The sequence below is a fragment of the Haliotis asinina genome, chromosome 2, assembly GCF_037392515.1.
Source record: "Haliotis asinina isolate JCU_RB_2024 chromosome 2, JCU_Hal_asi_v2, whole genome shotgun sequence".
NCBI lineage: Eukaryota > Metazoa > Mollusca > Gastropoda > Lepetellida > Haliotidae > Haliotis > Haliotis asinina.
Window position 1 is genome coordinate 80,460,086 of NC_090281.1, and position 117,518 is coordinate 80,577,603.

Genomic DNA, 117,518 nt, shown 5'->3' on the forward strand with positions numbered 1-117,518 from the left:
GGTCAGAGTGAATACGTGACACTTTGAGAAGGCGTCTGTTTACGTGGAGTTACAATGTCGTGGTTCGTACGTTTCTAGAATAATAATGTTTGTCTATGAATTCAACAAACATTATTGAACGCCATTAAGCTTGTCAAATTTAATTCAAAGTTGTTGCCTAATGGTTGTATTTCATAATGCTGTTGATGAGATTGTTGATCAGATTAATGGTGATGATGATATACAGGATACTTTTGTCATTGGATATGCAAGATTGATGAACTTCAAATGATGAAGCCGAGGAGGAAGCATAAATTGAAGAGAATTAAGGGGAAATGTGACAACATATTTCATTCCTTTGGAAATGTTTCATATGTGTGGATATATATTGCTCATATTCATTGGCTTTGGCTAGTGGCATGCTCTCAAAATGGAATATCCTCTTCTTTTTTTAATAGTATATGTGTTGAAATAAATGCATGAATGAATGAAGTCACAGTGTCAGTTGTATGGGTAGCTTGTATACCAAGGTAACAACTTGCCCTACACGCTCATGCATGCGTGTCCTATAATCCCAGGAAATGCCCTGCTGTCTGCTGGCAAACTGGGTACACCGAAACCGTCACGTGTCCACATCATCTGATTGGATTGCAGCCTGAAGGTCTGCCTTCAGTTTTGACCCCAACAATTGTTTATCCACACAATTTGCTTTAGCGGACATTCAAACTGTGTCCACTGTACTTGGGAGCAGCATCACACAGATTTTATCTTGTCATATCAGTATATTGATGGGGTTAACCACTTCGGTCGTGTCACACTCCGTCTCACTTCTAGTGCATAATTCATGCTCATTTATATACAAAGGACGCCAAACTGTTGTGTGAGGACTCACAGAGTTTGATGGTACATTGCTTCTCACGTGTCCAGTCTCAGTGGTCTTTGCAACTGCAGATCGACGAGTACAATGAAATGGGGTTTAAATATGAACTGCATGCATACACGTTGGAAAGTTCGCCTGCAACATAGCTGCATGGAATACTAAATGTGTGGGAAGCCGATGGTGTGTTGCTGTGATTGGTATATAAATAATGCTTCCAGATTCGTGTCCTTGGCGACACACCTGCAATAACCGTGTCCTTGGCGACACACCTGCAATAATCGTGTCCTTGGCGACACACCTGCAATAATCGTGTCCTTGGCGACACACATGCAATAATCGTGAACATTAACAACCAAGTATTCAGTAACCAGACACCCCCACCAAGTGTGTGCTTATCATTTGTGCCAAGTACGTGAGTGAGGTTAGTTTTACGTCGAGCGCAGCGATATTCCAGCTATATGGCGACGGTCCGTAAATAATCGAGTCTGGACAATCCAGTGATCACCAGAATGAGCATCGATCTGCGCAACTGTACTCTTATTCTCGAACAGTTCGTATCCCTAAGAATTTCTTAACTTTGATCGTAGCTAATGTGATAAGAAGGAAGGCTTAGGAAGTTCGTTGGGCTACGAACGCTTCGAGAATAGCCAGCCTAGGAACCGATGGCACGTGTCAACCAAGTCAGCGAGCCAGGCCAACCGATCCCTTTATAGTCGCTTCTTACGGCAAGTATGGTTCACTAAAGGTCAATATTCTAACCCGGGCATTCTTGGGCCGGCCTTGAGTTTGTCCAGGCAACCTAGTCTCCACGATCCGTCCTTATTTAGCATTTTAACCAGATTCCACTTCAGTCTAAGACGTTCCGGGTTCCCACCACATCAAACTGATACACCATGATGTTACCGATCCACGGTATAGCAATTATTTGCAAAAGGGTACATAAGCGGGTCATCAAACTAAAATTGTTTTGTAACCATTCCATCACCCATTCACCAGCTTTGTTTTAACTGGAACTGCAACGGACAAGGTCCGTGTCTGAATCCCAACAGGACGTAGATTTAATGTGTGGTCACTGAATACCCGTGTCCAAAAACACATCTGTGAACGCATCGGAAGCACCTTGCCTTCTGAAAAAGGCATCATAATTAATAACATTAATCACATAATTAACATTTCTATTTCTAGACTGTGCAAGCATTTTTTAGGAGTACCCTAATGCTGAAGATGGCGTGTACAAGATACAACCCTCAGACGAACAAGGCTCTTTCAAAGCGTACTGTGACATGACCCAACATGGTTGGTAAGAATATACGCTCCATAAATATCTCGTCGGACCTGAGCTGAGCACCGACTTTAGGTAACCATCCGAGTCTCAACGACACAACAATTAATTCACAGAAATAAATACATTTTGAGTAGTGAGTGAGAAGGTATATTGTACTAACTAAAACAACCATCAAAGATCCTGCGGTACAGTAACGTCTCATTCGTCCCACAATGTGATATTTACAGTCTTAAATCAGCTTAATATTTCCAAATTGTTAACCGCATGATTGAAGAGATTATATATATACTATCCCAGAAAAGAAACGCATAAACGATTTGTACTTTTAGGCATCCATAAAGTTTCTATTGTCTTCAAACAATCATCAAAATATCTAACAAAAGTGTTGATAACATGATGTTACACATTTGCATAAGTAAAAGGTCGACTGTACCTGAAAATGTTGATTTTGCTGAGATTTCTTTCAAGGATTAGAAAGGCATCGCCAGAACGCAACAAAAATCACCTTCCAGTTGAAACTGTGCAGCAAAAAGCATTCACTGTCTGGCAATACAAAATCAAGATTACTTTCAGAAATTGGCATTCGTTTTGAATGAGTTTCAAAGTCAAATCACTACGTCGCGTCTTGACTCTGCGACACGGAACATCGCCACTGAAAGCATGCGTGCGGCAGATTACTAATCTTCTGTTGCCAGGCGTCTGAATCTTTGTCTGAGCAAGGTATCATGGCTCCAGCTCGTTGCAACCAAACAAGTATAAGGCAGTACAGGCAGACCTCGAGTTACCACTGCAGCCCAAGATCGGTACTTCTGGATACAGTTGCTTGATATAGAACTGCCACGGGTGAAGGCACAGCAGCCAAGGTGCCTGTAGTTCTGAGGATATCTCGTCAAAGTGTACGAAACAGACTAGAAGAGATTGGTTTGACAGCGCGGAAGCCTGACGTCAGAGTCGTGGTAGGTCGCCATCATCTCCGTTATCTAAAAGTATTCACTTGGTTGTATAGACATTACCTTCTTATGGCTGGTGCAAAAATGTCAACCACTAAAGTCTTCTTATGGACGAGTTATACATGCTCGAGAATGCTACCATAAAATATGATTTGGATACTTGGTGTTTCCCAGCTCCTATTTGGATTTTCAACCAATGCAAATATAGTAAAGAAACATTGTCAACTGATAGAAGAGTACAAGGAATTCCAGACTACCATGGATACATACCTGGCATCGAGTGACGACGTCTGTCAAGGTGAATCTGTCAACTACACTGGTGAGTGTTACATTCCACTATAACATTTTTAGAACTTTTGATCCTATTAATGGCCTTATGAACAGGGTGTCTACACGGACACCTCACAGTCGATGGTTCGATCCCCATGGCTGTGTCATATTTAAATCATGTGCGTGTTCCATCCCTGCCTCATCTCAACATCTCACCAAAAGGTCCAGGTAATAGCTTGCTTGTTAAAGCCCGAGCCATAACAAAGATCCAGGTCGATTGGAAACATGGAAACCGAATTTGAAGCCACGTTCTTTTGTCTCTCACCATGGCAGGGATTATTTCTGAAAGAGGCCGAAAATCATATTCGTTCTCCCCTTACTGAAGATTTGAGTGTTTTTTAACTGTGTGTCAGTATGTACCCATAAAAACAAACAGGTCCCTAGTGTCACGACTGTCAACAACGCTACATTTTGATCAACTGAGCAGCATGTTGCCAAGCTTAAATGATGTTCTTTGCATTATACCAAGTCAGACCACGTTACATTTTGTTGCTCAAGGTAAGTACGAGAGAAAAGGCGTTAAATATGTCAGACAATGTTACATGTTTATTCTCCTTAGTACTCCAATGGATGTGTTGAACGCCTTTCTAGTGGGTTGCTTCCTTAAAGATACTAATCATTCACTCACTCACTTACTCACTCAGCAGCAACAATATTTTGGGTATGATTACACAAATGTATGGTTCCGGAGGCTGAATCCCAACAGGATGTAGATTTACAGGCCATGTCTGGCTTTTTAATATCTGCGTCCAGAAGTCCATACGCGAAAGCATCATATATGTGAAAGCCTTCTGAAAAAAGCATCACCAGATTCAACTTTCATATAACGGATGCTCATCATTTATGTTTAGATTGTGCAAGTGTTTGAAGGAGCACCTTCTGGAAAAGGCATCACAAGGTTTCACTTCCATATAATGAACATACATTATATCTTTTTATAGACTGTGCAAGCATTTTGAAGGAGTATCCTAATGCTAAAGATGGCGTGTACAAGATACAACCCTCAGACGAACAAGGTTCCTTCAAAGCATACTGTGACATGACCCAAGATGGAGGCGGTTGGCTGGTAAGTATATGCGCTATGTAACCGTCTCGTCGTGTGCTTGGTTCCAAAAGTGGTTTAATTGCCGACAACTTAAACGAATAATCACAGACCCAGGAAAACATATGAGTGGGGAACTGGAAATAAAACACTCTCCAAAAGCAACTACCCCAGTTTCAGTAGTACCAAAACACCAGGCCCATTCTTCCTACTTTCTGCATTTTGATAGTGAGTGAGAAAGAGAATTGTCCTTACCAAAAGACTTCAGACTTCAAAGGTACTGTGGTGCAATAACATCAGTCTCATTCTTCACACAATCAGTACATATTTCAAGATTCTTAAAAAGATCAAAGGTATTTTTTGGATTTGTCATAAAATACCATGTATGTATCATTACCATACTACAGAGGCAAGTTTTTATATGACCAATCATACTCGTGTTTATGGAGTTTTCTGCGTATTAGTTTACTTTATGTACGGAAACAGGTAAAGGTATGGGTGTGTGAAGATTATTAATGTATGGTAACAACTCCTTACATTTGGAGGCCCTTTATGATGAATTTGTGCCTCTATAGATGATCCAAGGGTATGTCAGCTACAATCCTTGCGAAACAGCCACCACACATGATTATGATTCTAAGCTCAACTTGATGATGGACTCTGTAGATGCTTACATGGAATGTGTTATGTTGTAGGTGATACAACGGAGAGTAGATGGCCAGGTGGATTTCTACAGGACTTAGTTTGAGTATATGGATGGCTTTGGCAATCTCACCGGGGTGTTCTGGCTGGGTAAGGCTCGATGTGTACAAAGACACACGTTTAAGAGACTTTACTGGGCACTTTTCTCGTGGAAAGAAAGGAAAATACAAATTACTCGTATATTCCAAATATCACCAACATACTTTTTAGGAAACACATCAAACGTTAGGCTTTTCTCTCACTCACTCACTCACTATTGACGTTCTTAGTGTTGAGTGTTTCAGTTTCAGAGAAACAGAACAATGCACAGTTTCAATTTGTTTCTTGTATTCTTTAAAAGGTGGAAATGTGACTTTTCATTTGGCATTATCGTATATGCATGATTTTACTAACGTTATTGTTTTATACATGAACTCGAGACAGTATTACATACTTTATGCCATTTCAGGTAACGAGAAGATACACCGTGTCACCAAACAGACAACCTACGAACTACGAGTACACCTCACGTTTAGTGACGGGGAGACTGGCGTTGCCCACTACATCAACTTCCGTCTAGGCAACATGTCAACCTTCTACACTCTTGCCGTCAGTGGCTTCACGGGCAATTCAGGTAACTGTCAATAGTTATTTTCTCGTATAATCAAGACTGATTGTTTTCGTTTTATTTAGAATTGTTGAAGCTTATATTCCACGAACGCCGCTCTTCTGGTTTTGTGATGTTTAAAGACATCTAAAAATAGATTGAATGATTTTTAGATCAAAACTCTAAAACGTTTTACGTTGTATTTAGTCCATTTACCTTGTTAGAAACTATGCATTGACATAGCAGGATTTGATATAAGGGAACACTCATCTTACAACCTCATATGAAATGGTTATGTGCAAATGGATCAGTCCCTTCACATTACAGTGAAGGAAACAGTCATGACAACCTATCATGACAGAGTTAAGTAAATACGAGCAACCCTTTACAATCGTAAATGATGGCACAAATACTCAGCATAACATAGGCGTATTGAAAATGGAATTGTTTTACTTCATCAGAATGAGATTGTGAAATATCGCCATATGTTAGTATTTTACTGTTGAGAATCTAGACTGTCAAAAGACTAATTTCAATTATTATATAAAACAGTTTCAATAAACATCTTGTGTCTATATTTCGGCCCGGCTCATTAGAAACAAACCGTTTTCATGGTTAATAAAATAATCGCAGTTAATGTAATTGTATTCTCGCTTCAAATTCCTATGATTTTATCACATGAAACTTTCTTTCAGGGGACAAGATGGGGTGGCATAATTCACGGCGCTTCAGTACTAAAAACCTGGACTTGGACCAAACAACGACTGAGCATTGTGCTGTGAAATATCATGGAGCTTGGTGGTACAATGCTTGTCACAGCTCCAACCTCAATGGTCTTTACAACGACACCACAAGCAGGGGAATGAAATGGGGAGGTGGCCATGTCTGCACACATACAAGTATGAAAATCCGCCCATATCATGGCAACGAGGAAGACTAAATGTGTACGAGGTCTGGTGGTGTCTTGTTCTGATTGCTATTAAGAACTAGACTCAAGCGTATACTTTGAATTGAGTGTGTACTTAGTGGGTTAAGTCCCCTTCAAGTCTTGAACTTCACGTCCGAGGGCTCTTGTACTGAATCTGCTCTGGGAGTTGAATGGAGATACTTCTATTCCTGGACGTTCAAAGATTGTTCTTTAAGTATCTGTCACTTCTGGTAAAAGAATGAAAACATGGACTGGTCAGTTTGAAGTCAGTGAAATCTATCTGAATGTACTATCCATGTGGAACTGATATGGTAACTGTTGGGAAGCACTATAAAACCCTAATTAATCTTGACTATTATTAGCAAACACACAAACACACACACACACACACACACACACACACACACACACGCACACACACACACTTGGTACTTGGCGACACAACTAGAATAATCTTGAACTTTGCAACCAGTAAACCTTACCTCGAGACATGGTGTTAAATATGTGACGTCCACATCATTTGTCAGAATTATGTTAATATGAACTGATGAGCAAAAGAAAGTAGACAGGTGGAATTGTTGCTGCAATCCTAAATATGCGTTCTAAGTAGTGAAATTAGTGCAGAACACTAATTGTATTGAACGCAACCATAATGTTTCACTTGTCAAAATGCAACCAAAAACATATGAATGTGTTTTGCAAGACGTTTCGCATAATTGTGATTACTGTTCCATGCACACGAGCAATTTTTGTACAGAGGGTATACAATATGTTTGTCGTGAAGACTGAACAATTACTTGACAAAACTCTCACGAAAAAATTGCAATATTGACGTCGCCACCACGAGAATGGACCACAGGAATCTCACAAATGGGTACTTCCAACAGCCATATTGCAAGGACATTAGGTTGCTCAAGCCAAAAATTAATTTGGCTGTTTAACCGTGTCAGTATGACAGGCCAAACATATAATCGACACAGAAGTGGAAGTCACAACACCCCATGAGGGTCTCTATCCGCGGAAGAAATACTACCTGTGTACTGAAAGAAAATAAAACAGCTTCAATCAAGCTCTCTTGTGTAGATTACCGATTTATCTGCGCCCTCTTCTTTGATACACATACAATTGGCTGCACTCTTATACAAATAGTAAACGGAGGCACTTGTTCAGAGATTGTTGGGTTTGCAGTTGTAGACCTGTCAGCTAACATTTACATAAACTCAAACAAAATTATTGCGTATAAATTGAATAAACTCAATTCACCTGACGTTACGTCACACGCTAACAAGTGTCGGAATATACATCGAGAGAATGCAAATGCACAAGTAGGGAGGTATATAATGTAGTTTTACCATTATCAGATCAGATGGTCAGTGTTACACGTCAGACGTGATATGGAGCACAACATTTTATACCATAATCAGTGATATGAAGGATGGCTTTCTTCTTCTTGACAGAAAACATTCGAAATGGGTGGAATTAACATCACGTGGATTATCAAAATTGTGACAGTTCTTCTTGAATGCATGTCAGATATAGATGTAGAGATATACAGACGAGATAACTTACAGGTATATCTAGACTCTCCGTACTGTAACCTCACAAAATGCTTCGACGCATCCGAACATTTATACTGAAGATACGTGGCTCTGTCGTCAACTTCAGCTGTAAACCAACTGAGCGAGGGCAGTCTAATTTACCAGCTCTTTAATCAACTGTCAACGACTATTCAAACAAATACCATGTAATTTTCGTTTGTCCTTCGCTCTACGATTATAAATGTCTGATTAGATAGAAGGCTGGATTAGATAACTAATCAAGGAAATAGACCAAGAAGAACTTCATGAAATTGTTGTGTCTGACTTTGGGTATGTTCCATAACGGTGGAGTAGTAAAGACAGTGCTACTGATTTTACCAATCTGAACTATACGCAAAGGAAACCAGTTAAACCTCTAATTTGTTTCATACGTCAACATGAGACACCTTGACAGTAACACAAAAAAAAACACTTTTCAGGCCAGAGGGGTGAGTTTAAGTTTAAGCCGCTTTTAGCAAAATTCCAGAGATATCACTGCGGGGAACACCAGGAATGGACTTCACGCACTGAAACCATGTGGGGATGAAACCAGGATCTTTGGTGTGACGAGCGAATGTTTTAACCATTAGGCCAAACCAACGCCAAAGCACCAACAGTCTTTACCTTCCACAACTGAGCATATATACCAGGAGTACAAACAGCGCTATTCCTCGCTTGTTCATACGATTTTCTTACCATAAGTTACAACATTCAACATCTAACTAAACCTTCAAAGATGATGTAGATTTATCACTATCGGCTCATCAAACAAACTTATTTACAAAATAACATTACATACAACTCGGGACATAGTCTAAAACACAACACAAATATAAACATTATTTAAGCAGGCAGTGAAACACCTCACTTTTCAAACATTCACAAACATTATCACTGAAAGGAACTAGGCTATCACATGGCTATAAAATGCGCCTCGGCATCGATGTCATAATCACATTCATTCATGGAAATAAAGAAAGTCAATTACGACCCTGACACATGATCAAAACACCAATGTTTGTTCTGTTGAGGAAATGTAAATTAGAGCGTGTCGTTTAATGTATTAAAGACCTGGAAGTAACATGTTATTTCAGGAAAACACCGCTGTTGTTAAGATATCCTGGCTCAAATTAATTACCACAAGTGCAGAGAACCCTCATTTATGAAACGGAACTTTATTTGTCATGATAATGTTTTAGAAGTGGCACAAGTGGTGACGGAAAATCGTCGAGGAGCCAATTAGTGTCACATTCCAACATCTGCCACTACATATATCGGCAGATAAAATATGCTTAATCTAGCTACACACTATTCACATTCGGGGGGCGTCGTTTGACTGAGACCATAAAATATGATTTGGACACTTCTTGTTTCCCAGCTCCTATTTGGATTTTCATCCAATGCAAATATAGTAAAGAAACATTGTCAACTGATAGAAGAGTACAAGGAATTCCAGACTACCATGGATACATACCTGGCATCGAGTGACGATGTCTGTCAAGGCGAATCTGTCAACTACACTGGTGAGTGTTACATTGCACCATGACATTTAGAGCTTTTGATCCTATTAATGGCCTTATGAACAGGGTGTCTGCACGGTGACCTCACAGTCGATGGTTCGATTCCCATGGTTGTATCATATTTAAATCATGTACGTGATCCATCCCTGCCTCATCTCACCATCTCACCAAAAGGTCCAGGTAATAGCTTGCTTGTTAAAGCCCGAGCCATTACAAAGATCCAGGTCGATTGGAAACATGGAAACCGAGTTTGAAGCCACTTTCTTTTGTCTCTCACCATGGGAGGGATTATTTCTGAGAGAGGCCGAAAATCATATTCGTTCTCCCCTCACTGAAGATTTCAGTGTATTTTAACTGTGTGTCACGACTGTCAACAACATTACATTGAGCAGCATGTTGCCATGCTTAAATGATGTTCTTTGCATTATGCAAAGTGACACCACGTCACATTTTGTTGCTCAAGGTAAGTACGAGAGAAAAGGCGTTAAATGTCAGACAATGTTACACGTTTATTGTCCAATGGACGTGTTGAACGCCTTTCTAGTGGGTTGCTTCCTTAACGAGACTAATCACCCACTCACTCACACACTCACTCACTCACTCACTCACTCACTCAGCATCAATATCTTGGGCCCGGAGGTTGAATCCCAACAGGATGTAGATTTACATCCATATCTGGTTGTTAATACCTGCGTCCAAAAGTCCACATGCAAAAGCATAACACATGTTAAAGTCTTCTGAAACAGCATCACCAGATTCAACTTTCACATAATGGATACTTATTATTTATGTTAAGATTGTGCAAGTGTTTTGAAGGAGTACCTTCCGAGAAAGGGATCACAAGGTTTAACTTTCATATAATGAATATACATTAGATCTATTTATAGACTGTGCAAGCATTTTGAAGGAGTATCCTAATGCTAAAGATGGCGTGTACAAGATACAACCCTCAGACGAACAAGGTTCCTTCAAAGCGTACTGTGATATGAACCAAGATGGAGGCGGTTGGCTGGTAAGTATATACGCTATGTAACCGTCTTGTCGTGTGCTTGGTTCCAAAAGTGGTTTAATTGCTGACAAATTAAACGAATAATCACAGACCCAGGAAAACATATGAGTGGGGAAAATAGAAATAAAACACTCTCCAAAAGCAACTACCCCATTTTCGATAGTACCAAAACACCAGGCCCATTCTTCCTACTTCATGCATTTTGAAAAGTGAGTGAGAAAGAGAATTGTCCTTACCAAAAGACTTCAGACTTCAAAGGTACTGTGGTGCAATAACATCAGTCTCATTCTTCACACAATCAGTACATATTTCAAGATTCTTAAACAAAACAAAGTTGTTGTTTTTCCATTTGTCATAAAATACCATGTATGTATCATTACCATACTACAGAGGCAAGTTTTTATATGACCAATCATACTCGTGTTTATGGAGTTTTCTGCGTATTAGTTTACTTTATGTACGGAAACAGGAAAAGGTCTGGGTGTGTGAAGATTATTAATGTATGGTAACAACTCCTTACATTTGGAGGCCCTTTATGATGAATTTGTGCCTCTAGAGATGATCCAAGGGTATGTCAGCTACAAACCTTGCGAAACAGCCACCACACATGATCTACTGAGCTTCTTGGCATGCGTGATTCTTAGCTCAACTTGATGATGAATTCTGAAATTCTAAAGATGTTTACATGGAATGTGTTATATTGTAGGTGATACAACGGAGAGTAGATGGCCAGGTGGATTTCTACAGGACTTGGTTTGAGTATATGGATGGCTTTGGCGATCTCACCGGGGAGTTCTGGCTGGGTAAGGATCGATGTGTACAAAGGCATACATTTAAGAGACTTTACTGGGCACCTTTCTCGTGGAAAGAAAGGAAAATACAAATTACTCGTACATTTGGAGTATCACCAACATGTATTTTAGGAAACACATCAAACGTTAAGCTTTTCTCTCACTCACTCACTATTGACTTCTTTAGTGTTGAAACAGAACAATGCAACAGTTTCTATTTGTTTCTTGTATTCTTTAAAAGGTGGAAATATGTCTTTTCATTTTCAATATCGTATGTGCATGATGTTACTGAATTTAATGTTTTTTACATGATTTCGAGAAAGTATTATATAAAAAGTACTTGATGCCATTTCAGGTAACGAGAAGATACACCGTGTCACCAAACAGACAACCTACGAACTACGAGTGGACCTAACGTTTACAGACGGGGAGACTGGCTTTGCCCACTACAACAACTTCCGTCTAGGCAACATGTCAACCTTCTACACTCTTGCCGTCAGTGGCTTCACGGGCAATTCAGGTAACTGTCAATAGTTATTTTCTTGTATAATCAAGACTGATTGTTTTCGTTTTACTTAGAATTGTTGAAGTTTATCTTCCACTATTTTATATTATATTGTTATGTTTAAAGACATTAAAAATAGATTGAATGATTTTTAAAATGACTAAACTTTAAAACGTTTACCGTTGTATTTAGCTGTATATGAAACTTTCTTTCAGGGGACAATATGATGTATCATAATTCAAGGCGCTTCAGTGCTAAAAACCTGGACTTGGACCTGAGAACGGGTAAACATTGTGCTGTGAACTATCATGGAGCATGGTGGTACAAAACTTGTCACAGCTCCAACCTCAATGGTCTTTACAACGACACCACAGATAGAGGAATGAAATGGGGAGGTGGCCATTTCTGCACACATACAAGTATGAAAATCCGCCCATATCATGGCAACGAGGAAGACTAAATGTGTACGAGGTCTGGTGGTGTCTTGCTGTGATTGCTATTAAGAACTAGACTCAAGCGTAGACTTTGAATTGAGTGTGTACTTAGTGGGTTATGTCCTTTTCATGTCTTGAACTTCACGTCCGAGGGCGCCGCTGTACTGAATCCGTTGTGGAAGTTGAATGGCGATGGTTCTATTCCTGGACGTTCAAAGATTGTTCTTTAAATGTCTGTCACTCCTAGTAAAAGAATGAAAACATGGACTGGTCAGTTTGAAGTCAGTGGAATGTATCTGAATGTACTATCCATGCGGAACTGATATGGTAACTGGTGGGAAGCACTATAAAACCCTAATTAATCTTGACTACTACAAGCACACACACACACACACACACACACACACACGCACACACACACACACACACACACACACACACACACTTGGTACTTGGCGACACAACTAGAACAATATTGAACTTTGCAACCCAGGAAATCTTACCTCGAGACACCGTGTTAAGATATGTGACGTCCACATCATTTTTCAGAATTATGTTGATGTGAACTGACGAGCAAAAGAAAGTAGACAGGTGGAATTGTTGCTGCACTCCCAAATATGCATTCTAAGTAGTGAAATTAGTGTAGAACATTAATTGTATTGAACGCAACCATCATGTTTCACTTGTCAAAATGCAACCAAAAACATATGAATGTGTTTTGCAGGAAGTTTCGCATAATTGTGATTACTGTTCCATGCACACGAGCAATTTTTGTACAGAGGGTATACAATATGTTTGTCGTGAAGACTGAACAATTACTTGACAAAACTCTCACGAGAAAATTGCAATATTGACGTCGCCACCACGAGAATGGACCACAGAAATATCACAAATGGGTACTTCCAACAGCCATATTGCAAGGACATTAGGTTGCTCAAGCCAAAAATTAATTTGGCTGTTTAACCGTATCAGTATGACAGACCCAACATATGATCGACCCAGAAGTGGAAGTCACAACACCCCACGAGGGTCTTTAACCGCGGGTTATTCACCTACGCAATCGGATGCTGACGGAGACGTCATCAGCTGCAGCATCATTGTGTTATGGCGTGAGCCGATTCACAGTGACCAGACGACTTTGTGCTGTTGGCATATGGGCCAACCGATCACTGTGACTTTCCAGCCTCGTATGTACCGTCTGCAGTGGTCACGACTACGTCACTGTTTATTGTCACAACGTCACTTTGCTGATAAAACCCTTCTATTGCAGTGTACTCCCACATACATTTCAGCAAATGGTTTTCTTATTGATATCTTACTGGAAGAAACACTACCTGTGTACTTAAAGAAAATAAAACAGCTTCAATCAAACTCTCTCGTGTACCAATTTATCTGCGCCCTCTTCTTTGATACAGTAGGTTTCACTCTGATATAAATAGTAAAGGGATGCACTCGTTCAGAGATTGTTGTGTTTGCAGTTGTAGACCTGTCAGCTAAAATTTACATAAATTGAAACATAATCATTGGGTATAAATTGAATAAACTCCTTTCACCTGACGTTCAGTGTGTTGTACCAACAGTCACACACTGACAAAAGTGGGAATGTACCTCGAGAGAATGCATATGTACAAGTACGGAGGTATATAAAGTTGTTTTACCATCATCAGATCAGATGGTCAGTGTTACACGTCAGACGTGATATGGAGCACAACGTTTTATACCATAATCAGTGATATGAAGGATACCTTTCTTCTTCTTGACAGAAAGCATTCGAAACGGGTGGAATTAATATCACGTGGATTATCAAAATTGTGACAGTTCTTCTTGAATGCATGTCAGATATAGATGTAGAGATATACAGACGAGATAACTTGCAGGTATATCTAGACTCTCCGTACTGTAACCTCACAAAATGCTTCGAATGAAAAAGCTCTCCACGCATCCGAACATTTATACTGAAGATACGTGGCTCTGTGGTCAACTTCAGCTGTAAACCAACTGAGCGAGGGCAGTCTAATTTACCAGCTCTTTAATCAACTGTCAACGACTATTCAAACAAATACCATGAAATTTTCGTTTGTTCTTCGCTGTACGATTATAAATGTCTGATTAGATAGAAGGCTGGATTAGATGACTAATGAAGGAAATAGACCAAAAAGAACTTCATGAAATTGTTGTGTCTGACTTTGGGTGTGTTCCATAACGGTGTAAAGTAGTAAAGTAGTAAAGACAGTGCTACTGATTTTACCAATCTGAACTATACGCAAAGGAAACCAGTTAAACCTCTAATTTGTTTCATACGTCAACATGAGACACCTTGACAATAACACAAAAAACACTTTTCAGGCCAGAAGGGAGACCTTCCCTTCATGTCCAACAACATTCCAACAGTCACAGTTTGTGAGTGAGTTTAAGTTTAAGCCGCTTTTAGCAACATTCCAGAGATATCACTGCGGGGAACACCAGGAATGGACTTCACGCACTGAAACCATGTGGGGATGAAACCAGGGTCTTTGGTGTGACAAGCGAATGTTTTAACCATTAGGCTCAAACCAACGCCAAAGCACCAACAGTCTTTACCTTCCACAACTGAGCATATATACCAGGAGTACAAACAGCGCTATTCCTCGCTTGTTCATACGGTTTTCTTACCATACGTTACAACAGTCAAGATCTAACTAAACCTTCAAAGATGATGTAGATGTATCATTATCGGTTCAGGTGGTCAGTGTTCAAAGAGTTTTAAGGGAGACATATGGAGAATAACGATCGCACCAGACCATTTAGGTCCAATACATTTCCTTAATCTGACTTGTCCCTTGTGGTCCCTTGTTTAGGTTAACAGTTTACACCATGTATCATCACTTGTCTGTCTAATTATGAATTATGAACGCTTACTTATGATATAGTCGGAACCATCCAACCATAGCTTGCTTGTTAAAGCCCGAGCCATAACAAAGGTCCAGGTCGATTGGAAACATGGAAACCGAGTTTGAAGCCACTTTCCTTTGTCTCTCACCATGGCAGGGATTATTTCTGAGAGAGGCCGAAAATCATATTCGTTCTCCCCTCACTGAAGATTTGAGTGTATTTTAACTGTGTGTCAGCATGTACCCATAAAAACAAACAGGTCCCTAGTGTCACGACTGTCAACAACACTACATTTTGATCAACTGAGCAGCATGTTGCCAAGCTTAAATGATGTTCTTTGCATTATACCAAGTCAGACCACGTCACATTTTGTTGCTCAAGGTAAGTAGGAGAGAAAAGGCGTTAAATATGTCAGACAATGTTACATGTTTATTCTCCTTAGTGAGTGAGTGAGTGAGTGAGTGAGTTTAGTTTTACGTCGCACTTAGCAATATTCCAGCTATATGGCGACGGTCTGTAAATAATCGAGTCTGGACCAGACAATCCAGTGATCAACAACATGAGCATCGATCTGCGCAATTGGGAACCGATGACATGTGTCAACCAAGTCAGCTAGTCTGACCACCCGATCCCGTTAGTCGCCTCTTACGACAAGCATAGTCACCTTTTATCTCCTTAGTACTCCAATGGACGTGTTGGACGCCTTTCTAGTGGGTTGCTTCCTTAAAGATACTAATCATTCACTCACTCACTCACTCACTCACTCACTCAACAGCAACAATATTTTGGGTATGATTACACAAATGTATGGTTCCGAAGGCTGAATCCCTACACGATGTAGATTAACAGGCCATGTCTGGCTTTTTAATACCTGCGCCCAAAAGTCCATATGCAAAAGCATCACATATGTGAAAGCCTTCTGAAAAAAACATCACCAGATTCAACTTTCATATAACGGATACTCATCATTTATGTTTAGATTGTGCAAGTGTTTGAAGGAGCACCTTCTGGAAGAGGCATCACAAGGTTTAACTTTCATATAATGAATATACATTATATCTATTTATAGACTGTGCAAGCATTTTGAAGGAGTATCCTAATGCTAAAGATGGCGTGTACAAGATACAACCCTCAGACGAACAAGGCTCCTTCAAAGCGTACTGTGACATGACCCAAGATGGAGGCGGTTGGCTGGTAAGTATATACGCTATGTAACCGTCTCATCGTGTGCTTGGTTCCAAAAGTGATTTTATTGCTGACAACTTAAACGAATAATCACAGACCCAGGAAAACATATGAGTGGGGAACTGGAAATAAAACACTCTCCAAAAGCAACTACCCCAGTTTCAGTAGTACCAAAACACCAGGCCCATTCTTCCTACTTTCTGCATTTTGAAAGTGAGTGAGAAAGAGAATTGTACTTACCAAAAGACTTCAGACTTCAAAGGTACTGTGGTGCAATAACATCGGTCTCATTCTTCACACAATCACTACATATTTCAAGATTCTTAAACAAAACAAAGTTGTTGTTTTTCCATTTGTCATAAAATACCATGTATGTATCATTACCATACTACAGAGGCAAGTTTTTATATAATTAATCATACTCGTGTTTATGGAGTTTTCTGCGTATTAGTTTACTTTATGTACGGAAACAGGAAAAGGTCTGGGTGTGTGAAGATTATTAATGTATGGTAACAACTCCTTACATTTGGAGGCCCTTTATGATGAATTTGTGCCTCTAGAGATGATCCAAGGGTATGTCAGCTACAATCCTTGCGAAACAGCCACCACACATGATCTACTGAGCTTCTTGGCATGCGTGATTCTTAGCTCAACTTGATGATGAATTCTGAAATTCTATAGATGTTTACATGGAATGTGTTATGTTGTAGGTGATACAACGGAGAGTAGATGGCCAGGTGGATTTCTACAGGACTTGGTTTCAGTATATGGATGGCTTTGGCGATCTCACCGGGGAGTTCTGGCTGGGTAAGGATCGATGTGTACAAAGACACACGTTTAAGAGACTTTACTGGGCACTTTTCTCGTGGAAAGAAAGGAAAATACAAATTACTCGTATATTCCGAATATCACCAACATACATTTTAGGAAACACATCAAACGTTAAGATTTTCTCTCACTTACTCACTCACTATTGACGTTTTTAGTGTTGACTGTTTCAGTTTCAGAGAAACAGAACAATGCAACAGTTTCTATTTGTTTCTTGTATTCTTTAACAGGTGGAAATATGACTTTTCATATGGCATTATCGTATATGCATGATTTTACTAACGTTATTGTTTTATACATGAACTCGAGAAAGTATTACATACTTTATGCCATTTCAGGTAACGAGAAGATACACCGTGTCACCAAACAGACAAGCTACGAACTACGAGTAGACCTCACGTTTACTGACGGGGAGACTGGCGTTGCCCACTACAACAACTTCCGTCTAGGCAACATGTCAACCTTCTACACTCTTGCCGTCAGTGGTTTCACAGGCAATTCAGGTAACTGTCAATAGTTATTTACTGGTATAATCAAGACTGACTGTTTTCGTTTTATTTAGAATTGTTGAAGCTTATATTCCACGAACGCCGCTCTTCTGGTTTTGTGATGTTTAAAGACATCTAAAAATAGATTGAATGATTTTTAAAAAGACAAAACTCTAAAACGTTTTACGTTGTATTTAGTCCATTTACCTTGTTAGAAACTATGCATTGACATAGCAGGATTTGATATAAGGGAACAGTCATATTACAACCTCGTATGACCTGGTTATGTGCAAATGGATCAGTCCCTTCACATTACAGTGAAGGAAACAGTCATGACAACCTATCATGACAGAGTTAAGTAAATACGAGCAACCCTTTACAATCGTAAATGATGGCACAAATACTCAGCATAACATAGGCGTATTGAAAATGAAAGTGTTTTACTTCACCAGAATGAAATTGTGAAATATCGCCATATGTTAGTATTTTACTGTTGAGAACCAAGACTATCAAAAGACTAATTTCAATTATTATATGAAACAGTTTCAATAAACATCTGTTGTCTATATTTCGGCCCGGCTCATTAGAAACAAACCGTTTTCATGGTAAATAAAATAATCGCAGTTAATGTAATTGTATTCTTGCTTCAAATTTCGATGATATTATCACATGAAACTTTCTTTCAGGGGACAAGATGGGGTGGCATAATTCACAGCGCTTCAGTGCTAAAAACCTGGACTTGGACCAAACAACGACTGAACATTGTGCTGTGAAATATCATGGAGCTTGGTGGTACAATGCTTGTCACAGCTCCAACCTCAATGGTCTTTACAACGACACCACAAGCAGGGGAATGAAATGGGGAGGTGGCCATGTCTGCACACATACAAGTATGAAAATCCGCCCATATCATGGCAACGAGGAAGACTAAATATGTACGAGGTCTGGTGGTGTCTTGTGATTGCTATTAAGAACTAGACTCAAGCGTAGACTTTGAATTGAGTGTGTACTTAGTGGGTTATGTCCTTTTCATGTCTTGAACTTCACGTCCGAGGGCGCCGCTGTACTGAATCCGTTGTGGAAGTTGAATGGCGATGGTTCTATTCCTGGACGTTCAAAGATTGTTCTTTAAATGTCTGTCACTTCTAGTAAAAGAATGAAAATATGGACTGGTCAGTTTGAAGTCAGTGGAATGTATCTGAATGTACTATCCATGCGGAACTGATATGGTAACTGGTGGGAAGCACTATAAAACCCTAATTAATCTTGACTATTATAAGCACACCGTGTTAAGATATGTGACGTCCACATCATTTTTCAGAATTATGTTAATATGAACTGACGAGCAAAAGAAAGTAGACAGGTGGAATTGTTGCTGCCATCCTAAACATGCGTTCTAAGTAGTGCAGAACACTAATAGTATTGAACGCAACGATCATGTTTCACTTGTCAAAATGCAACCAAAAACATATGAATGTGTTTTACAAGATGTTTCCCATAATTGTGATTACTGTTCCATGCACACGAGCAATTTTGTACAGAGGGTATACAATATGTTTGTCGTGAAGACTGAACAATTACTTGACAAAACTCTCACGAGAAAATTCCAATATTGACGTCGGCACCACGAGAATGGACCACAGGAATATCACAAATGGGTACTTCCAACAGCCATATTGCAAGGACATTAGGTTGCTCAAGACAAAACTTAATTTGGCTGTTTAACCGTATCAGTATGACAGGCCAAACATATAATCGACACAGAAGTGGAAGTCACAACACCCCATGAGGGTCTCTATCCGCTGAAGAAATACTACCTGTGTACTGAAAGAAAATAAAACAGCTTCAATCAAGCTCTCTTGTGTAGATTACCGATTTATCTGCGCCCTCTTCTTTCATACACATACGATTGGCTGCACTCTTATACAAATAGTAAACGGAGGCACTTGTTCAGAGATTGTTGGGTTTGCAGTTGTAGACCTGTCAGCTAAAATTTACATAAACTCAAGCAAAATTATTGCGTATAAATTGAAACTCCTTTCACCTGACCTTACGTCACACGCTAACACGTGTCGGAATATACATCGAGAGAATGCATATGTACAAGTACGGAGGTATATAATGTAGTTTTACCATCATCAGATCAGATGGTCAGTGTTACACGTCAGACGTGATATGGAGCACAACATTTTATACCATAATCAGTGATATGAAGGATGGCTTTCTTCTTCTTGACAGAAAACATTCGAAATGGGTGGAATTAACATCACGTGGATTATCAAAATTGTGACAGTTCTTCTTGAATGCATGTCAGATATAGATATACAGATATACAGACGAGATAACTTGCAGGTATATCTAGACTCTCCGTACTGTAACCTCACAAACTGCTTCGAATGAAAAAGCTCTCCACGCATCCGAACATTTATACTGAAGATACGTGGCTCTGTTGTCAACTTCAGCTGTAAACCAACTGAGCGAGGGCAGTCTAATTTACCAGCTCTTTAATCAACTGTCAAGGACTATTAAAACAAATACCATGTAATTTTCGTTTGTACGATTATAAATGTCTGATTAGATAGAAGGCTGGATTAGATGACTAATGAAGGAAATAGACCAAGAAGAACTTCATGAAATTGTTGTGTCTGACTTTGGGTGTGTTCCATAACGGTGGAGTAGTAAAGACAGTGCTACTGATTTTACCAATCTGAACTATACACAAAGGAAACCAGTTAAACCTCTAATTTGTTTCATACGTCAACATGAGACACCTTGACAGTAACACAAAAAAAACACTTTTCAGGCCAGAGGGGAGACTCTCCTTTCATGTCCAACAACATTTCAGCAGTCTCAGTTTGTGAGTGAGTTTAAGTTTAAGCCGCTTTTAGCAACATTCCAGAGATATCACTGCGGGGAACACCAGGAATGGACTTCACGCACTGAAACCATGTGGGGATGAAACCAGGGTCTTTGGTGTGACGAGCGAATGTTTTAACCATTAGGCCAAACCGACGCCAAAGCACCAACAGTCTTTACCTTCCACAACTGAGCATATATACCAGGAGTGCAAACAGCGCTATTCCTCGCTTGTTCATACGGTTTCCTTACCATAAGTTACAACATTCAAGATCTAACTAAACCTTCAAAGATGATGTACATTTATCATTATCGGCTCATCAAACAAAAATATTTACAAAATAACATTACATACAACTCGGGACATAGTCTAAAACACAACACAAATATAAACATTATTTCTGCAGGCAGTGAAACACCTCACTTTTCAAACATTCACAAACATTATCACTGAAAGGAACTAGGATCATCACATGGCTATAAAATGCGCCTCAGCATCGATGTCATAATCACATTCATTCATGGAAATAAAGAAAGTCAATTAAGAGCCTGACACATGATCAAAACACCAATGTTTGTTCTGTTGAGGAAATGTAAATTAGAGCGTGTCGTTTAATGTATTAAAGACCTGGAAGTAACATGTTATTTCAGGAAAACACCTCTGTTGTTAAGACATCCTGGCTCAAATTAATTACCACAAGTGCAGAGAACCCTCATTTATGAAACGGAACTTTATTTGTCATGATAATGTTTTAGAAGTGGCACAAGTGGTGACGGAAAATCGTCGAGGAGCCAATTAGTGTCACATTCCAACATCTGCCACTACATATATCGGCAGATAAAATATGCTTAATCTAGCTACACACTATTCACATTTGGGGGGCGTCGTTTGACTGAGACCATAAAATATGATTTGGTTACTTGTTGTTTCACAGCTCCTATTTGGATTTTCATCCAAAGCAAATGTAGTAAAGAAACATTGTCAACTGATAGAAGAGTACAAGGAATTCCAGACTACCATGGATACATACCTGGCATCGAGTGACGATGTCTGTCAAGGTGAATCTGTCAACTACACTGGTGAGTGTTACATTGCACCATGACATTTAGAACTTTTGATCCTATTAATGGCCTTATGAACAGGGTGTCTGCACGGACACCTCACAGTCGATGGTTCGATTCCCATGGCTGTATCATATTTACATAATGTGCGTGATACATCCCTGCCTCATCTCACCATCTCACCAAAAGGTCCAGGTAATAGCTTGCTTGTTAAAGCCCGAGCCATAACAAACATCCAGGTCGATTGGAAACATGGAAACCGAGTTTGAAGCCACTTTCTTTTGTCTCTCACCATGGCAGGGATTATTTTTGAGAGAGGCCGAAAATCATATTCGTTCTCCCCTCACTGAAGATTTCAGTGTATTTTAACTCTGTGTCACGACTGTCAACAACATTACATTGAGCAGCATGTTACCAAGCTTAAATGATGTTCTTTGCATTATGCAAAGTCAGACCACGTCACATTTTGTTCCTCAAGGTAAGTACGAGAGAAAAGGCGTTAAATGTCAGACAATGTTACACGTTTATTGTCCTTAGTACTCCAATGGACGTGTTGAACGCCTTTCTAGTGGGTTGCTTCCTTAACGAGACTAATCACCCTCTCACTCACTCACTCACTCACTCACTCAGCATCAATATCGTGGGCCCGGAGGTTGAATCCCAACAGGATGTAGATTTACAGGCCATATCTGGTTTTTAATACCTGCGTCCAAAAGTCCTCATGCGAAAGCATAACACATGTTAAAGTCTTCTGAAAAAGCATCACTAGATTCAACTTTCACATAATGGATACTTATTATTTATGTTAAGATTGTGCAAGTGTTTTGAAGGAGTACTTTCCGAGAAAGGGATCACAAGGTTTAACTTGCATATAATGAATATACGTTATATCTATTTATAGACTGTGCAAGCATTTTGAAGGAGTATCCTAATGCTAAAGATGGCGTGTACAAGATACAACCCTCAGACGAACAAGGCTCCTTCAAAGCGTACTGTGACATGACCCAAGATGGAGGCGGTTGGCTGGTAAGTATATGCGCTATGTAACCCTCTTGTCGTGTGCTTGGTTCCAAAAGTGGTTTAATTGCCGACAACTTAAACGAATTATCACAGACCCAGGAAAACATATAAGTGGGGAAAATAGAAATAAAACACTCTCCAAAAGTCGATAGTACCAAAACACCAGGCCCATTCTTCCTACTTCATGCATTTTGAAAAGTGAGTGAGAAAGAGAATTGTCCTTACCAAAAGACTTCAGACTTCAAAGGTACTGTGGTGCAATAACATCAGTCTCATTCTTCACACAATCACTACATATTTCAAGATTCTTAAACAAAACAAAGTTGTTGTTTTTCCATTTGTCATAAAATACCATGTGTGTATCATGACCATACTACAGAGGCAAGTTTTTATATAATTAATCATACTCGTGTTTATGGAGTTTTCTGCGTATTAGTTTACTTTATGTACGGAAACAGGAAAAGGTCTGGGTGTGTGAAGATTATTAATGTATGGTAACAACTCCTTACATTTGGAGGCCCTTTATGATGAATTTGTGCCTCTAGAGATGATCCAAGGGTATGTCAGCTACAATCCTTGCGAAACAGCCACCACACATGATCTACTGAGCTTCTTGGCATGCGTGATTCTTAGCTCAACTTGATGATGAATTCTGAAATTCTATAGATGTTTACATGGAATGTGTTATGTTGTAGGTGATACAACGGAGAGTAGATGGCCAGGTGGATTTCTACAGGACTTGGTTTCAGTATATGGATGGCTTTGGCAATCTCACCGGGGAGTTCTGGCTGGGTAAGGATCGATGTGTACAAAGACACACGATTAAGAGACTTTACTGGGCACTTTTCTCGTGGAAAGAAAGGAAAATACAAATTACTCGTATATTCCGAATATCACCAACATGTATTTTAGGAAACACATCAAACGTTAAGATTTTCTCTCACTTACTCACTCACTATTGACGTTTTTAGTGTTGACTGTTTCAGTTTCAGAGAAACAGAACAATGCAACAGTTTCTATTTGTTTCTTGTATTCTTTAACAGGTGGAAATATGACTTTTCATTTGGCGTTATCGTATATGCATGATTTTACTAACGTTATTGTTTTATACATGAACTCGAGAAAGTATTACATACTTTATACCATTTCAGGTAACGAGAAGATACACCGTGTCACCAAACAGACAACGTACGAACTACGAGTAGACCTCACGTTTACTGACGGGGAGACTGGCGTTGCCCACTACATCAACTTCCGTCTAGGCAACATGTCAACCTTCTACACTCTTGCCGTCAGTGGCTTCACGGGCAATTCAGGTAACTGTCAATAGTTATTTTCTCGTATAATCAAGACTGATTGTTTTCGTTTTATTTAGAATTGTTGAAGCTTATATTCCACGAACGCCGCTCTTCTGGTTTTGTGAAGTTTAAAGACATCTAAAAATAGATTGAATGATTTTTAAAAAGACAAAACTCTAAAACGTTTTACGTTGTATTTAGTCCATTTACCTTGTTAGAAACTATGCATTGACATAGCAGGATTTGATATAAGGGAACAGTCATATTACAACCTCGTATGACCTGGTTATGTGCAAATGGATCAGTCCCTTCACATTACAGTGAAGGAAACAGTCATGACAACCTATCATGACAGAGTTAAGTAAATACGAGCAACCCTTTACAATCGTAAATGATGGCACAAATACTCAGCATAACATAGGCGTATTGAAAATGAAAGTGTTTTACTTCACCAGAATGAAATTGTGAAATATCGCCATATGTTAGTATTTTACTGTTGAGAACCAAGACTATCAAAAGACTAATTTCAATTATTATATGAAACAGTTTCAATAAACATCTGTTGTCTATATTTCGGCCCGGCTCATTAGAAACAAACCGTTTTCATGGTAAATAAAATAATCGCAGTTAATGTAATTGTATTCTCGCTTCAAATTTCGATGATATTATCACATGAAACTTTCTTTCAGGGGACAAGATGGGGTGGCATAATTCACAGCGCTTCAGTGCTAAAAACCTGGACTTGGACCAAACAACGACTGAACATTGTGCTGTGAAATATCATGGAGCTTGGTGGTACAATGCTTGTCACAGCTCCAACCTCAATGGTCTTTACAACGACACCACAAATAGAGGAATGAAATGGGGAGGTACCAATGTCTGCACACATACAAGTTTAAAAATCCGCCCATATCATGGCAACGAGGAAGACTAAATGTGTACGAGGTCTGGTGGTGTCTTGTTGTGATTGCTATTAAGAACTAGACTCAAGCGTAGACTTTGAATTGAGTGTGTACTTAGTGGGTTATGTCCTTTTCAAGTCTTGAACTTCACGTCCTAGGGCGCCGCTGTACTGAATCCGTTGTGGAAGTTGAATGGCGATGGTTCTATTCCTGGACGTTCAAAGATTGTTCTTTAAATGTCTGTCACTCCTAGTAAAAGAATGAAAACATGGACTGGTCAGTTTGAAGTCAGTGGAATGTATCTGAATGTACTATCCATGCGGAACTGATATGGTAACTGGTGGGAAGCACTATAAAACCCTAATTAATCTTGACTATTATAAGCACACACACACACGCGCGCACACACACGCACACACACACACACACACACACACTTGGTACTTGGCGACACAACTAGAACAATATTGAACTTTGCAACCCAGGAAACCTTACCTCGAGACACCGTGTTAAGATATGTGACGTCCACATCATTTTTCAGAATTATGTTAATATGAACTGACGAGCAAAAGAAAGTAGACAGGTGGAATTGTTGCTGCCATCCTAAACATGCGTTCTAAGTAGTGCAGAACACTAATAGTATTGAACGCAACGATCATGTTTCACTTGTCAAAATGCAACCAAAAACATATGAATGTGTTTTGCAGGAAGTTTCGCATAATTGTGATTACTGTTCCATGCATACGAGCAATTTTTCTACAGAGGGTATACAATATGTTTGTCGTGAAGACTGAACAATTACTTGACAAAACTCTCACGAGAAAATTCCAATATTGACGTCGCCACCACGAGAATGGACCACAGAAATATCACAAATGGGTACTTCCAACAGCCATATTGCAAGGACATTAGGTTGCTCAAGACAAAAATTAATTTGGCTGTTTAACCGTATCAGTATGACAGACCCAACATATGATCGACCCAGAAGTGGAAGTCACAACACCCCACGAGGGTCTTTAACCGCGGGTTATTCACCTACGCAATCGGATGCTGACGGTGACGTCATCAGCTGCAGCATCATTGTGTTATGGCGTGAGCCGATTCACAGTGACCAGACGACTTTGTGCTGTTGGCATATGGGCCAACCGATCACTGTGACTTTCCAGCCTCGTATGTACCGTCTGCAGTGGTCACGACTACGTCACTGTTTATTGTCACAACGTCACTTTGCTGATAAAACCCTTGTGTTGCAGTGTACTCCCACATACATTTCAGCAAATTTCTTATTGATATCTTACTGGAAGAAACACTACCTGTGTACTTAAAGAAAATAAAACAGCTTCAATCAAACTCTCTCGTGTACCAATTTATCTGCGCCCTCTTCTTTGATACAGTAGGTTTCACTCTGATATAAATAGTAAAGGGATGCACTCGTTCAGAGATTGTTGTGTTTGCAGTTGTAGACCTGTCAGCTAAAATTTACATAAATTGAAACATAATCATTGGGTATAAATTGAATAAACTCCTTTCACCTGAAGTTCAGTGTGTTGTACCAACAGTCACACACTGACAAAAGTGGGAATGTACCTCGAGAGAATGCATATGTACAAGTACGGAGGTATATAATGTAGTTTTACCATTATCAGATCAGATGGTCAGTGTTACACGTCAGACGTGATATGGAGCACAACGTTTTATACCATAATCAGTGATATGAAGGATACCTTTCTTCTTCTTGACAGAAAGCATTCGAAACGGGTGGAATTAATATCATGTGGATTATCAAAATTGTGACAGTTCTTCTTGAATGCATGTCAGATATAGATGTAGAGATATACAGACGAGATAACTTGCAGGTATATCTAGACTCTCCGTACTGTTACCTCACAAAATGCTTCGAATGAAAAAGCTCTCCACGCATCCGAACATTTATACTGAAGATACGTGGCTCTGTGGTCAACTTCAGCTGTAAACCAACTCAGTAAGGGCAGTCTAATTTACCAGCTCTGTAATCAACTGTGAACGACTATTAAAACAAATACCATGAAATTTTCGTTTGTCCTTCGCTGTACGATTATAAATGTCTGATTAGATAGAAGGCTGGATTAGATGACTAATGAAGGAAATAGACCAAGAAGAACTTCATGAAATTGTTGTGTCTGACTTTGGGTGTGTTCCATAACGGTGTAAAGTAGTAAAGTAGTAAAGACAGTGCTACTGATTTTACCAATCTGAACTATACGCAAAGGAAACCAGTTAAACCTCTAATCTGTTTCATACGTCAACATGAGACACCTTGACAGTAACACAAAAAAAACGAATTTCAGGCGAGAAGGGAGACCTTCCCTTCATGTCCAACAACATTCCAACAGTCACAGTTTGTGAGTGAGTTTAAGTTTAAGCCGCTTTTAGCAACATTCCAGAGATATCACTGCGGGGAACACCAGGAATGGACTTCACGCACTGAAACCATGTGGGGATGAAACCAGGATCTTTGGTGTGACAAGCGAATGTTTTAACCATTAGGCCAAACCAACGCCAAAGCACCAACAGTCTTTACCTTCCACAACTGAGCATATATACCAGGAGTACAAACAGCGCTATTCCTCGCTTGTTCATACGGTTTTCTTACCATACGTTACAACATTCAAGATCTAACTAAACCTTCAAAGATGATGTAGATGTATCATTATCGGTTCAGGTGGTCAGTGTTCAAAGAGTTTTAAGGGAGACATATGGAGAATAACGATCGCACCAGACCATTTAGGTCCAATACATTTCCTTAATCTGACTTGTCCCTTGTGGTCCCTTGTTTAGGTTAACAGTTTACACCAGGTATCATCACTTGTCTGTCTAATTATGAATTATGAACGCTTACTTATGATATAGTCGGAACCATCCAATGTAGTATAGATTTAGTAAGTTCACCAAAACAAATATTTACAAGATAACATTACATACAACTCGGCACATAGTCTAAAACACAACACAAACCCAAACATGTAGTCATTCCACGACACGTGAAATACATGATTTTACTCTCATTTTGTAATAACACTTGACATTTTGACATTGTGCTGACTACAAAGCCATATAAACATTATTTTATGCAGGCAATAAAAAACCTGACTTTCAAACATTCACAAACATTATCACTGAAAGGAACTAGGATCATCACATGGCTATAAAATGCGCCTCAGCATCGATGTCATAATCACATTCATTCATGGAAATAAAGAAAGTCAATTACGAGTCTGCCACATGATATAAAACACCAATGTTTGTTCTGTTGAGGAAATGTAAATTAGAGTGTGTCGTTGAATGTAATAAAGACCTGGAAGTAACATGTTATTTCAGGAAAACACCGCTGTTGTTAAGACATCCTGGCTCAAATTAATTACCACAAGTGCAGAGAACCCTCATTTATGAAACGGAACTTTATTTGTCATGATAATGTTTTAGAAGTGGCACAAGTGGTGACGGAAACTCATCGAGGAGCCAATTAGTGTCACATTCCAACATCTGCCACTACATATATCGGCAGATAAAATATGCTTAATCTAGCTACACACTATTCACATTTGGGGGGCGTCGTTTGACTGAGACCATAAAATATGATTTGGTTACTTGTTGTTTCACAGCTCCTATTTGGATTTTCATCCAAAGCAAATATAGTAAAGAAACATTGTCAACTGATAGAAGAGTACAAGGAATTCCAGACTACCATGGATACATACCTGGCATCGAGTGACGACGTCTGTCAAGGTGAATCTGTCCACTACACTGGTGAGTGTTACATTCCACGATGACAATTTTAGAGCTTTTGATCCTATTAATGGCCTTATGAACAGGGTGTCTACACGGACACCTCACAGTCATTGATTCGATTTCCATGGTTGTATCATATTTAAATAATGTACGTGATCCATCTCTGCCTCATCTCACCATCTCACCAAAAGGTCCAGGTAATAGCTTGCTTGTTAAAGCCCGAGCCATAACAAAGGTCCAGGTCGATTGCAAACATGGAAACCGAGTTTGAAGCCACTTTCTTTTGTCTCTCACCATGGCAGGGATTATTTCTGAGAGAGGCCGAAATTCATATTCGTTCTCCCCTCACTGAAGATTTGAGTGTATTTTAACTGTGTGTCAGCATGTACCCATAAAAACAAACAGGTCCCTAGTGTCACGACTGTCAACAACACTACATTTTCATCAACTGAGCAGCATGTTGCCAAGCTTAAATGATGTTCTTTGCATTATACCAAGTCAGACCACGTCACATTTTGTTGCTCAAGGTAAGTAGGAGAGAAAAGGCGTTAAATATGTCAGACAATGTTACACGTTTATTGTCCTTAGTACTCCAATGGACGTGTTGAACGCCTTTCTAGTGGGTTCCTTCTTTAAAGATACTAATCATTCACTCACTCACTCACTCACTCACTCAGCAGCAACAATATTTTGGGTATGATTACACAAATGTATGGTTCCGAAGGCTGAATCCTAATGCTAAAGATGGCGTGTACAAGATACAACCCTCAGACGAACAAGGTTCCTTCAAAGCGTACTGTGATATGAACCAAGATGGAGGCGGTTGGCTGGTAAGTATATGAGCTATGTAACCGTCTTGTCGTGTGCTTGGTTCCAAAAGTGGTTTAATTGCTGACAAATTAAACGAATAATCACAGACCCAGGAAAACATATAAGTGGGGAAAATAGAAATAAAACACTCTCCAAAAGCAACTACCCCATTTTCGATAGTACCAAAACACCAGGCCCATTCTTCCTACTTTCTGCATTTTGAAAAGTGAGTGAGAAAGAGAATTGTCCTTACCAAAAGACTTCAGACTTCAAAGGTACTGTGGTGCAATAACATCAGTCTCATTCTTCACACAATCACTACATATTTCAAGATTCTTAAACAAAACAAAGGTATTTTTTGGATTTGTCATAAAATACCATGTGTGTATCATTACCATACTACAGAGGCAAGTTTTTATATGACCAATCATACTCGTGTTTATGGAGTTTTCTGCGTATTAGTTTACTTTATGTGCGGAAACAGGTAAAGGTCTGGGTGTGTGAAGATTATTAATGTATGGTAACAACTCCTTACATTTGGAGGCCCTTTATGATGAATTTGTGCCTCTAGAGATGATCCAAGGGTATGTCAGCTACAATCCTTGCGAAACAGCCACCACACATGATCTACTGAGCTTCTTGGCATGCGTGATTCTTAGCTCAACTTGATGATGAATTCTGAAATTCTATAGATGTTTACATGAAATGTGTTATGTTGTAGGTGATACAACGGAGAGTAGATGGCCAGGTGGATTTCTACAGGACTTGGTTTCAGTATATGGATGGCTTTGGCAATCTCACCGGGGAGTTCTGGCTGGGTAAGGATCGATGTGTACAAAGACACACGATTAAGAGACTTTACTGGGCACTTTTCTCGTGGAAAGAAAGGAAAATACAAATTACTCGTATATTCCGAATATCACCAACATGTATTTTAGGAAACACATCAAACGTTAAGATTTTCTCTCACTTACTCACTCACTATTGACGTTTTTAGTGTTGACTGTTTCAGTTTCAGAGAAACAGAACAATGCAACAGTTTCTATTTGTTTCTTGTATTCTTTAACAGGTGGAAATATGACTTTTCATTTGGCATTATCGTATATGCATGATTTTACTAACGTTATTGTTTTATACATGAACTCGAGAAAGTATTACATACTTTATACCATTTCAGGTAACGAGAAGATACACCGTGTCACCAAACAGACAACGTACGAACTACGAGTAGACCTCACGTTTACTGACGGGGAGACTGGCGTTGCCCACTACATCAACTTCCGTCTAGGCAACATGTCAACCTTCTACACTCTTGCCGTCAGTGGCTTCACGGGCAATTCAGGTAACTGTCAATAGTTATTTTCTCGTATAATCAAGACTGATTGTTTTCGTTTTATTTAGAATTGTTGAAGCTTATATTCCACGAACGCCGCTCTTCTGGTTTTGTGATGTTTAAAGACATTTAAAAATAGATTGAATGATTTTTAAAAAGACAAAACTCTAAAACGTTTTACGTTGTATTTAGTCCATTTACCTTGTTAGAAACTATGCATTGACATAGCAGGATTTGATATAAGGGAACAGTCATATTACAACCTCGTATGGCCTGGTTATGTGCAAATGGATCAGTCCCTTCACATTACAGTGAAGGAAACAGTCATGACAACCTATCATGACAGAGTTAAGTAAATACGAGCAACCCTTTACAATCGTAAATGATGGCACAAATACTCAGCATAACATAGGCGTATTGAAAATGAAAGTGTTTTACTTCATCAGAATGAAATTGTGAAATATCGCCATATGTTAGTATTTTACTGTTGAGAACCAAGACTATCAAAAGACTAATTTCAATTATTATATGAAACAGTTTCAATAAACATCTGTTGTCTATATTTCGGCCCGGCTCATTAGAAACAAACCGTTTTCATGGTAAATAAAATAATCGCAGTTAATGTAATTGTATTCTCGCTTCAAATTTCTATGATATTATCACATGAAACTTTCTTTCAGGGGACAAGATGGGGTGGCATAATTCACAGCGCTTCAGTGCTAAAAACCTAGACTTGGACCAAACAACGACTGAACATTGTGCTGTGAAATATCATGGAGCTTGGTGGTACAATGCTTGTCACAGCTCCAACCTCAATGGTCTTTACAACGACACCACAAATAGAGGAATGAAATGGGGAGGTACCAATGTCTGCACACATACAAGTTTAAAAATCCGCCCATATCATGGCAACGAGGAAGACTAAATGTGTACGAGGTCTGGTGGTGTCTTGTTGTGATTGCTATTAAGAACTAGACTCAAGCGTAGACTTTGAATTGAGTGTGTACTTAGTGGGTTATGTCCTTTTCATGTCTTGAACTTCACGTCCTAGGGCGCCGCTGTACTGAATCCGTTGTGGAAGTTGAATGGCGATGGTTCTATTCCTGGACGTTCAAAGATTGTTCTTTAAATGTCTGTCACTCCTAGTAAAAGAATGAAAACATGGACTGGTCAGTTTGAAGTCAGTGGAATGTATCTGAATGTACTATCCATGCGGAACTGATATGGTAACTGGTGGGAAGCACTATAAAACCCTAATTAATCTTGACTATTATAAGCACACACACACGCGCGCGCACACACACGCACACACACACACACACACACACACACACACACACTTGGTACTTGGCGACACAACTAGAACAATATTGAACTTTGCAACCCAGGAAACCTTACCTCGAGACACCGTGTTAAGATATGTGACGTCCACATCATTTTTCAGAATTATGTTAATATGAACTGACGAGCAAAAGAAAGTAGACAGGTGGAATTGTTGCTGCCATCCTAAACATGCGTTCTAAGTAGTGCAGAACACTAATAGTATTGAACGCAACGATCATGTTTCACTTGTCAAAATGCAACCAAAAACATATGAATGTGTTTTACAAGATGTTTCGCATAATTGTGATTACTGTTCCATGCACAAGAGCAATTTTGTACAGAGGGTATACAATATGTTTGTCGTGAAGACTGAACAATTACTTGACAAAACTCTCACGAGAAAATTGCAATATTGACGTCGGCACCACGAGAATGGACCACAGGAATATCACAAATGGGTACTTCCAACAGCCATATTGCAAGGACATTAGGTTGCTCAAGACAAAACTTAATTTGGCTGTTTAACCGTATCAGTATGACAGGCCAAACATATAATCGGCACAGAAGTGGAAGTCACAACACCCCATGAGGGTCTCTATCCGCGGAAGAAATACTACCTGTGTACTGAAAGAAAATAAAACAGCTTCAATCAAGCTCTCTTGTGTAGATTACCGATTTATCTGCGCCCTCTTCTTTGATACACATACGATTGGCTGCACTCTTATACAAATAGTAAACGGAGGCACTTGTTCAGAGATTGTTGGGTTTGCAGTTGTAGACCTGTCAGCTAAAATTTACATAAACTCAAACAAAATTATTGCGTATAAATTGAATAAACTCCTTTCACCTGACGTTACGTCACACGCTAACACGTGTCGGAATATACATCGAGAGAATGCATATGTACAAGTACGGAGGTATATAATGTAGTTTTACCATTATCAGATCAGATGGTCAGTGTTACACGTCAGACGTGATATGGAGCACAACGTTTTATACCATAATCAGTGATATGAAGGATACCTTTCTTCTTCTTGACAGGAAGCGTTCGAAACGGGTGGAATTAATATCACGTGGATTATCAAAATTGTGACAGTTCGTCTTGAATGCATGTCAGATATAGATGTAGAGATATACAGACGAGATAACTTGCAGGTATATCTAGACTCTCCGTACTGTTACCTCACAAAATGCTTCGAATGAAAAAGCTCTCCACGCATCCGAACATTTATACTGAAGATACGTGGCTCTGTGGTCAACTTCAGCTGTAAACCAACTGAGCGAGGGCAGTCTAATTTACCAGCTCTTTAATCAACTGTCAACGACTATTCAAACAAATACCATGAAATTTTCGTTTGTTCTTCGCTGTACGATTATAAATGTCTGATTAGATAGAAGGCTGGATTAGATGACTAATGAAGGAAATAGACCAAGAAGAACTTCATGAAATTGTTGTGTCTGACTTTGGGTGTGTTCCATAACGGTGTAAAGTAGTAAAGTAGTAAAGACAGTGCTACTGATTTTACCAATCTGAACTATACGCAAAGGAAACCAGTTAAACCTCTAATCTGTTTCATACGTCAACATGAGACACCTTGACAGTAACACAAAAAAACCTTTTCAGGCCAGAAGGGAGACCTTCCCTTCATGTCCAACAACATTCCAACAGTCACAGTCTGTGAGTGAGTTTAAATTTAAGCCGCTTTTAGCAACATTCCAGAGATATCACTGCGGGGAACACCAGGAATGGACTTCACGCACTGAAACCATGTGGGGATGAAACCAGGATCTTTGGTGTGACAAGCGAATGTTTCAACCATTAGGCCAAACCGACGCCAAAGCACCAACAGTCTTTACCTTCCACAACTGAGCATATATACCAGGAGTACAAACAGCGCTATTCCTCGCTTGTTCATACGGTTTTCTTACCATACGTTACAACATTCAAGATCTAACTAAACCTTCAAAGATGATGTAGATGTATTATTATCGGCCCAGGTGGTCAGTGTTCAAAGAGTTTTAAGGGAGACATATGGAGAACAACGATCGCACCAGACCATTTAGGTCCAATACATTTCCTTAATCTGACTTGTCCCTTGTGGTCCCTTGTTTAGGTTAACAATTTACACCAGGTATCATCACTTGTCTGTCTAATTATGAATTATGAACGCTTACTTATGATATAGTCGGAACCATCAAATGTCCTTGGCTTACAGATTTAGTAAGTTCACAAAAAAAATATTTACAACATAACATTACATACAACTCGGCACATAGTCTAAAACACAGCACAAACCCAAACATGTAGTCATTCCACGACACGTGAAATACATGATTTTACTCTCATTTTGTAATAACACTTGACATTTTGACATTGTGCTGACTGCAAAGCCATATAAACATTATTTTATGCAGGCAATGAAAAAACTGACTTTCAAACATTCACAAACATTATCACTGAAAGGAACTAGGATCATCACATGGCTATAAAATGCGCCTCAGCATCGATGTCATAATCACATTCATTCATGGAAATAAAGAAAGTCAATTACGAGCCTGACACATGATAAAAAACACCAATGTTTGTTCTGTTGAGAAAATGTAAATTAGAGCGTGTCGTTTAATGTAATAAAGACCTGGAAGAAACATGTTATTTCAGGAAAACACCGCTGTTGTTAAGACATCCTGGCTCAAATTAATTACCACAAGTGCAGAGAACCCTCATTTATGAAACGGAACTTTATTTGTCATGATAATGTTTTAGAAGTGGCACAAGTGGTGGCGGAAAGTCATCGAGGAGCCAGTTAGTGTCACATTCCAATCTCTGCCACTACATATATCGGCAGATAAAATATGCTTAATCTAGCTACACACTATTCACATTTGGGGGGCGTCGTTTGACTGAGACCATAAAATATGATTTGGATACTTGTTGTTTCCCAGCTCCTATTTGGATTTTCATCCAATGCAAATATAGTAAAGAAACATTGTCAACTGATAGAAGAGTACAAAGAATTCCAGACTACCATGGATACATACCTGGCATCGAGTGACGACGTCTGTCAAGGTGAATCTGTCAACTACACTGGTGAGTGTTACATTCCACGATGACAACTTTAGAGCTTTTGATCCTATTAATGGCCTTATGAACAGGGTGTCTACACGGACACCTCACAGTCATTGATTCGATTCCCATGGCTGTATCATATTTACATAATGTGCGTGTTCCATCCCTGCCTCATCTCACCATCTCACCAAAAGGTCCAGGTAATAGCTTGCTTGTTAAAGCCCGAGCCATAACAAAGATCCAGGTCGATTGCAAACATGGAAACCGAGTTTGAAGCCACTTTCTTTTGTCTCTCACCATGGCAGGGATTATTTTTGAGAGAGGCCGAAAATCATATTCGTTCTCCCCTAACTGAAGATTTGAGTGTATTTTAACTGTGTGTCAGCATGTACCTATAAAAAACAAACAGGTCCCTAGTGTCACGACTGTCAACAACACTACGTTTTGATCAACTCGTTCGTTCTCATGTCACTGAAGATTTGAGTGTATTTTAACTGTGTGTCAGCATGTACCCATAAAAACAAACAGGTCCCTACTGTCACATCACTACATTTTCATCAACTGAACAGCATGTTGCCAAGCTTAAATGATGTTCTTTGCATTATACCAAGTCAGATCACGTCACATTTGTTCCTCAATGTAAGTACGAGAGAAAAGGCGTTAAATGTCAGACAATGTTACATGTTTATTGTCTTTGTCCGTGTTGAACGCCTTTCTAGTGGGTTGCTTCCTTACCGGGACTCACTCACTCACTCACTCACTCACTGCAGGCTGAATCCCAACAGGATGTAGATTCACAGGCCATGTCTGGCTTTTTAATACCTGCGTCCAAAAGTCCATATACGAAAGCATCACATATGTGAAAGCCTTCTGAAAAAGCATCACCAGATTCAACTTTCATATAACGGATACTCATTATTTATGTTTAGATTGTGAAAAAGCCATCACAAGGTTTAACTTTCATATCTTGAATATACATTATATCTATTTATAGACTGTGCAAGCATTTTGAAGGAGTATCCTAATGCTAAAGATGGCGTGTACAAGATACAACCCTCAGACGAACAAGGTTCCTTCAAAGCGTACTGTGACATGACCCAAGATGGAGGCGGTTGGCTGGTAAGTACATACGCTATGTAAACGTCTCGTCGTGTGCTTCGTTCCAAAAGTGGTTTTATTGCCGACAACTTAAACGAATAATCACAGACCCAGGAAAACATATGAGTGGGGAACTGGAAATAGAACACTCTCCAAAAGCAACTACCCCAGTTTCAGTAGTACCAAAACACCAGGCCCATTCTTCCTACTTTCTGCATTTTGAAAGTGAGTGACAAAGAGAATTGTCCTTACCAAAAGACTTCAGACTTCAAAGGTACTGTGGTGCAATAACATCGGTCTCATTCTTCACACAATCATTACATATTTCAAGATTCTTAAATGTCTTCAGGGGACGTCATAATTCAAGGCGCTTCAGTGGTAAAAACCTGGACTTGGACATGAGAACGGGTGAACATTGTGCTGTGAACTATCATGGAGCTTGGTGGTACAATGGATGTCATAACTCCAACCTCAATGGTCTTTACAACGACACCACATCTAAAGGAATAAGATGGGGAGGTGTCCATGTCTGCACACATACAAGTATGAAAATCCTACCATATCATGACAACGAGGAAGACTAAATGTGTACGAGGTCTGGTGGTGTCTTGTTGTGATTGCTATTAAGAACTAAACTCAAGCGTAGACTTTGAATTGAGTGTGTACTTAGTGCGCTATGAGCATTTCATGTCTTGAACGTCCGAGGGCGCCGCTGTACTGAATCCGTTGTGGAAGTTGAACACACACACACACACACACACACACACACACACACACACACACACACACACACACACACACACACACACACACACACACACACACACACACACACACACACACACACTTGGTACTTGGCGACACAATTCGAATAATCTTGAACTTTGCAAACCAGTAAACCTTACCTCGAGACACCGTGTTAAGATACGTGACGTCCACATCATTTTTCAGAATTATGTTAATATGAACTGATGAGCAAAAGAACGTAGACAGGTGGAATTGTTGCTGCAATCCTAAATATGCGTTCTGAGTAGTGAAATTAGTGCAGAACATTAATTGTATTGAACGCAACCATCATGTTTCACTTGTCAAAATGCAACCAAAAACATATGAATTTGTTTTGCAAGAAGTTTCGCATAAGTGTGATTACTGTTCCATGCACACGAGCAATTTTTGTACAGAGGGTATACAATATGTTTGTCGTGAAGACTGAACAATTACTTGACAAACCTCTCACGAGAAAATTGCAATATTGACGTCGCCACCACGAGAATGGACCAGGAATATCACAAATGGGTACTTCCAACAGCCATATTGCAAGGACATTAGGTTGCTCAAGACAAAAATTAATTTGACTGTTTACCCGTGTCAGTATGACAGGCCAGACATATTTTAGACCCAGAAGTGGAAGTCACAACACCCCATAAGGGTCTTTAACCGCGGGTTATTCACCTACGCAATCGGATGCTGGCGGTGACGTCATCAGCTGCAACATCATTGTGTTATCGCGTGAGTCGATTCACAATGACCAGACGACTTTGTGCTGTTGGCATATACAGATAGAAAACGGAGGCACTTGTTCAGAGACTGTTGTATTTGCAGTTGTAGACCTGTCAGCTAAAATTTACATAAACTGAAATATAATTATTGGGTATAAAGATGCTAAAGATGGCGTGTACAAGATACAACCCTCAGACGAACAAGGTTCCTTCAAAGCGTACTGTGACATGACCCAAGATGGAGGCGGTTGGCTGGTAAGTATATGCGCTATGTAACCGTCTTGTCGTGTGCTTGGTTCCAAAAGTGGTTTAATTGCTGACAACTTAAACGAATTATCATAGACCCAGGAAAACATGTAAGTGGGGAAAATAGAAATAAAACACTCTCCAAAAGCAACTACCCCATTTTCGATAGTACCAAAACACCAGGCCCATTCTTCCTACTTTCTGCATTTTGAAAAGTGAGTGAGAAAGAGATTTGTACTTACCAAAAGACTTCAGACTTCAAAGGTACTGTGGTTCAATGACATCAGTCTCATTCTTCACACAGTCACTACATATTTCAAGATTCTTAAACAAAACAAAGTTGTTGGGGGTTTTTTTCCATTTGTCATAAAATACCATGTATGTCTCATTACTATACTACAGAGGCAAGTTTTTATATGACCAATCATACTCGTGTTTATGGAGTTTTCTGCGTATTAGTTTACTTTATGTACGGAAACAGGGAAAGGTCTGGGTGTGTGATGATTATTAATGATTACATTTGGAAGCCCTTTATGATGAATTTGTGTCTTTATATGATCCAAGGGTATGTCAGCTACAATCCTTGCGAAACAACCACCACACATGATTATGATTCTAAGGTCAACTTGATGATGAACTCTGAAATTCTAAAGATGTTTACATGGGGCGTGTTATATTGTAGGTGATACAACGGAGAGTAGATGGCCAGGTGGATTTCTACAGGACTTGGTTTGAGTATATGGATGGCTTTGGCGATCTCACCGGGGAGTTCTGGCTGGGTAAGGATGTGTACAAAGACATACGTTTAAGAGACTTTACTGGGCACCTTTCTCGTGGAAAGAAAGGAAAGTACAAATTACTCGTACATTTGGAGTATCACCAACATATATTTTAGGAAACACATCAAACGTTAAGCTTTTTTCTCACTCACTCACTCACTATTGACTTCTTTAGTGTTGATATTTTTTTCATTTTCAGAGAAACAGAACAATGCAACAGTTTCTATTTGTTTCTTGTATTCTTTAACAGGTGGAAATATTTCTTTTCATTTTCAGTATCGTATGTGCATGATGTTACTGAATTTATTGGGTTTTTTTACATGAACTCGAGAAAGTATTATATAAAAAGTACTTGATGCCATTTCAGGTAACGAGAAGATACACCGTGTCACCAAACAGACAACCTACGAACTACGAGTGGACCTCACGTTTACAGACGGGAAGACTGGCTTTGCCCACTACAACAACTTCCGACTAGGCGATATGTCGACCTTCTACACTCTTGCCGTCAGTGGTTTCACGGGCAATTCAGGTAAATACTGTCAATAGTATTGGCGGACAATCGAAACTGATCGGGTTTGTTTGAATTCAGAATATTTGATGTTTATGTGTATGGACTCCACGTTCCTGCTTTTGTGATGTTTACAGACAAATCTCACTTTTCACGATGAGTTGAATTGTTTTGGATATGAAAAAAATGAAACATTTGATACTGGGTTACGTCCACCTAGAAAGTAAACTATGTGTTGACGTAATCTAGTACCAGGATTTTCATAAGTGAACAATTACGCATGTCCGGGTTATGTGTATACGTGAATAGTCACCCTACAACTTCGCTCAGTTACCAATCACTGTACATCTTGTAATAATGTACGTACTGATGCAATAACTCCTTACACTCATACATGACAGGGCAAAATGACAGGTCCCGATCCACAAAGCGTTCGTAACGTTACGAGATGTCGTAACTCTATAGCACATCATAGGCTTACGAATGTCGAAGTGCATGCTAACGCTTTGTGGATCTGAAGTTTGGCTTCATGAGTTTCATGTTGTTTAATATCTTAGTGTTACACAATCATAATATAACACAGTTCCATTAAACATGTTTACATTTCTGTCGACTGGTCAGTAAAAGAGCACAATGTTTACATTTTCGATAATCGCAGTTACGATAATTGCATGTTCGCATGTAATTACTATGACATTTTTATATAAGATACATGTTTCAGGAGACAATCTCAAGTGGCACAATTCAACGCGTTTCAATGCTAAAAACCTGGACTTAGACCGATTGACGAATGGAAAGTGTGCTGTGACGTCTCACGGAGCGTGGTGGTCCGATGATTGTTATTCCTCCAATCTCAATGGTCTGTACAACGAGACTACAGGCAGAGGAATATACTGGCGATCTGTCCTTGTCTGTACTCATACAAGTATGAAAATTCGCGCACAAAGTAACAACGAGGATGACTAAATGTGTGCGTGGCCCGACGGATTAGTGATATTAAGACCTAATGTAAGCCCAGACTTTGAACGGAATGTATACTAGATGGGTTTATGTTCAATTTCAAATGTGGACCTCCTTTCAAAAAGCACAAAGGTAACCTTATTGCAATGTTAAGATTGCGAATTAGCACCAAGCACGCAAGCACGCAAGCACGCAAGCACGCACGCGCACACACTCATACACACAGACGCACGCACGCACACATACACACACCTGGTACTTGGCGACACAACTTTAATGATCTTCTTGGTGCTTGGCTACACAACCTTAATAATGTTGAATGACAAAACCCAGTAACCCTTACCTGTTGACACTGTGTCGAGATATGTGACATCCATATCATTTGTCAGTATTAATTAATATACAATCATAACTTAAAGGAAGAAAATAAAACAGCTTGAGCCAAACCTCTGGTTGAATTTACCAACGCTTTCATTAGCTGTCGTTGACAATCAAAACAGATCTGTCCCTCGCAATACGATTCAGAATGCCTGCCTAGATTGACTAATGAAGGGATTTAAGAAATTTAACTTCATAAAGTTGTTGTATTTGACTGGTTTGGGTGTATTTCATAGCGATGAAATAACAAAGACAGCTCTATTGATTTAATTTACCAGTGTGAACGATAAACAAAAATAAGCAATTAAACCCTTGCATCTATTTCATATGTCAGTATGTGAAACACTTTACAGGCTCGAAGGATGTCTTTCCCTTCTTGTCCAACATTTTAGCACCTACAGGTTCTCAGTGAGTTTAAGTTTAACCCGCTTTTAGAAATAACACGGCGGGAGGCACCAGAAATGGACTTCACATATTCTGCCCATATGGAGAATCGAATCCGGGTGCTAAGCGTGGCGTTTTAACCACAAGACTAAACCACCGCCCCTGCGTCTAGAGCCTTTGCCTTCCACAATCGAGCATATGTACCAGGACTGCAAAGAGCGCTATTCCACTTTTTTATGTACCAGGACTGCAAAGAGCGCTATTCCACTCTTGTTCAAAGGCTGTTTACCGAGAGATACACCATTTAAAATCTAACTAATGCTTCAAACAGGTTTATGAAAGACACATGGTGACTATTGATCGCACGAGTGAGAAAATTTAGGTCCGAAGCAATTCCTTGAACCCTCTTGTGCTTTGTGGTCCCTTTTTCAGATTAATAGTTTACCTACCTTTTCATATGTTTTGATTGGTGCCACCAGTCTGACACCTAGTATGATCAATATTTCAATGCAAATCATAAAACCTTACATATGATATAGTAGAAACCATCCAATGTCCTTTGTGTTCGGATTTCTTATGATCATATAAATGCATTTTGCCTTTTATTGACAGGTAACATTACCAACAAAACGTAATCTGTAACGCAATACAAACTCTCACGTAACATGTAGTCACTGATCGTCATATGAGGTACATTTACTCTTTTAATATCGCTTGACATTCTGACATTGCATTGACTCCAAAGCCACACAAACAATTTTTTATGCAGACATTGACAAACCTTTCAAACATTCACAAAATATATTCTATATCGTTTGTGAAGTTCTGAAAAGAACTGGGATCACCACATGCTATAGTATGCATCTTAGCATCGCTGTCATAATCACACACATGCATGGGAATAAACAGTAAACAGAAAAAGGCAACTACAGGCCTGACACATGAACAAAAACACAAATGTTTATTTTGTTGAGGAAATGTAAATTAGAGCGTGTCGTTTAAAGTAAACACGACCTGGAAGTAACATGTTACTTCAGGAAAACACCGCTGCAGTTAAGACATCCTGGCTCACTTTAATTACCACAAGTGCAGAGAACCCTCATGTATGAAACTGAACCATATTTGTCACGATAATGTCTTAGAAGTGGCACAAGTGGTGACGGAAAGTCATCGAGGAGCCAATTTGTGTCACATCATAACATTCGGAATCACGTATAATGTAGCTACACGCTATTCACATTTGGGGGGCGTCGTTTGACTGAGACCATAAAATATGATTTGGATACTTGTTGTTTCACAGCTATTATTTGGATTTTCATCCAATGCAAATATAGTAAAGAAACATTGTCAACTGATAGAAGAGTACAAAGAATTCCAGACTACCATGGATACATACCTGGCATCGAGTGACGACGTCTGTGACGACGAATCTGATAACTACACAGGTGAGCGTTACATTGCGTCATACTGTTTTTTAGATTTGGATCTTACTGATGGTCTAATGGAGGGTGTCTGCACAGAGAGCCCAAAGGAGCTGATTTGATCCCCATGGCAATCATACTAACTATTCCTATGTGTTCGAACCCTGACTAGCAACCTTAAACGCTAGTTCACAATTAAGACCTTCTTCAAATTCCTAAAATAACTGAGGCTTAGTTTACTGGTTAACACGTCCATTAGTCATGCCCCTTCCCACTGCACTGACTGATAATTATCTCTGAAAGCGATCGAAAACCAGACTCGTTCGCTCCTCGTTCAAAATCATTGTGTATTGACACTGCATTGGAGCCTTTCTTAGACATGCATTAGGTGTCATTAATGAAGGGTAAAATTCTTTGTGTTTGTTTGAAACATATACAACTTAATGTTTCACAAACTTTCTTAACACCATGGAAAAACATATCAAGCCGTTGGAATGTCATTATCTTTAACGTCCGGTTCATTCTGTTGCAAATAGCACATATCGTAAACTATTCATATTGTCAATATGGAAATCCACCTGTCACTTAATGGCAACGGTTTGCACGTGCAGGTTGCACTATCCATGTAAATGGTAGGACAATACACACGCATGGATGCTTTTTCACTGCCGTTCATTTATCAGGTACCTGTTTGAACTTGTAGTTTAAAATGAGATATTGGTAAACTGTGGCGGAGATTTCAACCAAAGTGTCACTGGAATGAGCACATCGACATGGCTCCCCAAAATTCACGACAGTCTGTTACGAAACAATGTCACGCAACAAATTACTTAACGCAGTAAAGTGAGTGAGTGGGTTGAGTTTTACGCCGTATTTAGCAATATTGTAGCTATATGGCGGCGGTCTGTAAATAATCGAGTCTGGACCAAACAATCCAGTGATCAACAACATGAGTATCGATCTGCGCAGTTGGGAACAGATGACATGTGCCAACCAAGTAAGCGAGACTGACCACCGATCCCTTTAGTCGCCTCTTATGACATGCATAGTCGCTTTTCATGGCAAGCATTGGTTGCTGAAGGCCTATTCTACCCCGGGACATTCATAGGTCCTTAACGCAGTGGAACGCAGGTTCTCGTGTGCTTTTCACAAATGAAAGTAGATTCAATTTGTCCTTTCATCTACTTGGCTACAGCTGTTGCTGGTCAACTATTTGTATAGTGCTTTGTTAATAATGAGTCATAAATTCAGAAACCGGACACGTGATATTCCTGCCTAATGTCCCTAAAGTGTTAAAATGTCAGCCAATGCTAGGTATTTATTATCCTTTGATCTGTAATGGACGCACTGAACTATTTTTCCGGATGTACTGGTTGCTTATTTAAAAAGAATAATCCAGCGGATGTTTTCAGCATGAATTTTGTTTCTATTATATTCCGTTTAAATCTGATCCTCCAACAGCCGCCTTTCTTAAGCATTTTAACCAAGACCTGAATTCGCCGTCACATCAAACCAATACGTCATGAAAATACTGCTTTGCTGACCCGAGGTTTAGCAATTATTTGCAAAAGAGTGCACATGTATGTCTTCTATCTAAAGCTGCTTTGTCTAATGGATTTATCTACACCTGCTGCTCTGTAAACATTCCCTCATTCATAAATTCACTCATTCATTTTCATAACATCTGTATCTCAGTCTGAGATTCCCCGTCGCATCAAGCTGATACGTCATGGCGTTTCTGCTTTACTGATCCAAGTTATACCAATTATTTGCAACAGGGTACGTAAGTGGGTCTAAAATTGCTTTGTGAAATTAGGTCCTGGTTTATCTGCAGCTACAGCCTTGTAAATATTTCCTCACTCACACTTTCGTTTAACACACATTTTCACTTCCTAGGGTGGGTCTGGAGGTTGAATCCAAATGGGATGTAGATTTAACGCCCATGTGTGATCATTGACTACCTGCCTCCATATGAATACACATAGAAAAGCATTGCCTCAGCCTCTGAAAAGGACATCACAATGTTTAACTTCCATATTAAGAACACAAATGTTTCTTTTTAGATTGCGCAAGCATTTTGAAGGAGTACCCTAATGCTGAAGATGGCGTGTACAGGATACAACCCTCAGACGAACAAGGCTCCTTCAAAGCGTATTGTGACATGACCCAACATGGAGGCGGTTGGCTGGTAAGTAAATATGTGATATAAAGATCTCCTCAGACGTGTGGTGAAATGAGGGGGGTTCTAAATTGTTTATTTGCCGGCTATAATGTAAACAAATACTCATACTCAGGAAGAAATGTACATTTGGAAAAAGCACTGACTAAAAGCAGCCACCAGAGCGTCAGTGGTACAAGAACATCATTCTTAATCCCAAGAAAAATATATTTTGGGCAGTGAGTGAGAACATCGTACTGACTGAAAGCAACCAAAGTAAATCATGATCTACTTGATCTTCTGGACATGTATTTTTAAACTCCATTTAATGACGAATTCTAAAATTCGAAATGTGTTCTATTGTAGGTGATACAACGGAGAGTAGATGGCCAGGTGGATTTCTACAGGACCTGGTTTGAGTATATGGATGACTTTGGCGATCTCACCGGGGAGTTCTGGCTGGGTAAGGATCGATGTGTACAAAGACAGGGTTTAAAAGACGTTCGGCTTTTCGCTTTTCTTTTGAGGATTCTACCGATTTCTTTCAGAAATCCAAAATGCTGAAAGAAGAAAAGACACTTACTCATAGGTTTGTCCCACAATGATGTAGTATCACATATGATAAACACTTTGTTCACTAGTCCCTCGAGGTCCATGGGTTCATGTAATCTCGATGTTTTGGTGTGTTTTTTATTCTTACCTGAGCCTGATCATGAACAAACACTGAGGGTACATCAACTCACGGCCCCACTCGTGACCAGTAAACAACTTAAAGTAAAGAAATATCATTTAGGAACATGTCCATATGTTTTGTCTTATGAGCGTTAATTTACTGATTTCATTGCTTTATACGTGTACTCGAGAAAGTAATATATTTCGTTCCAGATAGCAAGAACATAACCCTTTTTTCACACGCGCATGAATTTATTTTCATTACGGTTTTTAATAGTATGTTATACGATTTCAGGTAACGAGAAGATACACCGTGTCACCAAACAGACAACCTACGAACTACGAGTGGACCTCACGTTTACGGATGGGAAGACTGGCTTTGCCTACTATAACAACTTCCGTCTAGGAAACATGTCGACCTTCCACACTCTTGCTGTCAGTGGCTTCACGGGCAATTCAGGTAAATGTTGCCAAAAGTATTTGCCCGATTGTTTTCGTTTGTATTAACAATAATCGGCTCCCGTGATGTTTCCATACATATCTCACGTTCAACAATTAATTAAATTGATATTAAAAGCTTTAAAGCGTTTTATATTATGCTCAGCACGCCTTCACTGACATACCAGGATTTTCAAAAAAGAACGTACTGAACTGGACAACATGTTTGGTTTTCATCAACATTAGATTGTAAACTATGGATGTACGTTAATATTTTATTGTTTTGAGCCCCAGTGTACTCAAGTGTAGCAGAAGACTTACTTCAAATACAATTAAACAGTTTCTTTAAACATGTTTAGTGTAATATTATATTTCTCCATGGCTGAGTAAAAATGTTTGAGAATCCCAATTAAGGTATTTGAATTTTTGCATGTAATTTCTATGATAATCTAATATGAGACGGGTTTTTTCAGGTGACTCCCTGGCTTATCAAAATTCCAGGCGCTTCACTGCTAATAACCTGGACTTAGACAAGAACGAGACTGACAACTGTGCTGTGATGTATCACGGAGCTTGGTGGTACAATGACTGTCACCACTCCAACCTCAATGGTCTTTACAACGACACCACATATAGGGGAATGAAATGGGGCTCCAAGGTGGCAATACATGCAAGCATGAAAATTCGCCCACAAAATAGCTTCAAGGAAGACTAGATGTGTGCGAGGTCCGATGGCAGCCTGAAGTTAGCAGCTGGTTCGTGTTTCGTTATTTCTCTTTCGAAAACCGAGTAACATGCTAGCAGTGGGTTCGTTAGTCAACCGCTCTACATGCTGCTAACTTCAGGCTGCTCATAAAGGAGCGGGTACTCAGTGGTTTTATACCACATTTTCAAGGCTGGAACTTCACGTTCGACAGCGCCTAAGTGGGGAAGTGGGTATTGTGTCCACTCTAGGCGCGTAAGGTCTGTGGTTTGAAATCCGTGCCTGACATTTGTGAGCAGGGGTCAAGAGATGGACTGGTTAGTTTGAAATCCGTGTGATGTGTCTGAGTGGGATATCCGTGCTAAATTGTGGCATGGACTCTGTATGAGATTGTGACATGGAAGCGCTATGAAACCAGACCTGATGTTAACTACTGCAATAATTTGAAGGAAGAAAATAAAACCGCTTGAATCATATGTCCCGTTCAAATGTATCCGAGCCTTGCTCAGTTGTCCACTGCATGTTGGGTGGCCGATATTGTGATGGTGTAATGGACAACGTGTCCGGCCGATGCTGTGATGGAGTAATGGACAGTGTGTCCGGCCTGTGGTGTGATGGTGTAATGGGCAATATAGCAAACACAGAACAAACATAAATTTCGATAGTTAAGAGGTAATTCTCTGTACTGTTAAATTAATGTACGCACACAATCTTTATGACGTGCATGTTACAATAACAACAATTGTTTCAAAATATTTACGTTGGTTTCCGAACATCAGTCCAAAGATACTAGCAGAGTAGGCCTACTTCAGTTTAGTTTACTCACATTCTTGGCATGTCACGTAACGGTTGAGGGGTCAGGGCTGCTGCATTTTCTGGGATGCACGCTTTCTAGGCATCGTAATCACGAATGAGTGAATTTACTATTACGACGCCTTAAGCAGTGGTGCATGGCGTGAAACCCAACTCATCCAAATATCCAAAATAATACCGACAAGTCTTCATCTATGGTTACCATTGAGTTGAGATAATCTGAACTAGTTTAAAAATCTGCAATGTTTTCAGTCACGAGGTTCAGAACTATGAATGGATCCCTGTAAATCCCATGCTCGTCGCGAACGCTATATCAAGTTCGGTTGTTCAGCCAAAGAACTCCTTCGTTCTTTTTTTTACAGTCACATGCCTACACATTTTGGTTTTCAATGTCCACTTTGAGGCGACCATTGTCAAGTGCAAACCAGGACCTGAAAGATTTCCATTTTGTATTAGCTAGTTCAGTCACGTGGTAGGATTTCGAAATTCAAAAATGACAGTTTAAAACACGTATAGTTACCTCGTGTAAGTAGTGTCGGTTAGTGAGAAATGATTCGTTCTGGAGACAAGTAAAAGATTTATTTTCTTTCATTGACACAATTTAAAATTTCATAAAATGTATAGTTTAAAAGTCGTTTAAATGTATCGACATCATCAGTTGTTTGTTTCGTCGACGGTTCAGTAAACTAGTTGGAGAGGCAGCCTCTGCATTCTCGCTTGTTTAGAAGCATTCTAGTGCATTCTAACACTATACTGTATGGAAAATGTCTTGAAGTTTTAAGTCCTCAGCTATGCGTGAATCATCAGCGAAGTTGCAGAATGTTGGCAGACCATTTGTATGAACTGGGTCAGGGTGAATTCTACTCTCAAACCCACAGAATACATCGTTCTCCGGTAGTCGTACGTGGCAGAACGAGTTGCTTCCCTTGAGGCGTTTCCCAATTTCCGCTGCTTAGACATATAAAAGAGTGAAACACTATAAACTTTCTTCACAGAATCTGCCTTTCGTGATAAAAACTTGTGTGGGATTTTCATTTACAACAGTAAATATGTTATCAGTAGTCTCCAGTGAGAAACTGCTTGATTCATCTTGTGCTTGGAGCCGGTCTCTGGTATATTGTCACAACACTTATTTTGTCATTCCACCGGTTTTAGCAGCATTCCAGCAATATCACCAGAAATGGGCTTCACACATTGTACCCATGTGGGCAACGAACCCGAATCTTCGGCGTGACGAGCGAACGTTTGAACCACTAGGCTACCCATCACTCCGACGTACCGATGAACGACGAGAAAAGATATGGACGATAAACTCTCAAACAGGGCACACAAACCATCGGCACTGTTCATGTCTTTTCGCCACGATTGCGGCCGGTTGTGACTCTGTTCTCACTAATCGGATCCCCTTTCGTCTGGGTGAACGGGGTTTCCGACATACGGAACACGGCATTTGATTGGCTGAACATTGTAACTAATCATGGCAAACACTAGTCGTCGGAAACCGGATGGGTCTCACATCAGCATAGGTCGCAACAGTTACTATTTGATGATGATCATTTCACTGACAACACATTTCCATGTGATTGAGGTATGTTTTACATGAGGTAATACTGTAACATGCTTGCCATATGATCCAGTTTAATAAATAACCCAAGTGAGCGCACCACGCATGATGACCATGAAATTTATCTCCCTTTGTTCAAGCACGTTTCCGTTTCCAAGCATGCTTCCATATATTTGATAGACACACCGTCGAATGAAAACGATAAAAGATAGCTAGAGGGCTGGATATATGTGTGAAAATGTTCCAGGGCAATACTCCAAAAAAGTCAATTTGAATAGGGTTAGCTTCTGACTGCTGAACCTCAAAAGTGTTTATTCCCCACAGGGCAATATTTGAGACCAGCAAAAACGTAACAAACTCTCTTCCTGGTTTCCGTCTCTCGTGGTCTTTGACATACGCATACCTCCTCAGAGCGTTCATAATAAACACAGTTTGTACAGTAGCTTGAAACATGCGCAGAACGCTGGATATTATGATAAGAAGGCTCTGCGCTTGCGCGGAAATGAAGGCTGCCGAGATTATGCTGAATAGGGAAAACGTGTAAATCCCAAGCAGTGATATGAGGATAAGAGATTCTTCCAAATCCAGCGTTTTCTCGAGACGGAATCGGAGACCCTGCATCTTGTAAAATGCTAATATTACAGCCAGCGAGGTCAGTATATAGATGACGATTTCTGAGAGATGCTCAACCATGATAGCTGCCTCGTTTCTCTCGTGGGAGCCAATCAGAACAAAGAACGTTATGACGGAAATGACGACAGCTACCAATACGAGGATGCCGAGGAATAAGCCTCTGCTTGAGCCTGTACAGTCGAGGCTGAGGCGTTGGGCCTTCGCCTTAGCCTCTCTCTGTTCTTCCTGTTCGCGATTGATTCCCCGTTTGCCGATGTTTCGCCACATTACGAACAGAATACCTATAGACCAAAATTCAAAATTAGATACATAGAATAAAAATAAACTAACCAACATATCACCTGACAATCTAAATTACTGTAATCTTCCTTATTGGATTCCTTGTAGATTTTCGATGAGATCAAGGGACAAAAAATTATTCAAGGCATGTGAATTTGGGTAGATGCTGATTTCACACACTAGAACATCATTAGCCGGTTGTTTGTTTGAATCCCAGATACGACGTTCACGTGTTTCCGTTGCCTGTCACTTCCTACTGGATTTTAATATTGTGGTAAAATATTTAAGGTCTGAGTCCGTTTTCTCCCACATTATGGACACGCCGTAATAGGTGAGATATTATTGTTCATCGGTGTTAAACAATCTCACTCTTTTCTACACACAATAAATTCTAAACCCACCGACAAACATAATCAGTTTTCGTTGTTTATTCTTGTTCCACATGAGAGATTGTTTTGGCGTAATATTCACGTTTCTGATAGAAAGTTTCATATTGACACTCCCCACTTTCGTTTAGTGTGAAAAAAATATGAAAAAGAAAACTAGTTTGTAATTTATGCGTTAAAGAAACAAACAAACGATTGAGTGCAAATGCAGATCGAAAGTTGTACAATTTTTAAATATATAAAATAACCCTGGAATAACATCGACTGTACCTGTACAGATAAGGCTGTACTGAATACTGCATGGGTAGAGGTAGGGTCCCGACCTCTCCACAACATTCTTCATCAAGCTCTCCTGATGACAATGTCTCCCCGGTGACGGAGTAGTAGTTGTTGTAAACGCTGCAACAAAAGACGGTATAAAATTGAGGAAGTAACCAAGTATCATTATCTAATTTGTTTGAATGGACTTTGATATCGTGGTCAGATTATAAACTTTACAAATTCCAGATACCACTCTCCTTTCTGCGGCAAACAAAGGCCATTTAAGTAGTTAGCAATTTCTCCGTTGTGGAGGATGAGGATTTAGGATTCTGGATGGTTACTTCCTCAAACATTTAATCGAGCGTGAAGTTGATCAAGCCGAAGGATTACGTTTGATCATTGCGGCACTAAGCCATATTCGGGCTATATGGCGGCGCTCTGTAGATAATAAGAACTGGACCAGACAATCCAGTAATTAACATCATGATTATTGATCAACGCAAAAGTGATGCGATGACATGGGTCACCTATATCAGCAAACCTGACCACCCCATTCAGTAAGTCGACATTTACGACAAGCATGGGTTTCTTAAAAAAAAGTTTTAACCCGGATCTTCACAGGTCGCTAAACTAAATACCTGGTTGAGGCGTTGCTATTGTACTGGACTTGTTCGCCGAGTGGACCCTAACAGAGATGTTCCTAATGATAAGAGGCCCCTGCCCCATCCTCATCTCACTGACGTGCTGCTGTAGTTCCACCAACGTCTCCTCCACGATGTTCTCCAGCCACACACAAATGTTCGTGGCAACCAGGTGCATCACGCCGAAACGAGACAGAATCTTGAAACGTTGGATGCAAATCTGAAAAAGGCATTAAAGAGACATTATCACGCCACACTACTCTAAAAACCAATATTGCATTTCTCGTACACAAATACTATTTAATATAGCACACAGTGAAGCTACCATAACATGTATTATGGAAAAATACGTTTAAGATATTAACAATTTGAAATTAAAAGTTCGAATAAATTAATGCAAGGTTGCATGAAATAGACTCTCGCGCCTTCTACCGAACGAACTTTGTTTGAAGCGAACCCCCATAGTGTTATGGCCCTTGGAACGCTCCTATGACGCAACTTGTGATTAAGGGAAACACCGATGGTGGGTCATACACATTGTACATGCAACTCCATAAAATCACCCCCATCCACACAGCATGAACTACGAACTGTACCTTAAATGTTATATTATGATATAGAGTTCGTACGTCGTTTGATATATGCGGATGCCAGAAATACTAGTGGTTAACGGGTAGGTAAGACGGAAATGACGAAATATCCAGCCTGGTTCTCAGGGTACGCTACGCTTGCGCTGCTTCCTATAGCATTCACTGTCTACACAGGGAACCAGTCAAACACATAAATATACTTTCCACTCAAGTTGCGTCATTGAACACGATGATTATAGCTAAGAGTAATATTTTCAAAATTTGCAGTTCATAAGTCTCATATATCATGATCCCGGTTAGAACTGGTTTTCAGCAAACCATGCTTGTCTAAGAGGCGACTAATGAAACAGGGTGGTCCCATGTATCACATGTCATCGTGTCCCAGTTGCTCATATGGATGTTCATGCTGTTGATCACTGGATTGTCTGGTCCAGGCTCCATAAATTACAGACCGCCGCCATATAGCTGTAATATCGCTGAGTTCGGCGTTAAATGACAAACAAACAAAGCCCCCAACTCACTTGGGCACATTACATGCCAAATACACAGTCTACTAATGCATAATACATACATGCATGCATACATGCAAAATACACAGGGGAGGTCCGGCCCTACCTTGGAGTTGAGGAAGACGAAGTACAACTGTGAGAATGTGAAGACGAGATGGATGATAGGGCAGATACCATGCATGATATCCCGACAGTTGGACATAACGTCAGTCTCGAAGAAATCGCCAAACTGTAGACCACTTTTTATCATACTGCCGATGCCGAACCCTAAAGGAAATGATTTTTTTATATGTTTCATCTTGTAACTGATTATACCAATAAACAATACACTTAATCTATCCCGTCGCAGTCTTGCCTTAGAGCCCGATGTCTGAACATTAGCGATGTTTAGACTAAAGTCTAGTTCCTGATTATATATATACAGTATTTTTGTGGTAATAAATAAACCCTTTTAAACTGACAAGGGGTCACAGTGAGTTGGGAGGGCGTTAGGGAGGGAGGAGGGCTAGGCAGTAGGTAAAATAATGTGGTTCAGGGACTGTGAGACAGACTAAGTGGTGTTTGACGTACTAGAACTATTCAAAAGCCACTTTGGACAGAATTTCATTACTTCAAGAAATAACAGCTTAATTCGGGACGCAAAACTGACTGAATTAATGAACCCACGAAGGCAGTAAATCAAGCACCATAACCAGGGAAATTCAAACCCATGGTTCTGGCGTGTGAGGGGAGGCAACTCTGAACAACGTTGCGACATCTTAGATTTCCGCCTCTGTCTCAATATTGAACCCTAGTATGTTGTGTATCTAATGTCTGGCTCTTCCCATCATATAAATATAGAATGGTTGGTGCCTAGATGAATAACTGGCACAATTTGACGTTAAGCCTTGCTCACTCTCACACGCAATATACACATGTAAACAATCACTCAAATACCAACCCTTTACCTCATTTACACAATACCTCAGGCAAATCAATACACAAAGTTACTGTACCAACCCAGTAACTTACTCAACTACTATATACCAACAGACCCACTTAAATCCTGTATCACTGACTCATTCACTGGTTAGAAGATCCGGGTCGGAATTGATCTTCAGTAACCCATGATTGGCCTAAGAGGCGACTGACGGGATCGGGTGTACAGGCTGGTGACTTGGTTGACACATGTCATCGTAACCCAACTGGATAGAATCACCCACTCACTCACTCACGCACTCACTCACAACTCACCGACGGCACCGAGTCTGAGATAGAAGCTACCGGTGTGAGAGTGCGCTGCCTCGGAGAAGGTGAATCTATTCTTGAAGTCCTTGTCCTGCAGGGCTGCTATGAGAGGATCACGGCGCCGTCTCTTCTTACATGGGCACCTACAGCTGCATCTGTGGGTTCTCAGGACGAAGATGTACATGAAGAGGAGGAAGAGGATGCTGACTGCGTACAGGTAGATGTAGAATCCCTGAGGAAAGGAGAGCATGATGGTCGTGCACTTTGTAATTAAGTCATATTCCATTTTCACTGTCAAGCATGAGATGGCGTGTGTAAATGCATTTGTTGCTTAGATCATTTTGTGCAACCTATGCACTTGGGCATTGTCTTCCTTTAAGTCGCCTTAAGGGAACAAAGCAGAGACACGTGAAGTTGGGGTTTTTTTGTTGGTTGTTTTATTAACGCCGCACACGGCAATATTCCACCTAAATCATCAAGGTGGACCGCACAATCCAGTGATCAACAGCATGAGCATCGATCTTCTCAAATGCGTCAACCAAGTCAGCGAGCCTGACCATCCGACCCCGTTAGTCGTCTCTAACGACAGGCATGGGCCGTTATGGGTCGTTGAAATCAAATACCAGACGGTGTATGTGTGTTATGACCATATTACTTTACCTGAAACAGATAGGCCCGTGGCTCCGTGGTGAAGGTCTCCGAGATAGGAATGACAAAACCTAGCACCATGACAAACATGGCATACAGAGCGCTGAGGTTGACGAACAGGCTGTCACTGCAACACATAAGGTAGTTCAGATGAATCACTGTACAATCTTTATAACAACTTCTTGAATGGCGTTTAGAAGAGGCGCCTTTGGGGATGTCATCTTCTGTAATTTGTGGAACACGACGTTTAGGAGTATACTTTTACTTCCTCGTTGGCAATGGATGACAGTTGCTGTAAAATGAGGAGAGCGGCCTTTTGGAGTATATCTTTCCTCCTCGTCAGGTGAATGAAACAGAATTAATATACTCCGAAACCTCGTCTTCCTTAAATTACAGAGATTGACATCCATAAAATTTCCCCTTGGTAAAATATATTCGATAAATTCATATTGAATGTAACATTTTTTTCAAAAACTTAGAAATACTAGGCTTATGTCCGCTATTTTCTGTAGGCAGAAAACTTGTCGCACACAGAGAGCTAGACTATATTAACAAAATTAAAAACCGTTTTATTGCATACAGGGACGCCCTATTGGGCGACCATGACAAAACCTTTGATTAGACAACATCCAAGATGACAAGGGATAGAAACACGTGATATCAAATTATTAAATATAAGAAGAGAAACCGAGCAACACATATTCACTTCTTTAAGCATCAGATGATGGAACTAACATAAAACATTACAGTACGATTTGTTCCAATCCAAAATCGGAAACAACCTTGACAACTGAATTACATTATTTATACGCAAAACAATATTAACTGTTAGAATTGTTCATAGGTACAAGTGCACACTAACGGTTCTACCGAATACAGAACATTTGTTCGATGTGAAAACCCGTGAAAACCCACCGAACGAAGACTCCAATTAAGCAATAAATTAATCCGTCCAAACGGAGATGCTAAAAAATACAACCATCACTGTACAACGTACGCTGGGGTAGCCTCGTGGTTAAAGCATCACAACAAAGACCTTGGTTCGATTCCCCAGATGGGTACAATTTCCGGAATATTGTTATATGCTGCGTAAAACTGAACTCACTCACTCACTCACTATCTCGTATACTTACATGAGCGGTTCGTGTACCAAATGGTCATATGAAGACCTGCTTGCGTTTTCTCTGCGTTGTTTGTAAATAGGGGTTGGAGGAGGGGTGTCAGGGAGAAATGCATCTTCGGCAGTTGTAGGACTTGCCTCACTTCCGTCTTGGCATATACCTACAAATCGAGACAATGAATATACCTGGACACACAGACAGTGACTATACATGGAAATACAGATAGTGAACACATTTGGACATACGGTCAGTGAATATACCTGGAAATACAGATAGTGGACATACCTGGAAATAAAGACAGTGAATATACCTGAAAATACAGGCACTGAATATACCTGAAAATACAGACAGTGATTATACTTGGACATATAGACACCCGACGTCCCCGCGATCCACTATGCAAACCCTCACATCACAGGAGTGTAAGACACCTGTTGTTGTGGGTTCGAATCCCACTTTTTGGGTTCCCATCACTATACCCGTAATCCTGGGTCTCACCACTGTGGTGAACGTCTATATCCGGCATCACGTCGGGTTTCCCTCCCACGCCAAACAGACACGCAGTAATGTATTTGGAATATTGTCACAGGCGGTGTTAACACCAACTCACTCACTCACTCAGTCTGTATTACTATAATAGTATGTACACAATGTCTCAAATAACCTTCGACAAGAACACAAACTAAACTCAACAAACCAACAAACCAACAAACCAACAAACTACCATTACTAAACGACGATATGACAATGATCTGTTTCCATGTGTGTGTTTGCATTCAGGTGGAAAAATCGGAGTTAAGTAAAAATGTCTTTAATATTTGTTTACAGTCTATGAACTGTATCCAATCTTGTAGAAAACACACGCATGCAAGCCCAAACGCACACACGCACGCACACTCATTCCGATATACTTTGAACACATCTGTCTATGACTCGTATCAGTGAATAGACCCTATCAGGACATACAGGGAGCTTGGCTTTAATTTAACGGCACTTCGGGTATTTTGCAAAAGTCGATTGAAGATTAAGTGCGATTAAAACAACTTAAGCCGGTATCTTTGTTGCAGAGGTCGGGGAGTGCTCTCAGATGAATCGCGTCCAGTCAGGAAAGGGCTATTCGTCCGTGATGCTAATCTCTGCGGTTATCCATGCTACAAATAACCCAAACGAGAGTGTCTTCAAATGAGATAAGTTAGCGGCAATAAAAGCCAAGATGTGTTAGCGTTACACTGGAGAGTTTGCTTCAAGGAATGACAAGAGCGCTAGGAGTTCCAAGGGCAATTGTGTTGTGTGAACGAAACGCTCCCAAGCTGACACCGACTGTTGATAGTAAAGACGGAGTTGTGAGTCACATGACTTTGTAGGTAACGGGTAAACAGCTTTAACGAGTGAGTGAGTTTAATTTTACATCGCTTTTGGCACTAGACAGACAAACATATAGCTATATTTGTGTCTCGCTTGTTTGTACCACCTAACCGCTCAGCGATCTATGAATGACACTAAAACAGTGCATACATGTATAGCATTGGTATAAAATGTCACACCGTATTACAAGCATGCTATTTCAGGTCCCGACATTATCAAAGGTTAAAACCCATATAGAGAATCGAACCGTGACGGATGAACGCTTCAACCAATAACGGCCGATGTTATTGTTACTTTGACAGACACGTGTTCTTTGTGATATTAGTAACATGGAATCCAGCACAAGGATGATTTCGAAAGCGCAGATTGTTTCAACTCTTTGTCAGATATTTAGGTTTGGTCTGAATCCCTTTGGGGGTTATGTTTATGTATTTCACATGTCTACTTATACATTTATATATAACACATCATTTATTTCGGGGACAGAACGTCGATCGAACGTACGTCGTCGGACGAAGTTGCGGTATGGCCAGCGTTTGTAAGACCGGAGCAAATTGGGTAACTTGGTAGTTGTGTTCAAGGTCAATTCAAAACAAGCAGCCGTAATTTAGCTGTGGTCCTGCGTGATTTGCCACTGTTGTTGACAATATCATTTAATCAACGCATGTATACCTGTGAAGTTCAGGATTTAAAATCTGTCTTCAGTAACCCATGCTTGTCGTAAGAGGCGAATAACGGGATCGGGTGGTCAGGCTCGCTGGCTTGGATGACACATGTCATCGTATTCCAGTTGCGTAGATCGATGCACAAACTGTGGACCACTGGATTGTCTGGACCAACCTTGGTGATTACAAAGAGCGGTCATATAGATGGAATATAACCAGTCTAAGCAAACTTAGTGTATTTCTTCCACTCAGTCGTGGAGTGTAACGGAAAGTACTGAGGATAAGTTTACGGAGACTGGGAGTATTGCTGACTTAAAAAAACAACCACCCAGCTTCGCATGCCTCTGCTGGTGTTCCCTTAAGGCGTATTACAGGAAGACAATTCCCAAGTGTGACATAGGATAAGCTCGCTGACTTAGTTGATACATGTCATTGTATCCGAACAGCGTAGATTCATACGTATGCTGTTGATCACTCGATTGTCTGATCCAGACTCGATAATTTACAGACCACCACCACATGGCTGGAATATTGCGGCGTAAAACAACAAACTAAATCAAAGCATGTAAGAATAAAGCAAATTTCAATCAACCAACCGATATGATTCAAGATGTGGACGTCGATGTCATATCCAATATTATAATTTATCCTTGACTCTACAATGGAACTGATGACATGATGTAAGATATGGAGTGGTGTCTAAAAACGTATTGTCTTGTTTACAGTAAAACACGTCGTGTGAGAAGAAACAGTTAGGTTAAAAATCATACATCTAATATTCAACCGTCTCTTTTGACCTGAATCTCTTATTATGAATTTGTAAAATGTATATCCAGTATACTATTCATTGTTTTATTGGCATCACGATCTTCGGATACAGGGAACCAGCATCCCTCGAGACATCCGGATTTTAGCTTAGCAACAGGTCATCACTGTACCATCCATGATCGCTTTGTTCTTATGAATTCCCTCGTTAAAAATGAATCGTTTATTCGTATTTTGTTCAATGCCCAGCATGTCTATTTTAAGGACAACCAAACTGTTGCTGTTATATTTAATTGATATTTTTCAACAAGAGTGGTTTTTCAAAATCAGGTCATATTTACACATGAGTACAGAAATTCTTTTCATCATACCAACTTCTTACTGTAACTATTTGCCCATTACTTATGGCACCAATGAATAGCTGCAAGAATGTAGATGCGGCGTTGAGCAATATTCACACCCTTCCCAATGAATAGACACGTATTCTGGGAAAGAAAAGGTACTAAATATACCCCTAGGATTCCCACGGGCTAGCTGATTCTGATGCCACGGTAACACAAAGAAATGTCAGATGTCATATTTTGACGAAGGGGTGCCTGCTCTCCTCGAGCAGTCAAAATCCACTCATCTCCCGTGTCATATCCTTAACAAAGTCAGCTTTGAGAACCGCCTGGGTGCTTAAGATTTATAATCACATCGGCAGTATTAGCCATGTCGTGACTAGAAAAGATATACAATCATAACAAGACAGTTAAAATCTGTCCACAGTGAAGGACAGTGAAATGACTAAATTGTCACAAATAAAGAGTTAAAACTAACACGTAACTTAAATTTAAAAAATTAAAGAAACATCACAAGCAATACGAAAAAACCGACCTGGAAATTACCAGCAACTGAAGGTAGATCACACTGATACTTCACATAAGGGACATACGACAGACTTTCCAAAGAAGCAAGCTACAATTTCATAATATGTCAAAACCTGTATGCATGTCGACACATATGTATTTTTTAAAAGTCGACAAAAACATGTCTTTTCGGCCATTTATTCTCCACGTTGAGCCATATCAAATTCAGTAATATAATTAGTAATATTAATCACATGAGGAAAAAAGGGAAGCAAAGCTATCGTCTTACTTGTCTATAAAAACCATAACGTTAATAAATAAATGTATTTTTCTCAAAGTCACTCGATGGAAATGTTGGATCGGAGTTTTTTAGACAGCCGTTAAGCAAGTGATTAAGCAAGAGGCCTTACAGACGTGGTGCCAGTTGGAAACCCACTGGCTTGTGAAATGAATTGCAAATTCCTCAACGTTTACCAATGCATTCAATCATTCAGTGATATTTAATTCCACTACTTAATCATATATATATATATATATATGCATTTTTTTCAATAACCCATACTACGCGAAAAGCCACTTAACTTCATTTGCCCATACGATGAAAACTGGAATAACTTTCCTTGGTAGTGCTGAAAAACATTCTAGTAAGTCAATCTTTATAAAACGACAGTACCCAATGGCTATTCCTCAACCTGCACATTAATTATTCCAAAATATTTCCATAAAACGGTTTGGAGAAATTTGACAGTCGGTGTTTAGGAGTCACTTAAGACAGCCTTCCAAACCAGCGGTTGCACAACCAAACAGCGGTTGCACAAACCGCATAAAATGGATTTCTTCTAGAGCAATTTAATGAACACCAAAATATACTGAACAGCAAAAGAAACGCAAGTTTCGAAAAAAGATGAAATGTCATAAAAGTAAGCGTTTATGTTTATGTTTACCATTTAAAAACTTGACAAAAAGCCAGAGTTGCGTTTCTTTTGCTGTTAAATTTACTTCAATGGCAAAATTTCCGATATCTATTATTTCAATCATGACGACGAGAACGGCAGCTGGTTCACGCGTGCCTTGACTCACAGTGTTGCGATAAGCTTCCTCAAGGCCACAGTGGGTGGGTATTAGCAGAGTCTTAGAGCCCGTGACTGCGTCAACAAACACTTTGGATCTGGCAGCTGTGTTTGGTCGAATCAGCATACATTACGCAAGGAGTCCTACTGTAGCGCTTTGAAGTCACTTGGAGCTACCCGTGTTTACAAACTTTCAGATTTGACATGCCGAGTGTCTGTTTTCGAATGTGTGCATCTGCCTGGCTTGTTATTGTTTCTATTGTCTAGCATAAGTCTCGCCGGCAATGGTTATTAGTTTAAAATAATTATCCATCTAAAATTATCCATTGGGACAAGGAAACTGTTTCCTTGTAAGCGCTTTCCTTTAATAACAAAGTGTTGAATGTCTGAGTGATTGAGTGAGTTTAGTCTGGACCAGATAATCCAGTGATCAATGTTGATGGTGTAACAAAACTCAGGTTATGGTATATAAAGTCATTCGAGACCATCAGCGACAAAGTCATTTAAGAAAACACTACTCGACGAAAGCACAATTTGCTAAGCCAGACTATTTCCCCTTCAATGGCAGTTTAAAAGTTGAGGAAACAATGACATGAACGGTTTTGTTTAACGATTAGAGAATTTCAAAACATTCTAGATTAAAATGTATAAATATAATTAAAGATCTCCCGACAGTGCAGAGAAAATATAAATGAAAGTTCTAGGTGTGAATATTATAACTCTTTAAAATATATGTTATCATTTGAAAACTACCCTCCTCTCTCTCCACCACCTGTAAGGGTTGTTTTGTTGAAAAGAAATTAAATAAATTGATTCTGTTGTTCATGGCGGTTGGGATTCTATTTCTCTGAGACAGTAAACTACAACTAGACGACAAAACCAACAAACATGTATTGTATTTGAAACACTGATTTACGATAACAAATCTGATCACCATCTTAACCTAATGGCCAGACTAACATTCCAAACGGGCAGCTCTTGAAGTTTAAAGATATGAATTGCTTGTTTTCAATGGTCAATTTTAGCGTTTATGGCCAACTGTCGAAATAACCATGTGTGCTTTGACTATAAATCCACCACGGACATTGTCCAGCTTCTCTTGACCCCTGAAGGGCGACAGATGGGGGATTGAGTTCCGACATAAAGGGGAAATTGAGACGAATGAAATCTCTAAGGGCCTCGTCAAGTGGCAATCCAATGGATAGCTTGACACTTACTCTCTACACAGGTTTGCTTTAGGGTGGCTCAAATAAATACATGTCTAATATTGGAAGGCTTACGTTTTAACATTTACCACTGATTATTTACGTAATTTGTGAATACATATGTTGAAGTGTTGGATTTGCGCTGAACATCATATCATGAAACAACGCATGGATATGGAGACAACGGAGCACAAGACATAGGGAGGGGGTGTCGATCGTCGGAACATCAGACTTATTAGATTTACAAAAGACCATGAATAAATGAAATAGAGCTAGGGTAAGAGAGCATAGGAGTATGATTTGACGTACAGTGTTAACGCGTTCGACATGGGAGGGAGATTTGACATATTGCACCTGTGTGAGGAACTGAAACCAGGTCGTAGGCAAGAGTTTTGTCCACCAGGCTACTCAAATGAATTTTAAAAATAGTCAACTTAAGATTCAATAGCATTGGTGTTATGGTGACCTGAAACAGAGCGTGCAAGGATCGGCTGATATTGCACAAGGTGTGTCCACTTCAGGCCTGATGGAACCATAAGCAGGGGATGTTTTAGTGCTATACATGGCCAGTACATGCACATATTTCTCCTTTGAAGTGAGTACTCACATTGTAATATTCTCATATGTCCCACAGCAAGCCACGAAAAGTCAAAGAATGGATCTCTTGGAGGGTATTATTGGTGTTGACACAAAGCAAATCCGGAAATTATGAAGTTTTTCAGTTACATTTTGGAGTAGCAGTAAGTTTGGTTTTATGTTACGTTTTGCATATCATAGAACTGTGAAGACTTCGACGACATTTTAGAAAAGCAGGTCAATTACTTCTATTTTGGAGTCAGAGAATTACAGTTGTCAGTTCAGCTTCCACTTAACGTAAGCCTTCCACTTAACGTACATCAGTCGCCAAACGAACGCCGTGGAGACCTCAAAACTAAACATGTAACGTCAATGTCTCACTATAGATTTGCAGTGGCGCTTCAAATAACCTAGATTTAATTAGCTTGACGCCGAAGTTGTCTCATGGACCGCTTACTGTCACACCGGCGCCGTGATTCCACAGAAAAAGGGTTGAGTCGGTGCGAAGTGGCAGATACAGGCATCTGCTGTGTAACACAGAACTGACTCCCTGAAGTCAAATGTGACGCTAGCTATATGGTGCATGATATGTTAACTGTTATGATGCATGATGCTACATTTCCCTCTGGGTTATAGAATGTGTGGTTGTAGTAGCAGCAGTAGAAGCAGTAGTAGTAGTAGTAGTAGTAGTAGCAGTAGTAGTAGTAGTAGCAGTAATAGTAATAATAGTAGCAGCAGCAGTAGTAGTTGTAATAGCAGCAGTAGTAGAAGCAGTGGCAACAATAGTAAAGGAAATAGTATTAGCACCTGCAGCTGTAGTCAACTTTAGAGCACAGTTCTCCCTCCCCACTTCTCACCGTGTTCGGTACACAGTAGATCTACATCTTGAGTAGATTATTTTTTGTTTATCTGCCACCGTTTCATCGCAAACATCCGGATACGACATAAGTTAACCTTTACTTATCTTATAAACACTTTTCCGCTGAGCCGCTGGCGCGGGCCATCATCAATCGTATCCGTGTGCCTACACGTGAACAACTGGAGCTTCAGAGATGGATCCAACCAGGAGGCCTTGCATGGTTACGAATATATGCAAAATCTTGAACGATATGCATCGGATACATGCCATGTTCATTCCTCACCATTCGACCTCACCTTTCAATTACCGTGAAGAAGAATCGTTCTCCTTTCGATGAGTTACGTGCGCTAATAAGGCACATGCATTACAGTGCGTATTGACTTTGCAAGTACTTCGGTCAAAGAATCCTTCAGGAATGCTGGCATTTCAGACCAAGGTTAGAATGTGTCATAAGGAGGATGCAGTCTTGTAAATATGATCTTGATCTTGGTCCATAAATATGATCTAGGTTTAACACCACTATGATGAATTCTTCAGGTGTACTATCAGTCTGTCTCACAGTCCCTGAAGCACGTTATTTCCCTTACAGTCCAGCAGCGTCCCTAGGCCCGAAGCCAACTGAAAAACACTCGGACCCACAGCTTTTTGTTTTTTCTGCATGTCCGTATGCAGCTTTATCATTCCCATTAAATAAGAGAATTATTTCAAAATTAAAATACAAAGCCTACACATTCTGATCAGGACTCACAAATATTTATGGTCCGTATGGCCTATAGCTTTCAGTGGCTAATGACAAGTGCTGCTGCCTTGCCCTCTTCGCAATGCTAGAGCCCCAAATGAAGCAAGTCTCGATTTCTTCAGGTTTCTACATTTGTTACTATGAAATGTAGCGTTATTGTTCTCTGCCTCAGGGAGTCAGACTGTTGGATGAACATCCGAAGTGATTGAAGGGATTACCTCTTCAGAGAAACAGAAGACAACCTGCTTGGTGCTGACAATAAATGAAACATAATTTAGGATTCGAACCCAGGACCATAGGTCCATGCACAGCGATTAGAAGAGGTTCACCACATCTGTGGTTTCACATGTTCAAGCATACCAGACGAAAAACCAGATATGCTAAGTCGGGCTTGTATACAAACAGTGTCACTTTCTAATCACCATTCGCTCCGACTTTGTCCGTCAAATTTGCCAGTCTTATTCCCTACTGACAGTAGGTAATATGTAGCAAGAGTTCACACTCAGGTCAACTTGGACTTTAAAGATAAGTAAAACCAAACTTATATGTGTTCGGGACGGATGCATGTCGTAAAATAGATCACCGTGTCCATCAAGAGGGCCTGCACAGACGGGCTATCAAGAAATTGATAGATAGTCCAAATGAGCAGGTCTCGACGGAGTTGATGAGACAGGTGGCTTTCTGACATTTACTCGTTCACTTTTTCATGGACGAAACATATGAGAAAACCTTTTTATAGACGACTGTACATGAGTCAGTTAATTTGGTTCCCCGGGTTTTTTTCACTCCAGTTTTAGCGATTTAAAGTTTCCGTTTCTATTGTTAGCGAGGTATTATGTTTATGCTGCTATTTCCACGATTTCCGTGGCTTTTCTGCGTTTTTTCTGTACAGTGGTAAAGTTATCTTTGGTAGACCTGTTATTCTAACGCCGCAATATTCCAGTTACATGTCGGCAGTCTGTAAATAATCTAGTCTGGACCAGACAATCCACTGGTCAACAGCATGACCATCGTTCTGTGCTGCCGGGATACGATAACCTGTGTCATCCAAATCAGTGTGTCTGACCAGCCTGACCCCGTTAATCGCCTCTTACGACATGCATTGGTTACTAAAGATCAATTCTAACTCGGATCTTCGCAGGTACACGTCAATGAATAACATTGTTGAAACGGTAAAGGTCTCGGGGACACAGGAGGAAAGGAAGAGCACATGACAGAATGAAGAGAGAGAGAGAGAGAGAGAGAGAGAGAGAGAGGGAGAGAGAGAGGTGACCTTTTGAAAAAATCTGACATAATATTCTTTAATAGTCCCTACCCCTACCCCCGCTCACACCCAATAATTTAAGTCGTCTGTACCCTCTTCTGCAACGTATTTTAAGCTATCCCTCGCTATCAATAGTTGTTGATGTTACTGCAAACAGGTAGCGGATGAGATCATCAAGTTGGCAGAAAATATCACTTCAATCTTGACATTTTGTGAGACACCTGATATAAGACTTCACCTATAATCTATTATCTAGACTTGTTTCAGCATAAATGTTACAGGGAGGGGCGACATACAGTTGCATACACCGATAACAGATATGACGGTAATTTCACCCGATGGTTTTGAAAGGTTTCAAACAGCGTCAAACCAGTCTTGTGCAAACGTTGTTTGACAATGCCTCAAGCCGCCAGAAAAGAGTTTTTGAGATATGTAGGAAATGAGGCGCACCAGTGACCAGTATGATATCTGAAGCAGTGCAATATATTGACTTATGTATTCCTATTGTTTTTGGTCCTCAGAAACCCATTCTTGCCACAAAAGGTGACAATGTCGTAAGAAGTGACTAAAGGAATCGGGTGGCCAGGCTCGCTGCCTTGGTTGAAACATGTCATCGGTTTCACATTGCGCAGATCGAAGCTCATGCTGTTGGTCACTGGATTACCTGATCCAAACTCGATTATTTACAGACTGGAATATTGCTGGGTGCGGCGTAAAACTAAACTCTCTCACTCCTGTTGTTTTTTGAGTGAGTGATTCACATGCCTTTGCATGTGTTTGGAAGCTGAAGAATACAGCAGCATACTCTAAACTTTCCGTGAACTTCACAATTTGATAGTTCATGTTTCATAAACACACGCTGTATCCGGAATCGTAAAAGGACTGTGCTTTACATAAATGTCTTGTGATTAATCTTGGTCAAAAAGGAAACCCGTAATCCAGTGAAAAGGATAAAAATAATTAACCTGTAGATCTGTATTCGGCGGTGAATACGATTGTTTAGTCATGTAACCAGCCACAATCCTGACCTTGAGGAGAGAACAAGTTTTTGTTTGTTTGTTGTTTAACGCACTCAGCAATATTTCACCCATATTTCGGTGGTCTTTAAACAATCCAGTGATCAACATCAAGAGAATCGATCTACACAACTGCGATACGATGACGTGTATCAACCAACGGAACGAGCCTCACCACCCGATTCCGTTAGTCGCCTCTTAAGACAAATATAGGTTGCTGAAGACCAAAACTAACCCGGCTCTTCGCGGGTCGAGAGCAGTAAGTGCCTTTCAAGAACAAAAGGCTAGAGCTTAAAAATAACAGCTGTATCCTAAATCCCAAAACGTCTAAATAATATTTATCCTACTCATCATCTCAGCTGAATCGTTTCCACATATGCAGGGGAATGTATATTTGGTCCTACATCTGGAAAATACTCTGCTCAATATTGGTGCTTGGAGCGCATATCTCACATGTGGCTGCAGCAGTACCATGTGTACTGTGACATTTGGTAGGCTTTGTTGGTATTTGGCTTAATGCTCATCTTATGATGCATGTACATAGCTTGAAATATGGACCCTTGAGGAGACATGTGTAAATAAGCAGGACAAGATACAGGTGTCTTGTAAGCTCTTTCCCTATACAGTCTAGTTGTTGCAGAACGGTCGATAGGTGGCACTTGTGAGTATGGCTGAACGCGCTTTCAATAACCAAGCCATACTCAATTCAGATTTAAGAATATCGAATTCAAATGATTGTTTGTTTGGTTGGTTGGTTGGTTGGTTGGTTGGTTGGTTGGTTGGATGGTAAAGGTTGCACCAGACGGTCTGTCTGTAGATAACCTGACCTACACAATGTAGTGCAATGCCTTACATCATGATCATCAATCTGCAATGGGGTGGTCAGACTCGGGATTGATGTATGTCATACTAGACCGCCGCTCATGATGTCAGTCACTGGATGTTCTTGACAAGGTTCGATTACGTTCAGGCCTTAGTCACAGGGCCACAGTGTTGTTAAGCATAGCATTCAGCAAATAAACCAAAAATGGACACTATTGTTCCCAAGAGGAGAATCGAACCAGAAAGACCTACACGACTACCTACCTTTCTTTGGGCGTCTCATAAAATGTTGCGAACATGTGTTATGGTTACTTTCACCTGATGGAAACATCACGTGTGGTAGAAAGTTGTATATGATGTACAACTGTTTTTCCGCGACTAATCAAGCAATTTATGAATTAATAATATCAGTTGAAGTCTTTCCTGTATTTATTAATACTTTATTAATACACGCTAGGTAACTATCATCTAGTTTGGGAGATCATATCAAACTGTCATGGTTTTGGTAGTTAGTTGATGAAAACTGGCATAAAATTACATTTGGTTCACTGAAATGTGTTCGTACATAATCACGAACTACTGTGTGTGAGTCCAGGCCGTCATAATCATTACCATCTGGAACTTGGTATAATTGGAAACGTACCCTTCCGGTGTCACACGCACACACACGCAAACACACACGCACGAGCGCGCACGCGCGCGCGCGCGCACACACATATCAAACTCAAATATACGGTTTATGTACCCCCCAAAAAGACAATAGTTTTCGTGGTTGTTGAAGCAGACAAAGCTTTCAACATCCTCGGTTTTCCAGCGAGTGCTATATTAACACGCCGGATAATCGGCCATGATTCTGCATTGAACCCCTGAATTAACATTTTCGTTGGTGGAGATTTTGGTCTTCCTTCACTGTTTTCGAAGAGGATGTGGGCGCCGAAGACCCGGGTTCGATTCCCTACATGAGTACGATGTGTGAAGCCCATTTCTGGTGTCCCCCGAGGTGATATTGGTGGAATATTGCTAAACGTAGCGTGAAACTAGAGTCCCTCACTCAGAAAGGATGTGTTTTAACTTACCGGTGATAACATTGCTCTTTCACAGTGTTGCAGTGTATTGTTTCTTTCCATGTCATATATAATATCCTAAAAATGTCGGCAAATGTAAAATACAAGGTCAGAACAAGTACTAGCCTTCATCATCTCCAATCATCTGCAACGAGCTGTAATGAAACACTAACGAGTAATTTAGAAACATGTTACCTCCTTACATACAGCCCCTGTACAGTGTGACTGACAAAACGTGTGATAGACGAGTCTGTCTATGACACATATCGTGATACATGGCGCCGCGCATGTGCAGTCATGCGTTCACGAATGATGAATGGTCTTGCGCATGTGTGCTGACCCGGAACTAGGATGAGAATGATTTCAAGATGTCACTTGAATAACAATATGAGATTGGGCAAGATTTGGAACTCTTTTGTGACCACAGCTCGTGTGAAATTACAGCAACATTTTAAACTGCAATTTGGGTGGTCGTGGTTTTATTGCACTGGGGATTGTCGCCCGAACAGCGCAGTTTGTTTGATTTCGTGGCACTGTCAATATCGGGTTCATTGACTTTACAATTGTCAGTGTTTCCCACAAAGAATGTACACAAAGCCATGACCTGACCACTGAAATCAGACTACTGTTGTATTGGAAAGCTGAATGACATCGTGGCTGAAATCCCTCCATGATCAAAATGTCCTGTAAACAAACCACGTAGTATGTGTGATTTAACGAAATGTTTTGAACCACGGTGGAAAAATGAATAAATTGCGAGGGGTTTCCTTCTCAGGCGACATTTGGTCGTTTAGAGCCGTGCTCTGAATTAAAGGTTTACCAATGCGATCGAGGCTGGGCCATACCCGTCACTGATATCATGAACATCGATACATGTATCCATCGAGAGCCAGACACAGAGAGAGTGCTAGTTTCAGGGTACGGTCAGGTGTGCCGCAAATAAAACATGCAGAGTTAAGTCCATTGGGCATGCCGGAAACCAATAATGGTGTATCCCCGAAATCGGTCTTGCCGAACTCACTCACGCACTCAAGTGAACAATGCCGTGTTGTAACTGAAACACACTTCAAAGCAACGTAAATCGGCCCACACACAACACATAATGCAATATCTCAATGATGGCATCGCGTTACCCAGTTTGGGACACCTCTAGACCCATCTTTAAGTTTGAGAATCAAAGCAACCAATCCTGTACAACACAACATATCTCAGTGAGTAGATCACCAAGCTTACGCCGTTGTCACGTCTAATACGGCTTGCAACACAAGTATAAATACAGTACGTGACATGCTCAACAAAGAGCTGTATGATCTCAGCAGTCAGATACTTCTATCCATTGTGATAAGAATATTTTTGAAAATTGGAAACACGTGGTGCTCTTAGATACAGAGAGACGCCATCGACATGAATGACTCAGTCCATCACTCTCTAAACGCTGCATTTCGTTCAGTGAATATACGCATCTATAACGTTCAAAAGAGTGTCAGTTCGATTCCCAAATACAGCATGAACAGTGGTATATGATTTGTCTTTGTTTGATATTTTATTTGTTTGCTGTTTGTATAACGCCGCACTCAGCAATATTCCAGCTATATGACAACGGTAAGTAAAAAATTCAATATGGACAAACCAGTGACTGACATCATGAGTATCGATCTCTACGAATGGGAAACGATGACCCGTGTCAACCAAATCAGCGAGTTTGACCACCCGGCCCCGTTAGCTGCATCTTACGACATGCATTGGTTCCTGAAGACCAATTCTAACACCAATCCTTGCTTTCTTCGCAATATATACGAGTAAATACCCCACGTTGTAAGATCTGCATCGACCTGGGTATTATTTTCTTACCAAACTGACAGGATACATTTTAAATACTGTTCCTGTCTGGTTGTTTGCATTGGTAGATTTACGTCCGGCCACTGATTCTTTCCGACGACAATGAATTGGTCTCTGTAGGAGTGTGAACCCTTCAACGGTGGGTCAACCTGAATGAATGTCTGAGTTTGTTTTCTACTACTAGTTATTGGATATAAAATGGCATGCTTTATGCAGATGTCTTATAGAAAGTATTTACTCAATAAAAAACAGTGACGAGCTGACACATATATACTCTAGCTTTGCTCATTATATCTCCTATATATCAAAGACCAATCAAAGGCACTCTCTCGCTCACCGTGAAACAAAACCAACCGCAAAAGAAAGTCTACATTTCGTCATTATCTGGAGAGACAATATAGATAGAAAACACAACCACATCCTTCAGTTGTATTGACGCCTTTGAGTTCAGATACCTTGACAGAGCCATAATGAAAGTAACATGCGTCAGAAGTTGGTCCAGTATTTAAGACTTATCGATTAAAACCAATGTAAAATGACCAGTTTAACACGTTCATCTAACTTAATCGAGTATACATTATCCCTCTAATCACTGGATCAATTCAGACAGGTAATCCAAGCTCAATCCGACTTAACATCACCTAGACATGCAAGATCAACATCTGCGCAGCTGAGTATTGTAGAAAGTTCCTAAGTTCTTTCCGACTAGGGAACCTAGTCCCAACTGGTTTACGCTAATCTGTAATGATAGGGGCATGTTAATCGGTTAATCCATGGATGAATAGTACCGAGTAGGTCAATCAGAATGTACCGGGTTGGCCCGGTGGAAAGATAGTCACTGTAACATGATATCTGCAGTTATAGTTAACAAATAACTAGAGTTACGGCTATCAAGGCCGACAGGTATTATTACGACTGCTACAGTTGTCAACAACACCATCAATTGTTTTCAGCTGTCAAGGGCGACGTGTAGTATAACAGCTGCTACAGGTGTCAATTACAATATAACTAGTGTTACAGCTATCAATACCAACCGCTCTAGTAACAGCTATTAATACCAACCACTCCAGTTACAGCTATCAATACCAACCGCTACAGTTACAACTATCAATAACAACCGCTACAGTTACAGCTATTAGTACCAGCCGCTACAGTTACAGCTATCTATACCAATCGATACAGTTACAACTATCAATACACACCGCTACAGTTACGCGTATCAAAGTCGGCAGCTGGTGTCACGCCTATCAACTCTCATTTAACACGGTAACGCCCACTACAAGTGCTATGACCGTTATCGCTGCCAAATCCTAATCGTTCTGAAGTGGGTGTTGGCAACAACGACGTTGTTGTTGCTCGGCATACAATATTTGTAGTTTCTGTCAACAGTATCAGCTATCGAAACACCAAATATACCTGCACAAATGAAAAGGTCACATACGGAGTTCATCCTTGTGACAAAAACATTTCTCACACGCCACATGTTACACATACATTGCAATAAACTGAATGTAGTCCAAGTAAATGTAAACAATGCACGATATTTCCAGAATATGTCAAGATAACCTTTGTAATTCTACACGTTATCAACATGCACGAAAGTACTGTTTTATGCGTGAACCTAATGTTAATGTTGTGAGATTATTCCCCTGAAATGCATATCAGCCATGGGAGTGACCTATGGTTGATACACTATGTATTGTATACATGCATGAAATGTACATCGTAAAGGAAAACGTGCTGCGCAGTTGAAGTACATGCACATGGTATTGAATGTATGTTAACGATATGATCACTATATCACCTGAAATAAACAGTATTCATGTGAGGGGTATCAATCCTTGATATACAGGGTTTTCATAAACGGAACAACAGCAGATGAGCTGTTAAAGTAGGTGCACATGCTACTGAATGTATGTCAACGAAATGAACACGATATCCCTGAAATAGGCATGTCTTTAACTCACCTGAATCCCCATTAGGTAGAGAGTGGGAGAAGCTAGGTGCCTCGTTCGCCATGTTGACAGTGATGCCCTGTCGTTCCTCTCTCATTATGTTGATCCTGCGGGGAAGGTTGGGTTGGAGGCTGTTGACAAAAGGAGCCCTTCCTCCCTCGCCACTCGACCGTGAATCTCCCCCTAGTGTACCCCCATTGCTCATCGTAGCGTAATAGGGAACAGGGCGACGGGGGCAGGGCCGGTCCAGAGAGTTTTCCCCAGGGGTGGAGCTCTTGGCTGAGTATCTCTCCAGGGACTCGGAACCTGATTGTCCGCTACTGTATTGACGACCGACGGGCACCCAACTGGAAAGAAAACACACGAGTGTTCATTTTATGATTGCTGGGTGTGATAGTGGGTGCTTTAGGGGTAGGTGGGCTAAGTGATTGGGAGGTAGTGTTGGTATTACCTATTTACATTACCCCCTAAAAGGAATAAATCGCAATAAAAACACATTGCATGTAATTAGTGGCGGTGATATGACAGACGTGGGTGCCGTATGGCAGGAGTACCCCTGTGCAGCCTTAGACAAATAACAAACACTTACTGTCTTCGGCAAAGTATGTGACTGGTGAGTGCTACCGGTAGATCTCCCAATATTCGCGGACACCTGGTGTCTTCCCGATATTTAGTGATCCATTCTAATTTTCATTAAAATTTTGCTTCTTATACATGTTTTTCAGCATTTAATTCCAGATGTCTTTTATGAAATTTGCTGACTTGCAAATTTCACGACTAATCCACGTATATAATAACCAGTCAACCTCATTGTGAGGGAAGCCCGAGAACATTGTTGAGACATTTTTGTCAGCAGTTACCTCTAGATGCCTTTTATGGAATTTGCTAACTTACAAATTTCACTACTAATCCAGGTAAATAATAAACATATTATTCTCATCCAAGGTTAAATACATAATCGCCACAAATTGGTAGTAAAGAGTAAGAAAATCAACATCAGAAACGTGCACATTTGATATCCCTCACATAAACATTTCAATCACATATTAAAAGCAAATTACAAAACAATTGTAGATGACCCTAACATAACTGTCCTGCTCATAATACAAAAGCCAACTAAATAAACACAGCAGTAAACACGCATTAACATACATTACAAATATAGGTAAGTGGTATGTATATGTACCTACTTTAACGCAGAGACAGAAATGTTCATAAATGTCCGACAAGGCCCGAAATCCAGGTATGCATCCTCAGGCAGGTAAGAACTAATTAGAGGTCTGGCCACAGCCACTATCACAAAACCTGCTTGTTGGAACACCCCGGCATGTCAACAAGGCTGTATGTGTGCAATTTATATGTCAGCTGGTCGACACGGCTTACGTATTCAGTGCGCGTGAAAGCAGTTTGACGCTGTTATCTCCGTAACTTATACTTGACTGGTCGTCAGACAACACTGGCCCTCTCATTGGGAAGGAAGCCCGAGAACATTGCATATTTTGTGTCAAGGTCGTTCATGAACAATGGGTAGTACACACATAAAAGGTTTCGTCCAAACCACAAGCGAGTTTTGTTACACGCCGGGTTTAGTCGACCTCATCAGAAGGAAAGCAGTATATGTCAAAGTCGTTTGTAAACGTATTTAAAAGGCCTCGGCCAATCTGTGAGTGAGTATGATTTTACACCACTTTTGGAATGCTCACTAGGAAGGAAACGCGAGAACTTTGCACACTTTGTGTTAAGGTCGTTCGTGAAACTAAGTAGTTTTGTTTCACGCCGCTTTTAGTCAACCTCATTACACCGTCTCTAGCAGTATTCTACCAATATCACGACAGGGGCACAGGAAATGGGAGTTTCACACAGTGTACGCATATAGAGAGTTGAAGACAGGTCTTAGGCCGAACACGTTCACCACAAGACTACCTTGTCATCCCTTGTTCACACTGTGATCACCTTTTTTATAACAGAAAATCGGTTTTCGTTGCCTCATGATTGTCGGCCTATGGGCAATGGGAGTTTGGCGTTTATTATATTCCAGAATAACCCAGTCGATGTTGCCTAAGTGATCAAGTGATATCAAGGCAGGGGAACACGGGCCTAACACATTGTACCCTAGACTAACAGCTAGTCTCTGAAATGAACACATTTTACAGAAAAGTTTGTAAATTACATTTATTAATACAATAAAAGGAGACCAGACTTTCATCATTTTCAGAAGCTGTGGAAATCTAGATTTGCCACATTTTCAAGACTTGCATGGGCTTTCTTGGATATAGTTGCTTCTGGGTCTGTATGAAAGACTAACTACATGTATACTCATAAGGGAGATCGAACCCACATCTTCGGCATGACGAGCGAACGCTTTAACCACTTGGCTATCCCACCGCCCCTATGCTGTCTAATAGACCGTATATATCTTTATCGGTGGTTCTCGTAAACATTATGTAACAAAGTTCCTATTCATCGGTACACTGGTAGTGTTCGCAGTTGACAACTTCACAGGAATTACCAATTATGTGGATGCAAAATCTGACGCGCCCGTTTCTCCATGTGGAGTTCCATTTCATCGAGGTCGGACTATGCCCCATTCCTCTCATCCCTTGAACCTTATATTAATGAGCCATAACTGTCATAACCAAGTACCGAGAAAAACAGAAGTTCACTGGGTTTGCTTTTATGTCCCGTTCCGTTTATTTTTCTGCTCTGTTAAGTTCTATTTTTAAACCCTTAATTCTAAAATCACCTTGCCTTACCCACATTGGTAGAACCCGGGCTGTTTGGAAAAGCGAGATACTTCTCAGATTCTTTCGTGAGAAAATTAACCGTGATTTCATCATAACGCTATAGCAAGCAGTGTTAAGGACCACGCTATCTCTCTCTGGCTCCTGCTATAATCAGCCGATCAATGTTGAAACATACACATGTGTGTGACTTAAAGTATTATGTCCAACTTTTAGTTGATAGCAATCGTGTAATTGCTTACAGAAATACCGGTCATGGAAAAATAACGTACCAAGGGTGACTTGCATTTAAAAAGTACACTGTGTACCTTTTTTAATTTTTCTTTTTGCATGGCGTTTAAAAAACCTTTGCAATACTTTTCACAAATTAAGGAATTTAATCTACCATCACTCGGAAATTAGGCATATCTCAGTCGTTGAAGATTAGACCATTCGCTTTGGAAGCGGCCATGAACATATTGAAGTTCATCTGCGTGTCAAATATTCATTAGATAAAAACGTATTTAGATTATCAGTTTACGTTTTGGCTGATAGATTCATAGAGCTGTGATGACATTATAAAGGTTTTGAGTCACTAGAAAAAGCTATGTTTCCTGTACGTATCAGTTAGCCCAGTCAGTGATATCCGTGCATGATGGTGTAAGTGCTGATGGTGTAAGTGTTGTTTCCGGTTTGGAGTATCCCTGTACACAGTAACAAATCACCCTCACTGCAATAGAAAATGATGTGGCCGTGTGAATGTGGAAGAGGAACTGAAGTAGTTGTTACAGCAGCAGCAGCAGCAGCAGCAGCAGCAGTAGTAGTAGTAGTAGTAGTAGTAGTAGTAGTAGTTAGTAGTGGTGGTGGTGGTAGTAGTTGTTGTTGTTGTCGTTGTTGTTTTTGTTGTTGTTGCTTTTGTTGTTGGTATAGTAACAGACTCAGCATAAGTAGAAATATAAGCAGAGGTAGCTGAGATAACAGGGGTACTAGTAGTAGCATTAGCAGCTCCAGTATCAGCAGCAGTAGAAGAGCTTCAGAAAGAATAGAAATATTGGTAGTAGCTGAAATACCAGGTAGTAGTAGGCGCTGTAGTAATGGCAACAGTGGTATTAGCAGTAGCAACAACAACAACAACAACGGCAGCAGTAGTTGTAGCTGTATTAGTGGTAGGTCGTGTGTTCCTGATTATATCATCTGGACTGGTTCCAGTTGTATCGTGCCCTTTCACTGAGATACCACAGTCAGGTTAACATGGATAGTCCGCGGAGACACAGTATAGTGACTCCAAGACGACCATCCGTTGTCTTGTACTCTCAATACCCTTTACCAGTGTGACGGGTTCGAACCATTGACCTTCCTCCAACCAGACAGATGGATATGGTTCTTGAAGTAGTAATAGTTACAGCTAAAGTAGCGGTAGCAATATTAAACTGCTGTAATGTCTCGTACAGGATATAAGCAATAGCTAGTAACCTCAATGGCATCAGCAGTTGTACGAGCAAAGGTCATGGTTGTCATGACAACAGATGGCTAAAGTAATAGTAATAGTTGTTGCGGTGAAAGCAGAAGTGATTATAGTGACTCCCTTTGACTAACCGTGTTACAATTGGTCTCCAGCAACCTATGCATGTCTTATGAGGCGACTAACGGGATTTTGGGGTGAGCTCGATGCATTTATCGTATTTCTGTCAGATTGATGCTCATAATGTCAATCACTTTCTACAGACAACCGTCAGGTTGTTGGAATGTTGGTGAGTGCCTCATCTAAACACCACGGTATATACTATCGCATTCTATGCAGTCGTGCGTTCAGTTATTTCGTAGCGTCGTTTGCGTATGTATGTTTTAATAAAGGTTGTTTTATCATTCAAAACATTTAACACCGCAATAAATATTACCAGACGTTTAATGGAGAAATACGATAAGATCTCACATTTACAACATTCCATTTGAAGTATACGAAACTCTTTCAAATAAGGCATATATTCCACAATTGGTGTTTGTATCGCCCCAGTGGTTCTAAAAGTTTTTAAATGTAGTTACAGTAAGACCATACGTAGGTGTCAGGCAACTAGTATCAAACTATCTGCCGACCAGAAACGATCAAGGTGTATTTTCCTTTTCTGAACATATGGGTTAATGTTTCTGTAGAGTGTTTTTCATGTTTATCCCTTGATCTGCAAAGGAAGTGATGAATGTAAACGATAAATGATAAGCCAAGAGGGGTTTGATAGCAAGTTTTCACACGTGATTAGGATTTAGATTAAACTGTATATTTCGTGTCATGGCGGCCGGGGAGCTTCCGGTATTAGTCGTGAAACTCATCCCTCACAGTTATTATCATCAAAATACTGTCTTTCTCCATGGATATGGATCCAGCGAGTGAAAATACATCAGCCATTTAGTGGTGTGATAGATATCCGTGGCCTGCACCAAGCCTGTTTGAATCGTTGCTGTGTTTAAACGGGTAAATATCGGAGTATCGGTCAAGAGTGAGTGAATGAAAGTTTATCGGTATATCGGCATCTGCTACGACATTTTCAGAAGTTAAGTCGGTGAAGAGCGAAGAGTGGATGGAACGAGCATGTATACAGGTTGTTATATATAATAGGACGTCACTCATAACATTCACACACATAAATTTATATCTCTTTGATATCCGTGGCATATCCGTGAATATGTGGTATTTGTTGATACCCTGACTCGTGTTCATAATTATTGAGAGTGACTTAGGTTTTACGCCGCTTATAGCTATATCCCGACAATATCACGGCGGGGGACGCTTGAAATGGGCTTCACACATTGCGGCTATGTGGGGAATCGAACCCGGGTCTTCGATGTTACGATCATACGATCAACCACAAAGCTACCCCCTAGAATTAATGAGATAAAACATGGAGTGGTCGACGCGTCTTTAGTCCGAACGCTAGTCTAACAGACACTGAAACAAATATATCTAAGAGCAAATCTAGAATATGTGACAAGTTTCCACAGTTTCTGAAAAAGAAGACATTAATTTTATTGGCTCCATTTCATTACATTTTAAGATTATAATTTAGGAACTAATTTTTCTGTATAACACGTTCATTTCAGAGATTAGACGTTAGTCAGAACACACACACACACACACACACACACAAACAAAACAAAAAAAACAAAAAAAAACAACAGCAAACGTGAATGCTGGTCGCTTAACAAGTGCAGTATTCTTAAACGTGATGCTGAACCAAAATTCACCTTACCTCATGTTATCGCCGTCTACATCAGCAGCTGTCATCACCACCCCATGCCCATGTGTCTAAATGACCCGTTAGTTAGTAAACACCTCATTAGCTCACCTTAATCGCCCTGGTTCCAAAATGGAATGCTCCCGACTCCAAGCACACTTCTGATGGATGTGTATAGATCATGAGATTGAGTAAACTGGGTTTAGATGAAACGTAAGTGTGTTGAACGCCTTCTGCCAGAACTGTCCAAACACAGATTAACGTCAATTAAAGCACCGGAGTGGTCTGTAGCATGGCCCGGTTAATTACAATCTCTGTACACCGCGGTAATAGATGGATCTGGCAGAAGGGAGGATTCTGGTTAGGTTGGTCTATGCCTACAGTAATGTATGGATAAAGGTGCATAGAATGGTCTTGAAAAGTTTACTTGGATAGGTTACGGAACCAACTTGATTCATGAAAGATTGCAGGACTTCCTCACAACGAAGTATACGTGAAACATGTGCTCTCACATTTGGCAAGGGAGTTTGTTCAAAACTGACTCTGTTCATCCAGCGGTGAATGGGTACCCGGTGGAATTCGTCATATGACCATTAACCTATTAGCGCCTCAGTTTTGGTTACCTAGCGTGATACTGTCCATAATGTTGTATCCATTTAGAGCATGCCCATGTGGTTTGGAGTTCAGCCTGACTGTTCATCAAGTCTCCTGTGTTCTTCAGTCAATAACGTTCTCACGTAATATCGTTGTTGAAACCCTGCATTTATCAGCAGGGTAGTGACTACATAATCCGCCGGCGTTTGGTCGTCATGTTTGGGGGCTTTAAGATGTATATTTGTTTCAAGGTCTCTTTGGGAGACCTGGCCACCAAAGGAAACAAGGCAGAGGGTTGACTAACATCTAATCTCTGAAATGAATATATTTTACACCACGCTTTTTAAATCACGTTAATAAAATGTAATAAATGGGAGCCAAGAGTCTTTCTTCATTTCAAGAAACCTTTTCCTGAAACTGTGGTAAGACTTGCAAGACATTTTAGACTTGCATGGCCTGCATTGGGTCTGTTTGATTCGGGGTCTGTATCTCAGACCAGGCAGAGGGCGGTAAGCAGTTTCCATGCCCTTGGGCGCAGGTCAAGTCAATGAAAGTGATAACAGTCTAACGTGTAATTGTCTTGTAATTGATACCAGCCCATCAACTGTCACTTCCTCCGCTACTGACATGAGGCAGGTTGTGTTGACGTGTTGAAAGTGTTATTACTGCTCCAGAAATGCGTGAGTCACGACATGATGGTTAAAACCCATATGGGGTAGCATACAGCCCTGTAGACCCCCTTTTGTCGCCTACATCATAGTTTCGGTCACAGACAGTTTTCGCCCCATACTATCCTCATTCCTTTTCCAGCTCTATCAGCCTATACCAATCCCCTTGTCAGCTCTATCAGCCTATAACATAGTCTGTGGTACAGACCCTGAAGTATAAATATCCAAGAAAGCCCACCAAGTCTAGAAAATGTGGCAAGTCTAGTTCCATAGCTTCAGCTTCTGAAAATGAAGAAAGTCTCAGGGCTCCATTTCATTATATTGTTTTTTTTCACTGTGGACCTTTTTTCAGTGAAATATGTTCATTTCACAGACTAGCTGTTAGTCTACCTATACCAATCCCCTTGTCAGCTCTATCAGCCTATACCAATCCCCTTGTCAGCTCTATCAGCCTATCAGCCTATACCAATCCAATACCAGATGTTTGGCCATATTTATGTTTGACGTGTGAAGCGTGTTCGTTTAAAAGTATCCCTTACACTTACACTTACATTCAGTCCCATGACAATCCATGTCCACCACATACACAGAAAATTCAAATGGAAACCTGAACAAAGGCTCTGATTTGAGGCAGTCTGGACATGTAAATGATTTCAGGACAAAGTTATTTTAAGGAGATATGAAACTTTCTTCGCAGCAGATTTAGGGTTTTTTCCCTATACTTTAAACAAAAACAGTATCAACATGTTCTATTTGTACGACAATGACATAACGTAAGTCTGTCAGCCCAGATACTGTAAATGATATTTCGGGACAGTTGCGATGGTCGGCATGATACACTCTGGAATAAGGCTGTATATCACCGTGTAGCAGGAAAGAGTTGGGATTATATTTGTTTTTCCTTTTAATATTTGTGTAGATGAGAGATTGATATAAGGCACATCTGGGCATGTATCCGGGAGGGGCGCCGGTGTCATGCACAAAATTCGGCACGACTTCCTAATAACGTCTCATTTAATCTGCAGTCCAGGTTGTATTACGATCTAAGCAAAAAAAAGGCTTCTTTGTAAGTTATAAGCGTGGGTGGTATCTGTGCAACAGTATCCAAAACACATCTGCTTGTCTTTTTCTCACCTCTTGCATAACGAACTCTAGGCTAAAGCTTAGTCCCTGAATATATAAATTATAGTTTTGATAGTTCCCAATAAACCTGTTTATATTGAAAAGTAGCCCCAGTGACTTGGGAGAAATCTAATTTTGCTTTATTTAGAGCTTAAGCATTTCAGGGAGGGCTAGATAGTAGGGAAAATAATATGGTTAAGGGTCTATGAGACAGACAAAACGTACCCGTATACTACTGCTATTATTTGTGTTTAGCATTACTCGAAGTACTGCTTTTACTTAAACTATAAAAGAAATATTATTGGTAAATGTTTAGTGCAGAGCCAGTTTCAAAACGCTTTTAGAAATATGGAAAGGCTGAAAAGGATGTGAGGATAGGGACTGTAATGAAGAAAATGTTTTGAGTGAGTACTTCATAATCTTGATACTTATTCTTAGGAAATCAGTGAACACTTAACACAGCTCTCCACAGCAAACTGTAAATATTAAGGTATTTCCTCTACTAGCAGTAGCAGCATTAAATTGACAAATTATCATTTTGATAGTGACAAATAAACCCATTTAACCTGAAAAGTAGCACCAGTGATTTGGGAGATTCAGAACCTGAAGAAATCTAGGCTCGGTTCAATTAGGGCTTTAGCCGTGCAGGGAGGGGTAGACAGTAGGGAAAATACTGTAATCCAGGAATTTGAGTAGTATTAGGCTTGCACAAGTCTCAAAGGGAATAATAAATAGTCTAAATGATAATTTTTAAAAACACACATATATATAATAGACTTGGATCGTTAGATCTACTGTAGGCTTAATTACCTAAACTGGCCTCTTTAAAGGATAGACTTACTATACACCAAGGGTTTGCCCCTCAGTACAGGTTTGGGGCTAGACTAGAGTGGTAGTATTAATAGCATCAGTCATGGTGATGGTGCTGAGATTATTAATGATAGTAGTAGTAGTAGCACCAGCAGCAGTAGTAGTAGTAGTGGTCTGTCTCACAGTCCCTGAACCACATTATTTTCCCTACTGCCTACCCCTCCCCGCAATACTTGAGCTGTAAATGAAGCAAGTCTAGATTGTCCCCCTGCTCAGTTTAAATGGGTTTATTTGTAGCAATCTAAACTACTTTTATAGAGAGACTATGCGTTAGTCTATAGCACAGTCACACCACAAACAGCAACAGCAGTAGCGACAGTGGTGATGCTTGGTATTATGAGCGACATCTCACATCGCCCTGTTTTCGATGACCTGCAACAACATAGCGCTGCCACGTCATGAATACAAACCGAACATTCTGAACAAAACACAACTGCTATAAGTACAGATCTACCGAGGTCATATGAACGAAGTACACACAACAGTACATAATCTGTGTTTCGCGTGTTGCTATATAACAGGTGTTTATCCAGTGATCTTCAAAGGTTACGGTGTCTTACTAAGTACCCTCGGACTTTTCAACCAGAACAAATACAACAACAGGGGTTAAGGACGCGATTGAAATCAACCATATCCTGTGTGTAAGCTCTACCGTCACGATTGATAAGGTCTTCTTAGGTTTACAGGTATGGTTTACTAGGTGAATGATTTATTTGAGATTTATTGTTATTTACAAATTATGCCATATGCTAATATGCACGTTGCGTGATGACATCAAAGGAGAAAACAAAAGGACATGTAGGATGAAAGTGTATTCTTTCCAGGCCATCTGTTTCAGGTACAGGTGGCTGTTTATTTATCCTCATAGAAACAAACAGGGAATACGTGGAAGTACAAAATAACATATGCTTTGCATTGTGAGTGAAATTTTGGAATAAATGAACAATTGTACTTTCATGTTCCCATAACGTTTCCATGAGTATATTTCAGTCAACTTTCATATTTCTTTCTCTGAATGTATTGGAAAATTGTTCCTAAGGAAGGCGAATCGATTTTTAACATAAATTGATGTAACATTTGTAGATATTACCGAATTATCTCAATTTCAAAAACAAAATTACACAAGAAGTCCTATTTTTCTATTTTCCTTTTCGGAAGCTTGTTCTCATGCTGGAAGAGTTTGGAGAAGAGACAAGGTAAGAGCTCTGGACGGCCTGAGAGTTGCCTGAAGCACTTCCTAGAGTCTTGGTGGTAGTATAGGGCTTCGCCACAACACCTGGACGTTTGATATCGTTACCACTCTCACAGTAATGTCAGGTACTATTCTAATTCTAAAACTACTGTTCATTGTTCTCACTTCTACTTCACAACTAGTAATACATATGTTTACATCACCCGTGTCACTGCTATTTATCATTTTTATCACTACCCGTACTAGTGTCATTACTTATGTTTAGCATTACTCGTAGACGTGTTATTACTTGAGTTTATCATTACTCGTAGTAGTGCTTTTACTTATGTTTATCATTTCGTGTAATAGTGCAGCTACTGCTTTTACTTATGGTTATCATTTCTTGTAATAGTGCAGCTAGTGCTTTTACTTATTTTTATCACTTCTTGTAATAGTGCAGCTAGTGCTTTTACTTATTTTTATCATTTCTTGTAATAGTGCAGCTAGTGCTTTTACTTATGTTTATCATTTCGTGCAATAGTCAGTTAGTGCTTTTACTTATGTTTATCATTTCTTGTAATAGTGCAGCTAGTGCTTTTACTTATGTTTATCATTTCTTGTAATAGTGCAGCTAGTGCTTTTACTTATGTTTATCATTACTCGCAATACTGCGACTGCTTACGTTTAGTATCACTAGTACTACTTAGGCTTATCATACTATTGATAATACCTTTGTTAATATTACTCGCACTACCGAATTTATCAATTGTCGTTGCACTGATATCAGTTCGTCCTCATATCGCGCGGCTAAACAACAAACGCACAGACAAAAAGAGCCAATTGCGTTCACAGAATTTGGTGAAAACTGCCACCCACGGTTACAGACCTAACACAAACCACACCTGTGTCATATCAATTTGTGTTTCCTTAGCCTGAACAGCGTATCTGCCAAATCTGTCTGAGGATGAAGTTTTAATCCTTCTGGAAACCAGACCCAGTGTATAGGCAGATATCAGTGCAGGGGTAACAAGCGTGCCCTCCCGACTAACAGAGGAAGTAACAGAGATGACTTTTACTCCTAAAATCTACTGAAGTGGGGTTTTGAACCCAGGTTGGGTTCTCAATGGTGTATGTCTTTATGGCTGCAGATTAGAGCTAGATAAAGGGGTGGGTAACGTTTCTGTGAAAATATTACGGTAGCTGGCATGAGTTTGAAAAGTTTGCTTTGATCTCCGACTCGACCATGTGGTGTTTGTTCAACCCTTTACTTTAAACCGTGCTACGAACGACGCCGGGATTTGTCGAAGGAAATTAGAATGGGTCCTTTTCAGTTTTGAATGTACTTTGTTATCATGCATTCCATTCATGATATACTTCATGAAAGTGCTGGAAGTATGGTCACGGCTTGGTAGAGGTAATACTCGCGATGATGAGAGAAACGGACGGTGCATTGTGTAATTCGCTGTCATTAAGAGTGTAATTCCAATAGAGCGCCATTTAAGAAAATCATTGTGGGATAATACTTTTTTTAATTCATCCCGTCACCTACAAATTTCACAAACGCGGAACAATACCCTCCCCTAATAAAGAAAACTCATGATGATCAGTATATAGCTTGAGTTCATAAGCTTTACCGAGTTGGTTTAGTAAGATACATAAGTTGTAAAGTCATGATGGAGGACTTATGGAATGTGCGGATACACGTTCGGGTTGGGGTTTATAAAGCACTGCGCAGAAGCTAAAACCCATGTACACAAACCTATCATATTTCTGACTTGATGTGAGTGCACTGACTTGTTGCTGTGTTCAGAATCTGACAAAACACACGCTGAATTGGACCTTTCTTCAGAATTACCGCAAGCTCCCCGACTGTATGATCTTCCTTTCAGAACCAGTCAATTGGTGACCCCTGGGCGAAGGATGCTATCTCTCATCAGTAAATAACATCATGAGTTCTTGTTGATTCAGACAAGAAGTCATGATGATATCAGGATGCTTGTGACATAACCAGTCGCCGTCCAAACACCCTGCCATCTATTACACACGGACTCTCGGAACATGAGATGCAAGAGTAAACGCTCTGCCCAATACCTGTTCCATTACAGGGACCAACCAGAGTTACTGTCGTCATCGTCTCGCCAAAGTCTCGCTGATGATCCGAGAGCGTCAGTGTTTACTGTGAGCTGACAACACTGTTCAATGAAACGGGTAAAATGTGCACAGTTATGCTTTGTGATTCTGACTGAAATGTTTGAATAAAATGGATTCCTCAAATAATTGCGATATGATCGTGTTGAAATAGACCGAGATCCAGAGCACAAGGGTTTCTTGTGACATAATAAGTTTTTGTTGAGCGGGTTTCAGGTTGAGGTCGGAGGTTTTGGAAGAGTCTAGCTTGTTCACACCGTGTATAATATGTTTGTTGAAACATAAAACTGTTCACTGAATAGGGAAACGGCAACTGTCACGTGTGGGTACATGTCCTGTTAATGTCATTTAAAACCTTTGATGATTTGTTACATCCATTGTTCCAGGTCATTATGAGAAATTACACGTCACATAATTCAGAACAGTTCATGTAAGGAGGACACACTATATAATTAATTTCTGGAAGGAGCATGGACTGTTTTGTTACAGGAAGCACATGATGTCGGTCGCTGGGCCATTGCTTTCTGTGAAAAGAGCTGGAAACTTTATTTTAATTATTTTTTCAGAAATCGCTGTTTGCTTCACACCAAGAAACCAGTTCACTTTGTTTAACCCCTGTAATACATTAATCCGACGGTAGTTTGTGGTTTGTTTGTCCGCCTGTTGTTATAGGTCATGCTCGCTAATATTCCAAGCTATATATGCCGCAGTCTAGACTTTATAGTACTGCAGAGAGGCCAATGCAGTAGGGAAAATAATGTCTTTCAGGGACACCTGTCACTTCTATACACTGGATAACCAGAACCAGATTCAGCACAACGTGCAAGCACCTTTCAGCCAGGCATGCATCCAGACAAATACGGGTGTCAAACTGCCAACAATAGGTCTATTTCCGGTTCTACTGAGCACCGGCATACCCAGTACCGGGGACCGATTAGTAATCTTTTTGTAATATTACCCTAACTTTATTACCCTTCATGTTTGTCCAATTAACGATTCCACAGTTATAACGTGTTATCCTTAAGGTTTTTCACTTAATATTTTTAAAGGATACCAATAAAGTGCAATGCCATATTTATTCAAAGAAAAATGTTTCGGAACACATTTTGGTCATTCATTAGTGTGTCATACAGACCCTGAAACAAATATATAGAAGAAACCCCATGCAAGTCTAGAATGTGTGACAAGTCTAGATGTGAACAGTTTTAGTTTCTGAAAATATAGAAATACTCTGGACTCATTTTCATTATATTTTATGATTATTGTTTATGGACATTTATTTTCTGTAAAATATGTTAATTACAGAGACTAGATGATATTCTAGTCATTCCTATAAGTGTATCAGTGGAAACGAAAACGCTTTCTCCACACATATGTTTAATTTGTCCTTAGACTGACGATTGGCAAATGTACATCTACTTTTCGAAATGAATCCGTTTTACAGAAAACAGTTGTTGATTTACGTTAATAGTAATGTAGGTAAAGGAACAGATCTACAATCTAGACTTGCCAACCAGTGTAGAAATGCATGGTCTGATTGGGATATGTATATACACACTGAACAGCAAAAAAAACTCAACTCTGGCTTTTTGGAAAGTTCTGAAATTTCATTAGGGAACTTGCGTTTCTTTTGTTGTTCCGTACATTAGTTTCATGGTCTATAGGTGAGCAATAGTTTTTCCCCCAGATACGAGAGAATAAATTAAATGAAAGTCCTGCAACAGTTTTAAAAGATTCGGAGAGTCCAGATGGCATCGCCTGTTGGCCTGAAATCGTTTTCTTTCTCCTGTCCATTTGGATTGATTTTATAGGTTCACATTTTATCATCAAGATAAGTTTAATTTGGGGACTAATTGTCTGTCTAGCACAAAGTTGCCGTCATGTTTGTGTGCACGTGGGTGTTGACAGTTTAAAAGGGTTGGCATTCTACACTGTAAGTAGAACGCCGACTGTGGAAGCCCGTGAAGAGCAAGCACTCTACCCACTCAGCCCTAGTCTCTCTCACAGTCCCTGAGCCAGATAATTTTCCCTACTGCTTAGCCCCCTCTGCAGTGCTAAAGCCTAAAATAAAGCAAGTCTGCATTTCCCCAGGCTCTCAATCTCTGGGCTCCATGGGGCTCCTTTTCAGTTTACATGGGTTAGTTTGTCACTATCAAAATTATACATATTCAGAAGCTAAGCATTAGTCTTACTGCGTTCATACCTCCCGTTAATGGAACTGCCAATTGCCACTGTATCCACGTGTGTGAAGGCGATTTAAAATGTTTACAAAACATTAATATTGTAACAGTGTAAGCATACCAGTGACGGCTTGACGGTTTCGGGATGCCGGTTATGGGCTAACAGCGTCGAAACATCTGTAATTGTGAACAGCGTTGAAACATCCAAATGTCAACAGAGTTTAAGCATCTATAAATGTCAACAGCCTTGAAACATCTATTAATGTCAACAGCCTTGAAGCATCTATAAATGTCAACAGCGATCAAGAATCTTTGTCAGCGGCGTTGAAACATCTATAATTGTCAACAGCGTTGAAACATCGATGATATAACGTTGACATATCTTTAGTTTTGTCCAACACAAATACCAGTATAGCTGTTGAGACACTAGCACTGTCAACTGTATTGAAATATCAATAGCTTTACCAGAGTTGAGATACCAATAGGAACTAACACTATTGAGATATAGGCAAATGCTAACGGGATTGAGATATCAATAAGAGCTAATAATGTTGAGAGATCAATAAGAACTAACAATGTTGAGGTGTTAATAAGATCTAACGGTGTTGAGAACTAATAAGAACTAATATTGGTGAGATATCAACAAGAACGACGGTGTGGAGATATCATTAAGAATCAACATTGTTGTTAATATCAACAAGAACTAACAGTGTTGGGATATCAATAAGAACTAACGGTGTTGTGATGTCAATAAGAGCTAATATTTTTGAGATACCAACAAGATCTAACTGTGTGGAGATATCAGTAATGGTAAAAAGACATGTAGTCTGTCGTGCAGACCCTGAAGTAAATATATCCAAGAAAGCCCACGCAAGTCTAGAAAATGTGGCAAGTCTAGATTTCCTTCTCAGGGCTCCATTTCATTATATACTTTTTCACTATGAACGTTTTTCAGTAAAATATTTTCATTTCAGAGACTAGTTGTTAGTCTAAAAGACATGGGATGTCAGGACATATTTGAGGGAGTCGACGTATTAAAGGTATGACAGTGTCAGAACATCAGTAAGAGTTTATCATTGTTGGATATCGGGATATGATAAACAGTACTCAGTTGTGGTACCAACAGTTTTAAAACAGTCTGGATATGAGATAACAGTAATAGTTTAACTGAGCTGAGATACTAGGAATGACCACACAGAGATGAGATGACGTCTCAGTCAGGAATCAGTTACTGGAAAAAAACACACTAAGAAGTAAGGATCATATCAGTTTACACGGGGAAGTCGGATTATCTCTCGGAAAGACCACCTAGTCTTGAGATAAGTCTGTCTCACAGTAACATACCGCACTGTCTTCCATTCCACCCAGTCCTTTCTGCAATGCTAAAGCTCTAAACGAAGCAAGCCTATCTTTCCTCAGTTTCTGAATCCCCAATATCACTGCGACTCCTTTCCAATTACAGATTAATCACTTGTCAAAAATATTAAAAGTATACACATTCACAGGTTAAGAGTTAGTCTACGGAGACTGGGGCAGTTGGGAAGCGTCGTGGACAAAGCGTTCGCTCGTCACACCGTAGACCTGGGTTCGATTCCCCACATGGGCATAATGTGTGAAGCCTTTTTGAATTCGCCGATACTGATGATCAGTCACATAGTTACATAACCTACAGGGAACAGAAATGTTGCTGACATTAACGTTTAAGAATACAAGACAACCATCGATTGATTAATCTACCAATATTCTGTTCACCTGACGTTGCGCGTTTAAATGGTGCATTATTAATATACATTACTTCAGAACACAATTAAGACTCGATTACAACAACAACGTCATCTGAATAATTGATCTCGTTTAGATTGTATTAGCACCAAACGCCCAACAAGGTAGGCTACAGCCGCGCACCTGTGACTGATGTAATGGCGCGTTACATACAAGATGTGACTTAAACAGCAAATGAACGCTCAATGCCTGTCAATGAACAAATAAACAAAGTACACGACAAATGTATTATACATTTCCAGTGTCTGTCATTTGCTATTTGTTTTATTTCGCATGAATTTGAAATGTTGTTGTGGTCAAGAAATACTACAATGGTGAGGACAGACGAGTCCTGAATCTATATCATTTTGATTTTATTTAACAAGTAAACCCATTTAAATTAAAAAGGAAGCCCAGTGAGTTCAGAGATAACTTGGGGAAAGTCTGGACATGCTCCCTTTAGGGCTTTAGAATTACAGTGGCGGCTGGACAGTTGAGAAAATATTGTGGTTTCGGGACTGTGAGACAGACTACTGTGGGGAATGTGCCCAAATATATTCCCCTTGAACGTCACGCCCAAAACATTTTCCAGGCTAAAACTTCATATACTATGCTGTGAAATTCTTGAATCTTTGCTCATGTACATCATCCGACATGAGATTACATCCTGAAGAAAACATTTTGTGAAGACCGAGTAGATCAAGAAAACACTGATTTCTATGTGCGCGGCAAGGTAAAATATAAGCATGCCACAAAAGATAGGCAACAGCAACATGATAAGACTCTCGTGTTGCGACACAACGCATGCTGAGTATTAGTTTTCAGGGCAGTAATGGCAAATGCAAAATGTGGAATATATAAATGATTATGTTTTCTGTCATCTTCCCTTCGGAGTCAGTGCTATCCACCAGTTAATGCATCAAATATGACACCATGTGACAAAAGGCGTCCCCGTCAGTATCATGCGCTGTTCAGATGGGTATTCTCTTAAAGTTTACCGCGCCAGCTGGATTAACCTAATCCTCAATATATTCCCTTACAAGCGGTCAACAATACCAGGCTATTCAGCTGCCTTAACATTGTCGTACGTTTAGTATCTGGTAATTCAGTATCTTAATGAAGTATAAATAATCCCCCCAAGTATATATTTACCCAATGGCATAATCGCTGGAGCTGCACGTAAATATTATCTCGCCCTCAAAAGGCCATTTCGCACGAACTAATTGTTGAACGTTCAAACATGCCGCGGGTGAGCGGTCACAAACAACCCCTACTTATACTCTTCATGAATGGGCTTTGTGTTATCTCTACCCACCCGGAAAGACACTTCAAATATGTACTACTGCTATAACAGCAAGTTTTCAAATTTTCAAAAAGCTGGAATGTAACTTACATTTGTGTGTCTTCAGATTCTGATGTGCTGGTAGTGTCATCAGTACCTTGTCCACCTCTGTCCATCATTGCATCACTGTCCGTGCCGGGATCCGAATCCGTATCCATGGTAACCGGACCTTGCCGGACAATGGGTGGCATGGGTAGTTCTCCTTGACCATCCATCCCTCCTCCTTTAGCTAGATCGGGGGAACTCGTGACAACCCGCTCACTTCTTTCAAATTTGCTGAAGTCATCTCCAGCATCTATCCCTTCCTGGGAGGCCATGTCCTTGCGTGCTTCCAGATCTGGAGCCTCTCCGGATGTGCCGTTAGAGTTATCCATAGAACAGCCTTATCCCGCTTCCTTGTCAAACCCTAGCAACCCTCGACATCGCTTCACTGCAGTCCCGAGACAAAGAAAGGCGCTACCCCCGCCGCAGGAGGATAGCGTTGGTCACGTGGCATTGCTACCTCCCTCCCATCCCCTCGCCCCTTGTGGCCCGCTGACAGAGAATGCCGCTGGGTCATTATCGCAGCCCGTGGGGAGGGGCTAGTGAACTGTGCCAGAGTTTACCGTAATCACAGGGGCGAGATAAAGGCGCGAGGAGGGAGGTGTTTTGAATTCCTCAAAAACGGTTTACTTTTCAGAAAACGTTTTGAACATCTTTACCTAAGACAGCCTTGTATTGTGATGAATGACGAGGCGTTTTAGAATTGTATGGAATATGTTGAATATTGTATGTATTTCTAACGTTAAACCATGGCCAGATTACTGATAAGAGTATTTGCTAAACAAACACACAAAAATTAGGCGACCTTTAAACTTGACAGAGCGGTGGTCAATGGCAATCAATCAAATTTCCAAAAGCCAGCCGGGCAAGATTTTCACAAAATGGGATCAAGTTACTGAAAAGTATGCAAAGCTTTACGCCTGTTTCAAGAAGTGATAAATGTGTTACACATATGGGTGATAGTCGTAGTATAGCTATAAAAAAATATTCAGAGTATAAATATATATCTGGTACAGGAAACGTGAACCCCTCTCAATTTCATATTTCAAATGTAATCAAGTCTCCATTGTATTGCTGTCTATAACCATGCAAAGCACCCATACCTCTAACTCACAGACATGTGTACACGGTGTGTGTTTGATGTTGATTTCAATTGGCTCATTACTGGTCAATATCCTTGACCAGCACAAAATGTGCTATTATGTCCATTTCGTGCTTTCTAAATTTGAATTCACCAGTGCAGTTAAATATTTGATGGCTGGCGCGGCCTTGCAACAAAAGACAACCCCGGAAATAATGTCACGCTCATGGTCGGCGCTCTTGACCGTTGGTCGTCAACATGACCATGCAACTGTTGACAGCAAGGACATTAAACATTTGACAGCGTTACCATTTAAGCTTATTACAGACACAATTGCTCCTTATTACTGTTATCTTGCATTTAACGTCGTATGAGATTTGCATATGACATACAGCCATGTTCACATTTACTAATATGGCTAGACATAAAACATGATGACTCACGTTTACCATCAACTTGAATGTTGCTGTATATTACATATGTTATAAATTCACCTTATTCCCTACCTGTAAACAGATATCATAATAAGATTCCATATCAGTAACTTAATGCGAAATGAATATGACATACAGCCATGTTCACAGTTATTAATGTGGCTGGACATCAAACATGATGACTCACATTTACTAATGTGGCTAGACATATAACAGGATGGCTCACAGTTACTAATGTAGCTAGACATTAAACATGATGGCTCACGTTTACCATCAGCTTGAATGTTGCTGCATTTTATATATGTTATAAATTCACCTTATTCCCCATTTGTAAACAGATATTATAATAACATTCCATATCAGTACCTTAATGCGAAATGATGATAAAAATCTAGTATTAATACTTGAGTCAAAATAGAACGAGAATTGCAAGGAATATACCAGTAGTTCTTTTACACAACAAAAACCGTAGATATAGATGTTCTGAAGATGATGTACGAGAAGGAAAGGCAACGTTTTGAAAGGACAGCTGTATCTGGCTTGTACAAATTCTTTTCTTGGAATTTTTTCAGTTTTTTCTCAGATATTTACATGTTTAATTTCTGCATTTCAAAGCATTATCGTTTTGTGAATTTCGGGGGAAAGGGCTGTTTATTCAAGCAACAAACCGCAATCGTTCACTCAATATCTTTCAAGTGGCATGTTTTTAATACCGCCAGCTCCTAGTCTGGCACGAGAATTTATCTTTGGGTAATGGTGGGTTCATTAAAAATATGGCATCGAATTTCAGACGCCTTTTTTCCTTTATCTGTTGTAAGCGGAGACTCTTTGCCTGGCGTTCTTCTGGAGGAGCTGTGATTTTGTCAGCTGTTTTGACTGCGGGATCACGGATCTATTTCAGCAACAACATATGATGTGTATATCGCTGCTTTGAAAATAGTAGCTGAATTTTGGGAATATCGTGGATGTACTACACTCTAGTCAGCGTTCGAACGTCGGTCCTTAGGTCCGACGCCCACATAAAACCACTGAGACCTACAGCTTTTGTTTTGGCCGACCTTTCATAATCCCCAAAAACTAAGTGTCATATTTCCATGTTAAAATATAGGGCATGCACATTCTGATTAGGACCCACAGCTTTTATGGTTCTGGGTCTTTGGGGTCTACGGCGTTTCATGGCTACTGCAAAGACGGTCTCTAGTTTGCCTCATTGTCCCCGAACTACATGTTTTTTCCAAACTGCCTATGCTCCTTGCAATGCTAAAGCCCTAAATGAAGCAAGTCCACATTTCAGGCTGTGAATCTCACTGGGGGTCCTATTCAGTATATACGGGATTATCTCTTTTTACAAAAATTCCAAATACTCAGAGACCGAGCGTTAGTCTATGTTGGTCTCTTAATCCACAAAAGCTGATATATTTCATTTGCAATCAACCATTGATCTTCGTCCTAAGTTCAGCTCTAGTAGTAATCTTGGAAGCTCGTTCATGCTGCACAAAATATCGTTTCAAAGTTTCTTTGTATTTTGCACGCCCTCATTAGTCCCGTGATGTTAAGTCTGATCTAGTGTACACCAGACAGTCCAGTGATTAATGGGTGCTTAGGTCTAACTTGTCTCACCGTTATTTTTCATTCTACCTACCCTCTCTGCAGTCCTAAAGCTGTAATTGAAGCAAGTCTAGATTTGCTCATTTTCTGAATCTCCCATCTCCCTTCTCTCCTTTTCAGTTTCAGAAGACTTGTTTTCTCTCAAAGCTATATATATTCGGAGACTGAGCGTCAGTCGTAGCTTTCTCATAAGGGGCGACTAAATGGATCGAGTGGTCAGGCGCAATGAGTCGGACGATTGCACGTAAGTGCATTCCCGCATACAGCTGGTGTATTCTTGAGAGTGACTTAAAACGACAAAACAAAAGCCTAACAATTGATGAAGGAGTATTGTAGGAAACAGCAAGTCACATCGTCTTCCACGATATATCTAGTTACATAATGTTTGAGTAAATGAGATTGGGCATTAAAGATTAAGCGTGACAAAGAGGCGCTGGAGATTTTTAAAATACATTGTAACTGTCCTGAGAAGTCTGGTACAAGTTGCTCTGCGTCATTTTGTTTGATCGTTTGGCAGTTGATACTGTATTGCATATATTAACCTAGATTTTTATGTTTACCATAAGACCGGGGTTGCCTTGTGGTTAAAGCTATCATACGACACGCCGAAGATCCGAGTTCACTGCGGACAATGAGCAATGCTCCTTTCGGGTATCCCATCCCGACATATTGCTGGGATATTTCTAAAGGTGGTTCAAACCCTTCCTCACAATTAGCACACTTACATGTGTCTAAATATTTCAAGAAATCCCTACAAGACTAGCACGAGTATCTGGTTCCACACCTGGCAGTAATTATATTGTCTAGACCTAGATTGGAACTGGTTTCAAGTCTGCGGGACATGCAAAACAAGTAACATGTTGTTTTAGAATTATGAAATGAATATTTTGGGATATAATGTTTTGCAGCAGGAATTCTAGATTTCTGTACATGAAAGCTGCCTGGTTGATTCTTGTCACAAGTGAACTTTGATCACAATGGAAGGAGCTGTCAATGTGTTGGTTTGACATGAAATGAGGGTTTGTCCTGATCAGTATCGGCAGTTTTGTCAGAATCGTTCAAAATGAAATTGTTTTCCTCACTGACAACCTTAAATTCACCGTTTTCAATCCCTGTACACTTCTTCTCCCGCATCCTCCTCCTCCTCCTCCTCCTCCTCATCATCATCATCATCAACAACAACAACAACATCGTTGTCGTCACCACCCCTCATCGTCATCCGTCCGATGTGATGTGGGTTAGAATTTAACAATGGTGGTCAGGCTCGCTGGCTTGGTTGAGATTGCATCCAAATGAAGTAGATCGATGTTCATGATGTCAGTCACTGGATTTTCCGTTACAGACTCGTTCATTGAACGTCACCGTCATATTGCTGAAACATTGCAGTGTTAAACAACGAGCAAAAACCATCACCGTTGTCATCATTAACTTCACGCACCATGCAGTGTTTTCAGTCAAATAACGCCCCTTGATGGAACCATTACGATAAAATGGTTAAATGGTTAAGTCCATTTGTGTATGGTAATTCTATACAGTGACTTCAAATGGCAAATCTAAATAAGTAAAACGGTGGGACGCCAGTTCAAAGGCAAATATATCCAAGAAACCCCTTGCAAGTCTAGAAAATGTTGCAAGAATAAAAGTCGACAGCTTAAGGCTGAAAATGAAGTCTCAAAGTTCCTTTTAATTATATTGTATTATTCTCGCTATGAACTTTTTCTGTAAAATATGTTCATTTCAGAGACCGGTTGTTAGTGTAAGGGACAATGATTTTATTACATTTATATTTTTTATGGAAATTATCATCATGCTGTTGTTTGTAGCGTTACAACGTACTCTCCAACAACCCAGAACCTTGTGGGCAACCTAATCTGGCATGCAGACTCTGAAACAGATATATCCAAGAAAGCGCACCTAAGTCTAGAATATGTGGCAAGTTTAGTTTTCCAGTTTCGTGAAATGTAGAAAGTCTCTGGGCTCCTTTTCATAAAATTTTATTATTAGTTTTATAAACAGCATTGGTCTGTAAAATGTATTCATTTCAGATGTTTGGTGTTAGTCTTTGGGGTACTGTAACCGGGTACCTCTCGGTACTGTGAATCAACGTGTCGGCAGCATCAAGATCATATCGACACCACCATAATGCAGATAACGAGGGTTGTGAAAATGGTCGTGATCGGAACGAGAAAGTTGTTTTGAGATATCCAGTGTTGAGATAAAGAGGGTGCTGTTCAAGACAATCTTGGTAGACATTAAAAGCGCTATTTCGAGGTACTGAACTTGTAACAGTAAATTTGAAAACGCTTGCCTCTCGGGACTTGAATGGATTTGGTTAGTTTGGAATGGGGCCCCTTTTATCTTCCTGACATTTAGACTTCTCTACATCCCATGGATAACTAAACAAACTCAGCATTGGCTGAAAGTTCCAGCCATAAACCAGATACGTTCCATGAATTTAACGAGTACAATCAAAGGTCTGAAAACATGTTGACATGGGCGCCATATTGCGGCCATCTTGTTTTGGGCAACAGGATTGTGATTGGGCTGGGTTCCATTTATGTCTTTCTACAACAGCAGGGTGAAACTTCCCTGAACCGTATCAGAATGCCCCTCAGTAACGCATCAAAGTCATTCCCAAGTGACCCCCTCGCCTCAAAAAATGAAATTTTGTTTCAGAGGTATAACAAAATTAAAATGGTACCCCGATATTTTTAGAAAAAGGTCAAATGTTTGTTGGTATTGCCGATTTGGATCATTATTTTATTTGTTCGCCCTCTAAAATAATGCATATGTGTGTTTGAGGAAAATAAATAAGTTGCAGGAACAGAACATGAAAAAATGTGATCTCATGTATCCGCGACGAGCGCTCTGCTTGTTATCACTTTGGACGTCAAGAATGAAACTTTGCATATCAGAAACGCAATAAAACAATATTGTCTTTAGACCTTTGGTTGAGTTTGTTCAATCTGTCAAGCACATAAACAAGTAACACAGTCGTGAGGACTAAACTTCGAGTAAAGCGAAAGTGATTTGGAATTTTACATTGACTTCGATAAGAAATGTCATCGGATCATATGTTGAGTTATTGAAATGTCAACATCGCTCTTCGCAATTCTGTTACTATAAACTAATGTACGTTTACCTTGATATATAATCTTTCCTCGGTGGTGAAAGCAGACCGTAAGATGCTTAATGGATTAGATGGTAGAAAGGGATCCATGTACTATGTCGCCGTTAGACGTTGCTCATTATGTCAACCACTGGTTTTCTGTCCTGGCTCGACTGTTTACAGGCAGCCGTCATTACGTAGAAACGTTGCTGACTACGGAGTAAGACAAATGATCAGCAACAACAACAACAAAATATTTTATGGCACATTTATACTATTACGCAAAAGAAACGCATAGGCGATTTGTATTTTAAAAATCTATTATTGTATTCAAACAATCATCGTCAAAATCGTCACAGAAGTGTTGATATCATGGGTTTTCACAATTGCACAAATACGAAGTCGATTTTACCTCAAAATGACATTACCTTCTTCTAAACTGGACGAGTTATAAATGTTTGAAAACATTTTCACAACTGATTTCTTGATAGTATATATAGCATTCCACACGATGTTGCTCGTCTCAAATACAGCAGGGGTGGTTGGGTAGCCGAACACCCGGGTCCATATCCCCCGCCGCAATAGAGCTTGAAAACCACCATGTTTTTCACTCTGTACCGATACATTCTTTTCATTCTGTTTGATTTTACCTACTGTTAAGACACATTGTGGTTTTAATTTGGGGATGTATATACAATCACATCCATCTTTAATTTACATTGTAAGTATCCTTAATGTTCGTTCGCATACAATAATTTGGGTGGTTTTAGTTATCGATACAGCATTTCGAAACAATGTTTACATCTTAATGCAACCAAATCATTTTATTGAAAAACAAATTACAGGATCATTTAACTTTCCAACTCAGCATTGTATTCGACTATTTTCATTTTATGTATTGTACAAACATTAAAATAAAGACTTCTTGTCGAGAAAACCCTATTTTTTATACTTGCGATTACTTTCTTTAAGCTTCGTCGAAACCGATACGTCTTTACAAAATCGTAGTGCACGTTTCCCTGTTTTCTCAATTAGGGCTCCCTTCACGACCGAGGTCAAGTTTACCGCTTGCCTTCTTCCATAAACATATGTTGTGGGAAGCTGCTAATTCAATCGGCCAGCCTCGTCAATTTCCGTATTACAGCAGTGTGATCCGAGTGAGCCTCTCGAGACATGATGAACATATTATCGTGTTGTCCCACATACAATGATGGTCCGTGTCTCGCTCAGCACCACATGTCAAACAGCTTCACGACACTGTGGATCTCAAACACAGCTGTTGAAAATATAAACCCTGACGTTAGACGACCAGAATATCGCTGATAATGAAGATAGGTGTCGTGTAAACACGTATCCCCCGGAGATCAGCTTACGCCTCGCAGATATGTTTCTTGGAAATACTACGAATTCGTTCATAGTAAATGATAAATTCAACCCGGCCTAGTAAAACTGTAGCTTTTGATTTATTTATTTTGTTTCTTCGTTCCGATTGTATCCTGTACTAAATAGCTAGGCACATGTTTAATTCTTCACATTGTACATAAAGACAAAGGAATTGGGCTAACGGTTAAACAATGGGGAAATTCTTTCCGTGGAAACGCAGAACAGTACCCTATAGACTAACGATTAGTCCCTGAATATACATAATTTTGTATTAATTTTGCAATAAATATTGAAAAGGAGCCTCGGTGAGTCGGGCGATTCATGACCTAGGAAAATTTAAACTTGCTTCACTTCGGGCTTTAGCATTGCAAGGCAGTAGGGAAAATAATGTGGTTCAGGGACTGTGAGACAGACTAAGTATCCTACAGTACTGAAAAGTCGGTGGTTGAAATTAGTGTACAATACTGCACATGTGCATTTTGAGATATCAGCTCTGTTTTTCTCTTAGCAGGCGGTGGCCCGTCACGTGGAAGAACGAGGTTCGATTCCCCACAGGGGTACAATGTATGAAGCCCATTTCTGGTGCCCCCATCGCGATATTGTTGCGTTTTGTTTGCTTGTCTATTGTTAAACGCCGCACTGAGAAATACTCCAGCTACATGGCTGCGGTTTGTAAATAATCGAGTCTGTACCAAACAATCCAGTGATCAACACCAGGGCAGGCTTTTCGTGAACACCTGGTGTCATCAATGATTTTCAGTAATCCTTTCATATAGTTTTAAACATATGTGTGTTACCTCTCTCTCCAGTGGAATGTTTCTTGTTCAATAAGCGGTTATTCACTGGCGTTTCATATTTTCAACCACGCATTATATAATAATTTTATGACACTGTGTCTGAATATACTAGTGCATATACCAGAGATTGCATCCTCATGTATTGAGTGCATTTTGTTTTGTAATCTTTTTACAACAAATACCCCGGGGCCGAATCGAAAAGAATTACACTAGAAAAGAAACATATATTCAATTCAGCCACTATGTGATCTGTGCTAAGTAACAGTTCTGAGTTAGCAACGTCACTTGGATGGTAGTGAATGGTTCCCAGGAATTAATCATAACTGCACACCGATATAAACTGCCGCGCAATATTCAGCATTCAGAATATTTCAGTAATAGTCCAGCAATTTCACGGCGAAGGACACCAGAAAAGGACCCCACCGCCCAAGAAATAATGAGTAAAGGTTATTCGGCAGTCTTGTATTTCAAAGGATATGACTGGTGCGATACCTCAAGTATACAGTGTTTCGTCAAAGGAACATTTTCGTGGTATGGTCAACTCCGGATTTTTTTGTATTTTACAGTTAAAGAGTGTAAAATAAAGAGGGAATATTTTGTTTATAAAATCATACCTGGAAAATTACAACGATTGATTTTTTAACTGCTGACATTGTAGAATGACCTGGCAAGTTGATGATTATTATAAATGCTAGGAAAGGGTTAATCCAGGTTGACACATCCCCAAGCCGGTTTGTATTGTATAATCAATGTGATGACATATTTATAGATATTGTTATGTTTATCAAATCTCAACATCAAACCTTTACTCAAGTCATGGCCACTCAGTAACCTATATATTTGTAGTCGATGTCCTTCGACTTAATGACTTAGATGTAATTTTAATGAATATGCAAGAATGAGTAACTAAATCATTTTTCTCAACGCGTTGACCTTCTTTACTATTTGTTTAAAAGGATAAATAAACCATCACTATCCATTCTTTTATTTTCAAACATTTTTTAAGCATTTAAAACTTTGTCTAAGAAACACGTTTGTACAGTATACCTTTGTTTTATCATATAGTTCCTGGAATATTCTTAATATTACAAACATCTATTTTCGAGTCCATGTGATCATCGCACTTCAAATGAATTAATTATGAGTAAAAAGCATTCCTCTTTGATTTATGCGAAGATTCGTGACCGTAGTCAATATCACTGATCCCCGCTGATAACAAAGACTATATCCTGCGGTCAAACAATAACTCACCCCCTTGGTGACTAAACAATACTTTAAAATCATGGCAATAAAACAGCTCCAGACTGAACCTTATGATAATGAAGCTGTTCTCCCATTTATCGACCATGATAGATGAAATCTCGTAGACGAACGAAATCCCACGTGACAGACACGTGACCCCTCGAGGCCATAGACGATCTGGACTGTCACGCTTCAGTGCTATGAGTCGGACATCTTTCTTTGTAGGATGATAATTCTTTTTGACAATACAGGCTTTACTAGAGTGTTTAATTAGCCAGATGTATTTTCATCTGGGGTCGAATTTCTATATGGTGGGGTATGAAAAGGAGGAGAGTGTCAAATATGATGAATAATTTCTATCATGATTTAGACAGTGTTCGCAGAGCTTTAATCGGCTTATCATTTTGTTTCATTGTTGCTTCTTTGCTGTACTGACTACATCGCGACAAAGAACTAGATTATTTGTTCAGTATTCTGAAGTGATAATAACGTCAAAACAATTTGTACTCTTGCTTGTTTCGAGACGAACATATTTTACCATATTTTCAATTAAAATATTGGCGTTATATATTGGGGTTTTGGTAAGCCGTGTCCTTATAATAGACAAGTCGAAGGGACCTTGGCAACTGTCTTTCTTTCATAGTTTTTGCATGTGACCAGGGATACTCTACAACTCTATATAGGCTCACTGATGTGACGTATTGTTACTGCAGCTATTAAAGGAGCAAATTTTCCACAGTTTCTGAATTAGCTATCTCATAGAGTTTCCTTTCGAACATAAATCAAGTTTGCAGATGCCCAATAGTTATCTATATTCACGCATAAATGTTAAGCAATAATGAACCGTCCCTAAAATCACCCGTCTGAACAGTACAGTTGATTTAGATGCCTTCCATCTCATACCCTTGTCAAAAGAGGTGCTGAATTGTCTAACACACCAGTTCAAACTTGTTACATGATAGTGTGGTTTTGAATGTTGTTTGGGATTTATTTTTCGTCACATATTGAGGCAATCGAGAATTTTACTGTCGCTTCACATCAAGTTTGTGGAAATAGTATTCTTACACAGCCCATTTATTTGCCTTCTTAATACACGTTTGTTCACATTTCATAACCCTTAAAACCGACTACAATGATAAGAAAACAATGTTCAGTGGGAAAGAACACCACCCATGAAGGTTTACGAATGTTCCTACAAGTGCGAAGAGTTATCAATCCGTATCCGTTTGTATCCTCCGCCACCTTTTTAAGCAATCCTAACTTTCAAAATGGCTGTCAATGAGTTGGTAGAGGTAAACTAACTTTCAAAAGTATTTTTTCTAGAGAAACGCGAGGTTTTGGGGTCATTTAGTTTCCTGATATTTCATCTCTCGAACACTATGGAAACACTTCTTTACGTATTTTTTATTGTTGTAAAATTGAAAATTGAAACTATTTTCAAATGTCATAATGAAGATTTTCAATCTAGCACATTTTTATGATCATTCTTGTTTGAGTTGGGTTAGTGATAAAAAATTATTGGTAAGAGTTCCGCCCATAAACACCGCTTGAAACCTTTCCAAAATATTTGCGGTACCGGTAGCAGTGGCAAATCATTCTGCTTAGGTCTGCTCATACGCCAAACACAGCCTCTAAATGGCTACATGAGCTGAGTCAATTGTACAGGTTTGATAAGATCTTGCTTTGTAAGTTCCCCTCTTTGGGTTACTTCAAAGATATTGTACACTAATTGTGTGAAATTATTAAGATACAAAGGCTTCACAGATGCCAAAGATACAAATACTTTGAAATCTTGAAAATGACAGTTGAAAACCTTGTAAGCACCTTGAATTTTTCTAGGTGTCCCATATTTGATGAACACTGTCAGCTTCCCATGATAATGTGTGTCTGATTGGTATCACTGGTTATCCTTTTATTGACAGCCAGTGCCACCAGGCCATCAAGGAGCTGGAAGCACCAACACTCTGTCAATGAGGGAAAAGTCACATATGAAAAGACGAGTGAACAAGGAGCACAATAGCAACTTCCGTGCTGGCTATATCAACATCAATGAGGAATACCTACACAAGACAGGAATAAGGGGAAGAAAACGCTACTTCCTCTACTGCTTTGTTGGTTCCCTGGTGTTCCTTGCTTTGCTTAATGCCTTGGTAAGGTCAACATAACTTCATGAAGTGGTTTGGGGCTTTAAGTTTTATATTGGATTTTGTTGGTTTTTTTATGGGGATATTTTGGTTTTGTTTTTTTTCTATTTATTTATAATTTTTGTGCTTTCAGCCAACCTTATGAGATTAACAGATCCTTGGATCCTTGAAGGTTGGGGTTAGAATTTGTCCTCAGCAAACCATGCTTGTCATAACAGGCAACTTGTTCTGGCTTGATGACTTCTTCTTGGATGATGCTTGTCTTTGTATCAATGCCTGTATGAGCAACCATTATGTGTCATTAATAAACAGCAAACAACACTTCTGCAAGCTTCTGTAAGGTTCTTCAATTGGAACCTTTTTTCCTTTCTGTGCCACAAATTCATCAAATTCTATCCATGATGACTTATAAAAATATATATTATTTATTATGAGACATCTAATGTCCATTCATTACCATGTTTTGTCAAATAATTTGCATTTTACTGATGAATGTGGACTCTTAGTTGAATACTTAGAAAGATGATTACTTATGGACCATTTTCATGTCTTTAGAAATATTTTTCATTTATAGGTTACAGCCTGGCTGATTTACAAGTTCAGGATTTATCATGTTGGGATGAAGCCACTGGAATTTGTTTCTGACATGAATATTCTGCGTTTCTTGGAAGAGTCTGAAGTCCAAATCATCAAAATGTCCAATGCAAGGCTGGGTGGTCGATACGAAAAGGATCTAAGCATCATTTCTAAAAATTCCACAGTAAGGCTAGTTTCAAAATGTCTTGTATTTAAGTGCCATTGGTTCAGCTGAAATAAGTTCCCTGTGCCTTCAGTATATAACTGGCATGCTTAGAAATCATTAGCTAGTGGGGAAGTAGTGTAGCCTAGTGTATGAAGCACTAGCTTATCATGCCAAAAACCCAGGTTTGATTACACAAATGGGTATAATATGTGGAGCCCATTTCTGGTGTCATCCCGCCACAATATTGCTGAATTATGCTCAAAGCATAAAAACATCCTTATTCATCTATTCGTTCATTAGCTGGTGAGACACATTTGAGATCATGGAAAAATGTTGAACCTGTAAATATGCTCTAGGAACTGTTTTGCTAATTTTCCTTTGAAAAGTTTTCTTCTGGTTGACACTGTGTAGTTTCATTTTTGTTTATGAAGCAAGAGCCTAAACAAGGTGCATTTTCTCTAAATGAGAATGAGATGACAGATTCTTTTGAGAATGTACAGGACCTGTCGGTGTTATTCTTAATCTATTAGGCATGCTAAGGCTAACAACCATGAGTGCCTTTATAGATGACTGTTAAATATCATTGACAGACATAAGAAGTAATTACTTAATTTTAGGTGTAAAGTGTTGGGCTGCCTAAAAATATTGATAATCAGAAATATTGCCGTTATAAAAAAATTATTAATGATTATCACTATGAATATAGTGTCATCAATAATATCAAACATAAAGTTTTATAAGAAAATAAAGTCCTTTTTTATTCCCACAATACACACTGTTAGGTATTATTAACGAGTGCTTCTAAATCATGTTGATAACATGTCACCACTCACCAGTGATCTGATATATATTCATTTCTGTCTGATGTTTTTGGTATGTTTCCTCAGAGTTACCTCCCCAACTTTTTTTGAGTGAGTGAGTTTAGTTTTACGCCGCTTTTAGCAATATTCCAGCAATATCACGGCAGGGTACACCAGAAAATGGGTTTCACACATTGTATCCATGTGGGGAATAGAACCCGGGTCTTCAGCATGACGAGCAAACGCTTTAACCACTAGCCTACCCCACCACCCCCAACTATTGTCGATAATCAGTCAATAACAATCATTGGTATCTATGATCTATATCAATAGCCAACTCAAGCGTTTATTTGCATGCGTGCATGTTACATGTAGATCTCACCCATATACATGTATATATGTCAACAGTTTGGGAGGTTTAACTTGTCATTGTAGACACAAAGTCAGCAGCGTGAGCGTTGTCAGTGTGATTGTGATGAAGAGTTAAAAGAGAGTACTAAAAGAGTTGTCTTCCCTTTCAGATGTTTGTTGGTGCAGAGAACATGCGGGGATCAGTCTGTAAGTGCATTGTTCACTTCTTGATTTTTAGCTGACAACACTGCCTTGCATACTGCACATAATCATTGATAGAAAGTAGTAGCATAGACTTGTGATAACAATGTTTTGTCTTTACACGTGAAGTCTTTGCTGTTTGAGTTTGGGATCCCAATTCCCATGTCCACCTCCATGGTTCTGCTGGAATATTGCTAAATTCTGTAGGCGTTATGGGGTAGCCTAATGGTTAAAGCATTTGCTTTTCATGCTGTAGACCCAGGTTTGATTCCTCTTATGGGTACAGTGTGGAATATTGCTGCAAGCAGTGTCAAACCATATTCACTCACTCACTAAATCCTTTGACATGGTTTATTGCAACAGTGAGCCAGGTGGTTGCTCAAGTGTACATGCCCTCTGATCATCCAACTTGGGTGTTTAAATACCATGGACAAATAAACTTAAAAATTTTTCCTTCTCCTGACGCATGCTTATTACGCTTATCTCCTCCTTCTATGCAAAGACAATGGAACACTTGAAATTCCTTGAAGTTCCTTCTAATTGAAGCGGATGTACAGGTACACTCATCCATCGGCAACCGCCCTTTCGTGCCAATATGGTCACAATACACATGACCTGCCATGCTTGTCACTCTCTTCTTCGTTGCCTGACAAGGACTGCTGGAGGCTTTTTGGGTCCCGATTCAGCAATAAGTTTTTGCTTATATTTCGGTCCTATAATCTAAATTGTGTCATGTTCAGTTTTGGGATTGTAATTATTATCGTCATTATGTTAAATTGTTGAAACTATAAATTTTCATGTGTTCTGGACATGTTTTCTTCAACTTTGACTTAGGATCAACGCAATCTCACACATGACTACAGCTGACATTTCAACTCTTCAACACAGTCCACGACTTGAACCTCCACATAAAGGCATGTCAAATCCTGACATGGATGACGTACTGTCACACCCTCTTCCACCATCTCCAATGGAATGGATGCTACACAGAGATGTTTCAACTCATCAGACATTCCGATCCCCGCAAATAGACCTCTTTCCCTCAAGGTTCAACAAGCAGATACCAACATTTGTATCTTCCATGCCAGATCCATTAGCGTGAACCATAGATTGTCTCAGCATCTCGTGGGAAGGACTGAACACTTACACATTTCCCCCCTCCAGTACTTATTCCAAAAGTCCTCAGGAAGATGACACAAACGATGCTGAAACAACTGATTTAGGTCACACCTTATTGGCCAGCGAGAGAGATTGATTCCCGGTTCTCATCAAGGAACTAGGACAACTAACACTGCAACTACCAGAGTGGAAGAACCTTCTCATTCATCTGCACACCAAACAAGCGCACAGCAATCCTACATCCTTCCAACTTCACATGTGGATCTTAAGACATCGAGGATATTTTTCTAGAGCAGCGAATTCAGTCACCTTAGATCTATGTAGGTCTACCCGCACCTTACACGATGATAAATGGATGCGCGTTTGAAACATGCCAGAAAGATAGGCTTCACCGCAATGAAGGCCACACATCATCATGTAGCAGACTACTTACATCATCTACAACATGCCAAAGGATTGAAAGGTTCTACACTCTCGACATTCAGCTCAGTTTTCACCATGAGAGCGGGTATCAAACTGACTTAAGTACCTGAACTACTCACCTTACTACAATAGTTGAGGGTGGGAGACCAACAATGCAGGTTTAAGGCTCCAGCTTGGGATCTGATTGTCGTACATCAACACTTCATGAAAATGTATCCAACATACTAAGACAAGGAGACAATGTTTCAAGCGCCTATTCATCCCATTATCTAGGGAAGTATCCCGCAACACTATCTTAGTATAGATGAGAGCTGAGGGCCTGCAAAGCAGCAGGAAGTGAACCTCCGTGAGCTTCCAATCCACTTGAATTGAGAGCCTTGGTGTCAACATGGTCAACACTCACTCTACATGGAAACTACTTGCTAATAACTATAATAGAGGGCTGCTTTTGGAAATCAAATTAGATGTTTGCCAACCACAACCACGTATGGGACATTGCCATGGAGGACATCACTTTCACTCACCAATTTGGACCGCTTGTCATACAACAACTAACCGTTCCACACAGGCGCTGAGTTTCACTCACCCTCTTATCACGTGACTTGAGACCAAGATGCTCTGCAGAGTATAATAGTTGAGAGTCCATGCACATGTCTTGAATAGGCTAGCGTGAGTGATTATGATACTGTACTCATAATGTAGATACTTGTACATAAAGAACGGTTGCGACAGGTCTTCATGGAAATCTTGACATACACTTGCACTAGACACTAGCAGGACACTGGCTGATCTATGTATCATCACGCTCCAGTCGACGAATGCTTCAAAGAAAACAAGTTCAACTGAATGTGATCCTGCCTCCACCCCCACTCATCACACAGGTGAATATTGGAAGAACAGGACCGAACTACCGACGTTATAGTTCCCAAAGAGGGGAATTACTGGACTTACTTATATGGCAGTCACCAAAATCCAGCATGGTCTGACCCAACGCTGTTTGCATCGGATTCTGTGAGCAAAAATTAGCATGAGTCAGGATAAGGAAAGTATGTAATTTTCTGAATACTTATCCTGACTCATGTCATCAAGCCCAGCCAACTGCCTCTCTCAGGCACGCTGAATTCACAGTAGTTCTTGTGTCAGGCTTATGAGATTCAGAGAGAATGGCAAGCATGGTCATGTGACCGTATTAGTGGGAAAGGGAGCCTGCAGATGGATGAGTGTAATCACCTGAAGCATATATTCCCACTTGTCTGGCACTTTGTTTTCAAGGGTTCATGGCAGTGCGGTAGCCCAGTACTTAAAGTATTTGCTTGTAAGGCCGAAGGCTTGGGTTCAATTCCCCAGATGGACATAATATGTAAAGTCCATTTCTGATGACCCTTGTGGTGATATTGCTGGAATATTGCTAAACGCAGTGTGAAACTAAACTCCCTCTCTCACTGATGGGTTGTGCAACACACTTGACTGATACAGGCTTGATATCTGAATAAAATGTCTGCTTTTAATGATTTCAAAAGAAATTGAACAATCAACTGAACCTTGTGTTGTGTTGTTAATTACATTGTTCTATTTACAGTGAAGCTAAAAAATGGCCTGTTCCGGGTATCAAGTGATAACTTCCTCATCAAGGAAAAAAACACAGGTGACACTTTGCTGCAGACAGGAATTGAACAGGTGGAGGTTCCGCTAAGACAGGCCAAGAATCTCCACGCACTCACAGTCCAAGTTGGGAAGGTACCATGAGTGTCACTGCATGATCTCAACTGGTAGTGATCAACAAGGAACTCAGTTGACCATGCTGCATGGAATGGTATATTAACAATGTTGCCAGGTACATGTCATTACCTAACCCTTAGTGTGCTTGTTAGACTCAGAGCATGATTTGTTGACGCATGCTATATTTGATGTGTAAATATCCCTGTTGGAAAGCTGATCTAGGTTTCAAGGTGAGAATAAATTGCAACCAGCCTGTGCAGTTTGTATGATGTAGTGGTGGTCCGACTAACTGAAATCATCATAGACTGGACACAATGAAATGGCAAAGCAATCGATCATGTTAACCAGGAAATTTTGAAAAGGAAATTTTGAAAAGGATGCTAACCAAGTATTTTTGATGATTGATCAGCTTTAATGAACCAGTCTTCAATTTTGAGATTTTAGCAAATTCACAACACTAGTAGTAGTATAATGTGACTTTGTTGATCATGCCCAATGCCTTTGTTGAATGCATGTCAAGGATATCTCATGGAATGATGCTCATATCATCAGTCACTGGATTGACCATCTGATGGATTTTGGCTAGAATACTGCTGAGTTGGCATTGAACAAGTGGCAATATCCATATGCTCTTATTGTCTGGTAATATCTGGTAGGGCTCTGTGCTTGATGTAAGAGCTGACACCAATACTGATTAATGGTAATTTGCATGAAAGATGTTGAAACGGTTTCCTTTGATCTGGTTCTGTTGAAGAACAATGCATACTCTTATCTCAAGTTTACATTACCTACAGTTGGGTTTCTTTTTATACAATTATTTTCACTAAGTGTCAGTTAATAGTGATCGATATGGATGTAGCAATGTTTGTGTAACATGTTAACCACACACAGTCTGAGACATAACATGTATGCGAGATGGCCTATCGTCTCTTGTTTGCGAGACAGTGCGCTCCATGGTACTAACTGAAGCACTTCAGCCTAATTAATCCAATCGCCGTGAACCAACTCAGTTGGGTGAGAACACAGGGCAGGGTAATTAAAGTGTCCCATAAAATCCCCAAGCGAGGTGGTTAATTCACAGTCGTGAATAAACAGGTTTCTCGGTCTCGTATTTCAAACTTTCGTCATTTGCTCTGAACAGATTACCATGGATGTACTTGCATTCTGCAAGTTGTAAAGTTGATCATGTTTGTCTAACATTAGTTTAATCACTCAAGAAATCTTTTGTTCAACAAAATGTTCAAAAATTATCCTAGGTTGATGTTACTATGACTATAGTGGCACCTGAAAACATCGGGAAAGCAGAAACACCACGCCCCGGGTTGGCTGTTTACATATGCAAATTGCCTAAGTGAAAAACGCCTTGCATGTAGCTTTGATTCTTATATCGGTACAGTCATCCTTCTTGAAACATTCAGTCATGAAATATTGCCAATGCTCCAGCCTGCCCTGTACATGTTTCTACAAAGGCCTAAAGCCCTTTATATTTTAGTATTGTCTCAATTATTTGATGCCACTAACAGTTACTACAAATATAATTGCCTCTACAGTCACATTAAAAGATGAAAATAGGCATGATACCAATTAGTTACATTTGCAAGTTTTGTGTGACTGACATTGGTCTTGTGGGTTTTAGCTGATGTTGAAACTGGTAATTTTGATGTTGGTACGAAAATGTAACATGATGATTTCATCTCATATGTATCGTAGTGGGCCTGTTTGATATAACTGTGCTTGTTACATGACATCTCAGACATACAAGACTGACATGTCATTTGTGTGTCAAAATGATATGGTGCTGGTGAACATTCCCATTCCTGTCCTGATATGGCTCTGTGGTATTGTGTTTAGAGTGAGAGCGAGTGAGTAAGTTTAATTTAATGATGCACTCAGCAATATTCAGTCTGTATGGTGGCAGCCTGGCCTCCAATCCTGTTAGTCGCATGTTTTACTGAACATCAATTCCAACCCAGAACTTCACGTCTGTGGTAAGAGATTTGCAGCACATGTTGCTTGTGTCCCATGTCACCCATCATCTAAGTGACTTAGATATATCTTACAAGTTGAAAGTTACAAACTTCATATCATGAAGATTTTCTTGTGCAACATGATCCAGGCATGCTATTCTTGAACTGTTCATAGCCTTACGACCTTCTTAAGTTTAATCTTAACACACTGACTACGATCAAAGTAAAGAATTCTTAAGGCTGTGAACATATTGAGAATAAGCGCCCAGAACCTTATTTACAGGATGCTGTTGATTGACATTGAAAATCACAGAAAATAGTACGTGTGTGAGTTTAGTTTTATGACGCGTACAGCAATATTCCAGCAGTATTACATTCTTTAACACTGCACTAAGGTTACCTTGGACTTGCTTTGTGAAAGGAGCCCCTGGGCTCCCAAGTTGGGAATCAAACCCAGGTCTTTTGCATGACTTTGAACACTTTAGTCACTAGGCTACCCCACTGCTTCCCTGGACAATAAAATTATATCTTTTGAAAATATTCAGTTACCAAAAAAAAAAGGTAATGTCGGGGATATAGTCGATGCCTTGTCTGTCCGTCCGTCCATCCGTCCGTAATCATTTTGTTTCCGGAGCAGAACTAAAAAACCGTTCAATATTTTTCTGCAAAACTTGGTAGATATATCAATCTGAACCTATAGTGGTGCCTTTCAGTATTTACAGGTTTTTGTAATTTATTATTTTCTCGGTTTCCATGGAAACGTTTCGGACATAGTCTCAAAAGTGAGAGTTGTGTTTTGTTTCTGGAGCAGAACTCAAAAACCATTCAATATGTTTCTGCAAAACTTGGTAGATATATCAGTCAGAAGCTGAAGTGGTGCCTTTTGCTATGTACAGGATCTTGTGATTTATTATTTTCTCGATTTCCATGGAAACGTTTCGGACATAGTCTCAAAATGGAGGCATGGGCTTTGTTTCCAGAGCAGAACTCAAAAACCGTTCAATATTTTTCTGCAAAACTTGGTAGATATATCAATCTGAACCTATAGTGGTGCCTTTTGGTCTTTACAGGTTTTTGTGATTTATTATTTTCTTGGTTTCCATGGAAGTGTTTCGGACATAGTCTCAAAAGTGAGAGCTGTGTTTCGTTTCCGGAGCAGAACTCAAAAACCGTTCAATATTTTTCTACAAAACTTGGTAGATATATCAGTCAGAAGCTGAAGTGATGCCTTTTGCTATGTACAGGATCTTTTGATTTGTTATTTTCTTTGTTTCCTTGGAAACGTTTCAGACCTTGTCTGAAAAGTGAGAGGTGTGTTTCGTTTCCAGAGCAGAACTCAAAAACTTCTTAATATCTGTTTGTAAAACTTGGCAGGTATGTGTTGCAGACCCGAAAGTGGTGCCTTTTGGATTTTACAGGTTTTTGTGATTTATTATTTTCTCGATTTCCATGGAAACATTTCAGACTTAGTCTCAAAATGGAGGCATGGGCTTCGTTTCCGGAGCAGAACTCAAGTATTTTTTAACAGATCTTAGAAGATATATGAAACAGATCTTGAAATTGTGACTTTGACTGGTTACAGATATATAGCATTTATAATTTTCATGAATTCCATGGAAACAATTCAAACTAAATCTAAGAAAACAATGAGTAACTCTCAGATTATTTGTCCTTTCAAACGTGTGGGGGCCGGGGGGATATGTCATCTTCTGATGACTCTTGTTTATTGACTTTTTAATTGACTTGACTTTTCCCTATTCTCTTGATTGATGTGGTCACATAGTCTCTGTCTACACTGAACTCACCCGGTAGAGAGTGTATGTGGCTTTGTGTGTTTTACAGCTGAGAAGTCGAAAAGGCTACCAGGATATAGTGTTTGAGTCCCAGAAACAGATCAAGGTGGTTGGATCTGAGGGAGTGCAGGTGGAGAGCGGCAAGAGTGTGTTTATCGAACCTTCAAACTCCGTGAAACTCAATGCATCAGTGAGTGCAGCAAAGGCACTTTCATATTTTTCATATATATTTCATATTTGTTGTCTGAGGGCAAGTACGCTTAAAATTTTAGATGTGCTATCCATAAAATTTACCTCTATTTTATCCAGACAGAAAAGTTCTAAATTGTCCAAGAGGTTTATAGCTAAACATTGCAACAATTGTCTGGTGAGTCTTGTGAGTGGCACTTTTGTACACATTGTGTTGTTTGACATTGCAGAGTTGTGTCCTTACCTGTGTCAGAAACGTTTAATCAAGGCTTATACTCAGTACATGCCACAAGTCTGTTTCTAGCCTCAGAACCAAATTTGTGCGTCAGAGCTTGGGCTTCCCACCTTGAACATTATGTCACAGTTAAGTTTGTTTTTTTCTTTGTTTTTATACAGGATGGCTCTATTCACTTTGATTTTGGGAGCAACATCTACCTGAACCAGAGTTTGCCAAGGCTGTCTCCAGGCTACCAGATCGACCCAAACCTCATCATCTACAAACTCTGTGTTTGTTCTGACAGTGGGAGAGTGTTTCGTGTTCCCATCACTGGATCCAACTCGGGTTGTAATACATTGAATGAAAATGAGAACCCTTGTGACTTATAACCTGTGCCTGTCCACAAGCCTCCATGTATTAGGAGAGAGAAGATTATTTAACCTTAATCATAGCTCTTCATAGACATTGAACTATCCAAATGTGATATTGATAAACTGTTCATTACTTTGATGAGGTCTGACAAATATGTTCAGCCCCACCCTCTGAAAGAAGATACTAAGAGGGTGCTAATGAATGAAAGGTAGTTTGAAGTCTGTTGAAATGCTATTACAAGATATCTACAATAAATCGATAAATCTCAGTGTATTGTCATTATAAAGATCATACAAGATGGGGTTTGCACTGCTGATGAGCTTTCACCATGGGAAGCTGTCATTTTTTGGTACATCGATATTTGATGGTTATAACATTTGCAGGGGCAGTACTGTAGCCTGGTGGTTTAAGGGTTCACTCATCACACCAAATGCCCAGTGTAACAGGTCAAACTTCCCTCTGGCCAAACCTTCCCCAGGTAAACTTCGGCCTTGGACAAACTTTTCCCCCTAGGCTTAATCTTCCATGGGACAAGTTTGCCTTAGGCCAGATTCTCTGGGGGAAAGTTTGAACTTGGGAAAAAATGGCCTGCTACACCGGGTAATGTGCAGCCCACTACTGGTCTTCCCTCCCATGATATTGCTTGAATATTGTTCAGTGTAAGTAAACTTAGTCTCAGTGTATTTCGTTACACTCCACCACTGAGTCTAACAAAACCTAGTAAAAGGTCATGCCAGGTAACCTTTGAGCAACCAATGACTGTCCAGTCAAACACGAGATGGTTAAATAGATTTAACCAACCAGACATCGGCTACTATTTAGGGATCAGAGGGACTTTCAAAACATTCAGGTCACTGACACAGATCTCTCCACTAACAAAAATCTGCATACAACACAGTTATTTGACCTGCAGTACATACGCTTTTGGGTTTCTGTTGGTATGGTTACCATAAGCTAATATTTCCGCAAGATAACATCCTGGAATATTGCCCAAACACTATTTTCAGTGACTGTTTACTCACCGTTGTCATGGTTGTACGTACACCGTGTGCATCACCCGGAAGCGAGCGGACACTAAATAGCATTCGGAATCGTTCAGGTACGAACTTTTTCGAGGTAAAAAGTTCAAAACGTATGTGTGAATGTACACTTTCACAATTTGGTAAACTGTGTTCTGTTTGGTCAATCTCAAAGGTTACCTGACGCGACCTGCCATAAGGTTTTGTTAGACTCAGCAGTGGAGTGTAACGAAAAGTACTGACACTAAGTTTACTTAGACTGGAATATTGTTAAAAACTGCGTAAACACCAACTCATGCTCTCACTCACTATAACACTTGCTCAGGGAGAGATATTTGTTATCCATGTACCTCTCCCTTTGCTGTGAGTGAATACAATATTTTGCAATTATGGCTTCCCTCGATCTATGTTAAAGTATCTGATTGGAGTAATTTGCTTGTCATAATCAGTGGTGTTTCATTGTAATAGGGCATTAGGTCCTGTAAATTCACAGGACACATAGAATATAAATTATACACAGATTTCAGATTTAACAGTTCTTATAATTGGCATTTAAGTTATTAACAAACATAAAATATGTAAACAGCAAACAAGTGTGACATGTCACATATGACAACTTCAGTTAATACAAGACGTTTGAAATGGATGTGTAAGTTCTTTATTATTCACACAAAACATTTCCTGGCAAATACTTGGCCCTTCATCAGGTGAATTGGCATTAGCCCAGAAATACACAGTTGGTCACTGGGCTGGTGATTTGTAGACTTTTATGGGACCGTTGGCAAATCTGCCAGATTCGTCAGATGCTATTTGTAAACAAAGCCTTAATCAATTCAGTTACCTCCCATATGAAATATTTGTTCAGGTTTTACAAATGGGGAGCTAATTATGTTGATTAGCTTTATGGTATTTATACTAGAAATTACATGTTTGTATTTGATACCGTACAGATTAATGATTTCATGAATCGTTATATATTGCAGTTTATATGTGTAACTGTTACCATGGACACCAATCATTTGAAAATATTCTATATTTATACGTATTTGCCTGCAAGGTATACTGAAGTTAATCCGTCCATCAGTCAAACATGATTCTGATTCCAGCTTATAAGTATTTGCCATACTCATTCATTCATGTTAATATGATACATACAAATATTTGCAAAATGTCCAATATATCCAAACTATTATGTTCTTCATGCTGATTATTTTCAAGACAGTTTTGTACCAACTATCTTGTAGGAAAGTAATCACATGCCTTGTTTCCTGCCATTTCTTTTGTTTTAAAGTTTGCGTTAAAATTGACAAAATGACCAGTGTTTGGAATTGTTATGATAGAAAGTGCCTGTGCTGGAAAGGGTGCAAGGAGATTTTCAGACGAGTTAGTAGAAGTTATCACACGGGTGAACGGAAACAGAAAAGAATAATCGTTCAAATAAATGCATTAAGTCTGAAATGTGCAACTTATCAAATGGATGACCTTTGTCATGAATTATTAATGAGATGAATGAACAGTCTGAAAGGAGATATTGATCAAAAGAATGATGTAAGCCTGGAATGAGTCATCAACCAAACGGATGAAGTAAGAATGTTCACAATAAGATCAGGTCTTAGTGCTGTGTATCACTACGGAAAGTACATACAAGTAGCGTACATGTAATAATATGTACCAGTAATCATGGTATTGAAATTGTACTCGCTGAGTTAGCTAATATATAGACATACCGGTAATCAAATCTGATACTGTTCTTTCAGTATTCATTGTCATTAAAGTCAAATTATACTCTCTTTAATCCTCAGTTTATACATGAGTTCTGTATACTTTTTACATGGCTACCAGTTTAAATAAACTAGGAATGATTGAGACATCTCATATTTTTTACTGCATACAGTTTCTGGTTACTATTTTCTGGTTTCGTATTTTATGTGTGTTTTTTGTTTAGTTTCCTTGCAAAGTGGTTTGTCCCCTATTACAATTATTCTTAGGTTTTAGTAAACTTAAACAGTTTGTGATATATAAATTGTTGTCATTTAGTTAATAAATCATTAAATTCTAGATGTTTTGTTATTTCCTTCTTTAACCTGAAAAGAGACATTACTCTTGATTATAAAGATACAGTGGCTTTCACCAATGTCCTTTGTTAGCTTGTCTGGAGTTCATCAGCATGTCAATCCAGATCTTCGGTGGTCATCTCAGAGCAGTAGGCGTTTGTTTGTCACACTGAAGAGTCGAGTTCCATTCCCCATATGGACACAAAGTGTGAAGCCCATTTCTTGTGTCCCCTGCCATGATATTGCTGGAATATTGCTAAAAGTATCATAAAATTGACTTTCTCGCTCACTCATCCCTTGCCCATCTGCCTCTCAGCATTGAAATGAAAGGAGCTTAAAGTAAACTGAAAAGGGGATTGTGATTTTGTTGACGTTGATGATGTGTTACAGATACATTTAATCACTGTGTAAGTGAGACTGATAAGTTTGGTGAAAGTGTTTAAGTGTTGAAGTCATGTGTTCTGCAGTCATGCTCTGAAACAAATATTTTGGGGGCTGTGACCTAAAGCTGCTGGCACTGTGTCATCTTCAGGAACTGTTCCAATGAGCTGAACACTGAACACTTGCTGAAAGCAGTCTAGTCCTGCATAGGTAAACTGCAGCACAATCCATCACTTGGCAACCTAAGCCTTAGGAATTGAGAGAGTTTTGTTTCCCACTGCTTTCAGCAATATTCCAACAATGTCACAGCAGGGGGACACAAAAAAACTCGCGAAGTGAGCAGCTGAGTGAGTTTGGTTTTATGCTGCTTATAGCAACATCCCAGCAACAGTATACCAGGGGACACCAGAAATGGTCTTCACACTTTGAACCCATGTGGGGGATTGAACCCTGGTCTTCACATGATGAACAAACACTTGAAAGACTTGGATATCCCACTGCCCAGTCAGGAAGTAAACACAAATACAAGCAAATAGTAAACAATTTATTGCTCATGTATGCCAAGATACACATCCAAATGTATCACAATAAAACATGATCACATGGTGTACAAGAGGAAAACAAGAGGCACTTTAATCTGTACCAGAAGAGAAGGTGGTGCATGAGTGAACCGCTACTGGAAATGCTGACATGTATGCAATATACAACTGCATGAACATTGGTTATCTACACGCTACTGATATGACAGGGATGAACCATAAACATTTGGCATTACTCTATATATCTGTTTAGGGACTGATGATTTATTACATGGTGGATGTCATGGTGGGATTCTTTTCAGGACTTTGTCATCTTCTGCAGACAACATCTTCCCCTACCCACCTTCAGTATATTCCACATATCTCTCTTTCCAACACCCACTCTGTCCATGTTATTAGTATTGCTGACCCAGTGTTAATTTATCAATACACTCAAATAATGAATGACCAGTCCCCAAATGTAAAAAATAGAAATAAATACATTTTGAATAAATTTCTGGGCAATTACAAAAAATAATATCAATTATTGTCTGAAAGTGTACTGGACACATGACTAGTGATGCGAAAATACTCATGGGAATAAGAAACGGAACAACATGTATAGATTCATATATCTGATATATAGTGTCAATGTGACTGAGGTTTTGAAGAATTCTGTGATGCAAAACAATGCAATATCAACAAGCTATGATGTTATTTAGTCCATAAGGAAAGTAGTAATATCAGTGCAATATTATGCTTACTTCTGAACTATCTTTACAATATAATGTGTTTAATGTTTTCTGTTGTAACACACAGTATCACGAACTTTGAGCATTTCTGTACTTAATTGTATGCAAGCCTAATGCAGGTGGAAACCCACACATGATGCACATTTCAGCTCTTAACCACTTAGATGAAACCCATGTGAATAGTGTCGGCAAAGTTAAAGACATTGAGGTGGGACTTGAACCCATGATCAGAGGTCTCTGGCACAAGTAAGGGAGACAACTCTGCAGCCAATTACAGCACCTCAGAGAACTGAGTCGCATATACCTCCCTTTATGAATAATAAAAGAAAGGAGCAAATATTGATATTTTTCAAATATACACAGGAAGGTGGAGAAAGAATATAGTATTTGTCACATTGAAAGTATTTTTAAATGTTTTTTGACTGAACATGGAATGTGATAACTCACAAAAATACATGTATACACACAAAAATCAATTCAGAAGCAGAAACCAATTTCAAGGCATATATGAACATAACTACTGCTAGACACTTATTAGATGATCCTGCGCACTAAATGCATTTGTGACAAGAGAGGCGGTACAACGAATTGGGCAAGTACACTTGGCTGCTACAGGTAGCTTGACGATTATGCATGTGCAATACAGGCTAACCGTGACAAGAAATCAACATCGCATATTCCTTCGAATGATAAGACTGCAATTTCAGGCATAAGATACTGATATTCCACGCTAACCTTTAGTTAAGACGAAGACAAATAGATGATTGGGGCATTGACAAGCATTTTAGATATTCAACAATTTTGTTAAAAAAAACCCCAGGAAAATGTCATTTGCTTCGTGAAATGGATCAGTGGTCCTAAACATATTTGCTCAGTATATTGTGTTGATTCAATTCGTTGGGATTGTACCTGCTCCCAAATTGAGTGTGCTCTACCAATTCATGCATGGGGAAAATGAACTTCTCGATATTTATCAGACAACCTGTCTCCCTCTTGTTTCAAGTGGATCGTTCTGTGGGGCGTTCCCAAGTATGCAAATGGGGGTCATTTGTCAGGTCATCTTATATGTGTTTAGCAGTAGTTCATACAACCAAGTACTTGGGTTACTATGGGACTCATCTTTTACTTGTAACATGATAAATGTATAGTGAGGGAGATGGGTTTTATGCCACTTTACCAACATTCCATCAACATCATGGACAGACTATAGCTTCAAAGCTAGAACCCACAGGGAATAAATCTGTGGCCACTAAGTCACTAGATTTCCCACCTCAAATGCAAAGAAACTTGTCATACTTTTACAATCACTGTGCAAGAATGTAAAACATGTTTCGAGTATTGTCAGTTTAATGCTCTTGTCTGCCTTGAACATAACATCCTTCATGTAATACTGAAAGGTGTTTTTAAGCAATTTACAGTAATGATGATGATGATGATGATGATGATGATGATGATGATGATGATGATGATGATGAAACAAATCTCAAACAAAACCAGTATAGTATAGTCTCATAGATACTCAACAAAAGTTATATTGAGTGGATTCACTCCGGGTGCACATTCAACAGGTCCTCATTTTCACTTTTGACTTTTGAGCTCAACTTTTACCACATGGTTTAGCTAAAACATATGGAGAAGATGAAAGAGTATCAATGACACATAACATTATTTCAGGCATAGTCTCACAGATACTCACAAAATGTTATAATGAGTGAATTCACTTCTGGTGCACAATAAGCAGGTCCACATTTAACTTTTGAGCTCAAGTTACACCGCATGTTTTAGCTAAAATATATGAAAAAAATCAATGAGTAATATCAATTCCACTTACAACACTATTTAAGTCATATGCCGGCTGGATCGGAGGGAATATCCTGAAGTGAAATTCACTACTCTGGGTATGGTATAGACAATCCTAGAAATATTACCAAGAGAAATCTGGGATTTGAACCCAAGTT

General features: G+C 39.7%; 7 protein-coding genes and 1 pseudogene across 9 annotated transcripts; 7 read left to right on the forward strand and 1 right to left on the reverse strand.

Annotated features, from left to right (window-relative positions):
• LOC137272044 (uncharacterized) overlaps positions 1-6,694 on the forward strand; it is an 11,079-nt pseudogene extending 4,385 nt beyond the window's left edge.
• Positions 6,695-9,553: 2,859 nt separating this feature from the next.
• LOC137272921 (ryncolin-4-like) lies at positions 9,554-13,889 on the forward strand. 2 transcript variants are annotated; one of them, XM_067805343.1, is made up of 5 exons: positions 9,554-9,782; positions 10,667-10,791; positions 11,495-11,591; positions 11,935-12,099; positions 12,300-13,889. In XM_067805343.1, exons 1-5 carry the CDS (start codon positions 9,611-9,613, stop codon positions 12,542-12,544), a joined length of 804 nt encoding a protein of 267 aa, XP_067661444.1. In that variant the 5' UTR covers positions 9,554-9,610; the 3' UTR covers positions 12,545-13,889. The 2 variants fall into 2 exon arrangements, with proteins under 2 accessions (XP_067661444.1, XP_067661443.1); XM_067805342.1 differs by having other exon boundaries at positions 9,555-9,782; positions 10,655-10,791.
• Positions 13,890-15,700: 1,811 nt separating this feature from the next.
• Positions 15,701-18,832, forward strand: LOC137272045 (fibrinogen C domain-containing protein 1-A-like). The gene is made up of 5 exons (XM_067804415.1): positions 15,701-15,770; positions 16,459-16,583; positions 17,285-17,381; positions 17,741-17,905; positions 18,577-18,832. The coding sequence occupies exons 1-5, from the start codon at positions 15,701-15,703 to the stop codon at positions 18,819-18,821; spliced, it is 702 nt and encodes a 233-aa protein (XP_067660516.1). The 3' UTR covers positions 18,822-18,832.
• Positions 18,833-21,597: 2,765 nt separating this feature from the next.
• LOC137272923 (fibrinogen C domain-containing protein 1-A-like) lies at positions 21,598-26,378 on the forward strand. The gene is made up of 5 exons (XM_067805344.1): positions 21,598-21,826; positions 22,710-22,834; positions 23,524-23,620; positions 23,980-24,144; positions 24,816-26,378. Exons 1-5 carry the CDS (start codon positions 21,655-21,657, stop codon positions 25,058-25,060), a joined length of 804 nt encoding a protein of 267 aa, XP_067661445.1. The 5' UTR covers positions 21,598-21,654; the 3' UTR covers positions 25,061-26,378.
• A 2,264-nt stretch (positions 26,379-28,642) lies between these two features.
• LOC137272924 (fibrinogen C domain-containing protein 1-A-like) lies at positions 28,643-32,915 on the forward strand. The gene is made up of 5 exons (XM_067805345.1): positions 28,643-28,818; positions 29,521-29,626; positions 30,328-30,424; positions 30,784-30,948; positions 31,620-32,915. Exons 1-5 carry the CDS (start codon positions 28,643-28,645, stop codon positions 31,862-31,864), a joined length of 789 nt encoding a protein of 262 aa, XP_067661446.1. The 3' UTR covers positions 31,865-32,915.
• Positions 32,916-35,154: 2,239 nt separating this feature from the next.
• Positions 35,155-47,052, forward strand: LOC137272046 (uncharacterized). The gene is made up of 10 exons (XM_067804417.1): positions 35,155-35,350; positions 36,324-36,448; positions 38,855-38,951; positions 39,319-39,483; positions 40,184-40,408; positions 42,456-42,629; positions 44,669-44,793; positions 45,130-45,226; positions 45,731-45,895; positions 46,347-47,052. Exons 1-10 carry the CDS (start codon positions 35,179-35,181, stop codon positions 46,586-46,588), a joined length of 1,587 nt encoding a protein of 528 aa, XP_067660518.1. The 5' UTR covers positions 35,155-35,178; the 3' UTR covers positions 46,589-47,052.
• An 897-nt stretch (positions 47,053-47,949) lies between these two features.
• Positions 47,950-89,652, reverse strand: LOC137272925 (proton channel OtopLc-like). 2 transcript variants are annotated; one of them, XM_067805346.1, is made up of 9 exons: positions 89,155-89,652; positions 71,313-71,647; positions 55,261-55,408; positions 54,140-54,254; positions 53,486-53,711; positions 52,359-52,519; positions 51,151-51,373; positions 50,522-50,650; positions 47,950-49,867 (listed from the first exon to the last, which is right to left on the reverse strand). In XM_067805346.1, the coding sequence occupies exons 1-9, from the start codon at positions 89,475-89,477 to the stop codon at positions 49,089-49,091; spliced, it is 2,439 nt and encodes an 812-aa protein (XP_067661447.1). In that variant the 5' UTR covers positions 89,478-89,652; the 3' UTR covers positions 47,950-49,088. The 2 variants fall into 2 exon arrangements, with proteins under 2 accessions (XP_067661447.1, XP_067661449.1); XM_067805348.1 differs by lacking the exon at positions 89,155-89,652 and adding an exon at positions 72,491-72,758.
• A 10,405-nt stretch (positions 89,653-100,057) lies between these two features.
• LOC137272926 (beta-sarcoglycan-like) lies at positions 100,058-113,913 on the forward strand. The gene is made up of 7 exons (XM_067805349.1): positions 100,058-100,091; positions 100,722-100,949; positions 101,518-101,703; positions 103,007-103,043; positions 106,159-106,316; positions 110,108-110,248; positions 110,644-113,913. Exons 1-7 carry the CDS (start codon positions 100,068-100,070, stop codon positions 110,851-110,853), a joined length of 984 nt encoding a protein of 327 aa, XP_067661450.1. The 5' UTR covers positions 100,058-100,067; the 3' UTR covers positions 110,854-113,913.
• The last annotated feature ends 3,605 nt before the right edge of the window (positions 113,914-117,518 follow it).

What these genes read in the sequence shown, in the direction of transcription:
- LOC137272921 (XM_067805342.1), top strand. Translation starts at nt 9,611, where the DNA reads ATGATTTGGACACTTCTTGTTTCCCAGCTCCTATTTGGATTTTCATCC. An exon ending in CGAATCTGTCAACTACACTG is followed by an intron (nt 9,783 to 10,654) that starts GTGAGTGTTACA and finishes AATATACATTAG; the next exon opens with ATCTATTTATAGACTGTGCA. An exon ending in AAGATGGAGGCGGTTGGCTG is followed by an intron (nt 10,792 to 11,494) that starts GTAAGTATATAC and finishes GTTATATTGTAG; the next exon opens with GTGATACAACGGAGAGTAGA.
- LOC137272045 (XM_067804415.1), top strand. Translation starts at nt 15,701, where the DNA reads ATGTTGCCAAGCTTAAATGATGTTCTTTGCATTATACCAAGTCAGACC. An exon ending in AAGATGGAGGCGGTTGGCTG is followed by an intron (nt 16,584 to 17,284) that starts GTAAGTATATAC and finishes GTTATGTTGTAG; the next exon opens with GTGATACAACGGAGAGTAGA. An exon ending in CACCGGGGAGTTCTGGCTGG is followed by an intron (nt 17,382 to 17,740) that starts GTAAGGATCGAT and finishes ATGCCATTTCAG; the next exon opens with GTAACGAGAAGATACACCGT.
- LOC137272923 (XM_067805344.1), top strand. Translation starts at nt 21,655, where the DNA reads ATGATTTGGTTACTTGTTGTTTCACAGCTCCTATTTGGATTTTCATCC. An exon ending in TGAATCTGTCAACTACACTG is followed by an intron (nt 21,827 to 22,709) that starts GTGAGTGTTACA and finishes ATCTATTTATAG; the next exon opens with ACTGTGCAAGCATTTTGAAG. An exon ending in TGGCTTCACGGGCAATTCAG is followed by an intron (nt 24,145 to 24,815) that starts GTAACTGTCAAT and finishes ACTTTCTTTCAG; the next exon opens with GGGACAAGATGGGGTGGCAT.
- LOC137272924 (XM_067805345.1), top strand. Translation starts at nt 28,643, where the DNA reads ATGATTTGGTTACTTGTTGTTTCACAGCTCCTATTTGGATTTTCATCC. An exon ending in AAGATGGAGGCGGTTGGCTG is followed by an intron (nt 29,627 to 30,327) that starts GTAAGTATATGA and finishes GTTATGTTGTAG; the next exon opens with GTGATACAACGGAGAGTAGA. An exon ending in CACCGGGGAGTTCTGGCTGG is followed by an intron (nt 30,425 to 30,783) that starts GTAAGGATCGAT and finishes ATACCATTTCAG; the next exon opens with GTAACGAGAAGATACACCGT.
- LOC137272046 (XM_067804417.1), top strand. Translation starts at nt 35,179, where the DNA reads ATGATTTGGATACTTGTTGTTTCCCAGCTCCTATTTGGATTTTCATCC. An exon ending in TGAATCTGTCAACTACACTG is followed by an intron (nt 35,351 to 36,323) that starts GTGAGTGTTACA and finishes ATCTATTTATAG; the next exon opens with ACTGTGCAAGCATTTTGAAG. An exon ending in AACATGGAGGCGGTTGGCTG is followed by an intron (nt 44,794 to 45,129) that starts GTAAGTAAATAT and finishes GTTCTATTGTAG; the next exon opens with GTGATACAACGGAGAGTAGA.
- LOC137272925 (XM_067805346.1), bottom strand. Translation starts at nt 89,477, where the DNA reads ATGGATAACTCTAACGGCACATCCGGAGAGGCTCCAGATCTGGAAGCA. An exon ending in TTGGTACACGAACCGCTCAT is followed by an intron (nt 54,255 to 55,260) that starts GTAAGTATACGA and finishes TATGTGTTGCAG; the next exon opens with TGACAGCCTGTTCGTCAACC. An exon ending in TCTCAGACTCGGTGCCGTCG is followed by an intron (nt 52,520 to 53,485) that starts GTGAGTTGTGAG and finishes CATTTCCTTTAG; the next exon opens with GGTTCGGCATCGGCAGTATG.
- LOC137272926 (XM_067805349.1), top strand. Translation starts at nt 100,068, where the DNA reads ATGGCTGTCAATGAGTTGGTAGAG. An exon ending in TTGCTTTGCTTAATGCCTTG is followed by an intron (nt 100,950 to 101,517) that starts GTAAGGTCAACA and finishes TTTCATTTATAG; the next exon opens with GTTACAGCCTGGCTGATTTA. An exon ending in TCACAGTCCAAGTTGGGAAG is followed by an intron (nt 106,317 to 110,107) that starts GTACCATGAGTG and finishes TGTGTTTTACAG; the next exon opens with CTGAGAAGTCGAAAAGGCTA.